At 37.8% G+C, this 111,777-nt stretch overlaps 2 protein-coding genes across 2 annotated transcripts; both read left to right on the forward strand.

Annotated features, from left to right (window-relative positions):
* Nucleotides 1-14,453: 14,453 nt before the first annotated feature.
* On the forward strand, nucleotides 14,454-96,454 carry LOC309409490 (hypoxanthine-guanine phosphoribosyltransferase-like; the record flags this gene model as incomplete). Its single annotated transcript, XM_082005649.1, has 9 exons — nucleotides 14,454-14,594; nucleotides 90,933-91,039; nucleotides 91,518-91,701; nucleotides 92,566-92,628; nucleotides 93,131-93,148; nucleotides 93,361-93,443; nucleotides 94,490-94,536; nucleotides 95,195-95,271; nucleotides 96,216-96,454. The coding sequence occupies 9 exons, from the start codon at nucleotides 14,454-14,456 to the stop codon at nucleotides 96,261-96,263; spliced, it is 768 nt and encodes a 255-aa protein (XP_081861775.1). The 3' UTR covers nucleotides 96,264-96,454.
* A 990-nt stretch (nucleotides 96,455-97,444) lies between these two features.
* Nucleotides 97,445-101,799, forward strand: NUDT7 (nudix hydrolase 7; the record flags this gene model as incomplete). The annotated part of the gene is made up of 4 exons (XM_082005650.1): nucleotides 97,445-97,746; nucleotides 97,918-98,236; nucleotides 99,322-99,480; nucleotides 101,416-101,799. The coding sequence occupies 4 exons, from the start codon at nucleotides 97,445-97,447 to the stop codon at nucleotides 101,797-101,799; spliced, it is 1,164 nt and encodes a 387-aa protein (XP_081861776.1).
* Nucleotides 101,800-111,777: the final 9,978 nt, after the last annotated feature.

Here is a 111,777-nt window from a genome sequence, read left to right on the forward strand (position 1 = left end):
GAACAGTTTGATATAACATAATAGGAGCAAAGAGTCTCTCTACTCTGCATTGCTCCCCCGGCCTGCAGGAGCAGACAAGGAGGCTTTCAGGAGCTCCCTTTGTGTCACACTCCAAGCTACATTCCACATTTCCTTGCTTTGGGCACCATCTGTAGTTTGCATATTCCTTTAAGACGCCAAACATCCCTGAGAAAACAACAGCAAAAACCCAAACATACACAATACCCAGCCCATTCTCACACAGCAGAAGCCTAAGTCGGAAAATCTAGACAATAAAAGCTTTAAATAAAAAATATTATCTCTAGGCAGAACTGTATTTTCTGGTCCCCTAGAGAATTCTTCTCTTGTTTCTGGCTTTGTTTTCTGCCAGTGGGTACCCTGCTTCCCTGTTGTTTGAGGTAAAGAAATCTATAATAATATCTCTTCCTCCATTAAAATGTCCCTGCGAATGACTAGAGACAAATTCACAGGATTTTTAAAAGCCTCAGTGGATGCAAAGTTGGAAAACTGAAGTGTTTTACTGCCATGCTAAGAATATTACACAATGTCCGTAAACCTAATGAAACCTAGTACAAAGCATACAGGTTGGTTCATTGCAACACAGCTTGCCTGCAAGCAACAACTTTGTCTTTACTGATCTCCCGCCTACACCAGACAGAGGTGCAGAGGGAGGTTTACTTCCCACATCTCCAGTGTTTGCAGAAACTTCAGTATCAGCGTGTTACTTTTCCACATGCATTTGCCAGCTCTTTTATCTTATAGATCACTCAGGGCTTTCAGGATATGTTCCTACAGAGGAAGATGGTGAAAGCAAGCAGTGTAACACTCTTTCTTAACGTACCTCCATTTTCAAACTCTTCCAGAGGGAACTGCTGCGCATTAAGTACATTGGTCACCATGTCCACATCCAGGGGTTTGGTATTACCAAGCCTTAAGCAATGTTCCATTCTGTGAGAAAAGAAATTCCTGCATTTTACATGCATTCAGTTTTGTTATTATTTAATGTTCACAGTGTTCAAATTGTCTAGCCTGTGCCTTGTGGCAAGTCTGCTGTAGGCCTGAGGTTTCATGGGTCACCATAAGGTGCTGTTACAGCCTAATAGGACTTTTCTTCAGAATGGCACCAGACTGTGGGACTCCTTAAAAATGGAGTTTTGAGAATAACAGGGGAATATTGCATGAGGCCTGAGTTATTCTGTGGCGTTAAGGAATCAGCAGCAAAGGCTGTGGATCTCCTCTAGCAGATCTATAAGAATCTGGAGATTCTCAAACTGCCCCCTTGCAAGCCATACTTCTCTAAGTATGGCTCTCTTTCTCAGGATCTTCATTAAGGCTCCATCTCATTAGTTGTCTTCTAGAAGAACATGATCAGGATCTTGGTTCCTTCATTTGCTCCTCTGAGGCATCATTTACATCAGCTCTTTCCACACAAAAATATCTCACAAAACAGTACAAGATAACCAGACCTCAGCAAGGGAGTATGTATTTGACACAAAGCGAATGCACAGTTTACAGATGAGTGTATTTTTAACATCCAGGATCTGTGTGGTTTTGCTTTTCTCTTTTTATGGGTGCTCATTTTAAATCATGCTTTAAAAGACTGACCTTTTGCTGAAGAGACATAAAGCTGGGGTAAGAAGGATTAAGGGGAAAGGAGTAATAAAAATCTTTGCTAATTTTTACTTCTCTTCCTAACAAAGGTGAATATGCATGAGAAAGCAGCCTGCATGTAGTTCTGTCCATCACCTCCCCGAAACTGAGCTTCAAGTGGTACTTGATTCTGAAAGAAGTAAGGCTGAGGAAGGACAAAAATATGTTTTACTTTGTCATGCATGTGGTCTGGCTAAAGCAGTAACAGACCCACAGAAGAAACCCAGTCCAATTGCTGCAGACATGGCTCTCTGCTTACATGTCCTATATGAATGTTAGGGGGTTGCTTTGTTAGATCGTCAGAGAGTTCACAATAGTCCAGCTCTGAAGCCCACCAACATTGGAATTTTTGTTTTTCAATTTGTACCAGGTTTTCCTGTGGCTCTTTGACTTGTATAGACTTGTACTTTGTTGTTTTGGTTGGTCAGGAAAAGCACGACAGGATTTCATAGGGAAACTTAAGAAGGTCTCAAGAATCTTTGGTTTCAAAGGTATTACTAGGACAGTTCTATTGAATTTTTGGGTGGCTCCAGGCTCAAAGCCCTCCTGTAGTAGGTACCCTATGGTACATTACTGCCTGCTTCCAGTGAACTAGTAGGAGGTGATTTGTTTTTTTTTCAATATAACAAATAGTTTTTATTAAAGAAAATATGACTGTAGAAAGGGATGCTGTCCTGTGATGATGAAAGGATCTTTAGCTTGTTCATTTTCAGTACAAAACTGGGGCTGAACAATGTATGAACATCTTCTACTACTATTAATTAGTTGCTGCATTTTAGGTTTGATATGGGACAGAAGAGATCACTATAATATATCTCAGAGACACATTTTTCTTTCAGCATCTCTCACATACTTTTTATATCTACTCATCCTGTAATTTGTTATATTTAAATTATAAACTCTTTGGTCTGGGACCATCCCTTTTTATAGGTTTGCACAGTGCCTAATGTAACAAGCTCCTACCTTTGGGGAGTTCTGCGATCAAATTAATGATGTCAAGTCTCCCAAAACCTATATATAAAAGGACATTAAGCTTGTGAAGTAAGGATTCAACAACCAGGAGGTACCAGAATTAAGGTTTCCTCTGCAATTGCCTATGCAGTCTTAATTTGGCATGCATGCATGTACGTATAATGGTACATTCTCTGATTATATAGCCATATGCCTTCTACAGGAACAGGTAATGCTCACTATTGCTGTTGAGTATTTTATTTTGTTCCCTTCATTCACTGCATAACCTCCTGCATTCCCTGCTGCACCTCGTCAGACTCACAAGTCTGCCATAATTGCCAAATGTGCTATCCTGTTTTTGTTGCCTGGTTTAAGAAGCGTAGGACTTGACTTTTTAAAGTGATTGCAAAGTATAGCACATTTCCACTCAGAACAGATGTCAATGCAGTAGAGAACTTGCCACATCTGCAAACCAGAAACATTAGCTTAGATGTCTCAAGTTGGATCCCCAGAAAATGAGGAACACAGCATTACCACCTCCAAAACCTTTGTTTAAATCACTTACTTTTACTAACTATACAGAAGTTTCTGCCAAACATATAGTTCACCAGACACATATTTCACTACACAAGCACTGATTTGTCTTAACACTTGAATCCTCTGTCCCTTTTACTGTAGCCATGACATGTCTCCTCAGAGATCTCTTTGAACTGTCAGTTATTTAGCAACTTCTCAGGGCTAAAAGCTTGTTTTAGTCTGTGTAAATGAAGCACCTGAAGATAGATACAGTTCTCATTAGGTTTCTATCGGGGAGGAGAACTTGGCACATATTTACTGCCTTGCCAAGGTCCTCAAAGGGAGTCCCTGTGTGATCCTGCCAGATTCTTAATCCAAATAGTTTGGAAAAATATGGCCTTAGAGCATGCTATGTCATACACATGTGGTGGGGTCCAGCTATAGTCTCAGTAATAAAATTCACTGCAGCACCCAAGGATATTAATTTCTCATGAATGTCTACCACATGAAATGCACAGGAGTTCCCTTTAGTTCACCAGAGAATGATCTTTTATAAGTTGCCATTGATCTAGGACTTTGTTTATATCGCTGACTTCTTTGACCTGAATTTACCTACTTGCCATACCTCTCCTTGCTGATTTAGACTGTGAAGGGTGACTAATGATCATTAGTCAGATTACAGCAAAATCCACAGAGCAGTGATCTCCTCCTACTCTTCTAATTAGCCTCAAGACATCATTAACAGTCCCCTTCCCCACAGTGAGTGTACCATGTAAAAGCAGCACAACACCCAGCTGGTCCACTATAGAGTCTCGCCCTCACAAACCTTTTTCTTTGCTCAGACACTTTTATTGCTCTTGAGCTCTATTTTGTCCAAATCTTTGAAGCTCACTGCCACCTTTGAGGACAAAGAGCAAAGAATCCCAGTAACAAACTACCTGGACTACCAAAAATAATACGTATGGACCAAACAGTGCTTGTGTTTTAAATTTTACTGGTGTTGGGATAAAGATTCACTCTCCCCTTAAGGAAACAGAGAGAAGAGTGTCTTCCCCTGAAATTCCTGTATTAATTAAAGAGAAAATAGTGCTTCACTGGAACAAATCCCTTGTGTTATTTCCTAATCATCAATTTACAAGTACAGATTGTAAAGCAAAACACCCTGTGGGTGGTTCTGAGATCATTAACAAGATATAAACCTTTTAATAAATAATCTCATGGGTATGGCATTTTAGGAAGACTGGTACCAATTTCTGCACTATTTTAAAGCCTGCTGTGCAGTTAGGATGGATGCCAGTGCTGAAAAAGAACAGCCTGTAGCTTGGCATGGCAAACGTCCAGTGGGCAGCTTTAGTCTGTGAGTGGTCATATTGTGCTCTTCCAGGGCACTGTTCTGCAGAAGCTATCAGAGGAAGAGGACCATATACTGTAGTGGAGCACTAGTGATGTGTAAATCCAAGTGTTTTCATGCTGTCAACTGAAGCCTACTTAACACAGACTGTGTGTGCAGCATATAAAATAACTGGGTGAGCACTTCCCAGTGTATGAAGGCTACTCTTACAGCAAGGACTGGGAAAGAAAAATAGCTGCCCTGTTAATTTTCATTTAACTCTTTCAATAAAAATATGGTACACACAGTTTCTAAAGGTGTATATGTCTGTGGTGACAGCAACAGGAGGAAGAACTTGCAGGGTGACCATAATTCTGGACGTGCTTTCCCTGCTATCATGCCTGTAAGTGATGGGTGATCTCAGAGGTGTCTGAATTCAGTGCCTCTCTGACTGGAATGATAATGCCATCAGGAAGATAACAAACGAGATGAAGCATCCAAAATGCCTTATTAGCCTTTGATGGGATGTGAGGAGCTGCCAGCAGAAGCAAAATATATATGATCTGCATTTCAGCTGCTTTGCGCATGGCAGTGCAGGGCTGGAGCAACATGGAGCGTGCGCATACATTAATTCTCCTTCCATGTGGCAGAGTAGGCAGAAAAAAAGCCAGAAGGAAGAATTATAGTAGTCTCCCTTTTATTGTTGTGATTTTATTTGTAGTCAGCTTTGTCTCTCAGTCAGTTATTTACAGTTCTGCTGTTTGTTCTATTTATTGTTACAGGATCTTACACTTGGCTCACAAAGTCAGCGTATTTTGCATGAGGACTGTATCATTTTGATGTTTCTTTTAGCAGTCTTTTTTCTGCTCTAAACTGCTTGCTCTGGCTATCTGGTTTGAATAGCTAATATAGAGTTAGTTTATTCTGTTGGACAGTAGCACAAGGTGTACGACAGCTTATTGGGGTGTATTACAATGAAAAAGACTTCAAACAACTTAAGAAAGAGGCTTTGTGTATCCCTGCCCCAGCTGACTTGACTGCTGGTCAGGACAGCAGCACAGCATGTGGTCAGACTCCTTCTCTGCCTCTCATTGTCTTCCCTGAGACAGCGCCAACTCTATACTGCTGAGCACAAGCATTCATTTGTTTATGCTCTCCTTCTTGCCTCCACCCTGGGAATATATACAATGGAACAGAAGTACTTTGACCCGTTTTTACACTTCACAGTATTCTGGCATCAGCCAACCTTCCATGTGTAGCTGCTATGGTTAAAATAATACTGTTATACTAGCATCTCCCCAGTGAAAAGATGTAACAAAGTGCTGGTACTGTAAGGTGTGCAGTCCCCATGCTCAGGCCTCTGCCAATCCCAGCTGTTAAAGCCACCATGAGCCAAACACAAGATAATCAGATTATTTTTTTAAAGACGATACATGGAGCTCTCTCTGTCCTCTGGCTTTTGAACTTCACAATTTTGCCTGCTATGGAAGGTAGAAATACAATCTGTTACATTCTCTGTTATTCTTTTAACACTGATTGAAGACTCTTCATTCACACTACTACAAAAGCTTTTTTCAAGGCAAACACTAATTCAATGGTTTTGTTCAAATACTGTAAAACACAGAAATAGATGTGAGGCTTTAAAACTGAAGGAACTTGACTTTCAAGGGACACATGACACAGAAGTCATAGGACTTCTGACTGGGGACAGACTTTTTCGCAGAGCCTGTAGTGACAGGAAAAGAGTTTTAATGGTTTTAAACTAAAAGAGGGTAGATTTAGACTAGATATAAGGAGGAAATTTTTCACAATGAGGTTGGTGAAACCCTGGCCCAGGTTGCCCAGAGAGGTGGTAGATGCCCCATCCCTGGAAACATCCCAGGTCAGGTTGGACGGGGCTCTGAGCAACCTGGTCCAGTTGAAGATGTCCCTGCCCATTGCAGGGGGGTTGAGCTAGATGGCCTTTAAGGGCCCCTTCCAACCCAAAGTTTCTATGATTCTGTGACTTACAGCAGCAGTGGTACGTACTATAAAATGAGACAGTTCATTTTATCAATGGGAATGTAAGACTGGGATGTGAAAAGGCCTGTATATAGTATCCTCAAAAAATACTTCTTAAACTATTAGTGTGCTCTCTTATTTTGTCAGCAGCTAGCAGGTGTCTTCAAAATATTATTTTTATTATTTTGTGGTTTTGGGTGCTATTTACATTCTTATATCTATTACGGTTAATGAATTGAAAAAGGGTGGACCTGAACTCATTCTTATTGATGAGTGAGTTCATGAAACCGCCCAGAAGTAAATGGGCTGCTCCACTGTCTTGGCTCCTTAAACATTGCACTAAAAGTGTTACTTCCTCACATAACCTCATCAGCCATATGCCTCCTGTCCTACAACACTATGTAACTGTTCAGTCCTTGGAAAATCAGTAATTTCTTACACTAAGTAAAATTTAACCATTTTAGCCACATGCCCTCAAGATAATCCCTTGAACAGGATGTATAATTGATTTAGTTTAACAGTAAAGTATTCATAAGGAAATATACAATAGTAAGTCATTACAGGAGTTGTCAGAGTAGAATAAAAGTAAGGAATAAATGCAACTCTGCTTTTAAATATGTAGCCAAGCGATCTACTTCAGCATATTCTATATCTATAGAGAATGTCTCAAATTAGATTCTTTTTACAGACCACACTCATAGTTCTGATATGTCCATTTTTCATCACGTCAGTACTTGGCAGGACTGCACCTGGCAGGACTTTGTCTTAAAACTGGTGTTTATCTCAGGTAATTTACATTTCTCCTTTGTAAATAACCTACTAGTTTGAGAGAGGACAGAAATAAAAGTCATCTTGCATTTTGGATAATCTTTTTTTCTTTTTTTTTGCAGGAAGAGTTTGTAGAAAGCATGACTGAAACCCACTTGAAAACATTTTCTACTGCAGATGTTGCCATCCCATGGGAAGGAAAGTATGTCAGGAATTCTTTTACCATCCCATATGATTATATGACAAGCTTCTAAATGCATCTCTCACAATCAACCCACAACTGCTGAAGCATGAGATAAGAAAGATTAGTTTAGCTGGGAGCAGATCTAACTTGAGGGTCTGCCTGTATAGTACAGTCATTAGTTCTGCCAAACATATAGCACCAAAGAAGTCCTGCAGTCCTGCTACATTGCCCAACATTTACTACATTCACTGCATCTGTAGATATTGCTTTCCATTGTAGGATTTCAGCAAAACAAACCCTTCAATAGGAATAATGCTGTAAGCCATGTGGCAATAAGGATTTACAGGGAAGAAACTTGAAGGTCTAATGCAAGTGAGCAACACCTGCTTACTCTGTCTGATCCAACTTTCTCACTGGGCAACACCTGCTTACTCTGTCTGATCCAACTTTCTGACTGGCACCCAGGCTGGGTCCACACAATACCCTCCTTGCTGAGAACAGAAGCAAAATATTAGGCCAACTCCCTTATAGCATGGTAAGATGCACTAGGTAAAGATTCAGAGAATGAGAAGATCCCAACATTTACTGTAAACAGAACTTGACAAAAATGCAAATTATATGGTTGTTTAAGTTCAAGGGATCCAGACTGTGGTCTATCTAATGACAGCCCATAATGAGAGTGGATATGCACATCGGGCGTTTTGGTGAAGCAGCCATAAGTTAATCAGCAAACCTGAACATGATTACTCCAGTGTAAAAGCTAGTGTTACCATTTCAATGAGCTGTCATCAGGATTTTCTTCTTTGCACTTGTATCTGATATTCCCAAGTTTTAACCTGCCCAACACCATCAAGACCCTTCTGCTTAGAAAGAGCCTGAATCTAACCCTGCAGTTTCCTACTCCCTCCCTTCTCCATCAGTCAGACTGCCTGGCTCATTTATCCTTTTCATCAAGAAAGCAGGATTGCTTCTCTAACATCCCATGGCCATCAGACAGAGCAATCATGTACCTTGATGACTGCCAGAACAGAGAGAGACCTGTTTCTGCCCACAGCTGCAGGAGATGAACAGTGCTTGCAGACAAATCATGGCACCTGGGGACAAATGCTTCACTACCCAGCAGGAGGTTTTCCCACTGGCCATCCCAATGCACAGTGTTACCAGAGGAGCATATCTTCCTTATCACTAGCTCAATCTTCAATTTTGCATTAATTATAATGATAGCATACTTATAATTGAATTAAGGATTTTTTAATAGGCTTAGAAACTGAGATGATCTATGAAATATATACATTTTTTAATGCTAATGCTTTAATACCTATGAGAATGCTTTCTTTGATGAAAGATTTTAGCTATATGATCTCTACTCAAACATTTGAAGCAGCAGCTCCTAGCAACAGTAATTGACAAGGCTTGATATAAGGAATTTTAACTAAGTAGAATAAGAGATAATGATATGTGGTTAAGTAATTTAGGCAGGATATCAGAAGAAAATTTAGAGTGAGATCTATCAGACAATGAAAATATTGTCCAAAGGAAGTGATAAAAGCCACATCACTTAAAATATTTAAAGCTGGCTTGTTTAAAACTCTAGAGAGAATAATTATATTGAATCAATCTCCATTCACAGAGAATGAAATCAGCTTCTATTCAGAAGCATGAAATAAATTACTTAATTTGCCATTGTAGTCTTGAACAGAGGTGACTCCATGGTTTTTCTCCTCTTCAGGGGATGCTGCTTCACTCTACATGTTTGTTTTCAGAGAGGAAAATTCTTCCAAAAACGAATTAATCTGGAAGTCTAGTTTAGACAGCCTCCCAAAACCACTGAGGTACTCCAGTGTATAGTACGTGCAATGCTGTAGTAAGGCTGTAAAATGAGTAAAACAAACTATCCCAGACTGTCACGGTTCTGCTAGATCTTGTACTCCTTACAAAAATGACCACTATAAAACCAAAACTATTAATAATTTGTAACTGAATTTTTACATCATCCTCAGTTTTTACTGGAACACAAATAGTTCTTCCACATGTTGGCTTGTAAAACCCCATTCTGCAATATTTGAGGGATTGTCTGTGGTATATTCTCCTTCAGCATGTTTAATCAACTCATGTGAAAGTGCTTTTTTGCTTTTCCATGATGTTGAGTCTCAGTTCTACTCTATGGATGATTACAAATCAGGATCCCTGTGTCATTATAGGACTAGGTCATATCATAAATCAACCACCGATGGAAAATGTTGACAAAAGTGATTTAAAAGTTTTCAATTCCAAGCCCCACTTAGATGTGCTCTGATTGTTTTGCAATTATTCCTTGGAGGAAATATGTGAGAACATTCGTAAGTGGGGCACTAGTGGGTTCCTGTCTGAGAACAATGAAAGTTATAATTGCAATACATGACCTGTTCTTATTCTATACTAAAGATTTTGTATTGAGGGCTGGTATCCAAATGGAAGTTTTTGATGCAGACATCTGCTAATAAAACATTTACTACTTAACTTTGATATGGAAATAAACCAGCAAGTGTGATTAAGTCCTAGACAATCCTTAGGGCAAAAAGCAAAACAAAACAACCCTCCCAACCCTCGGTTTTAACTAAAATGAACAGTTACACAATACATTAGAGTCACATCAGGGTTTTGACTATAAGGTTATTTTCCAATGGATTTAAATACCACATATAAAAAGGATCAAAGTTTGCTACACTGTGACCAAATGTTCTCAGTATGATGCGTATCCATCCGAATAAATGTCTGTTCTTTATAATTTAGTTAATATATATTCCTAATTCTAGAAAGACTTAGGTCCATATTTAACTAAATCCTGGTAGCAATCCACTGATCATAATGAGATTATCCACAGTTTATTGACTTAAGCCTATGCATAAATCTCTAGAGCAATGGAAATTTTTTTTTTGCACAAACGTATTTCTATGCTATACAAAAATAATTAGGACAGCAGTCTGACTTTTCCACAGTTTATTTTTAAAATTATGCTACCTCTTTTTGTGCAATTCTTAGTGTTTGGGCATACATAAACATATGTCTCGATATACTCCATTTTTAAGGAAAGATGTGTACACAAAATGCAAAAACTATATAGGTATGTACCCAGATACTTTTGACTTAACCACACAGCAATTAAACGCATACTCACATACAGACAGATGGCCATATTTATACATATATCTACATATACACACAGACTGAAATGTATATGTGTTCATAAATATTTATATGTGTGTCTGTATGTATATATGTATATATACACATGTGTAAAAATAAATATAATAAGAAGCAGAGTAAGTGGAGAGCCAGAGCTACATAACACCTTAGAATCCATATTTCAAATACATAATACGATATTAACATAGATTAATATTAGAAGGGATTAGGAAGAAAAAGAAACAGTGGCTTATCATGAAAGAGTTGAGACTAATAAGGAAGAATAAAGAGCTGAAAATCTGAATACTTCCCCAACAATTATGGGATCTTACTTATCCCCACTATCTTCTCCATGCCATTGATTGTGTCAGTTAAAAAATTCATGTACAAACATTGCCATCAGTCACTATCAGTCAGTATTTCATTTTTGCAGAATAATCTAATTCTCCAACGCACAGATTTGTATTTCATATTTTACTACTTCTTCATGTCTTTGTAGTACCACAAGTACAGTCTACTTCCAGACAAAATGGGGTTGTTAATATATGCTATGTCAGTAAAAAGAAAATAGTGTAGCAATTCCGGCTCTTTCACCAGCCAGTCATAGCCAAGTGTATACTTCCACCCAGCCCATAACATTTTGTTCAGAAAAGACTGGGACCAGCCATTCAGGCAGCGTGCACTGCCCCAGCAGCTAGCTGGCTCCTCCTGTGTCCACAGACGAGCAGGTGGTTAGTCTGCAACAGGAGCAAGGGGCTGTGCAGAGTAACACATCACCTAACTCTCTGCCAGAGACAGAACACACAAACAGCAATCCTACCACCGGTGCTCAAGGACTGGCCCTGAACCTTGCATTATTTTTCTCTGCACTATTAAAATAAACTCTCTCCAATGCTTTTCTGCGATGTCAGTGTTGTTGTGAGACACCTACGCATGGATATAACCAAATGATATACCTGGTATCAGTTATCTACATGGTCTTTCAGACATCAATTTGTTCTGGAAGCTACATATGACCAATTTGCCTGGAATGCAGTCTGTGCAATTCCATTGACTCCAGAAAAATTCCAAATACACATTTCTTTCACAGCTAATATATTTCTTCCATAGTTAATAATGCCCAAAATTTGCTTACCTAATCTAAACTAGTGAAATAATCTACACTAGGTGTCTGTATGATTCCTACTGCTAATGTAATTATACTCCTAGATCTCATGGAGACACAAGAATGCCATGTACTTTAACACTGTACAATCTGTCTGTACTGACACAGGATGTTTGACCAGAAATCTAACTCAAACTCTTTCAATGGGCCCTAGGTGTTAAAACCATCATAGATCCTCCCTGTTTAGAGGATTTTAAAAAACATTATTTTGAGGGCAATCACAAGAAATTATACGGTGCTCATAAAGAATTATATAGTTTCAATTTCTTCTCATATGTGCCATTAGAATCCGCAGTAAAAACACTTAAGTTTGGGCCTTACCTCTGTATACAACATGAATATTACAGTATTCTGTTTAGCAGTGTTGATTCCAGGAGAGTACCTATTACCTGATATTATTCAGCAGTATTGGCATAGCTGTACACCATGACTTAGGTCCCCAAAATGAAGGAGTGAGTTAGCTTTAACCATCATAGTTCTAAAATAGTACTATGAAATTTGCTTTCAACTTTTTTAGCCTTAAGGGTTCACATTTACTTTTTTCTTTCCACAGTTAGAAGGACAAGTAAGTTACCTTTAATAATAAAATATTGTAATTCATGCTCTAGGAGCTGGAATTATTTTTAAAAATTCCAATATCATGAGAACCGGTAGCTCTGAGGCTGGATGAAAATTGTCCAGCATTTCCTCCAATAATTGTCTGATTAAAAGAAAAAAAATTAATTCCACAGTGTTTGGGGAAGTACAAAAATGCCTAACATTTCTGGCCTAGGAACTTGAGCGTACTGTTTGAAGTATCATTATTTAAGAAGCTGTCTTAAACCATTTTTAGATTTTGGCATACAGTATTGGGCTGAACTATAAATTTTCCTTTCCCTTACTTTTCTTTTGAGCTGCAATTTGTGTCAGTATAAAGCCACATGGGTCTGTAAAAGCCATAACTTCAAGCATGGCCATGTGTGTTAATTGGAGAAGTCAAGGAAGATAAACAAAATAATATGCAATAAGGACAGGATACTTGCTCTTGAATTCTAGAAATTACTAGAAATGCATTAAAATATATATGACTCCCATTGGTCTCCACACATCAGTGTGGCAAATCCAGAATTCCAATACTCTCTGTGTTAACAGGCACTCGCTGGTTTTTATTTGTATAAATCTTACCTTTGATTTACACTTTCAAAACACAGAGAAAAGGAACTACTGCATGAATTATGGTTCAGTTTTTCCACTCCGGACTTAAAGAAGTTAGATATAAAATCTTATGTGAAACAGCTTTAAAAACAAGACTTCCTATAGAACTGATTTTCACAGCTCCTTAAAAGTCACAGCTGAGTGTGGTGTTACTTAATATGAGAAAGTGGGTTGAAGGGGGAGGCAGAATCTGAACTAGAGTAAATATCTACCATTCAGAAAAAGCAGTGGTAGGTATATAATATAGCAGTTAGGTTGCATACAATAAAGTACAGTCTTTGAAAGATATACACAGCATGTCCACAGGATTATCTCCCAGCATTCTTTCAAGAAAGTTGTTAACTAGCCTCAGTGTTGCTATCATATTCAATCAGGGACCCTCTCACCCTGTGAGAAACCTGATGGAGGCCTACAACAGTTACCCTTGCAGGGTGAGGATCATTACCTGTATGATATACAGAGCTCTGCTGTGGTGACCAACACTTCATTTTTCTGTGAAATCGTAATTGCTGTTTCCTGTGGCACTTTGAATCAAATGCCTATCATCAGCCAGGTAATTATATTTGTTTCTGGAGATTGCTAGGCCTTTCACTGGCCAAGATTTACCATGTCACTCAGTCTAACTGCCAGCCCCTGTGGAAGATCAGGGTCATGAGAAATCTGAGCATGAGGAATAGCTGAATTCACTCTTTACAATGGTTTTTAACAGTTGGCTTTGGCTGGGCCCTGAAATGGGCAGCCAAGTGTAGCTCCAGGAAAACCCTTTATAAAGCTTCCCCCATTGCAGACAGGTGGCAGCTGCAATGCAAAGGCCCCTTTTTGGGCTGAGAAATAGACCACATGGGAGCATATATTTAAAAATTTCAAATGTCCTTTTTTCTGCTTTTGCTGTTTCTGAAGCAACAGCTGCTTCAGCTGAGCTGCTGTGTTCAAAACTCTCAACATCCTTCTCATAATAACAGATGCATTATTGAGCATTATGAAACAGTCTCTCCAGGGGAACGGGGCCTGCTCTTGGGGTGCCAAAAAACACAGGTATTAGTAAAAAGACAGATGATTTGTGAATTTGAAACTGCCTGGTTCTGTCTCTCACTGTGTTAATAATGAATTCATTACAGAAGAGCTGTAGTTCTCTCCACCGTCCAAGTGAATCACCTTTTTTTGTCTGGCAACCCAGCACGCACTTACTAGTAAAAGCAGTTCTGATCTGAAATCATACAGATCTTGGAGATACTCTCTGTTTCTGTAAGCAGCCATTAGACTGCTGCGCAACCCAAAAGTTTGCACTATGGCTTCTGTGCCACCAACTTCAGGTGGCTTCAGACTGTTCCACCTGAGCTGATGAAAGAAAACATGGCTGTATGTTGTGAACAGTTTGCCATCAACCAGCGCTTCTATCCCAAATAACGAACAAGGATGGTCAGGTAGAAGACAGAAAGTTCAAGAATTACATTTCTTTTTGCTTGAGTGTACTGAAATACTTGCCGGCTTAAATCACAGGGTTTACTGGGAGGTTGCAAGGCATAACCATGGCAGGCCTCAACATCCTTCTAGCCTCTGACACCCGTGGAGCAACAACATATGAACAAGACAGTAGTTTAGCACAGAAGGTACAGAACCACCTACTACTGAAAACGCCATTTGGACACCTCACTGTACAGCAGTATCAGGTAATAAGGTAGATTCCATACCATTAGGAGATTCTGAAGTTCTCTCCTTCCAAGCTGACATTGGACTTTTTTGTAATGCTCTTCCCATGGGGAAGAAGAAGCCCAATGGACAGCACAATGGTGTTTAAAGTTTAACAAATACCTAAAAAAGGAGTTGTGAAGGGATACATAAGATGGGCATCACTGCCGCATCCCTGGTGAGCCTTCAGAAACAGAGGGGAAACAGTTTGGAAAGAGCCATCAAGACACATAGCTTATGCTGAGTGTGATAGATGAGAAGAACACTGCGTTGAAACAAGTGGGTAGATAAAAGATGATTGCAGGAACATTTTGAGATGAATGAACTAAGGAAAAAACTATTATTTGTGTTCCTTTTCACAAAATTAAGTTTATACTATTTGGAGAATTCCAGGTGTGAAACACAAGACCATCACTCTCTTGCAGAACAATTGACGAAAAAGTGCAAACCTTAACCAGCAAGTGATACAGCTCTTTAGCTACTGAGTAAAAAAACGCTTTATACAACTTCTGCCAGCCTGTTGGAACTGGATATTCCTAATATTTCTTTAGTGAATTGACTTTGTCAATTCCCTATGAGAAGCAGAAAACATCATTTAAAATAATAAAAGGTACTACAAAATAAAATGGTCCAACATCAGGAAAGGGATTTGGCAGGGATGCACTATGTCACTCACTCAGCTGTTCAGACACTATAGCAAAATGATAATGTACATTGATCTTAATCATTAGATTATGGAGTATGAATCTGAGGAAACAGATGGCGTGGTCTTGGGTACAGCATGATGATTATGATGATAATGATATCCTTCCTTATTGCTTACTTGGAGGAATTGGTTGGGGTCCTGGTCACGAAAGTGTCTAAGTTTGTATTGTTTCTGGACTACACATGCAATGTGATCTTTTTTGGTTTTCCTTCTTTGGAACTGGTAAAGTCCAACACAATGGCGACTAGCAGTGAAGTGTCTGGGAAGAAATTTCAATACCCCATTTTTCCAGCATATAAAGATAAGAGGTGTATCAAAATATCTGTGAAAGATAGTAACGACCCATGAAAACTAGGAGATGGTGAAAGGCAAGTGGGACAATTACAGTGCTTGTTCTAGCACTTCAGTGGCTTCCTTGTTTCACTGAAGAAACAAACAGGTACAGGTATGGCAGATGGGAACTGTATTAACCAGGAGGTATCACATTAGGTAAATGGTGCAAGGAACTACATAAAGAGTGCTCAGTGGTAAAGAATAGTCACTTTAAAGCTTAGGTAAAATACCAAACAATGTGTAACATGAAGAATCAATACCAAAATATGACCACTGTTATCCCTGAGGATAATTGTAAATGGTCCGCTGCATGATCACCTGCCTTCCATGCACAGAGCTTTTCATGTATGGCGTAGTATCACAGCATCTGTAGACATGTAGACATGTAGACATGTAGACACAAGTAACTGACCACATGACGTACCCTAACACACTGTGACACCATGTGACACAGACCATATGCTGCCATATAGGAGAATTGTCGGGAATTGCCAGAATATTTAATGCAGCAGCCCTGTCCCTTCTCTCCAGTATGTCTGGAGTAAGATACTGGCAATACTGACAAACCAATTAGATGTCTAGAAATTAGGAAATTAGATGTCTATTTTTAAGCATAATTGCCAACAATGCTCACTGATACATCATCCTACTCATTTAATGAGATTAAATAATTTACCCTCTCAGTAAAAATTCTACAGATAACCTATGTAACCTGTCAAAATACATAACCACTTACTTAATAGATAAGCTACTCAAAACTACACATTTGTGTAATTTTCACACACCACTTCTGTAAACTGCATGCTAGTGAAATGGTTGACTTCGACCAAGTTAAATTAAGCTAAGTTGAGCATGGCCAGGAATTTCACTTAAAACTATTTTAGACTGGCAAATCTGCCCAGATATTATTCTTGGCTGACCTGGAGACCTGCAGGACAATTCCGGAACATAAAGCCATATTAATCCTTTGAACATAATCAGTGTGGATTATATGTCTTTAAAAACTGATCAAAGTTCTTGTCTGACCAATAAAAATGTTTTACTTATTCTTATGACCATTCAGATCATAATGGCCATTCTGATCCCTGAGTACTATTTAGACAGAGAGAAAAAAACCATACATTTGGATCTGGGTATTACTAACATGGAGCCAGATACAACAAAAAATGCACTGTGTTATAGTAACATCATTGCAATGACACTTGTTTCTCATTACATTTTTAAGAAAGAAGAATTTATTGCTGCATAATTTCCAAGTTATAAAACAAAAGTATTCTTTTAGGATCCTGATGTAGTCAGACTATTGCTAATATTAGACAAAAGCTATGTTAAGATCAAAATGATAACATGTATTACACTTGATATTTTGCATGCAGCGATGAAAAGTTTTGATTCACATTTTTAGATAGAAATTCTTTTCTCCTCAAGTGATTTTTCTAACTCCTTTTGAAGGTCATACCAGCATGGAATCAAGTTGGCCTGAGTCAGCACAGATAGTAGCTGTATCATTCTTCACACTTGAAAGCGTAAGTCAAGTATTTTTTCAATTACGGAAAGAGAGTTCACAACTGCTTTTTCAACATATTGCATTTCAACTTTAAAAATAAGCCTTCAGATATATGCCCTTTTGAAAACACAAAAAGGAGATTTCAGTTCAAAATGAAAAATCCATCATTCCAGTTAATAAAAACCACTTGTTAAAGCAAAGATGAGCCTTGGTGGAAATGTAAGTTTAAAATTATTTGGACTAAATGTATGTGTAATAAAAAACCTCCCAACAGAGAGGATACATTTTTACAACATATTCCTGTCATTTCTTGTTTTCTAGAGTACAGAAGCACTTGTTCAACTGTACAGAGCAAATCTCCTGGCAAACTACTATATGCAATAATTCTGAAAGCTAACGTAGGAACACAGCTCAGAACTGAGAGGAAACACACTTCCAGCCGCTAACCTAATAAACAAATTCTTTTATTGCCATTTTGCTAATAAGAAATATTTGTATTTCAAAGATGACTAATGTGAATGTGGTTGCAAAAGGCCATTAAGTGGTGTTAAGAATAACCAGGTTAATTTCTGAAGAGGATTTCTAACAACTTCAGTTCAAATGCAATGCTATTATAATAACACACAGTGATTTACTTAAATGTTTATGCTGGCATAAACATATCTGCTAAACATATCCTGTTTTTCCAGGATTTGACCCATGATAGTCACAAAAATTGTTTATTCAATTCACTCCATTCGTTAGGATGCTTGAATTTAGGTGCTAGCTCCTGTACAGTACCATCAGTACTTATGGTCAATATTAACTCTCTTTTTCTCTTCCATTTTTCTTTTCTTGTCCCCGTTAAATCAAACGAGCACAACATAACACAAGGTCATTGATGGTTCTTCACCCAAAGTGTAAGACCTCCTCTCTTCTTGCAGTATTGGCAGTTTGGGACCCTTCTCAGATAGTGAGAATGTTCTAGAAATCTATTATTCTCTCTATCCTAAAAGTGGAAAAAGGACCAATCGCCCTTGAAGCAGCAGGAAGCTCCTTCCCAGCTGCTAAGACAGACAGAAATAGCAGCAGGGGACCCCACTCGCTCCAGCAGCTGGGAAATATCTGTTTGGGTGTGTGGGTTGGCCTTGTGTGACTATTCGTGGAATCCGTCTATGTGCAGCTTATGAATTCTGCATTGACATTTTGAAGCTGCTGTTGTAAAAATTCTTGAAAACTGGATACACCATGGTGGCCCACATCCAGATCTTCGCTGGGCTGACTTGACCTCTGAAAATGTCTATGCATTATCCATACAGGCAGCCTATGTACATGCTGCAGACCTAATCTCATACACGTGACATGGTTGTCTCAAGTTAAGTGTGAAAATTTAGACCCGTGTGTCCTCTTTTGTTGCCAAAATCTCTACCAGGCGCTCTCAAGACCAGGGCGAAAGACAAGCGACTAACCTGTATTTTGAGCGAACAATTAGTTAAGCAGATGAGGTAAAAAATGCTGGTGTTCAAAGAAGATAGCTGAATACAGACCTTTTTTTTTACTAGAATCTTGCACTGTGAATAACACTATCTCTTGAAAGGTAGGTACACACACAGTCTATGGTATGCCTCAGAGAAGAGATGATGTAATGTATTTCTCATTCATAAAAGGATTATATGAAGTAGAGTCATATTAGAAAGAATGACTTTACTGCGTGGTGAGTTTTCCAAAACATGCATTCACCAGAAGAGAATTCATGGCACTTGGGTACTGACACAGAGATGAGAGGGCAAAACATGAAGGGCTGCTACCACTCTTAAATTAAAACACACATTTTGATCTTGAATCTCTTGAAGGATTCTTTTTTTATCAAAATCTCTTTTGTTTCCTTCAGTCTCCATATTAAACCACTTCTACCTTTGTTAGGTTCAGCACTTTGTTGATAAGAAGAGAATGACAACCCAGGTAATTCAACCTCTTCTCTGGTCACTGTAGATTGTTGCAGTCTGAAGCTGTTGATTTATTCAAATCCACCTGGCTTTGTAGTTTTCTTTGTGTAGGTCTGTCTTTCTCCTGCCTTTCAAACCCCAGTTATCTATTTATCTCTCTGTCTCAGGTCCCATCCTTTCAGTAACATCTCTGTTGGGCAGAAACTATTTTTGGCTCTAGAAAGTGCCGAGCAGTCTAAAGGTGCTTAACACAATGAGTCTTTGATCCTTTGGGGATCACATTGTTATAAAAATATTATCATTTATCAAAACAGGAGATTAAAACCTCAGTTCCTCAAAAAAATACAGCACAGATGTCCAGTTGTATGAAAACTCCTAAACTACTTCTGGATTACTTACAGGAATCTGTATTCACCTGTCTGAATAACATTACACTTAAGATGATGAATATAGACATAGACCAGAGATCTATCTGTGCCTATTTAGTTTTTTCATCTGAACAGCTGAACTTTTTGCTGTGTCTTTATAACATACAGATTATATAATTTTATCAGTTAACTGTACTTCTTCCTGTGAAAACAGTTTTGGCTTCAGTTCCATAGTGACAAACCACCAACAATTCCTTTCAAAAAATACTGTTTTTTCTTCTCACAGTGCCCCTTAATTTCAAGGTTACATTCAAGGAAAAATATTAGCCTCATCTTTGTTCAGATCATCTTGAACAAAAATATTGTAATCAATCCTTCTGTGAGCTTCAGTCCACAGTTGTCAAAGAAAAAGACTGTTTTACATTTAAATATTTCAGATTTATAGACATACTGAAAACACATTGCAGAGATTTATTGCTGTTTTTTTCTTGCTGGTCTTATAAAGATGAGTCTGTATTGCTGACACCACAAAGATGTAAACACTCTGGATAAGAAATAAAGAGTAACCCCCACCAAGAATGAGATCCAAGCCACAAGACCTATAAAATGGCTGTGGGTGTTGCAATGTTAAAAGCATTCTTGTTTGTAGACTGCTAAACTTATTTTAGCAAGGACTTGAAATGGACTTTTAAAAGTTTATTGAATGACGTGTACAGTATATAGTGCTGTGTTCATACTCCTTGTGAAGGATATTTAGCAGTTTCTTTCAAAAGGATAATATGCGCAAACAAATTCTACACAACAGCTTGCTTTCTTTTCACTTTTTCTATTAACATTTTCTCCTCTCTTTATTATTTCTTATTTTTTTCCCTTCATTATCTTTGCTTTTCCTCTCTTTTCCATCTTAAAGAATATCCTAGAGACTCTCTGTGCTCATTCTGTCCTCTCTTTAGTGTCAACACTGAATGTGTGCCTGGCAAAGTGACTGGGAGCACACGCTTAACTGTGAGTACAACTGACTGTCTGTGCCATGTGTGATAGCTATGACTACACAATAAAGATTCTTCACCGTTTTGGAAAAGGTCTGTACTTCACCTTGAAAAAAACATATGAATGGCTATGTACTTCCCCATAGGTTATGTATGACTTTTGCTTTATGAAGACTGAAAAGATTAGTGAACATACAAATGCATGAGGCAATAAGCGTAAAGATGAAAAGAGGTAGAAGAAGAAATGGAAAAAAGAGACCAAAAAAAAGAAAGGAAATCAGTTATATTGTTCCTGTACTTAAACTGGAAGGTTTAGCTCCTAATTATGAACAACTGTAGTTTTCTTGCACATGCCAAGAGAACAAGGAAGATTATGTTCAAAGACTGTGGGTAGCTTTATAAAGATCCAGCTGGTAGGGAGGATGAGAAGAAAAAGCCTTTACTTCTGCTCCTTTAGTTTGACCAGGGAGATAAACCAGCACTTCAAGTAGACATCATCACCTGCCTCACCTCCCTTTGAAGAGAAGGATGACAGTTTGAGAGCACTGCTTGATGGAGTTGCCTATAACTGGCATTAGAATTGATACAGTTCAGGCTTTTTTTCTCCTGGTAATGACCAGCTTTTCTTGCAAAGCACACTCTAATACTCTGTGTTCAGTACTGTGCCTATTCTTGTAGATTAACAATCTCATCTGAAGATTTATGTAAGCAAATGGCATCTGCTACGTGTCAAGTGAAAATATGGGCCATCCAACAGTTTGATTTAAAAATGATGCCTTGTGCTGTGTAATACTAAATAATGTCATGTGTCTGACATACCCATTAGAGCATGTGAGACACACCCTACAACATGTTTTAAATTAATTTATCCTTGTGGAGAAAAAATTCTTTCCTTGCTTGTGAGAGTTTTTTATTATTATTATTACGGAATTTCCTGGGCCAGCCTTTTTTTTAACTGAAGATAATGCTCGTTTGCCTGTTCTTAGAGAGAAGGTACACCTGACTATATATTCTTTCTGCCTGTCAACAGTATGCTGAGATCTCAACAGTCAGGATAAGGCAAAGAAAGGAAAAACTTCATAATGTTGCATTTTTTTTCTTGTGCTATAGCACTAGATTGCTTTGGTGCAACATTCCTAATACAGACATAAGTAATGAGGATTAAAATGAAAGCAGAGGAGTGTAGAGGAGGAGCTGAAGTAAGGTTAATATGATCTCTTTATTTATCTATCACAGCTAGGATAGGTCTTTTACAATAAAGGTTCATATCTGTTTTCACAATTATGGGGTTACGAGAGATACCCTCTTGCTTTTTCTAGGTTATTTGTGAATCTGAAAGGATCTTCAAGAATGTGATCAGAAGCCATTGATCTGCTTGGTTTTCAGGGAAGGCAAAGGAGCAAAACGAAACCTTGGAGGACATGGCGTGGCCATTGATTGCCAAATTCAGTCTGCTTCTGATGGCTTCTTAGAATGTAACTCCTCAGCTGTTTACTTACCCCTTCAAAGTACTGCTGTTATATAGTGCAACACAGGTACCATTGTTCCTGTAATCTGTAGGATAAAACTGTTTGAAAACTTCAAAAAGAATACTGATTTAAAATAACAAAGCAAAAGCTCTCAGTACCAGTGCACTTTGGGTAAAGAGGCACGTTGACGCAAGGCTGTTATCACAAAGTTACTTCCTCTACCTGGGTTTTACAATGCATCCTGTGATATATTGAATTATTCATGTAATTGACTCCACTGTAGGGCACTACAAGGTTGAAAATTACCCTTTTACTTTGATCTTTAGACATTACTCTCTGTAATCATGAGTACAAATGCACTTCCAGGAGCACAGAAGCAGTAAGATTCTCTGGACTAGTTTGTGACCCCCTGCAGTTGACTAGTGAACAGGAACTCTCCTGTGATTAAAGTTAGGTGCACCTATACTAAACAGCCTGCTTAACCAAGACTTGGGTTTTTATACACAGTTTAGAAATTAGTATTAGTACAATAGAAACTAGTAGTATTGTGTTGACTTCCTTCTTCCTATTAGGGAAATAATTCAAATATATATCTCACAAATTAAACTTGAGTTAGAGTTCTGGATGAAGAAGGAGATACATAACCAGGCCCAAACAGAAAACTGAGATTCTTTTTCTCAAGCTTTCTTTTCAAAACTTCTGCACACCCCTTGGCTGTGGAAGCTCCTGTCCATTTTGAAGACCTAACTTTGCATGGAAGTGAGGAACTCTGTTTATAACCCAAAGTTTTATTGTTAAAAATACTTCTGTGTTTTGAGCATTATGCCACCGCTATTGTTCTGCCATTACAGAATAATTACTGATAACAAATGGAGCATTCACTGGGGACTACGGCTTTTATGACACACACCAAGAAGTACAGAATACCTGTCCCATTGGGGCCATATTAATAGCATAAAATATTACATGTTTCTGAGCTATAATAAAATCAGTAATAACATACCATGTACAACATAGAAATATGCCTCTGCAATTGATTAAGCAGAAAGAATTGCACTGAGAGTATGATGTAAACAAAATGGGGCTGCACCCTGGTATAACATGACTCATAAATCTAAATAAGAGATGGTTGAAGGTTCAATTCTTTCCCTCATTCTTCTCATTTGGAGTTGCATAGGGGCATAAAGAGCTCTTTGGGGCCCTGAGACCTGAGAGATGAAGACTCCCTTACTGTAGACCCTATGACAACTAACCAGAAAGCTGTCATATGACTCCCTTCCAGGTTATATGAAAAAGCTAGAAGTGATTATTTCAGAACCCAGGTATCAACTGGCAGCACTGACTGGATAGATGGACGGAAATCTTAGGAAAGGGAGTGTTGGTGTAACCAGGCAAGCTTTTCTGAGGCTCGCTTTTTCGGGGTGAGAGTCTCTCCAGCCCTCACCAATGACCATAGTTGGGGTTTAAAAGCACTGAAACCTTTCAGCATGGGCTATACAATCTCTGCTTCAACTCTCAGAGCAGTGGCCAGCTAGAACAATTTTTCTTCAGTTCTTCATGTAAAGAAGAAAACCAGACAGTTTACATATGCATTTTTTCAATGAGTTGAGTTTTTTTCCTTCTGTGTAGTATTAGAAACCGAAGTCATTAACTTCCTCACTAACTTTGAAAAAAGGAATCATATTATTCAGTATGATCATTTCTAGGGTAGTCTCATGATTTGGGACAGACTATCCCAATGCATTCTTAGTGCCCAAGATGCAGGTGGATTTGTATCATTCTGCAGCCACTAATCACAGCTCCTATCTGATAGCTCTGATATTTTACAGCTAACATGGCAGTTTGACTGAAATAATTCAGTTTTATTCAGCAAGGACCAAAGATTTGTACCATAAATGAGCTAACTGTAATGACCAGACTTAGTGTTTCCCACTGACAAGCCTAATCCTTACACATGCACTTTAGCTTGCCCATCAAGTCAATCCCCATGAAAACCCAAGTTATATTTTCCCATCAATATCAATGACATGATCAAATCTTTCCTTGTACTTATCTTTGCAATCAGGTTGTCATTCCTGAAATGTCTCTCATACTTTCCCACAACAAAGACAATCAACAAAGAAGCTTGAAAAAAATCACTATTTGATGAGTACAGATTTGCCTGTATCTTTTAAAGTTAGCTTATCCACTAAAGCTGTAATTAATTCTTATACATGATTATGTTTTTTCTTCTGATCCCAGCTTAAAGACAAATCTGTGCAATAGGACCAGCCACATGGAAAATCCTTCAGCTATTAAACTAAAAACACACTAAATCCACATTTTAAAAGATGAAATTCAGAAACATGTAATGACTGCTACAGGAACAACAATCTAAGTACATTTCTTTTCAACTCAAGTAGCTATAATTTACATTGCAAGTAACCTAATTACACTGGACTTTTTAGTAATGTATTGTTCTATGACCTTTTTGATTGGACTAGGAAACATTAGCAGTGAGAATGTTAAATGCTAAATCACACTGGTGAGTGATAAGTGAGTCATTCTGAAAGACCATAAGAAATATCAGTGGAAAAACAGTAAAAAACTTGAACTCTGAAAACCTTCTACAATTCTCTCACACAAAAAACTGCACAGCAATATTGTTCAGCTGTGAATACAGTAATTCACTGCAAACAATTTTTTAAAAATTCCAATTAGATTTTCAAGTAGTAAATATCTTCCGTTTTGCTGACTGAACTCCAGTCTCTTTCAATTAATTCTATGAGGGCTAAGAAAATTAAATGTATCTTTTGTTTTATACTTTGTACCAGAAGAAATATAAAATACTTAAACTGAAATACAATCATACCAGGACTCCAAACACTCTGTTTAAGTGTTTCTTAAACAGAATGTGTGTTTCTATTCCATGGGCTTGAAACAGAATGTTAAAGAACTAAAATCACATAAATCCAGAAATAGGCTGCAATGATACAGCTGGGCTGAGGATTTTATTGGAGTACCTTTACCACAATATTAGGACCATTTAAGAATAGCATCCCTCAACTACTGTTTTTTTATGTTCTACATCTAAGTTTGTATTTCACAAAATAAACACAAAACATGATTTTATTTTGTGAGGAGAATTATATGCAAGTAGTCTCATGAAGACTGGTGAAATCAAACCTCATTAGTATTTCCTGCCTTTGAACATAAATAATGACAGGGGTTTCAAAGACTGACGGCTCTCTGAATGAATGGCAACAATGGTAATTGTCGTCTTTGAATTGTGCAGGAGCCATTTTGAAAATTGTCTGAAGAGTAGGGAAATAGTTTATACTTTTGCAGAGTGAACATTAAGACTGAGAGAAGCCTGTGTTAGGCCCTTGTCTCCAATTTTCTGCCCTGATTAATTACAAAGACTGCTAATTGTGTATTGATGTTAGTTAAAACCATTTGGCATTTGGTATCTGTCTAGTCATGTCAAAATTAAAAACTTTCTGTGTAAATGTTAGGTCAAGGAAAGTACCATACTGTTTTTCCCCCATTCATTTTTGTTTATAAATCCTTTAAACTACAAGTATTTGTATTTATATCATATTGAATGTGACTGCAATGGGTTAAGAAAACACAAATTAGAAAAAATCAATTATAAAAATACGGAGCGGGAGGGGTGATTTATAAATGTCATTTATCTATGGTGATTCTGTGGCACAGTTTGTAAACAAAGGAAGGATCTGATTTTCAGCAAGTTGGACAGACGGTTATTCATGTGTTTCACATCTCATTTCTGTTTACTGTTGTTACACATCAACACACAACTGAGAAGCCAAATTTTGCCTTCCTTTCCCTGTCTAGTAGCACTGACTTTCTTACACAGAGCCTCCCAGACATGATACAGCCAGTGTCCTATACACTGACAGGACCATCTTTGTGCCTTACAGCCCACTGAATTTCAATTTCCAACTCACATTTATATATTGTTTGCCTTTTCATTCCTGCTTTTACACAAATTGATTGATTGGATGATTATTCCACAATGACTCATGCATCTGGGAGTCCAACATCTGGATATGTTCCCATTTAGTGCATGTTCCCAAGAGCCATCTTACATTGTCAGTGGTGAACTGCATTTGCCTCCTTCTAACCTACATCTTGAAATAATCCAGAAGCTGCTGAAATCCCAGGGGTGGTACCTCAATAATTGTTTTACCTCCAAACTTAGGGTTTAATTTAGTGTTACTCCCATGAGTATGAGTCATTTAAATGAGCACTAAATTAAGCTACAAATTTGGTAATTACAAGACTCAGGGATTTACCACAGACACTCGTGGTGGAAGAGCAACATATGGATTTGGCCCACCATCTTCAAACCTACCTGCAAACTACATGTAAACATAATGTATAAGAACTGATTTCTTAAAGCTTAAAGGTCTTAAAGGCAATGTTTAATAGTCATTTTCCAGTGTGACAGCAAAGTATAGCCTAGAACTAAGTCCCTTGCAAAATTAGTGCATATAAGGCTATAAGGCTGTTTGGTTTATACAATGAAGTCCAGTCTCCCTTGTGATGTATTTCTTCTGGGGGAACATGTTCAACTATTGAGGGCTCCAAGAAAAATCTGAAGCGAAAGACTTCAGCTAAATAACCAGGCTTGCTCTCAAATGAAAACTATGCTCTCTAGTTCTCAGTGTCCCTGGGACTATGGGGCTTCCACAAAGTACTCAAGTTCTAGCAATTTTTTTTTTCTTTGCAGTAAAAATGTTCATTTGAACATAAATGAAAAGCATTAGAGTTTAGTACTCATCTCCATGCAATATATATTTGGACTTTTTAAAATGAGCTTGTGTTCTGACACTCCCACAGGCCACTTGCACACATCCCTTCTGCTCTCTACCCTCTACAATACAGCTTCTGCCATTTAGAATTGATCCCTTCACCCTCCTTCTATTGCTAAAGTTATTTCTGCCACAAACAGCCGTTATGATTCCCTTTGGTCCCTTTGCCACTCCCCATACAAATAAATCTCGCATTTAGCAGAATCAAGACATCATTTCAAGTCTTCACTTGCAGCTAGTTAAAGAAAGAGAAATGTGCCCTGTGCTACTTACTGAGCTCCAAGTGGAATGATGATTTCTGGAAATTCAGATGAAAGGGAGGGTTGGTATTTGTCGGTTGCCAGTAACTGAGTCGTGTTAGAAGCTCTTTCACAGAATCTGAAAATGATTAATTGGTAAAATAACAGTAGAGTCGAATCCAAACATAGATCTTAGAATACAGAGAACCAACAAAATGTGCGCACAGCGTCTTACAATTAACAGCAGAGAGATTTCAATACAGTTGCAGAAAGGTACCAGCAGCTCATGTTGACATCAACATACTTGTTATCTGAGGGCAGATCAAGAAAACTGAGACTCAAAATACTTGAATTTAGACAGCTGAGGGGACTCGGAAGAGGTGGTGATCTGCATCTGAGATAAAATGCAAGTATGAAACTGTAACACAGCAAAGTATAATGTGAAGTCTGCTCAAAGAATTACTTATTAGTGCTGTGGCAATGAGACTGAGAGCATTTAAATGTGTTGTCTCCCTGTTGTATTGCAAGTCATTGCAAGAAATCTGGAGGAGCTACATTTCTTAGTCCTTAAGGAGCATTATGATAGCATTATCTAAAAGACATACAATCAGCACTGTACGGCTTATCTGAAGCCTCTTAATCTAAAGTTTGCTGTCCTGAATATTAGGAGAGTCAGTTAACAGCTTTCAGCTAAATATCAACCTTACATTAAGTAACTATTTTTTCCACAGAACACCTGACTGAAGACAAAAGACTTTACTGTTTTAAAGGAAGCCAGGTTAATTGAATAAGAGGATTTGGATTATATTTCATGTCTCACCAAGGTATAGATAGCGGAATTCTGTTCCTTCAATTCCAAATATATGTCTCTCAAGATTAAGAACAAGGATTACCATTTACCACAGCCAACTGGATCATGCTAACATGGGATACAAAAAAATGCATGCTTAACAAAAAATTTTGAGTTTATCAACTTCTAAAGTAAAGTGAACAGAATAAGTAACATAGACAAAAACTGCGAAAAATTCTAAGTAGCTTCTTGTCATGGCTTCTTCTGGCCCCTTTCTGAGAGTTTGATTGTATAAATATGACTTAACGGAAAGATTACTGAATCGTAAAGGGATCTGATTTTCAAATTATCTCCATTTATTAAAGCTTTTAAGCATAATCTTTCCTCCCAGAGTCATCTGCGAACAAATTAGATAAACAACTTCTCTACCTGTTTTTCTACTGTTTTTTAAAAAATTCTTGTGGAGATAAACAGCTTAGATGTGTCCAAAATATACTATGTCTCATAAATGTTCACGAACAGAGCCAGACACAAACTCCATTTGACACACCTAAGCCGAAGATAAAGGGGCAAAACTACTGTAAGCCACTATTGTTTTCCTTTAGAACAGGTGGGGTCCCCAAGGGGTTCCCAGAATTGTTTAGAAGAAAGTGTAAGATGCTCTAAATTATGCCTGTTAGACTCTAGGGCCACACCTGCTTCTAATGGCCTGCAGCACAGCCTTCCCTTCCCTCCTTCTTCATGTAATGGCATAAGAAATTTGTTGGCAAGGAAATGTGGTTAGAATGCTGCTGGAGACAGGAACTGCTGGAGCGCAGCCAGGTCTTTGGACACAAGCCTTCTCCGGCACACCCAGCACACTCGACAAGCTGTTACATTAAGACTGGGAAATAGCTGTTCCTGGTGGGGAACATTGCTGGTGATACTGTGGAAAGTCTAATCATTCTGCATAAGCTGTTTTCTACTTGTGTGCAACACAGATCCGTACTCCAGCACAGGACACACAGCGCAGTTGTAACAGTAAGGTCATTATCAGTGTCCTGTAGGAAAAGTGAAAGTAGTTTATTGACATGATTTCCTTCTTTACCTTATGATCCTCTGGCAATCCCTTTGCAATTAACTGCCAACTCATGTCACTTCGCAAAAACTGGAACCTTGAAACAAAGCATTTCTGGAAAGTACTTTACACCATTTATCACATGCAGAAGCAGGCTTGGCATACTGAAAAGCTGAAATGAGCTATAGCTCATAGTAGCTACCATATTGGAATGACTTAATGGATGTCTATGCTGAAATGTTAAATTACACCTAAAACATATGACAATGAAGACACTGCAGTCTTTAGTGCTGTTAAGTTTCCCATCTGTTCAAATAGTATACAATTCAATGAGGTATACAAATACTTCTGGATTCCATGATTTTCTTCCTTCCAACACGGTATATGACAAAAAGTGCATTTAATTCTTTGAGTGGAACTGAGTAACCCTTACCGACTGCTCCAGTGCTTTATTTGCAAGACATTGTCAGCAACTGATATTGAGACAGGCGGTTAGGTTAGACTGATGTGTGTCCTGACTAACTGGAGATACAGCAGAGACTGAGCCCATGTTAATGCATTTTGTATTCTGCCCTGTGGAGACAGTTAAAAATGTGGCATAAATTGTTGCCACATTACCATGGATTCAAAAATTACTCATTAGTGAGATTTTGTACTCCAGTTCAGAGGTGGTACTCTCAACAGATGTAACATATGGAAGTGTGCAGTGCTAACAGGTGTCTAATGTGCACTCTTGCACCTATAAATGAGGTGCACAGACTTTTCACTGATACCTGATTTGAACTGTCATTCTTTTTATATTTCAGTTTTATGATCGTTCTTCCTTCTTGTTATTTAAACATTATGAATGCATAAAAGATAATGATCACAACAAGAGGGTAACTGTGTTTGCTCGAGCATTAAGATGAAATTGAACAAGGAAAAATTCTTCATTAATAAATTAATGTGGTGAAAGATACCAACTCTATTGTTTTAAATGAGGTTAATTTAGTAAGTTCAACCTCTATCCTAGACATATACCTTGCATCTGTTTAATTTAATCAGAAAAGACAGACAGTGTTAATTACTTTCTGATGGTTGTTCTGTACTGTGGCTTTGGTAAATGAGAAAAGACAAATTCCAATGGTTTCAAGCTAAAGAAAATGGCTTCTAAGGAAGAAAAAACACTTAAGCTGGATAGCAGTACATTATTTAAAGTTTAAAATCTTTGAGGTTTATATTTGCAATATGCATGTTAAGATGCAAAAATGTGCTAAAAAAAATTGCGTCTATTTCTTCATTATGTATCTGCACGAACTCTGATTAGTGCTTGGGGAATACAGCAAAAAGGTCTCTGCAGTTCTGAAAGGTGTATACTATGACTTCAATTATCATTAGTTTGCCACCATTTAAAATAGATCTACAGAAAATCATGTTTGCCCAAAGCCTGACGTCTGAGTTAATATTGCAAAGAGATTTGTATTGAATGTATCTCTAGTTAGTAATAATGGAGCATTCATGCCAGTCCTGCTTCAAGGAGTCAAGCTCATCAGGGAACAAAAACATCCTAGCTGCCATATGTGCCAAGCAAAAGCAATCTGAGCTGTTAACTGTTCACAAAGACTCATTTGTCAAATGATTTCAAAGGAATTGATCCATAACCATTCCTGTGTCTCACAGGTACTTCTGGTCTCTTGAAAGAAAGGCAGATATCAATCGTTCGGCTTCTCACAGAGGGGGAAAGTCAGGAACAAAAAGTTACTACAGATCACACATTAAGTAAAAGAACAGAGTTCTTTACAAGTTGGTCCTAGTAAACAAGACAGAGGAAAAATAGATTGGGTGTATTATTGAACAACACCTATTCTTGATGCTAAGATTCTGCTATATTTCCACATGTTGAAATTTTACACTGCAAATTTAAGATTGCATGTGCTTCAGTCACTATAGCATGCAGGGCTTGTCCCCTTCTAATATGTTTAACTACATAACCACTTTAGCTACTTAAAAATAAATGCCTTTTTTTACTTTAAAGGCCATAAATTTAGGCATGCTATCCTAGAGGATGTCACATTCTTAGATACAAAAGTGTATGTGTGCTGTGACGATGTTGCAGTTGTAGGAGTCTAACTTCCCATCTGGTTCAACTGGAATGTTTTTATTGTCTTACAAGTTTAGAGGACTGTTCCAATTAAATAGTGGAAAATAATACGTGGGAATTTCTGTGAGGAACAATAAAGCCTATTGTCACGGACTGTTTCCTTAGTGATTTATCTGCTAGCTTATAGATCAGTCGGATAAATCCCTTCTGAAACACTATATGCATGATACATGCATTGCAAAATTCTCACTTGAATGTAACATTTCCCCCCCATTTCCTATTGAATATGATACATTCATTGTCTTTGTGCCTTAATGGAACAGTTAATTATATGTTGATTTCTGATTAGAAATTATACTTTTTCTTATTTTTATTCTTTCTCTCCACTTTGAGGTTGTGTCCCATTGGTGTCAGAATGAATGAGAGTCACATTGACGTAGCTTTTCTCATGTACCTAATAGTACTGAACTCAGTGGGACTGTCAATGCGAAAAAGGAAAGGTTGTTTATGTTACAGAGTATTACATCACACAGACAGAGGTGGAAGAAACTTCACATCCTATGACAGCAGCAGAAACTACGTAAATGGCATGTTCTTTGATTGCACAAATGCCATCTGTAAAGAAAGTCTTATTTGTGCACTTCAATTCTCTTTATTCCTTAAGAGGTGCAAGTATCCACCATTAGTACCTCAGTTTTAGCTAGTGACTCTATGTAAATTAGGAGCTACACCAGTTAAACAGATGGAATTATACCAGTTATAAAAAGGTCAGAAGGAAGTCAAACTGGGAATGTAGCATGGCAATAGCTGTAGATCAACATTAGCAAGGCAATGGCAGATTATTTCTTTATAAATAAATAGTGAATACTATTTATTAATACTTATATAAAAATTATTTATACTATTTTTACACTACATAATACATAAAGTTGTGTGATTTCTCTGTGGTAGCTAAATAGCCATCAGGGCTCTTCTCAAAACAATCGTATTTATTATTATTTTTCCTACAACTTGTCGAATCTTTCTGAAATCTTGCCTGTTAAAAGTGTTTGGAAAACACTTCTAACTTCTGTATGTGCTACTCAAAACCTATGCAGTAAAAGGAGAATAGGAAGTGCTGTGATAATATTACTTACGGATTTTCCTCTTTCCTGACTGTGCTGGTTTTGGCTGGGGCAGAGCTAATTTTCTTCATAGTAGCTCATATGGGGCCATGTTTTGGATTTGTGCTGGAAACAGTACGGATAACACAGGAACTTTTTAGTTACTGCTGAGCAGTGCTTGCACAGAGTCAAGGCCTTTCCTGCTCCTCACACCACCCCACCAGCGAGGAGGCTGGGGGTGCACAAGAAGTTGGGAGGGGACACAGCTGGGACAGCTGGCCCCAACTGGCCAAAGGGACATTCCACACCGTATGACATCATGCTCAGCAATAAAACTAGGGGGAAAGTTGGCTGTGGGACCGTTACTCAGGGACTGGTGGGGCATTGGTCGGTTGGGTGAACAATTGTTTTCACTTGCATCACTTGTCTTTCTGGGGGTTTCTTTATCTTTATTGTTGTTGTTTATTATTATTATTGTTGTTGTTGTTGTTGTTATTATTAAACTGTTCTTATCTCAACCCACGAGTTTTCTCACTTTTACCTTTCCAATTCTCTTCCCCATCCTGCTGGGGAGGAGGGTGAGCGAGCGGCTGTGTGGCACTTAGCTGCTGGTTGGGGTTAACCCATGACATTGCCCTTCAGGTTTTGCTGAAAAAAAGGCAAAGTCTCAGGATTAAAAATAAAAATCTTATTGCAGTGTAAAAGCAAAGGAAACAGAGAGCAAAGTCTTATGGAATACCATTTGATGTGTATAAACATCTGCAGCCAGCAGCTGGGATAGATGTGAATATTTCTCTTTAACAACTACTATGCAGTATTTTCCCACATAGGTTTTCTCATCCTATTCTTCAAAATATTTCAAACCACTCCCAGTTAACTATAATTTACAAGTTTTGCATGTGCATTCATCTGACTTATTACTAAAAACATTTAATGAAAAGTCAAAACAGACTTCTGTGAAACTTTAAAACTACTTGAAATACAGATTTTAACCTTCTGCAATTGCATAGACTGACAATAATTAACATATATGTTGTCACAAATCCTTAAGATCTATAGGAAATATTTTCTCCATTCTTCCATTAAAGAGCACATCAACAATGAAACCAGTATGCTTTGAATTCTGTATAATCTTGAAATTTCTGTAATTTCCAATACCATTTTCTGCAACTGTCTTAAGAGCGGTACAGATGTAAAATACATAATTGCAGTATACAACCCTCTTTTCTGAGAACAGGCTCAAATTGTTTGCTCATGTACAGAACACAATTTCATTTTTTAATACTTTTGTGAGACAAAAAGTGATGAAAATTCTTCACAAATAACACATGACCTGTAGTATCTAAACACTGAAAACAACAGCTGCAATAGTTGTATTTTACAAATGATTGCTAACTGTTTATTTCCAACAGATTTTTTTCCACTCTGTTACTTTTACACAGATTTCAGCATAAGCCTTCCCAAGACACTCACACACATCATCAGAGATGACTTCTCAACGTCTTCAGTGTGGCACTAACATCTACATATGTCACCAAGCCTCCGCAGAGCACACTGCAGCTTCACGGAGTCTTTCAGCATTTCTTTAATAGAAATGGAGCCAAATTCTGAACTTGACAGTTTGGTTTTCTGTAGAAAGAAAGGACTGGAACTGGCCTTCTAGATCTTTGAGTCAACTCCTCTGCTATTGTAAGCAACGCGTCCTATAATTTTGTCAGAAACTCGTCAGCTTACAGTAAGGAAGAACAATAGTACAGATCTCAATTAGCCCTGGTTCTGGGATGAACATCTCAAAGCAAACTTACGTCATGCCGTCACTAAGTCACTAGGATTGATTGTCTTTAACTGCTCTGTTTAAATAACCTTCTCCCCGCAGAACTGCAGCTGCCTTAAGACTCCAGCAGTGGGTGTGAAATCTGCAGCTTGCCCTTAGTAGAAACTCTCTAAACAATTCTCTCTTCTGTGTCTGTCTGAAAAGAACTGAACTGAGACAGTACAAAGACATGGGGTTCAGAAGCAGAGAACAGATTAATAGGAATATTATGCAGCGCTTTACTGACAACTCAAGGAATGAGAAGCTATGAGGAGTCTGGCTGAGCATATAAAACTGTTACAGTAACAAGCTAGTAACAATCTACCTTAGGATCACAGATAATCTCCAGCAAATACATCATCCTTTTGGATATCTTCATTGAGAAAGCTTTGGGAAAATGTGGTGAAGGCCAACATTGCTGCCCATCTTAGATGGATTCCATTTTAACCCATGCTGTCACTCCACCTGCTTATTTACAATGCAGGGAGCTGAGGAACTTATTGTAGACTTCTACAACCTCTCTAAATGGCAGAGAAAGGATACATATACAAAATTGTTACCATATTTCCCTAATATATCAAAGGGCATGCATGATGGAGACTAACAAATTACTTTTAACCTGAAGAAAGCAGGGAATCAAGAAGTGAGAGTTATTTACTGCTCTGGCCAAGGGTGTTATAATTTTGCAAATCGCTATTTCAGGATATTGATGAAACACAATTGATACAAGCATGTGGTAGGAAGGAAATCAAATAACATCAAGCACATCAAATACTCGTGCATCAGCTATCCTTCCTGTTGCCACAGAGCAAAAGATGACCATTAAACATTCTTTCTTTCCATCCTATAAATGTGGAAACAGTTTGATAAAAAAGGGGGGTCACCCACTCCATTCCAGAAAAGGACAAGACATGTTTGGCCTACGTTTGTGGAACTAAATAAAAATAGTATGTTAGTAAGAGTTGGTGAGCATGTCAGACACCATCTAAGAACACCATCACATTTTTTTTCCTGTATTCACACAAGGTTTAGAGTCTTTTCAATTTAAATACCTGGGGAGGCACTTTTTTTCCTGAATTATATATGAATCTCATTACACCTAAAGTGATATTAAAAAGACACACCAAAAAATCCAATTCTAGGCCAAAAGATGAAAATTGAAACATGGAAATCTTCTTGCTTGAAGAAGCAGATGTCAACCCAAATAACCCTTAATGCAAAACTGAAGAGAGTTTAGTTACTTTCGAGACAAATACAAACAGAAAGCTCTCCAGTAGTGCTGGTAGAGTTTGTGCTTATTTTGGCATATTCTACCATCTCAGTCAACCAAACAGAACCAGCCCATTTTCAACAGCCATTGGCTTTATACAGACAGTGCTGAGTCAGAGCTATTCAGATGCTAAATACAGCTTGTACAATATATGGTGTTTATAGATTTCTTCTGTCTGACAAGATTTAGTAGAAATACAAAATGAATGTACAAGAACGTAAATGTCTATATTAAAACATACTTAAAACATGCTTAGTAGAAATATTTTAATGAAATAAGGTATTTTGCTATACATGTGGGAATTTATGGTAGAAAAACAGAACTTTGATAAGATCTAATTCTTAAAAGGGTGATCAAGAATGTGGCTTTCTACACTTTTTAAATTTGCAAAATAAACCACATTTCAGGAAACCTCACTTTTCAAAAAAAAAAAAGTCATTCCAGTAAATGCCAAGATAAAATTGGCTCATGTTCAGTGCTATGATAAAATATAATTTAAAGCATATAATCCAAAATCAAATAAAAGCTCACCTATACTCTAAGTGAAAAAGTACCTACACACTTAAGTTTGGTAATGTCTACAAATAAATTGTGACGAGTGAAAGCACATACAGAATATGTTGGAATTGCTTAGTGGAGAGAGTATATTGGGTGGATTCCATCCTTGCTTCTATTGCTCTTGCTAACTGGTCCCTACGCTCCCTATTTTCCTGTTTTCTTGTATGCTAGATACAATGGTGGAAGAAATGTGTATTTGGTATACATTTCAAACTTGCTACATTGGCATAAACCAGTACAGAAGCTGGTAAGTAAGAGCTGTTGATATAGGAAATTTCTGAAGGTGATAGGTACTGAGGGAATAGGGGAAACATTCAAGTCTCAGATGGGTAAGTTGATTGTTTTGTATAAAATATGCTACATAACCAAGAACATGATTATTATACTCAGTTTCTGCAACTCCCAGTAAAGTCACTGGATGGTCAGCATCTCTTGATGTTGTGATCAAAACACTAGTCACTCCCTGGAATTCTAACAGCTCCCGCAGGCTCTCAGCTCTGCCATGGTGTACCTGATAATCCTTCCACACCAGCCATCCATTTACAAGCACTAATGTTTTATGTTTGTATGACTATGGGATCATTTCAGCTGCACACAGTGCTCACAGTGGACTTCCACCAAGTACCAAGTGCTCCCAGTAATCATGTTTGTTATGGAGCACAATCGCACAGCTGGCATGCAGAAGGGTTCCCTGGCATCCACTGAACAGTCAAGCAAAATGTGAACCAATTCATAGCTTTGCACTGAAATGGGGCAAAACTCACAAATGACAGATTTTCTCAAAGAAACTGTAAAAATAGTTAGTTTTAACCATTACCGCTTTTGATAATTTGCATTCACTTGAAACAGTTTTTTTAAAAAAGACCCTTTAAAAATACTTAATATAGCTGTAAAAAAAAGTCTTGATTTCCTGTTCAGATACTAATAAATTCAGATACTAGTAAAAGGAATACCATATATTCAACAATTTTATTTACGATACGGAATTCAATATAAAATATCAGTTATTGTTTGGGCAGAGCAAAATATGTGGCAATACTTCTAGTATAATTTTTATATATCAGCAGTGAAGACTGTTTCTTTATTTCTAATTACTATTTTAGTTAAATTTTGTCCATATTTAACAAGTCAAATTGGCTAATGTGTGGTTTCTTTAACCAAAGGAGATCTAAATAAAGTCTGGATCTCTTTTGATTACATTGAATTTGCAACTTACACAGTTCCTTTTTCTTCAGCAGGAGCAGGTTTTTTCCTATACCTGGCTTATTATTTACACAAAGCCTGTACAACAAGGTGGTCTCCACTCTTCTTCCTACATTTAGCTGGAACTGCACAAAGCTCAATGTCGTGATACTGACTGGGAACTGATACATAGTCAATCTATTTGCAAAACTGGATTAAACTATATGCAAGCTTTATTTTTAAACGTGGAACGGAATGCTTCTTATTCAGCAAAAAGACTGTTAGCATTAATCAATTGATACTCCTACCATTAGTTTCATTTAACCCACCATCCCTTGGCTCTTTTTATTGTGACATAAATATTTTATCACTTTAAAATTGCAGTGGATAAAATAAGCTACATGTAAGAAGTTCACCAAGGAGATGTTCTATCTTTTAAGGTTCATTCAGTACTATTTCTTTCTCAAATCTGTCTTCTTTCTGTTGTCTTCATTCTGTGCACTTCGTCAACATTTTTATTCTAATTAGTCACTAGTTAGGGACTTTGCAAGTAGTCTGTCTCAAGAAATCCAGAATATCTGGCATTTATGAGATTAGGGAATTTCAGTGACTTTAATTTGATTTTAATTTAATGCAATAATCTAGTATTGCATTATTCTCCTATGTAGTATGACTATGTGCCATCCAAAATATATGGTCATTTTGGGGAAACTTCCTTTTAAATTAATTTAGCCTTTTAAAATAACAATTTCTAATATAATGTATGTTTATGATGCATGTTCAAAAGCAATTATAAACTAAAACACAACCATAACAGTAGTGGATGGAAGCAGAAACAGATTTTAAGACCCCCATAGCAATGAATGACTTAACAGGCCTTCACAATTGGAAACCAAAATAAATGCTTTGTATGAATTCAGGATAAAGCATAATCCATAGAAAGAGAACAAGAATGATTGGTTGTGTCTTGACTTTGAGAAATCCATAGCAGGAAGAAAAAAGTCAGTGTTAACTACAGTTCAGCTAATGTCCTATCATTAAAAATGCAGCCTTATATATTTGATTTGCACTTTCTAGAGGCCTGGGAGCATCCACAGAGAAAAAACCAGCAGACTCTGTTTTGGTCTCTTTTTTGACTTGAAGGAGAAGAGAATGGTGGGGAATACGAGAACATGCGATATGCTTATGTGGTCAGATTTGGCTCTGCATTACAATTCTTTAAAGCTATTCCGGCCTATTTCCAAAGCCCAGTGAAGTCAAAGGTAGTCTATCAGCTTCAATAGGATTTGGGTCAGTTATTTCCTATAGGTTCAGTTACTTGGGGTATTTCCTATTGTCATTGAAAAATGTTCTATCAAGACCTCAGCATAGTTTTTTGACACTCAGCTGATTTGCAAGAATGTGCTGTAACTAGGGCAATGCTAGAAAACCCCAAAGGGGTGTCTCCCTGGTATTTTGCAGGCACACACATGCTTGCTTTGCTCACACTCAAAGCTAGCTGGACGATAGCCAGTTGTAATCAGAAGTTTGCAAACAACTCTGCAGATCTGCCTCCGGAAGCGTCAGCTTATACAGAGCACAGAAACCTCCCTAGTTGACTGCATAGCCAACTCCATTGTAATAAATTATTAAGTTAATTTTCTAAGTGCAAACAACTGTAAAGAAAAGAGTGGCTAGTGGAAGGCATGATCTATCAGCTGGTAGGACAGCAGAAAAAGATAGTAGAAAAATGGAGAAAGGGAATTGCTTATAGGACTGATGCCTATAAAACATACAAAGGATGATTTTTCTCACAGAGGAAGAGCTACTTAAGTCAAAAGAGGACCTAAGATAACAATATAAAATGATTACTCATACAGTTAAGGTGAAAATGTGCAGAGAATTCTAACCAGATGAATTCTCTTTTTCAGATAGAGCATGATCATTTTGTGGAAAAAAACGTATGTTGCGACATTCAAATTTTGAAGACCTCTTCTATGTCTAGATGATCCAGTGCTATGGTTCTGGATGATAAAGAAAAAAATCAAGGTTAAGATACGAGACTTAGAATCTCTAAATTAGATTAGTCTATTTTTCTTCTATCAACAGCCAAAGTGGCCCTTTCAAAACGACTCTGATAAAGGCATTTGCCAAGAAAGACACTCATCCTTCTTATTTTCTCCTGTGTAAGTTTACAACAGCCTGGCTTTCCTGTATACAGATAAGTTAGTATGTCTAAAATAGTTTTGGTTAATTAGTTGGGAATGTTACATGTGTTCTTTATTGCAACACCACAGAGTGGGACTTCAGAAACTGCACTTTGATGCAGCCAGTTGCTGACAACATGTTACTGCATTTCCACTAGGTTACTGACGTCAATGTTTGAGAGGTTTAGGCAAATGAGTGTATGTATGCTCAACAATTCAAAATGAAAGGCAAGTCTTTATTTGACTTTTTAATTTTTGCTTTGCCTCTGAAAAGTTAGCAAGAGTGACTCCCAGCAGGAACTGTTTTCATAGGTAGTAAGTTCTGTAACTTTGAACCCTTACGTGGTTGTATAGAACATGCCAGCATGCAGGAAAATTAACTTTGAAATTAATTTACCAAGATGTGAAGAAAAAATTCACTGAGCTTGAATAATAAACACTAACAAGCATCTAAAATATTCTAAAACATGCCTTAAGCAATACTTCCTCTGCTTTGTATGATTAGTGATAACATGATCTTTCTACATACTCTTTTACATTCTCCTACCTACTTTAAGACTCAGAAGTCCAACAATCAGATATATTTTGTCTGAGAGTTGTGGGTTTACAGGATTGTCTTCTGAAGGCAGGTGTTTCCTGAGGTTCTAAAAATGAGCAAAGAATTCACAGGCTTTGCTTGCAGGATTTCCAACAAGATAAATCATTTAAAGTAAAAGCTTTTTCTTTCCCTGTTGCCTTCTTTTGCCTGATTTCAAGAGAAGTACATCAGTCAAGACAACAGTGTGGTTGCCAGAACATGTCAGTTTAGGTCCCTCATCTGCCGTACGTATTTTTGTGTGAAGTCCAGCTAATCAGCTTCTTGTGGTTTAGTTCCCTATAGGAATAATAGAATTACCCTCTCTTATAGGCCTATTTTTAAGAAAACAAAGAAGCAAACACCAAGAATATAAAACTGATAGCTGTGTATTATAATGGAAGCTAAATATATTTTAAAGCAGGTAAATTTAATATGCCATGTTTGGTTTATTTAGCCTGCAAATTAATCAGGGCAAAGAGAATGTCTCGTTCCTTTTAGTAAAGTGCAAACAAATATAGTTGCTACATACATGTTTGTTGGTAATAATAAGAGATACTTTTAGATTCAGGAGTGAAATCTGATTTCCTGGCAGAGAACTGCAATTTCAAGGATATTGCATTCTTCTACTGCATTTCCAGAGTTAGCACACTAGGAAAGCCAATATCCCTTTGGGGAGGGGCAAGTCACAATGGTTTTGGTTCTTAGTCACTCTAAATGGCAACGCTAGCAAAATGCTGCAAATAAATGAGCTTGCTAAAAGCAGAAGGTGGCAGGGACAGCCAGGTTTCTGCAGGCCTTTTGGTTCCTCAGTCTAGGAAGGTAATTTACACAGCCCATTCCACAATGTGAAATGGATAATGATATGCCCTAGTGGCCTTAACTTCTACATTCAGCATTTTGGGGCATTCCTCATCCCCAAAATAGATCCTGCTGAGCAGTTCTTGGCTGGAATAAAGCCAAAATCACTCCAGATTCCAAAAAAATTTAGTTCAACTTTGATAAACTGAATTTGGGGTTTATTCTGCCTCAGAAACTTCACTGAAAGTTCAGTAGTTCTACTTTTTAGATACCTAACTGCTGCTTGTGATTGGGTTTTTACTTGTGTATATTTTGGGGGTTTAGATTTATTTTTAATACTGACCTTATGCCATGTCTAATACATGATTTTGTTTAAGCTCAATATAGGCTATGTAAGACTGACTGACTCCAATAAACACCCTCTTCCTCTCTCTCTTGTTTTTTTAAGACACACACTCTTCCTCAAGGGAAGGACTGAAAAAAAAGTCATATTTTAAAATTAATAGAATCTATATTCCCCACAATATGCACTCTTGATAATTTGAGATATATAAAGCCAGCCTGGCAAATGCTGAGTTTGTAATTTTTTGGAAGATACAAGTTGATGGAATTAAGAAAGAAATACTCTGTATCGCTTCCCCATCTGCTCCTACCCTTCTACTGGGGGGGGGACCACAAGAAATAAAGTATCTAGAAATTGGCTTCCAAAGCTATTGACTGCACCACAGATCAGCCAGTTTCTGAAACTTCTGTTTGAATGTGCCCTGTACACGTGAAGAATAACAGACTGAAACAATGGCAAATTAGAAACATAACTGAAGAAGCATCAAGTCATCTTTTGCTGCTGGTATGTACAGTTGCAAAGCAAGAAAATTCTTTTTATGAGTACACATCTCTTTATTAAAGAGAAAGTACAAATATGTTTAATTTCACAATCCTGTGAATCATGCTTTCTTTTCCAGCAGCTTCAGACATGTCTTTCTTCATGCAATTTGATTGATAGGCCAGACAATTTCATAATTTTTTCTTACCAGCAGAAAGTTGGCCTGGTCATTAATCATAAAAAGCCTGAACAGAATTTAACCAACCTTCCTCCCTCCCTCCCCCTCTCTCTCTCCCTCCCCCTTCTTTCCTCTCTCTTTCTCTCTCTCTCTCTCTCTCTTTATCTCTTTCTCCCTTTCTCACTCTCTTTCTTTCTCTCCTTCTCTCCTTCTTTCTTTCTCACACCTTCTTCCTACAAATCAAATATGTCAGGCTGCATTGCGAAGAACTTTAACAAACATAACCTAATTCTGAATATTGAATATTGGTTCACAGTGGCAAGTTGTTCACAATGAATCCATTAAAGTGAAAGAAAAATCTCTCCAAGATCTTGCTTCAGAAAAAACAAGAAGATTGCAAAGTGTTTGCAAAGTTTCCATCAACAAAGAGACAGGCTTTGTCTGGAACATTATTCACTAGGAAATTTTTCCTCAGGTCTCATAATATGAATCTGGAGTTTTTTTCTTCTACTATAGGTGTTACCCTATAAAATACAGCAGCATCAAAGCCAGATCGCATAAAATACACTAACTGCTGATAACTTGTGAGCAAATGTAGAAGGGAAGACTAGCTGTTGACACCACCATATGGGTTCGGCCCCATCTCTCCCAGGAGGCCTACAGAAGGGTCTAGAATGAGCAAAAAGCACCTGAGAGTAACAGTGTCCTGCATCCTGTAACTGCTTGTCATTATAAAAGAAGACCTCACCTCCCAGTGCTTGGCTGGCAAATGCATGAAGCCCCAAGCATTTACATGAACTGTTCTGGAATTTAACTACAGCTTGGTAACTCAATGCACAAACATACTTAAAAACTTTCTGACTTTCTTTCTACATTCCTGGCTGAAGAGAAAAAAGAAAAATGACACTTCAGTTGGTAGGTGATATTAAAAAAATTAACTTAACCTCCTTTTCTCTCTCATGGAATCTCAAACATTGCTAAAACAGAAATGAGAGGTTTTGGCGCAGCCTCTCCAACTCTCAGTCACGTAATTCCACCAAAATCTTTATATATCACTCAAACAGAATATTAGTTTCTAAGGTGTACTGCGGGGAATACGGCCTTTCACATTTCTTATTATTAGTGGGATCGTTCTTAATGATAATATTAAAATTGGCAGTGATTGTAGGATGAGTAGAGATCACTAAAACCAGTATTTGCCGCCTTCATTTCCCTATCAAAATGAATATGTAAAGTACATAGGGTACAAAATAACAGCATGAGATCCATCATTCAATTACAGGGCTCCCATTAATTCAGGCAGATAATCTGAGATTTTCAGTTACTGTGGGAATTTTCAAAGTAATTAATGGGTTTTGGACAACATGACATCATTGCAATGACTGACATTTGGTTGAACTTAATATGTCACTTAGTATTCACTGCTAAGCAACCAAGCTTTTGGTATGCTGAATGTCTGAGACATGAGGTCAATGTCTAAAGTGTATATGCAACACAATTACTAGTAACTACCAGCCTCTAGTGAAAGTGCACTCACTTAAGTTATTATTTCAGCAATTCTCCTGTTTCAGAAAACTTAAAGGTTTAAAATTGCCTTTCACATAGGCAAGTGTATCCTCCATAATCTATTGTTCTGCACTTGTTCCAAACTTAAGTATCTCCCATTTATTACCTGTATTGGTGTTTGCTGCTTAAGTACAGCAGATTATGTCCTGCAAATAATAAAGACAAAGCGAGATAAATTGCTTTAACTTGGCTTCCAGTTATTTTATATTTACTTTAACTAAGGTTTGACCTATTGATCAAGATGGATTTCCAGGAGCAAAAGGCACATCCAGATGTGTCAAACTTCCACAATGATGGAATGAGGACAGTGATTTAGTCCCACTTGGTGAAGAATAATTTAACACAGGCTCCATAATGGAATCATAATTGTGATCCCATCATCAGAAAGTCATTGTAGCGAGAAGCAATTCTGACTTACTTGAACTTAATATTCCAAATGAAGAGCTAACTTTGATGGATTCTCATTAAGACATTTATTCACTTTCTACTTTCTAGTCTGTCTGTTCTCAGGCTTTAGACATAGTGCTGCCTTATAAAATGTTACAGCTTTTCACCAAATAATTTTTTCCACTCACAGAATGTTGCTTCAGGAACTGGTCCCACCTTTTCCAGGAGTAATTTGGAAAGGGTTCCACCCTGACCAAATCTGACCTCTGATTGATTGCTTCAAAACCTACACACCCCAAATGAGAATAACTGTCCAGGACAAGACGTGTAATAATGATCTCACCTGACAGAATGAGAATGATACAACCGAAGTAGAGGCCAGAGTAGTGGAAAAAAAAAAGGATCGCTTTCTTACTTGCAGTGCTCATTTTCTCTGCCAAATACACTCAAACAGGAAGGATAAAATAACAGATGATGGCCTGAACTCCAGCAGTTAAGAACCAAAGTATGTGATTCATATATACTGCAACTAGTTAAGAAGAGACATATTAAGTAATTGTGGAAGGAAAGCAGCACTTGTCAGTATCATTTTAGTGCTAATACAAGAAACCCATAGCTCTGCTTAAAACATGAGAGACATAATTTGTGTGATATACCTTCCAGGCTGTTACAGGTACTTTTTCAGCAACTTGACCATAAACCGCTACATATTTTTAGCATTTGTTTACTATTAAATTATGTTTCAACTATCCCAAAATATCAGTAAATGTCAACTTGATTCATATTTAACTAACTGGCTTAGCTGTAGCTAATATAAATAGATTTGCATTTTAACCTTGTCAACAAATATAATTGAAGACTAAATATTATTGAACCATATCTGATTGCATTAACTCCAGTTTTGATCACAGTGTTCTTACCTAAAATTGGGGTGGATGCTAACATTCTTACCAAGCTGCAAATGTATGAACTTTGCACATAAAAATGTAAATATTAGTATATGTGCATTCCTATGTTCTTTATCTTTACATGTGATCAACCCTGAGCTACAGCTGAACCACTTTAAGTCATTAAGGAAACTTAAAAGCATGTAAAGTAGTGTTATTTTAGATGACAAATTTATGCCCCAGTGAACCTCAAGGTTTTTAAGGATCTTTCATCATAACAAATGTTTATGTTAAGCATATTACCTACTTAGAGTACAATTTTTCATTTTGCAAAAAATTCTACCCTTGACCTCTGAATTGCAGACAGAATTCTTAAGCCCAACATGGATCTTCAAACCAATTCTACTGAAATCTATTTCATTGAAATCAATTCAGTGAAAAGACCATGAATTTGAAAGTTAATACTATCTGAAGCTGAAAGGAAGAAATTCAGGACACCTGTATTTACTTCTGAAGCCAGCATATCTAGATTTAATCTTTAAATGTATTTTAAAGCAAGTTTTCAAAAACCTCAGGTTGGTATTTTCCATGTTGCTGCTATATGAGAATCCAGCTTTCCACGCTCTGTACAACTCCCATTAAATTTAGTGGAAGACTGATATTAATTTAAGTAAGACTTGTCTTTGTCCAACGGATCAACTTAAATCATATGAATGTGCCTATTTATAGGTTTTTTAACACAGAATAGATGCTTTTTGCAGTTAAATGCTTGTTTTGAAACTACCTTAGGCAGCATTATAGCCCAGATAAAACCTGGAGTACTTATAATACTTAGATAAATCTAAAAGCAATAGTATAGAACAGGATTTGGCTCTTTGTGTCTTATTTCCACACTTGTAACTTTAGGCCTTCTCATTGTAAAGATTTACTGAAGCATTTCTTTGAATAGAAGGGATATGAACAAAATTCTTGCACTAATAATAAACACTAGACTACATTAGCCACTCAGGATATTTTCAAAAGAACTTTCTATCCTCAAGCAGCAATGATTCAGAGAAAGTAACTTTTTTCCTCTTACTGCTCATACACTCAGAATACATGACACTGGAATGATATTTAGCAAGTAACTATAGATACACAAACAGAACCCACCAACTTCTTGTGGACATTAAGTTTTCAATTTATTAACATCAGCTCAATCCAACTTTCAGGCTCTTTTCTCCTGCAGTCCCTCCTTGTGAACCATTTTCATTAAACTCTGTGGAATTTCCACAGATAGGATAGGACCCAAATGAGCATCCAGTTATGCCCCCAAAAATGGCTAAAATAAGCCAAAAGTTATCATCCTCTTGCTGAGGACAGCTTAGTTCTTAGCTGAAACAAAAGGAAGTGCAAGCTCTTAAAAGGCCTTAGAATCGTGGACCTAGGAGGTATTTGAGTCAAGAATGACTGATTGTGCATGTATTTTTTTTTTTACACTTCCACTTTTCAGCATAAAACTGCTCTTTTAATGGATTGAGAATTGCATTCAATCAGCCAGCCTTCACTGGATGAGCTGAATTGGAGTTACTGTTCATCTTGGTTTTAAATTTGCCAGTTTTAAGCTAGCTTCCAAAAAATGCTTCATGTGGTTGAACCCTGTAGGTCATACTGCAAGCGTACTTTGGTACACGTACCAGAACATAGAGGCTCTCTTGTTGTATACTCTGCAGTCCTCAGAAAGAAACAGTGGACTAATGGCTCACAAAGAACCAGGTTTCGGACTCAGGACTCCTGGGGACTCTTCCAAGTTCGCTCAGTATTGGTCAGATGGCCCCATGACTTGTGCCCACACAGCTACACGAACAGTTTTGCTACAAGTACTGCAAATGCTGTCTGGTATACTGGGAGTTTATACAAACTGCCATACATATAACAAGTGTTTTCATAGTTAGCAGCTAGCAGGGAGGTTTTTTTTACTCTTCAAAACATTACCATTTTGATTTTGCTCTCTTAGTCTCCCACACATGCAAAGTTCTCTTTTTGTTTGCTTTAAAGTCCAGTATTCACATTTATCTGCCACCATTTTAAACTTGGGAATATGACATTTGTCAAGAATCACACAATGTTGAAAATCATGAAAGTCTTGAAGTTTTGTGACTCATTTTAGCAAACTCCAATTTGCTAATACCACCTGCTCCGTTTCTGGAAACATTTCTCTTAGACTCACTGGGGAAACCAGCAGTGTTGCACTTTAGTAACTCTGAAAACTTTGGTTAATTTTGTTAGTAAACGTTTAACAGCTTGATTGAAAGCGTGCTCTACATCCACACAGAAAACTGAGGCTATAGACCAGTTTTAATCAGCATGGTATGAGCTACCTACATCACTACACCCTATTATTGGGGGAGGTGATTAGACTCTATGCTATGTGGGCAGAGTATGAACCCAGCTTGTAAGGCAATAGAGATATTTGCTGTCCCTCTCTTCATGATGATTACAGGGTTATAATCTGGGTCTACACGGTTTGCTTCTTAAAAAAAGTCAAATTAGAAAACTGTTGTTAAATTGTACATCAAAAGTAGATATGGATCATCTCTTCAATTGTTTTTAGAAGGTAAAAATTTTCCATTTCCATCTAGAAAATTCAAAGATCTGATTTCAAATGATGAACTCTGGACTCTTTTCAGCTGAAAAATTAAGATTGAAAAGCTTATCCCATTTTGCTTGATTTCAGTTTCTCCCTAAAGTATATCTGTATACACGTATTCAAGGACGTTTTAGTCTTCGAATTCAGTCTAGTACTAGACTGGGAGGGTCACCGTTCACTCTCCATTGTTCCCATTCCCAAGGCACTCCCCTTTGTCAGCTATTTGTACCATTGCTTGGCTTGTAAGACAACCAGCGTCAGTTATAGGCATAACTGAGCAGAAATGTGAGTACTCTGAGCTTTCTTCTTTCACAGTGAGCTGCTTAAATCCTATTGTTAAGCAGGGTTTAAACTTAATTAGATTAAGCTAAATACATGGTCGGCTCGATTTGTTCGGGCCAACGGGGACATCTGCTGGCCAGTGAGCCAAAGGGCCTGCGCCCCGGGGCTTCCCCGGGGAACGGGGACCCGGCAGCACGGCTGCTGCGGCGCTCCGGGGAGCGGCGGCAGGCGGGGCGCCGCCCCCCCGCACCGACCACACGGCCGCGCTCAAGGGGGTTAAAGGGAAGAAGTTCTGTGCCCTTTCTGTGCGTCGGAAAGGACAGCATTTTCCTCTGTTTCTCAGAAAGCATGGTTCCAGACTTGCCTTGCAATTGCAGCAGTTAACACTGCCGTGTCACTGTAATTCCTTCATTTCCAGAGGCCAGCAGCAACTTGCCATGACCTGAGCCAGAAGCAGATTTGAAGGAGGAAGTTACAGGACTATAACCTCCCTCCCGGTCACTCACACGCACATACAGCGTGCACTATTGCCTCCATCTGTTGTGGCACGTATGGTTCTGGTCATACAACGCAGTCGTGGAGCTGCACAGACTCCACAGCTCGCTCTGCAACCAGACTGTCCTGTTGTTAATATAATACAGGCTCTGTTCTCACATCTTTTACTGCAAATAGAAAATCCTCTAACAGAATTATAAGCAAAAATTCTTGTTGGCGTACTGTAATATAATTTGGAAACTCAAAGCAATGCCTCTCAGTTTGCCCTAGCTGGCAAAGCTCGCTGCGACCTCAGGAGACTCCTAAATTTACGTTAAGCAGACAGCCACAGATTTAAAGTACCGCTGTGAAAATATATCTGGGTTTGGGATCACTGTCCAGTAGCTGTTGAGCTGTGGCCATGCCTGGCTCTCCATGCTGAGCAGAATGAAAAGGAACAAGCACAGAAGCACTGAAAATGTGTTATCTTTGCTGTAGTTTATCCATACCTTTCTGACTGATGTAATGGCCATTCCAAGAGCTTAGAATGAAGACAAGAGGAAAGAATATGGCTGTCATCTTTGAATGCAAACATACACAAGTTTTCTCTCTCTTGCCATTTAAGTCACAGACCCACTCTGGTCTTGATCACTTTTAGAATTACTCAGCAAATCACTAATTCAAATTAATAACAAAAATAGCTGAAGGAGTATCTGAGTGAGACTATATTAAAAAAAAAACCAAGGTCATACAGCAAACAATGTCACCGTTGGCATAAGGAGTTGGCTAATGATGTATTCAGGGAGAAAAATATAAATCTATCAAGCTGAAGCCTCACAACTTCCAAACAATGTAAGCTAGTTAAAAGAAGCCAAAGCATGAACAAAACCACCCAGAACAGCAACAGCAACCTGAGATCCATCATAGACTGTAAAAAGGATAAGACACAAGGGTCAGGAGAAGCTCATTTACATGTTACACCCATCTTTGAGGAACTCAACAGCTTATTCTTAAAAAGCAGTCATGAATACCCTTCATCTTTTTCAAGGGGTTCCACTGTAGAATTTACCGTTGTTACCAGTAGCAAGAGCAGTCAAAAAAGAAATAAGGCAATATGTATACTTACTTGCCTTTTGAATACGATGGCACATAACATTTTTGACTTGCTGTATTATATCATAATTTTCCTCTTGACTTCAGCTGTCAACATGTCAGACTGTTCTGATCCCCTTTCAAGCTTTCATGACAAAAGCCCCCAAGAGATTAATTCTTTTCATTCATCGGTTTTCTACTTTAAAGTCTTCCGTGCCTTGAGGGAAGGAGAGCAAACACTAGAGGGTCAGTAGGGGGTTAAACATTCTTTGACCATATGAAACAAATGTGCAGGCCTACTAGTTGTCATAGGCTGGTAGTGGGGAAAATTGATTAGCAAATGAAAGAGACAAAATAGCTAACTAATTCTGCACATTTATCTGTGAAAGTTCAACACTTTAAGCTACATGTTTTCTCATAAAACACTTCTATGAGCTTTTCTGGTCTTAACTGCTTTGATACGCTTTCCACCAGTGCTTTGATTTTCAGCTAAGTGATTTCCACTTAAGTGAAAAATCTATCCATATGTAGAACCAGCAGGTGTTTGTTACCATTTTCCATGCCTTGACCTGCTGGATAGTTTTCTTTTGACTTTCACAGTATAAATGCCTTGGAAGTAAAATGCTTCTTGCAGTGATTAATACATGGAAGAAAAAAGGAAGCAGGATCTGGGAGTTCTTATGGTTAAACTGTTAAGTTTTAGCAAAACACATCAAAATATTCTAACAACATAAGTCCTATCTTAAACTCTGAAGGTTTGACTTTGTGTGTGAAAGATTTCACAGAGTTTCTTTGGGGAATGTAAACAAGCTACATTAGCTTGGAGCAAGAAAACTCAGGGGAATATCCTTTACTGGCATTGCATTAAGAGCATTTTCCTTTCCAGATGACTGCAAATGATAATAGTCTGTATTTGGTTTGAACTCTTGTACCAACTGAATGAGTTTTTTCAACTTAGCAAGATTTAAGTCATCTCTAAAAACTGGTACCATTAGGGAGTCCAGCTTCATGCAGGTTTCTGCTTGATTTCCAGTGGACTCAGGTTTAGATAAGATCATTGCTGTAATCTAAAGAGTACTTGACTCTTCAAACTGTGTCTTGAAACAAATATGATCTTAGAGATATATTCAGTGCATGACAACTGAATGTCCATTTCAAAAAGGAATCTACTAAAAATTTTGAAATATTGTACATAAATTAAGTTCAAAGCAAAACAAAAAAATGAAAGTGGAAAAACAAAAGGTAGCAAACTGAAAATGCAGATAATACAGCCTGCATGCATCAAACTTTTTCCCCCATAGTACCTACCCACCCAAACAGTAACTCAGTGTAAATACAATTACAGGCTTTTTAGGTTTCTTAATATATTCTGCTAACATGGAAAACTGTCTTTGATGCTTTTTATGGTCATCTAGCATCATCTAAGTGATCTTGGAGTGTAAGCTCTTGTGAAAGCCACTATCACTCTAGTTCCCAGTTTAACTAAGAAGAGATTTTTAAGGAACTTAAACACCTGAAATTGTAGTTACACAGGTAGTAAGATTCTCAAAAGTGCCCAGGTTCCTAATTTTCACTACGAATTAGATACCCATAGGTGGTTTTGAAAATCCTAGTAACTCTGTAACATCAACCTTCTGTGCCTTTCAAGTTGGGCCTTCAAAATTGGGCCATTAAATACTTTTTTTAATGTTGTCTTCTGAATCTCCAGGTCTTCAAGACCTAAGCTGTTGGTCTCTACTTTGCCTGGAATGATATTATATGTTACATCTGATTCTGCTCTCCAAAGTCTTATCGTCTATAAAAGGAGTGACAAGTGACAGGGAGACTCTGAATGCCTCACATGGAAGGACCCTACTTCGTTACGAAGAGACAGTTATTTGGTAGCCACCCAACAATTCTCATGAATAGAAGTATGAATGTGCAAGCACACCAGGTATTGAGCGTTACATTTTAGCACCTGTGGTTCCAGCATTCAGCACATGCCCTCTGCAAACTGAGCTCTGGCTCTAATTTACCCTCCCATAGATGTAATCTGTGAACTTTGCCCAGAGACTCCCGTCTGAGCTGCATCTGCTCTGTTCCAAGCTGCTGTTAGCTGAATTTGTCCGCAACTAGCCTTATAAAAGCATTCATCTGTTATCACCATTTCCCTTTTGATGTATGTTTTAGTGAGACATTTCTGGTGTTTTGTGCAAACTTGCAAAACAAGAAATTCTTGAAGCAAACTGTGTAAACATTTAATACACGAATAACTGGAAAGACAATGATTATAATAAATGCTGCACTAGCTATCTGTATGGCAAGGTGGATTTTTTTTTAATAAAAAGAATTTGTGAGAATGACAATCACCTGGACACACTAGTTCACTCTTTGTATGGGAACCCACTCAAGAATGTCAGGAAAAGACATTCTAAAAGAACAAAGCAATGTGCCTGATTCTCATGTCCAGAATCCATAGATCCATACAGCTACTTTTTTTCCTAAGCATGCAGCAGAACTCAGAGGTATCAGAATAACAATACAAGCATGGATACAAGCATAACTTAGTAGAGTGATAAAGGAAATGGAACAATTAGAGGTTAAAGTATGGTCTACAAGGCTTTGTAGACCAAAGATCAGTCTACAAGGGGGAATCTACAAGCTCAGTCCCCCAGAACAATTTGTCTGACTTTAGGCATGCTCTTGCTGCCTTTCCTGACAGCACACTAGATGTAAGAAAGAAGTGGCTTCCAGCCTTCTGACAGAGTCTAACAGCTCCTTCTCTATCCTGTAACTCCGCTGCAGGCAACCTCTATTATACAATGGAGAACATACATTGAAGCAACAGGCACAGGCATATGCATGAGATTACACGCAATCAGGAATGCACCGGTGTTATGAAGTCACTTGCCCACATGAGAGATGCACATCCTGCTATGCAGGGGGAATGGGTCCTGAGCCACAATCCTCAATGTTTCTGTGTTGCCTATGTTGGTATGGTATGCCATTTTATTCTCAAATAAAAAACAGAGTTCTGATGACTGGCATGAGTAAAAGATTTTTTTTACTCCTGCAGTCTTCAGCTGAGACTGGTGCATAGCAGTGAAAGGGCTCCTGACTTGCCTAGCTACTCTAAATACGCAGGATGAACAAAGCCTATGAATATATGAAAGCAAAGCACTTTAGCTAACATTTCCACATAATTAATATAATGTATCCTTGTTTTGCTTTACATTCTGGTACCTTACTTTCACCTTTTCCTGCTGGTCCAGTTGATCAATAAGTACTACCCATGGAGAGGGAAGTTTTACTCTGAGATGCTGCTGGAATTGCCTCATATTTCAAACCAAGAGGGGCATATCACACCAGGTTGTGGGACTTAAGAAAATAAATATCTTTAACCTTGCAGTGGTTGTGGCATTCCTGCTAATTATTCTGAAGACGCCACAAGAATTCTTGTTTGTTTATTTTTTTCAACACTATTCCAGCGGAAAACTCCTACGGCAACACCAGGCACAGAGATTTAGAGTTAACCAAGGCTGGGCACAGCTCAACCATTGTGTGAATTTACATGTTCTGCAGTAATTTCAAAGCCTCCAATGTATTTGAATGCATACTGTAAGCAAACGAGTATTTTCATGGATTCCAAAGCTTAAATGTGTGCTGCATTGAGGTTTCATTTGTCAGGTGAATCCTGGTTTTATTTACAGAGAAGGAAGTGAGTATACAGCTAGGGTTATTTTGCACAAGAGAAGAAATCATCACAAAATTTAAAAGTGAATGCACAACAGTAGCGGTATGATTTTCTAATTACTATCTTTATAGAAAGACATATGCTATATACCACTAAGAGCTAAATATAAACAAACACAATACACTCATTTAACTGTCAGTACTGAACATACAGGCATGTGGAAACGCAACAGGCATTCAGCGCCCCAGGCAAGCAAAGCAGGCTCTATGGATAGCTTTAGCACACTGAGTGTAGCTCTTTTTTTGGTACCATCTTGTGGATTGTAATTAAAACTGCAGCACCATTCCTCATATGATATAGTTTAATGAGGTTTTGGTATCCTGAACTCTCTGCATGTCAAAATAGTTTCTTGCAAGTCATGTAATAGGCAATGCTTTTAGGAAAGAAGTATGATGTTCACTTTCAATTAGAAGCTCACCAAAAATGGGCCAAAATAACTTTTTTCTGTCCTTAGCAAATCCTTAAAATTCCAAGAAAGTTCAACTTGGCTAAATCTTTATCTGTGAGGAAGTCTGTGTTTCTTGAATTAAAGTGTTCTGCCTGTGTATATTCATGTAAGTCAGAAGCCCTCTGTACTCTCACGCACTTCAAACCTTAGAGGCTGTCTGTCAGATTATGCTTGTACTTATAAGGATTCCTGGACAGGAAAGAAAGATGGAGGTTCATTCCTTGGTTTGGAATAAATGATGAACTAACCATTGTCAAAAACCTCCTGGCTCCTTCTGGGCAGAAAGGTTTACAAGTGGATGTTTTAGTGTATTTTTAGATTCTGTTTGAACAGCTGACAAAGACAAAATAATTGACAACAGATACAAAGTTAGAGAGAGGCAGAACTGAAAGACTCAGCGTACGTCTGGAAAACTTCTTACGGGGAGTTGGAGGAGGATGGGCAAAACAGATAGACATTGATTCCTGGGACTGAGTTTCACATGTATTTGATTGTTATATGACTCAACCTTAGACTACTTTCATTTCCATTTAACATCATGTGAAGTGCCAGAACTGTAATATTTGGTTCTAGCTGAATAATCTTGGTTTGTTAAAAGGCTAAAATTCAAAGCCTTGAATCGATGCTTTAAGAAAACCAGAGATTTTGCATATGTGGACACAAGACATGAAAAGACTTTTTTTTTTAATTTAAAGAGCAGGTCAGACTGAGTGACACAATCTATATCAAGTGACCTCTCTTATTATAAAGTGTACATGTAGAAGACATATTCAAGACAGACGGACTTCATTTACATGAGATGTTCAAATGAAATTACTGTGGTTACTTTTAGTCTTGGGAAATTCCTCTTACGCTGTAAGCATTCATAGAGGAATATTCCTACAGTGATCTTCAGTTTTAATATATTTTCTGGCAGATCATAAATGAAATATATACTGCCTAAACATGTATAGGTTTCTAATAGCAGAAGAGCCTATAAAGATTGCCTACAGCTGTCCGAACCACATGAAACAATTGAACAAGTTCCAGTAACCTTATTTTGCTGTAAATTCATTCATAAAATGTTAGATGTTAGGCCATAGATAAATAATGATGAGTTTGGCTGCGTAACATTGTCTGTTGGTACAATTTTTACCCTCTACAGCAATACAAACCTTCCTATAGGATGTATATCAGGAAATATCAAAGACACGTTTTCTTGTGCTGCTATTGAATTTCACAAATTAAGATCACGTTAGGAACAGATTGTTGAAGAAAATGCCTTTATGTGGATTGATTTTCCAATCTTCATTTAACCAAATTATAAGATCTATCAATGCCCATCAGAGCAGATATTAGCAAGTATACTGTCTATGTATAGGAATTGACATTATCATCCTTAACTGATAAGTTAACAGCTTGTTTTGTTTGGGAATGATTCTACGTAAGTTTAATCTATGCAAAGATTTTAACTGTCTTTATACAGAACTGTCTCAGTTGTGTTAATTATGAGAGAAGTGATTACTGAGTCTCAGACTTGAGAACACTTCCAGCAATTCAACAATTCCAGAGTCTCAAGTCTAAACCAAGAACAAACTGAAAGCCAAATTTATTCTGATGTAATTCAAATGCAGGATAAATCTGGTCTCAAGATTCCAGATCATGCTTTGTGCAAGTTTGGAAATGTCCCAACTTCTTTTTACTTACATTTGCTTACAATGTGAAGCAGGATAACCAGTGGCTATGAGTGCCACCATTTTCACAAGGTCTTGGGAGCCATTCTTACTATTTGTGAAACATGTTTCAGTCTTACAGTCAAAGGTGGAATGACATTCCTTATTATTCTTGATTACTTTTCATATCAACTTTCATAAAGAATATATAAAGCATAGAATGCACTGGTTTACCCTGAGTCTGATTTACCATTTTTTCACCAGGCTAATTCTACTGTTGTCAAGTTTCTCAGTAATTTAACATTCACACCAGCGAGAAATTTTTATAATAGAAAGGGTTTCACCTGTATTAAATTGTTATAATGGACTGGTGGTTACAGAAACACTGATACAGTAATACGCACAACTCATAACAGCACCTATATATGCAGACTTTTCTATTTTTAGGATTGTTTTATAAGTTTGAAATTAAAAATCAATGGGCAGTCTTTCCTTATGTGCTTTTGAGCCTGCTGTTATGTATATACATATCTTATGAATGGTTAAAATTTTACCCTAGGATTGCCTTTGAGTCAGTCAGAAAATTCTTCCCCCGAAATCCAAAATGTACTAAGATGCAAAATGCAAGTGCATTGTTAGCACGTCCATGCTGCAAGAGTACAAAATACCAAAGCAGTGCACTTGTACTAGACTCACAGGACATTCTGATTATGTTTTCTAATTGCTGTAACAGTAAAGTCAGTTAACCATGTTGTATGTGTTCACAATTAACATGAAAACAGCAAGCTTGCTTTCAACCATTTCCTAACCATTTTATCTATTTACAATACCCCGGTTCAAAACAGAAATGCATAGACCTCTTGCAGTATCCAGAAACTCTAAATTATTAGTAGCCGCAACTTGTAGAAAAAAGGGAGAGGAAAGGAGGACCTTTTTTTATCCCTTATTTTTTCCCTACTCTCTCCATCTCCCATTCTGTAACTTAGATAAATAATTGGAATTCTCTTCCTCTCTCCCATGCAGAAGTGTTTATCAGCTACACTTAGAAAGTGCTAGGAAGCACTTTTCAAATGCTGTTAACTCACACACATGTTTACATCGTCCACACTCAAGATAATGATCAATATTGATCAATATAGCTAGGTCCATACAAAATTTTCTTTTTTTATCACCTTCCTAAGATTTCCCCTTTATAATTACCTGTTTTGCAATACATAGGACTCAACCACACTACAAAGCTATCGTAATGTCCAGACAGTCAATTCTTTGTAATATGAACATTGACCACATTAATCAAAATAGCTAGGGTTAACCAATCAGTTGAATTCAGATCTATATCAAATTATAATCAGAGCTTTGCCAAAACAACTCCTCAGTCCCCCAGTAAGACTCATTAAAGGGTAAAGGACACTGAAGAAAGGACATTTGACAACACAGACACTCATTTAAATGCACTATATGTAAAGAGGTGTCTCAAAAGGAGTCTGAATATTTTACTGGCTCAAGAGATTACCAATTTACATATCAGTCGTTATTGATGAGAGAATGCATTGCTAGCTTTACAGAAAACAGGACAATATACAGTTAGAGAGAAAAGCCTTGCTGTTAACCAGGTGATTATACTGGAATGCAGAAGTGGCAGCTTTGTAAATCCTGCCTAAAAACATACACTTGATCACCGCTTAGACCTTTGCCAAGGACCTTGAGTCAAGGAAGAAGTTGTGAGAACTTCTTTTAACAGGCTCGAAGTCTGATGAGTGTTACAAGGAACGAAAGTTCCTGATACCTAATTCCCATCTCAAAACCCTTTCTGGCAAACACATAACCACCACAGGCCCAGTGCAGTCCCTTTTACAACTAACAGGAGGATTTTTACTGAAGTCCATGGAAGTTTGGCCAATCTAAGTACACTTCTGGATGTAAGTGCTTTTTCCCTCTACTCTATTTGCCAACCTGTATAACACAATGTTGCTTAGTCAGAGGATGTCTATGGTGGACTGAGGACTTGTAGGCAGAACTTCACGGCCCTACGACAGTGCCAGTTTGATTTTAATTGGTGTTCACAGGGCTGATTTGCTGGTTTGGAATTTACAAAAACTACCAGTTCTGTGTTTCTAGTCTCAGAAGCCTGACACATAACAACTTCACAATGTGCAAAGCACTTAGCTTTGAAAAAAATGTATTTTCAAAACAAAGAGATTTCACATAGCTATTTAAAATTGTATTTCAGAGAATTTCACAGGACCTCACTTTGTTCAAGGATAATCTTTTTTTATTTCTTCAGGGAACACATTTTCAAGTAGCTTACAATGCAGCCCCTTAACACTATCCTAATCCGTTAATGCACGTAAGGATTAGAATGCTCTTTCAGATATCATTACATAGTCCATAATAACTCATGCAGATGATAGCATAAATTGCATAAAAATTCACTAAAAACATAAACTTCTTTTTGCAAGGTGAATCAAACTCCTTATAATGAAGAGTTTGTCAGCCAGCTTCTTTTACTGATTTCCAAAATTCACTTAAACAGCATTTCACTCATGAATTTGAGTAATTCAGACTAAATTGCAGATAGTCTTGAACTTTTTTTACTAGACACATGCAAGATCTGCTATTATCACCACGAGTTCCAGGGCAGTTTTGATCAAACTTAAGTGTCAAAGAAAAAAGAAACTCTTCGGATATGACATAATTAAAGATACAGCATATATTCATTATATAGTGACAAAGCCATACGTCTGTCAAAAAAATGGGGGATTTGGCACATAATAATTCCTCATCATATTGCCTTGGGGTAAAACATTTGGGGATTCTTAAGTTGAAAAGAATTCAAGAACAGACACAGGATGCAAGGTTTGGAGGAGGCAGAACGATGGAAACCTTTAACAAGGGGAAACCTCCTGTCCTCTTGGCTTTCTGTGTAAACCCACATAATATGTAAAAGTCCATGCCAAAAGTTGTCAGCTCTCTTTCATTCTACCATTAAATTAGGCTGACATTTTAAAATATTTGCTTTTTCCAAAATGTCCTTGTTATTCTTGAGCTCTTCGTGTTTGTTGTTGCAAAAGGCAATTACATCTCTCAGACACAGCTTCAGAAATGAGCCCCATTCATAGCTGAAAACAAGCACTGAAGAGTTCGCATAAAAGTAATAGAAGAATAATGTACCACTTGTAGAATAAAGATGGCATAGACAAAACTTGCAGAAGAGTTTTGAGAAGGTGATACTGGTTTTAAAGCTACAACTACTGCTCAATAGTGTACAGCTCATTGAACATCTTATGCAACCCCTTTCAGCTCTTCTGAGCATCACTAGGCCTAGGGAGAGCACAGATTTAGTCTAAGAACCAAGAAGATAACTGTTACTTAATGCTGCCCACTGTGAGAACAGATGCTGATCTGAAAGCTGAACCTTGTCCTAGGTACCTTTAGTGATAATATTCTTGACTAATTAGGCAGGAGCTTCCTACAGGGGCTGTGGGCAAATGGGGTAACTGGTTAAAAAAAAACAACAAAACAAAAACTTGAAAAAGTTACAGATAGAATGATAGATTGTCATTGTTTGTATTAACAGATAAAGGGACTTAATTCAGGAAATTCCTATGGCTTGCTCTTCCCACATTCATGTTCTCACCACACCACTAAATATCACTGTGTCCCTAATAGCAAGTCACTTGCACTTTGCACATCAGTGTCCCCACATTAGAACCAAAGCAGCTAGCCAGTACCAAGCAAACACAGATTTTGCGAAGTAAATAAAAAAAAACCTGAAAAGTGCTTTGAAGTCTGGGAATTGAAAACAGAAAAGAAAAGCAAATATATATGGGCTTTCTAATGCTTTGGCCCTCAAAGACTTTGAAAATCTGCAATACATCTTAGCATCACATGTCATATCTAGAAAAGGTATAAGACAGCCAGGATTTACATTTGCCCTAGGCAGGAAAATTATTGATGTGATTATATTCCAAATATTATCATAACAAGGTATCTGGAAATTAAAATTCTTTTTTAGTCAATCAATATTTATGATTGTGAAAACTGAGTAAGATCCCATTCTACAATTTTCATGCACAGCAAACTGAAAAAGGCTTGAATCCTGTGATAGCATCTTCTAGCCACTAAAGTTCATAATTCAGGCTTTTAGTTTATTTTTTCAGTTTTGAAGACTAGAAGTGGGAGTTGTTGGGGTTTTTTTTTTCCATTTTCTCATCATTTGGTTGCAATTGCAGTGGTGAAAAAATGTTGTGTTTTAGATATAGCTCTGTCACGGCATGTACATGAGCCTGAAACACCACTTTCATGGCATGCACTGATGATTGCAAGTGCTTGGAATAAGCCTCTGCTCATCAACTGAGTTGCACAGACAGACTATATGTACTCCTAGTCATCCCCAGTGGTAAAGTAAAACTTGATAGTTTAAATCACTTCAGCTTACAAACTCATTAAATTTTGGTAACTTGATTGGTTGTGAACATACATACACATTCTATGTCTCATTTTCAAATATGTCCTGCAGATAACTTTCAACAGTGGTTAGGCACTTGGAGAGGCAAGTGGAAACCAAATGTGATTTTCAAATGCGTGTTAGCAGATTGAATGTGTAATTAAAATTGAGCATATGCACACTCAAAAAAATTTTACTGTCTACATCTTAAAATGTGTGTAGCTGTCCCTATTTGGACATAGTCTGCTAGTCTATATGAATATATTAGTCCCATCTAGCTGGACAAATACACGGTGAATGTGTCAGGGTAGAGTAAAAGCAGAACTGAGGATCAACCACAAACCAGTAGCATTTTTCATTGTGAGGCTGTTTTAATGCTGTACTAATACTAAATGCATCATAGTTGCGGCCACTGAGTATGGACAAGTGTAGGGAAGCCTGGGTAGCAAAAGAGAATGGAGTTAAAATTCATTTCAGATAAGCTCCTACTTCTGTTATTTGGCAAAGGAAAAATTAATATACCTTATCCTGAACTCTTTGCTTGGGTAAGCATTCTGCATTATGTAAACAGTCCTACTGAATTATCTATTAGCAAACCAAGTTATTTCTTTACACACTTAACTGGTTTAGTATTGCCAAACAGGCCTACGGCCTTGCACCCTTGTTTACATTGGTTGGATTTCTCTACTCAAAAAGGGCTTTAATTTACATTCTCTCTCAGTTTGCTTGCCCACCTATGGTGTGCTGACCAGTGCCCTTTGTCCTGCACCTCCATTTTCAAGTCATACTTTATGCATTAATCTACCTCAAGGAAATCAGAAGCATATAAAGGAAATCAGAAGCATATAAAGGAAATCAGAAGTATAAAGATTTCCTTTATTCTCTGAAGTTAGAACTAGACTTTGACACAAGGAATACTAACAAACTGCATGAGTAGATTCATTATGATCAATTTTCTTGTAAAGAAACATATTGCTTAACAAGAGAAAGATCTTGTTCCTCTCCTCTCCCTAATAGACTCTGAAAGTATGTCCCAACTGTTTTAGATGACATGACTACTTCTCGCTGTTTTTCTCATCATCTTACAGAGAGGCAAAGCACACCCACAATACAGCTATTTTTTTCAGTAGTTTGTGTCTTCTTCAAAGCCTGTGTACATACTGCTAGCCTGATATAGTACGAAAGTGAATGAAAGATATGGGATTTACAGTTGGGAGAGTATTTTAGCATTTTAAGGTGCCAGAAAAAAGGCGGCAAACCAGGGGAAAAAAGGTGGCACAACTAAGAAAAGATTTTAAACTTATTCCTTCAAAAAATCTCCCCCTTCAAAATTGTTTTGCAGTCAACTGTAGTGAATACAAAAATCAAAGTAGACAGGAAATTGTAAAGTCCTGACCTGTTTCCCTTTGAGGAAAATGGGAATTAAAAGCCCTACAAGACTAAGAAATAACAGGGTGGGGAGGGGGTGTTTAAAAAAAAAGTGTTCCTGGACCTCCTATCTGAAGTCCAGAGGATGCATTCCAGCAAAAAGAAACTTGTAATTCCTAAAGCACATTTTACCTCTATATTGTTCTTCCTAAAAGCAAAGCAAAAAGTCCAGCGTTTCACACAGTGCTCCATGATATGCTTCATTCCTGCCCTGCATAACACACTGGTAAAGCACTGTACAGAAAAAGCAAGCCAGAGTGTACTTCAGTCTTCACATGCTTCATTCCCCTTCTACATAATAGGCTCCTAGAGTATTTTACAGGAAGAGAAAGCCAGAATGGCAGACACAGACAGAGCAACTGCAGGAGACAATTAAGGAAGAATAATGGAATTGAATGGTAGATGAATGTTATTAAATTTTTTTTAATCTTATAAAAAATATCCTATTAGTTCTGGATGAGGTCAAATACAGTTTGGGATGGAATACATATGACTGGCTTTCCTTTGTTTTCTGAGTGCAATAATTGTTAAAAGAGATGAAATATTTTTTCATAAAATGATTATGAGTTTTAAGAGGTGACATTTGAAAGAATGATATAAATTATAAGGCAAACATCTAAATGTTTTCATAATGTTGAAATGGTTATTGTAAAAATGTATTTGATATAATAGGAAGCATATGTTTCATTAGGCTGAATCCACAGAAAATGTTCTCTACAGAACAACTGCATAATCATTCACATTGAATATATGCTATTCACCTCACAAAACATGTGCGCTGTAGTCTTTTTCACACAACAAACACTCTGCTGTTGTAAGAAAAAGTCAGAAGTTTCTTAAAAGTTTTTGACTAAGAAAGGGAATCTGCTGTCTGTAATTTGAAAAGATACTTACATGAAATGTGAAATAAAACTATGCCAATACGGGGTTCAAGGTATACATTTTGCATACTCAAAGATCACTTAAGCCACTGACTTCCTCTCCATTATTTGAAATGCAGAAATGTCCAATGGCCCCAGTTGGAAGCCTCTCCATTACATTCACTGGACTTCGTATAAGCATCAGCTCAAGTCAAGCAATATAAGCTTGAACTCAGAGCGTAATAAACCTAGGAGTTTTTTTTTTCAACAGCCCTTACACCAATCTATCCTATTATTTGGGATGATTTAGAGTCAAATGTTGCTTTACCCCAACCATGTAATGCTCTCATTGACGTCACTGTATCAAGATAACAGGGCCTGAACTTTAAAGATAATTTAATGAGTACAATGATGAAAGAGATTTTAATGAGTTCATTGTATATGCTCTTCAAGTTACAAACAAAGCATTTTAATAGCTATTTGAAATATACTGTCTTAGAAAATCATCATCTACTGAGAGAGAAGTACACTGCAGCCATCATGGCTTACTGATTGGATCTAGACTGGATGTTGTCGCGAATGAGTGGCACCACAGATATGCACCAAAACCCTCAAACAAAAGCCATTAATCTTTATTTTTAAGATGATATATCTTTGAAAACATGAACATTAATATAGGAAATTAACTTTTCCCTTCTGTGAGGGAGAAATAAACATCTAATAAGCCCAGTAGGACAAAATCACAAACCCTACAGAATTACATACCCTGGTTAACTATTCAAATGATCAGTGCTAATACAGCTATGGATGTAATTGTCACAATCAATAAACTGACATCAGGGAGGGGACAGTGTGGTATCTTTCAGGTTTTAGAGAATGAGGAGAAGTCACCACAGAGATGGCAAAAGTGTCAGCTGACTAAGGCTATTCACAGTTTGGAAGACTGAAGTTTCAGCAGAGGTACCTGATGTTCAAACAATCATTCCCATCAAAAACATTGAGAAATGAGGCCTTCTTAACAATTAGTACAGGACCATAAATATGACACTTACCAATTGAGGTAAGTGTCAGAAACATACCATAAGATCATACTGTTATGCAAACACCTAACAATGTGGCTGTTGGCAAGGATGGCAACAGACAATGCCCAGCAGTACAGTGAAAGACATGCAGGCAAAAGGTTGGATTTGTTACACCTTTCTATGGCTAAAAGTTAAATGCTAAGTCTGAACTTGCATCCTTTTAAATCATGGTACCACAGCAGTCCATCCTATCTCTTGCTGGTGCCTATTTTTCTCTAACAAACTTACAGTACAGACCGAAATTACTGTGTCTACTTAAGACTTAAATGATTAACTTTCAGAAGCTTACATAAAGGCATTTGTAGTCAATCCTTCCCCAATAAACTTTTTGTCATTTAAAGCTGTTGAGATAAACCCCACTTAAGGTAGGGGTTATTTTCAAAAACATTGAATTACCTTGAGATCACTAGGAAAAAGACAGGAAGATAGGTGCTTGACACAAGAAAAATCATGCTTTTGCTTTTTTCTACATCTTTAAGTCCAAAAGGATCTTAAAGACCCAGAATAAAAAAATCCTGGCTGAAGTCATATAGACAGTCGGGGATGAGCTAAAACTAGAACATAAATCTTGGTATCCTAGCTCAGTGTCCTGTCTATCAAACTGCTCCACCTTCCAACTCATCCCTCTCAAAAAATGGAGACTTGAACAGAGGCAAGGATTACTGCTTTTTGTATTGTGCTCTGTTTGTGCTGTCCTTTGAAAAATGTATTCCCATTCTACTTCAGGTTGTTCCATATCCCATGGAATAAAAAAATAGTTCATTACTATGTAGCTGTGTTCATTACTGAGGAAAAAGCAGCACTGAAGATGTTCAGAAAAGTAAAACTGTAGGTCAACCTGACATTTGCTGTCTTATGCCTGGGAAAACACTTCTTATAAAATTTGGACTTTAAAAAGTCTGTATCAGAGTTTGGACTCAAAATTCATGCAGTAAGAAAAAGTTGACTGTCAAAAACTGAAAGCAATGAACAATCACTGCTTTCTTTCTTTGATAGGAGTTATCAGAATTACAGTTCAAATCTCAGTTTTACTCTGGGTTTTCCTTAAAGCATGGATACTGGAAAACACTGCTTCCACTCTAATTGCTTGTGTGATGCATTGCTGAGCCAATATGAGTTGCAGCAAATCACCTACTTTGGAGTCCCTACAGAGACTGATGCTGACAATCAGAATGTCTAGAGGGCTCCATGATTGCTGATGTAAGTGCTATTTAGGACATCATGCTACATCATATGAAACCATAATTTTTATGAAGTGACAGAATCACATTTATCATAAATTGTTAAAAAGTGAGGAGGTCTGAAACATAAAAATGTCATAAGGTGCAATGCAGAAGGTAATGTTTTAAAAGAAAAATATATGCATTCCATATAAGACAGTTTCAATGAAACAGTCTGAAAAGCAGAGAAGAGTCCAGTTAATCATCCAACCTGTACACATACAATGAACACAGAACAGGATGAAATGGCTCAATGCCAGTCAGCCTGGACATAAAACTGTTTAAATCATCATAGCTCTGCAGTGCTTATAAACTAAATATGCACAAATAATTCTGCTTCCACTGAAGTCAAGGGAAAGATTTTGCAGGTACGTAGTGCAGGTAGGTAGTCTGCAGTGTTTGGCAGTCTATGATTGATTGATTGATTTATTTATTTATAGGGGAAAAAAAAGGGATAAGAGATGAGAGACCTCAGTTCTGAGGTTCAAACAGAATAAATATATACTGGATCTACCTAAGCATGTCCTTTTATTTCTTATTACCTCCTCTCCCACTTTACCCAAATGCTCTAGTTCATTCACAGCTCAAGACCACATTCATCTTCCCTTCCTCCACTTGCCAAAGATATTTTCTTGTCCTAATTCCCGAGTCAGCTTCCTTGACCCAATTCTTTTCTGCTCCCTTGATACTCTAATCATGCCTCCAAGAACTGAGTTCAGAATGCATACAGTGTTCTGTTCAGCCATCCTTCCCACCTGTGTGATTCTCAGCAAGATACAAAGGTCTTATATTTTACTGTGATATAATCTTACTGGACATCAGAGAAAGAAGTAAGAAGACAACTTATGTGTCCACTGGTATGGAGCAAGGATACAAAATGCTTATTAATGTTTGAGGCCATGCCCCATATCTTTTGACAACATGAGAAATGTTCTGCAAATCACTAAGTATCCATATTTTAGCTCCTTTGTTATAGTGCAAATACTTTCCTCCAACTATTTTGCTTTCTTCCCATCTGAATAAATAAAATCATACTATATTTCTTGCATTTACATCATGTGCATAACATGTTAGTCCTCATAGGGACAATAATTTAACCTAATTTTTGTCCTTCCTCCACTTAATAATGCACAGGTATCTGAAGAAGCAGCAAAAAACTAGGGTGTTTCCCACTGAATGACTTTGAATAGAATTTACTCTTTAAGACCGTTTTCACAATATAGTTCCTCTACAGTTGTCCTAAATATTCAAACCTCTGGTTATTCCTTTATGAGTAAGAACTTCAGAATGTAGCTGTCATTAGAAATCCACCTTCATTAGACGTAACCGTTCAATACATCCAAGTAATTACTTTTGCAGCTGTTGTGTAAATTAAATAATAGCTGATTTATCAGCTTACGATAAACAAAAATTTATTCTGCCACCTGGATGGTAACCTTCAAAACATGCTTCTCATTATCATCACAACTAATCTAGGCCAGGTAAGTGAAGTTAGAAGAATTAAAAATATTAGCACTAACAGAAGATTCCCTGTTACTGGCTTTGTGAAATGAGGCAGACACACCTTCTTCTTGCTCCAAAAGGATGACACTTGCAACAGCAACCAAGTGAAAACAGAGGGATTATGAAGTACATAGACCTGGTGCTGTCTTAAAAAGATGTACGCTCACTCTGTAGATATTGCCAGAATGTATTCACTGATGAGGGGAGGCTATAATTTAAGCCTTGGTCTTGCATATTTCTGTGCAGTTTGAACTGCATTAGCATGCAGACAGAGAATGAAAGGGAGCCTAATTATTAACTGGAAGTACTACTGACCTAGCCCTTTTTCAAGAAGTAGAATAGCTTTTCAAGTCATAAACAGTTTAGACAGTTGGCCATGAATTTCTAGGGCCTGCATGACAACCTCTGTAACTGTATCTCCTACATCAACATTTTGGTGGGTTCTAGAAGAATATATTGATTGTTCAAGAGAGATAAGCTCCGTGAAATCCCTGTAGCTGACATTCATAAGCCCAAGTAAGCAACAACTGGCATTCCATCATTTACACGTTGTTTTAGAGGACTGTCACTGAGTACTCTTATTGAGGGCATCCACAGTGGCATGAAAGTCTCCATCCTGCCTGCCACAGGAACCATTACTAAAGGTGTCCAGAATCGAACATATGAGCTGCCCATGTTTAACTAAAAATACAAGTTATGATCATAAATGAAAGTCAAGCTATAATTTCAGTCCTCTGAAAATCAGCACAAATTGAACCTGGAATGGACATTTCCCAATGGGGTAAACAGGCCCTGCTCTAAGTAAAAACAGAGCAACCCCTCAAGTACAGGAATAAAATGTGATGGGCATGCACAATTTGGTATTACTCTAGCATTACTCTGACCTACCATTTTACTACTCAATATTTTATTGTAAGCCACATCTGAGCCAAACCAAAAACCACACTGATTATTTTACATTAGAGAGTCTGCTTCATTAAAAAGCAGTAATGTGGGTAATGTCATTTTGTTAGGGATACTTTTATACTGAAAATGAACACTCCTGTAGTGGGAAACAGTTTGCGGACAGGAGTTCGGTGAGGGTGCTAAGTACTACTGAAATACAGTCAGAGTCGAGGAAAACTGCCACATCACATACTGAAACTAGGTCATCCTTTGCATTTGGAATATGATCCACCCCACAGCCAGACACAAGGAATATTTTCTTCCATGAATAACTGCCTGCTGAGAAAATAAGGGGAAAAGATGATCTGATACTCAAAACTAAAAGCAATTAAAACTGGGAGGAAGCAAGATAGGTGGGACATATGTGCTGAGTTTCTGGAAGATAGATGCCAGAACTTCCAGGCTAAAAGGTACGTGCTTAGAGAAATTTTCAATGAGCTAAGACCCAGGTAAATAGCTGCTTCAAGACATGGTTGCAGGCTGCAAAATTTGCCCAGAAAGAAGACTACATGCTTGGGCAGTTAGCCAGCATTGAGCATAGTGCTGCTGTAGCAGCCGAAGTACTACTGGTAGTGACGTATCTGTGAATTATGCAGTTCTGCATTAAATCCTTTAATTATGAGCTGTTTAAAAGATGCCCACTCTGATACACTCTTCCCACTCCTAACTCCATTTAGAAATGCTATCTGCATTGATCTCATGCATAAGTTCTTTCTAAGAGAGCCCTCCAGAAGCTTCTCACAGAATCTAGCCCGGCAAAGTACCTTTTCAAGGCTTTAAGATTCCTGCACATAAAGTTACGTTCTAAATGTATATAATGAGGATGAAATGGAAGTTCCATCCTAAAGAAACCAGAGTAGAAAGAAGAAGTTCTGTGCAATGGGATGCATTTCTATACTTATCCGTAAGATCTGAGAGATACCAGGAATACTGTGGTCTGAAGTGCTCCCAGGACTCAGCTACATGTGTTCTTTTTCCCCACTGTCAAGCAAACAGAATGCAGACTTTCTATAGATGTCATATGTCCTTATATATATGTATATGTGTGTGTATGTGTATATATATATATTTACATCCTTTTACCTTAGGTTGAAAAATTCTGGGGTCTTCATGAGAAAGACTTTGTGTCACCTTATGTCCTGCATATCTGCCATTTGAAAGCACTGCAAAGTCAGACAGGATAGATTAGATCACCAGGCAAGGCCCAGTCCTGACAGCAGGTCAGCACTCTCTACAGTAGAGGACTCACCCAATTATTTCCTTCTGGGAGTATCAGCAGGGTTCTCACAAAGACAATCTAATAGGAATTTCTGTAGGTAAATTGTGCAGACAGATGGAAAAAATTCACTGTAGTCTCAAACTCAAGACTGCTCTTGCACAGCAATAACATCATTCTATTTCATAAATTATCCTAGTTCCATTGATTACAATTTGTATCAATCAAGAACTTAGCTTAGTGCTTTGAGCAATATCTGAGTGATTTCCTGTGTTAAGATAATGGGCAGGAAAATAGAGTTGTTAATTTCCATGCATTGTAGAAACACAATAGCAGCACAATCATCAGACTAACAGACTGCCTCATGGAATTTCTTGCCACAGGATGCTGTGGATGCTGAAAGATTACAAAGGCTTGCACGGGATTGAACAAATTCATTGAAGAAACATCTAATAAAGGCTTTTAAACACAAAGATGATCCTCTGGCTCAGAAAGTCCCTGAATATAAAATAATTTTAGCAGTTGATTGTTCTGGGAATGTATCACTACGCTTGTTCTATTCTTCAGCATCTACCACAAGCTATTACGTTTTGGCTGTTGCTGTTCTTCTTTCAAACGATGAGCAAAAAACATTTAGATGTGAAAATTCTGATTATATCTGTGATCCTTTCACATATGAGCTGAAGAGATTTTGTGAGAAGAAAAAAAAGTTCATTGGGAGACTAAGGAGGCTAAACGCACAGGATAGCCATTTAAGGGCTTGGCCCAGAGCAGAGCTGACAGGTATGCTTAACTCAAAGAGATTTCTGAGTATCTAGTTCCTGAAGATGCTGACATCGTTTTAAGTTCACTTGAATGGTGTGCAGGCCTGGGAAGAGATGCCACCTGGCTGACCCCCTCTGTGTATAATAGTTTAGAAATTAAGTCAGTGAGCTTGGGCTTCTACATATAAAAAGGCAAAAGCAAGAAAATTAGTCCTATAGAAGAAAAGAGCATATGAAGCCTAGCAGGCTTTTGGTCCGACCTGATCTGAGCCCACCACGCCACCACACAGATAAGGAGCTTCCTTTTCTTTTTCTTTTTTTTTTTTTTTAAACCTGATGTTTGGAATTAAAGGACTATAGGGCCAGTCTTGACATGCCATTCCTCTGATGCTTCCCCCAGTGCTCAGCAGCACTCTTCTAGAAAACCATTAAAAAGACATGAAACTAAAATAAAAATTGCAGGGGAAAGTGATACCATGTCTCAGTTAAATAGTAAAAGTTTGTATGCTGTTTTTATATGGTATTCAGTACTTCATGATATAAATTAATGGTTGGGAAATACATTTCCAGAGCCCAACAAAGTGAAACAATAGTTTGGGTTTGGATTGAGCATTTGGCATGGCAAGGATTACAGCAATTTTCATTGCTATGAGGTTTGCTTTGACGTAGGGTTTTTTACTAGAAAGTAATTTATTCAAATTTACTTTGTAAATCATTCTTTGTATCACGTCCCTTTCCAAAGACAGCTGATAGTCACTGATCCGTATAATGCTAAAATAAGCCACGTGTTACAGAAGTTTTGCTCAATTTCAGCACTACGTCCAATCTGGATTTACATAACTGTTTTCAGGCAACTAGCTCCCTCTCATCTCCCCTTGATGAATCTTCTAAAAGGTCTAAGAAAACTCCAGGCAACTACATTTAAAACATCTTGTGGCATATTACTACTTTTGCTTATTTGGAAAACTTGCAAAAGAAAATTTTTTATTCTTTTCCTCATATTTTCAAAAGAATACATTTTGTAGTCAATTCTTTACACATCAGGAATAATGCTTTTTCCTATCATTGTCTAAAAGTGTAGCTATTTTGAAGGATCCTGGGCAAGCTTCCACCCTGTGACTCTATCTTATTCAAGACATATCATTTAATATTTTTATTCAGTTAACTGGAAAAATAACATCTGGAAATGTGAGGCAATTAAACCTAATTCAGACTTGAATCTAATGAAAAGTTTTACTTAAACTATTTGAATAAATAGCTAAGTAAAATGTGCTAGTTACAAGCAAAACATCAGCAATAAATAATTGTTACCATACAATGATATGCACGATACCACAGGTTTTCTTATGGTTATCTAAGACAATCACTGGCAGTTTCCGATTCTTAGAGGTTGACATGGTTTGGAGCTCACAGAATCAGCTCCTTAAATTTTGCTATCATGATGGGAGATTTTAATACAGCTTTAATTCTGTTCCTGAATATGGCAAACAATAGACTATGCTAACAATTGCATTCATTCAGAGGACTAATTAACAAACTTGAAAGAGCAATAAGTTTTAAGAGTAACACTGCAGCCTTCTTTTGGAGACATGCAACTTTTATGAATGAGTTGTGCTCAGCATCTCATCTACATTATGTTAGGGGCACTTCATCTAGTTTCGCATGATGATAAAGTTAAGCCATAAAATGTATTCCTCTACAGACAGGTTTTTATCTCTCACCAACAGGGAAAAATTTAGAAACTAAAGAAATAATGGAGTCTCAAGAAAACATGCATTTGGGTCCAGACCTGCGTTTATGTCAATCGCCAACTGAAAAAAATTCAGTGGATCACTAACGCTTTGGAAGGTTTCCTCTAAAATTGCGCAGATGTTCTTACTAAATAGAGAGGTCTGTTTGAAGGGATGCGGTTCGCTTCTGAACTTACATTTCAAAATCCCTCATTTTGGAATCGGCAAAGGCTGAAAGGTTAGACAGGTAATGACAAATTAGACTCCATTTGAGACACATCTAGTTCACGGCAACATTTCCAAGAGCAGAAGTATCTTGCTGCCTCTGATAAATGAAAGGTAACCTCCTCCCCCATAAGTGAAGAGGACACTTGGGCAAAGGAGACAAACGTTGATGTACTGCAAAGGAAATGTCTGCGAAAACACGACTTTCTCTTCTTATTTTCTTGAGTAGTTAAACCTTTCTTTTTGATTTTTCTAATCTAGCTTCTAATACAGTAGATGGAAAATATTTCATAAACCACTAGTTCAGGTGGATTTGATTACCAATTGCAGGAGGTGGCACACTTCCAACATGCTATCAAGTGAACTTACATGCTTGTTATTCATGAATTCTTCATCTTGTGGAATCTTATCATTTGATTTATGGACTGTTTGGGTTTATAGCTTTTAGACTTATGTTCAGGTTTGTTTAGGTTTTGCGTTTTGTACTTTGGCCACTATTTATAAAATCAGAGCTCTAAGTAGGATTTGGGTAGCATACCTGCACTCTACCAAGGTTGGGGGAAGGCTCCTGACAGGGCACACACTTTTCACTTGCAACTTGGAAATGCTATGCTTTTTTCCAGCAAACATCACCCGGAACAGGCAATGAAAAACCAGATGCTATGTGAAGACTTTTCCCAATAAAACCACAGCTGTGGAACAAAGCAAACCTCAAAGAGAAAAAAACACCACTGACATCAAACAGTCCAAAAAAATGTTACCCTGAATCCTGTGGTTTCTTGGTAAAATCAGTTCCTGAAAAGCCTCACAAAGTGAATGTCAGACCTTTGGATACACCAAATAATTAGTGATGGGATAAACTTTAAAAGAATCACTATATGATTTAGCTCAGTCAAACCCTGGCAAGTCTGTAAGCCTAGAGTAAACCAGAGTAGATTTCACTGAATTCATTGCATCTTCTCAGATTTACTCCAGCTGAGGTCTAGCCCTTTTGTTTATTCAGACATCTTGATGTTTTCCATGTCCCTCATATCTCTCTCTCCTCTGTCATGCCAAACCAGAATGCCCTCTGTTCTCCTGACCCTGTCATTCCAGTCCTGTGACTCCCAGCTTGTTCAGAGTGAAACCATTTCAGATTTAAATCAGCAAGCATAATTCCTTTTCCCACCGCCTCAGAAACTAAGGTAAGATGTGATTTTGCTGGTTAACACATAAAAAAACTTTGCATAGAGAGGATTATCTTCTTGTTACTGATAACAAATTTTTGATTGTTAGAGCATATTGGTGTTAGAATGCTTCATTCCCTGACTTAAACTAAACACGCAGCAGTGACAGTGCCTGTGTGTATGTGCATGTGTAATAGGATGTGAAAATGCAGGTATTTCTGCTGCAAAACTGCAATAAAGCATTTTATCATAGTCTGAAAACAGCAACTCAGGTTGATAGGCAAAGAGAAAAATAGTAGTCAGTCATGACAGAGTATTTTCCCAGTGGGAGGACATAGTTACACATACCACATGCCCTGTCTAAGCTGGATAGCAGGTAAGTTCTGTTATCTGCAGAGCTGAAGTGTTCAGAAAACACTTCTACACAATGTACACTGTTCTCACAGCCAAAGTCCCAGTGTGCTGTATTGCTAGAGAGGACAGTGGATGCCCTGCTCTCAGCTGAGTGACTATGGTGCTCCCTGTTTGGGTTGGTAGGGACCAAGACCAGCCTGCAGTTGAGTCTGCCTCCAAGTTTGTGATATTTTTGCATGAATTCCACTTTGTGTTTCTTCTCTAAGTGGTAGAATGAAGACTCAGCATAAGCTGTGTCCTCTAGCATTGCTTAATCTGGGGAAAAAAGGATTCTGTTCCCATACTATCTGCATAGATTCAGGCTTAAGAATGGTTTGTCTTATAGAACTGCCATGATCCAGTTTTAAACTGAGTCTTTAGGCACAAGGATAACCATATAGTAAATGTTGATATACTGTCATTCACAATGACATCTAATTTTCAGTGCTAATGCACTGAATATCCAGAACACTATTGATACTGCTCAAAGCACAAATGCCTGCTATTGTGATGAGACATTTAAATGGACTGATGAAGTCTTGATTCCACAGAAATCAAGTAGTCTTGCCACTGATTTCAGCAGAACCAGATTTTTATGCATAACAATGGTAGTTCTTGTTATCCTAACCCAGACACTTTATTTGCTGTAGGAAATAAAACCATTTAGTTAAAATGCAGCCGAACACTTACTGTTATGCTGCAGATGAAAGTAAGACCTCTCTCTATAAAAAACTGTGTTTTTCATCGCTGAAGCCAACATTGACATTAGAGATTCTCATCCCATTATAGTGGCTTGGCTGCTCACCATCTGCCACAGAACTATGGTTAAGTACTCGAGAGCTCCTACACTCCAGGGAAGAAAACACTTCCAACAAAGACATTTTTATCCCATTACTCTTCTTTCAAATATGATTCAAACATTTTATGCAGACAATACAATGACCTTTGGGGCATAGAGGCCAGCATAAACGCTGCACTACAAGGCCAGTTTGTAGTTAATTTTACTGGAAGAATGATAAAATTGTATTGTTTTACATGAATTATGGCAATGAGTTACTCAGTGGTGGAATCTACAGACTAGACATCTTGTACTGGGGCTTGTCACATAGCCAGCAAAAGCATTATCATCTATTTAACCAGACTTCATTTTCAAGATTATTTTCAGGATCATTTTTTCCCTGTGCTAATTAACTGCATTCACAGTTTTACCACTATTAAATATGGCTTAATTTATATAGCTTCATTTTCTTCTTCTCTAAGCATTCCAAACAAGAAAAAATTAGTGTATGTACCAAGGAGCTTCCATACTTTTTCCTGATACTTTGACAATTAGTTTCTGGTTTTTGAGTTGTATCCAATGCAGTGCTTTTATCATTAGTTTTTTGCATTATGATGTAAGATCACCTTACATGAAGATTATCTACTCACTAGGCAAAGGCAGTCCCCATCCCAAGCAGTTCACTGTCATCTGAGAGGAGAGAAAAAAGGCTTCCCATAAAACAAATAAAGACAAAATTTTCAGAGGTAGTCACAGGAAATCAGAGTGCGTGGAACACACGCTGTAAGAACTGAAATTTAACAACTTAACCTTGAATTAGTAGGCCCAACTTCCACAGTGCACATGAGAAGATAAATTTAGAAATGTCACTCTTGCATCAGTTGACCCAAGAGCCATTAGCCTAGTCTCCCTAGATTTAGTCACTATCTCATCTGTATCTGTTCATATTGGGTATTAGTAAACTGGCAATTACTCATTTTGATTTCATTGTATCAGCTTGCTACTGGTCTTTCTGAAGCAATACAAGAGGAAAGAAAATAAGACATTGTCTTCCTGCCTGACAACATGAAGTTGGTTCTAAATTTGTGTCTTCACCTTGAGCAATGCAGAGAGTGCAGTCTAAGTATGTAGAGAAGCAACAGAACAAACTTGGAAAGGAATAAAAATGTCACTGTATGCTGAAAAGCTGAGCTAGCTGGGCCCATCAGGAAAAGCAAACATTCAAAAGTTGATCAAAAAATACTTGTTTCCTTTCGCTTTTGAAACAAGAGAATAACCTGATCTGCCTTTAGCACATATCTAACACGGTAACATCTCAACAGTGCAGTCACAGATCACTCCTCAGATAAGATTTTCAAACTATCTTATAAGACCAGATAGTGAGTCCCTGTATACGCATTGTTACACAGGCAGACTCACTCCTTATTCAAGGAGCAGACATATTAAGAAAACTGTAGCTATCTGCAGTCTCAGCTAAATAAAGATATTAGAATGTGGCCCAAAGTTAGCACTAACTATGACTAAGAGGAATTAGGTCAGTCTCAGTATTACAGTACAGGTTTGTCAGAGATAATCTGCAGCACTCAGAGTCGTCTTCTCTTTGGATAATAATAAGGCAGTTTATCCAGATATGTTCAATAAAACACACAAATTAATATCTATGCACAAAACCTGAGACTCAGACATGTGATTCACAAAGAAAGAAAAACCTTTCATTACCTTCAAATCAGCACTGAAGAAAACCCTGGAAAATGAATAAAAAATTAATGTCATATGATGTGACAAGTTACATTTAGAACTGACAGAAAATTTGCTCAAAATATAAATTATTTGTTAGATGTTCTCTTTTATTCTCGTTCCTTAGATACGAGTTTTGAAATTCTCTTTTGCATGTATCATCTCACATTTCTCAGAAGGTGCTACACAAAATTTCTCTTATAGGACTATTAGCAATTTTGAAGTTTGCACTGTTCTGATAAGTCACAGGAGCCACTGGAAACCTGCTTTCAGCCCCCAGCTGAAATAATTTCTGTAATTAGACATTTTTCCTATATGGCTGTGCCTCTGGGCTGGCAAAACAATGAATGGAAAGGGATTTTTTATATGTTTCTGTACTCTGGGTCTGAGCTAGTAAGAGCCCTCAGAAGCAGTGTGAAGAGTCTCCAAGAGGCTGCATGTAGCCTGTCTCTAACAGGGTAACTGCTAAGCTGCACCAAAACTGAACTAACTGTAAAGAGTTCCTAGGGAATCTCTGCCTTGAGATCTCACATCTCACGATACCCGCATGATGTCTGTTTTCCGTTACCTGACCTATCCCAGTTCCCCATTATCCTGAATAATACACCTGACTGCACATGTATGACAGATCACTCCATCACACAAATAAAAATGGAAAAGTAATTCCCCCAAAATTCTTCTCAATGGGTGTTGTACACAGATGCAGGATACAAAAATTCATATAAAAGAATCTGTTTTATCCCAAGTTCACAGTCTACAGCATGGAAAAATCTATGTTAATGGAAGATTAAGTTGGTCTTTTTCATATTCATTCTAAATAATGAAAAAAGAAAAAGAATCTGGATAGGAATATAAATTACAACTCTGATGATGCTTGGGAGGTATGTAGTTCACTAGATACTGGAGAGGTATATATGCTTTCTGTTAACTTTGCGATGATGTCTGAACATGCCTACAGTAAGAATAATTGTTCTAGTGCTCTTTCAGCATAGACAGGACAAGGATCCAAACCAGCTGCCCTGTTCTACATCATGCCATTTATCTTCTCACTTCCCCTGAAGATGCATAGCTGTGGAAGCTTTTGATGGAAACAAATTAGATTCTTGTTACACAATTCAAAGCCTCAGTGCTAAACCTGAATGGTTAATGTCATATGTGAAGTTTTGGAAATTACTATTTCCTCTGTGGTTTGAACAGATTTTGTGTGATCTCAAAGTCTCTTGCTAGAGTAAATAAAACTCTTTTTGCTCTTCTTTTCCAGTCTTTCAGGTATCAATTTCAAACATGCACCGGTTTTGTGTAAAAAACTAACAAAGGTGAATATCAGTTGTGGTTTTCTCTTCTGGTTAACTCTAAGCATGATTTTCAGGACTTTTTTACAAAGAAAACCTCCTGCAGTTTGGGTCTCCCTGGGCAGGGGGAACCTGTGGCCTTGTCAGGGCCCTGTGTACACCAACAGACCTTACTGGCCATGGCCAGTCTCACCTGAGGACTCCGCCAACAGCCTCTGGCCATGGGCTCAGCAGCTCAATTTAAGCTCAGAACTGAGCTTTCAGTCCTTGTCTGAGCTATATCATATGTGTACTTGTCTGCAGCTCAGCTAGATCTGATTTCTCGCTGTCAACCTGCCTGGTGATCACTGGACCTGACCTGTGAATTGACTTCCCAGCTTGACCTTGCACCTGCTACATCATCACGACCTTTTCTAGTGATCTGGACTCCTGGTTGACCCCAGTTGCAACCCCAGGCCTGTCTTGTTCACCTCAGACACATACTGTGGGACTAATCCCTGGCTGGTGAGGCCTCTGCCCTGCCTGCTATGTTACCATGCTTGGTTCCTTGTCCTTTAGGCAGCAGTTGTCCCTTACTGCTCCCTGGCAGCCTCAACATTTTCTGGCTTCCAGATAGAAAACACAATGTGAGATAATTTTTTTTAAAAATACACTTAAGGATAACAACATACTGTGTGTTTTAACTCAATGCAGAAGCCTTTGCTTTGAGCCCACTGACACAGCTGTGTGAGAGTACTATCATACCCTCTAGCTGTCCAAAAATTACTTTTCTTTTAATAGCTTGTCTTGTTTTTCCTGGGCAGACTCACTGTATGAACCATATTAACCACACAAAAACTCTGCTATTACAGCCTCTTACTGACAGTGTCTTTGTGGAATTTTTTTAACTGAAAATGTGAATATCCTAATTTCTCAGTTTCTACCTAAAACACCTAGAAAACCCTCCTTTCTGCCCCTCCACAATACAGCTGTCACAGACGTTCTCTTAGAAGATGAGAGGCTGCAAAGCTACATATGAGTTTTTTTCAGTTCCAATTTACTCTATGACTGAATCTTTCTAACTTCTTTGGTTCCATCACTGAAGCCAGACTGAAGCCCTAATAATACATGCCTGAAGTTACGAATGGTTTTAGCTATTGCCTTCAATAGGGATAGTCCTCAATGCATATTTTTGTACTTTCCTAAATTGGACCCCTACCGATTAAAATGAAATTTTGAAAAGTCAATCATGGTGGATGATGTTTTAAAATGGAAGCTGTTTAAGAAGATAGTTAAAAGAATAATTGCTATAATGAAAAATTAACATGTCTGGAAATGACCAAAATTACCACAGCTGTCTTCCATGAGTTTAACTTTCTTCTTTTTTGTTAGTAAAAGCCAAGATGTTAGAGATTTTCCAGCTTTACCATACAGTGGTGCATTTTTAGACTTGTGGCTAGACTGAGTGATCTTCAGCCAGCATCTGAGCCCACAGTCCTACATTCTGGTTTCTCTTGATTACCACTGCAACATATCCTCTACAAAGTCATCTTTTTTTCAGTCAGTGTTGGATGGCATTTTCTGAAATGCATGGTAACAGCAACAAAGCAAAAAGAAAAGTAAGCTACCATGTCACATGAGGGCATCACACAATGTTACTTAAGATGGCTCCTTCTTAGTTATTGGGTTTATGTCAGTTTTGGTATACACTGAAATGAAATGTGGAAAAGATCAATTAAGGAGCAAAGAATGTATGCTGTTCGCTTTCATTAATATTCAACCATGGGTTTTAGCTTCACTATGACATACTCTTGTGAATGGCTGAACAGTGAAAACCAGTTGCTGTGTCCACTGTGCCATAAAAACTTGCATGGCTCTTCCTTATCAATAGGCTTGGAAGATCCTTTTGATGACATACAAGATTTCTGCTCTGAGCCAAGGTGCTTTTAGCAGAGTTGAAAACAAACCTAACTTGTTTTTATTGAATATACCCGTGTACTTAACACACTCATTGTCATTAAGAGAATGAATAGGAAATTAATGTCATTGACTTTGGGGCACAGAAGAGCAGTGCCAGTCCGGCAATATGTCAAAAATGGATAAACAGCTTTGGATGAAATAAGACTGTTTATAAATGAAAAATTTTGATTTTATCAACCTCTTTCAAACAAAACAATTTGATATAAACAGGCACAAGCCTTAATGATTACATTTTAAATATCAGTATTATTTGAGGGTTGAAATTTAGATAACATTAATTCCACTTTTTAAACAGACTATAGCATAGGTTTAACTATTGGTGACTACACAGCTTAAAGCAGATATAAATTAACTGCAGATTAACTGTAGAAATGCATTAATTTTCAACAATTCAAATTCTGGTTTTATTACTTTTCTCACAGATCAAAGCCATTATAATAGCACAAGGAAAACTGTGAAACAATGTGTTTCATTAAAAATCTTTTATATATCCCACTAACTTCTGTGTAGTCACAAAACTACATACTCATTTTCCAAATTCTTGTCAGAGTAAAGATGACATACAAGTAATTCAAATACCTAGGCCTGAAAATCTGAGGCATAATGAATTGGGAATAGAAGCTGGCTGTCAGTGGAAGGTTAGTATCTTCAGAAATGCTGAGAGTTTTGTATCTAATTTGCTTAAATCCCTTAAAAGCCTATCTGATTTCAATAAGGTGGCTTCTAGCAAATACTCCAGACCTGGTCCTATGTAAAATGTATGGTTTTGCATAGAATAAATCAGTATTTCACATATGACTTTGTATGACAGGAGATTTAACCTATAACACTTTATACATGTCATATAAACAAGACTTGGCCTTGCACTAGGTTAGAATGATGACTTCAAAAGGAAAGCAGAGCTGAAGACACTTGTTACAATGAAGATTGGTTTCTTGCACCCTTTCTAAACACTAACAAAAGATTTTTGAAAAGGCAAATAAATAAGTTTCAGAAATATCAGTGCTGACAATTTATCCTTTTTCAGAGTTACTGCTTTTTAAAAAATTTGCCTAAGAAGGACTAATGAGAAATCTAAATTATTGTATTAACACTGAAGGATTTACTTGAGAGTAATCCAAAATTAAACATAAGAAACCTCCAGCATAACATCTTTCCAACTTCCTGTCATGTTTCAGTAACAGCTGCCAAATGCCATGAACAAGCCATGTTTCATTTTTAGGTTGGCAAAATATATGTATTAAATACATATAAAATCTGCCAGTCTAAGATATAGAAGAAAAAGCAATTAACTGAATTAGGGTATATGTACAGGATAGAAATGTGGTGAGCTACTCTGAGTCTCTGGAAGCTTTTGCCTGCAGAGGACTCTAGTAGAAATACCTGAATACAATAATTACAACTATACAATAATTCACACCATCCATCACAGCACCAAATGAAAAATTAAAACATATTACATCAAATTATGGAAACATAGTGTGATGTGCATTAAGGGCATAATCCATTCCTTTCAATTAAGGAAAATGTTTTATTATCTCTAATGGGGATAAAAGTGAACTATGTTGAAAGTGGGTCTTGCTTATTTTTGTGTTATAGCTTTCCCTCATAAAAGAAAATGTGAGAAAAAATAAAATATGTAGAGGACATCAGAAATTGTTGAGTGGAAAAAGTTAACAAAATCAAAAGCAAAACAAGGGCAAGTGTTTGAGGAGGAAGACATTAACCAGGTCAAAAGCTGCCATGAGTGCAGAATTAATAAATGAGAGCCCTAACATTTGCCCATGAAGATAACTCAGTGAATGGAGAGAAATTAGAGTTGATGTGTGATGGGAGAATAGAAAGGTGGTACCTAATAAAGAGAATGAGATTATGCTTTTAAAATGGAAAAGCTGTAATACTACTTGTGAGATGCAAGAACCAAGTGGAAACGAGTTTGAATAAGGTGACAGGATATTAGGAGAAGGGAAGTTCTTCTCTCATTACTAGAATAAGAGGAAATTTGCCAGAAGAGTGAATGCATGAAACCGGAGTGCTGGAAGTGGAAAAAGTCAAAGTTTTCAGTGGTATGAAAAAGGCTTATTATAACATACTGGAGAGGGTCCAAAGGAGGTCCAGGACAATGATCAAAGGGCTGGAGAACTTGCCTTATGAGGAAAGACTTACGGAGTTAAAGTCTTTTCTCCCTGGAGAAGAGAAGGCTTAGGGGGGGCCTCATTCCAGTATTCCAGTACTTAAAGAGTGGCTACATAGAGAACGGGGGCGCTCTCTTCACCGAGTACCACATGGAGAAGACAAGGGGCAAGGGATACAAATTGCACTGGGAGAAGTTTCATCTTGATATAAGAAATAATTTTTTTACACTGAGAAAAATCATTCACTGGAACAGCCTCCCCAGGGATATGGCAGAGTTCCCATCACTGGAGGTTTTCAAGATGCGATTGGACACAGTGCTAGATAATCTCATCTGGCCTTCCTTTCCCATGAAAGGTTGGACCAGATGGTCTTTCAACGTCCCTTCCGACCTGGACTGTTCTATGATTCTATGAAGATCTTTACTAGGATTTACCAACTTTACAATGGTGCAGGCCCCCTATGGAATTCAGATGTTCAACTTTGTAAACAGATTCCAAAGAGTCACCTATGCCATCAGATTCAACAGGCAGTAACGGGGGTACTTTAATGGAAATCTGAGGAAGGAACTGAAAACATGAGAATCAGTAAAGAAGCTTTCTTTTGTTTCCCTCCATTGTCTTGTGAAACTGTACTGACCAGCACTGAATTTCCTTTTTAGATTGTGAGCAAGCCAGCACAGCTAATGCACACTAGCAGTGACCTTCACTGCAAGCTGCCAACCACTGGAATTGCCTGTAAGTAAACACAAGTAGCATCAGTAAAATCTTTCTACGCAAGCACATGCAAAAGTGTCATCTTCATTATTCAACATCTCAACAAAAGGCACTGGCAACACTGAAATAGCTGGTTTTATAAAATTTAGATTTAGAGATGACCTATCTTTATTTGAATGCAGTAATTGCATGGTATTTTAAAAGAGTATTCTTTTTATTTTACCAAAATGCATAGTCCACATTTTTCTTACATGCTGTTATGGGAAGATGGCACTTAGCTTTTCTAACAGTCAAACATGGCTTTGCAGAACAGAACATTGTTAACAATTAAAAATGGTGATTAGAAAAATCTACACGGAAGAATTTTAGAATATTTTAAAATGTTGCCTCTCTGTGGTATGTAGTTTTATACTATGTTTTAAGGTCTCAAGTAATAGAAAAATCATACAAAGGTAATACAAGTAATCTGAAATCCACTACATGCAGTTTTATTTTAACTCACACTAAGAATGAATTCAGGAAAATAAATATCCAAGGAGGAATATGGATTTAATTGTTATTGCTGTTACGTTGCTAAAATAAAACAGCTGTGATCACACACTCAGATAAAGCCATTGTTCAACAAATATTTTTATTAAACATTTCTGTAGTGAAGATGAGTCCAGCTCCCCAAGAGTAGAGCAGACTGCTTCCTGGACCACCCATTGCTCCCTAGGTAAAACAATTCCTCCAGCTGTTGGGGGGTGGAGGGGAACTTGATCAGACACACTGGACACAATGGCAGTTATGGAGCAACTCATGTTTGCTCTACTGACATATTAAACTGTAACAACTGTATTTTAACATTCCAGCAAATAGACCACAATACTTTCAAATCATTAATTGGACCACTAGCTAATGATAGCAATGGTGTTTCTTAAATGGCACCTTCCCAAAAATAACAATGACCTGTATAGTCCACAGGAGAGAAGTCTCAGAAAACTCAGGTCAGCTGATTACAGCAGGCAATGGGGGAAAAGCAGGCACATAGGAAGGTCAGAGGTACAACAGGAGCAGTCAGGAAAATAAATTGGCCACAGTCGTACAGCAAATAAACTGTGTGTCAGAGCTGTGAATAAAATCCAGAAGTCCTGATGCCTTGTCTCTCTGCTCTAGTCCTAACCAGATCCTCTCTCAAAATGACTTTCTAATATAGACAGTCCAGGAGACTGAAACATTTTTCCTATCTACAAAACAAATGTAGCTAAAGGTATATAAAGGTTTCCTTCACACAGTCACTCCACCATTTATGTTATGGCCGGAAAGACTTTGTTAATAAATATTATACATTTCCTCCAGGTCAGCAATCAGAATGTCTGAGTCTGCAGAATTTGCCATTCATCTTTTTAAGAACTGGTGTCAGGGTATTTTCAAGAATTATTCGAACTTAAACCTGAGTCACCTTTTACAGGGGTGTTTTGTTCAAGTTCTGCCATCAATCAGTCTGTGTTTGCTAGATGTTGGGGGCATTTGAGGAGTCGTAAAAGCAGAAGACCTTTTCAAGCACAACATTCATAAACATACAATATTGGTCAAGACTTAGATCACTTTTCTGTTTCAGTAAAAGAATAAAAATCTCATATCCAGACCAGAGAGAAAATAGCCAAGGGAAGTATGAAGGTTCATATCATGAATTTTTCTATGTAAAAGAGCTACATAATCTACAGGAGTAGATATGATAAAGACTTAAAATTGTGAAATTGTTTCTAATTGTTTCTAATTGTAAATGTGCACTGTTTACCACACGATGTGCAGTGTGGTTCTTCCAAACAGCTTTTTAGCAAAACAATTAAACAGCTGGTCTTATCTAAGACTTAAAAGTGTCAAACAAAAAACAGATTTAGGATGGGCTCCAAATTACTGAAGTCTAGCCATTTCAAAGTGTATTAATCAGGTTTCCTAATAACACATCAGTCAGTGAATACAAGTGCTCAGTATCAATTTAAGGCTTTCTCAGCCACTTGGAAGATGGAGCCCATGGGTCAAGTCTTTAGCGGTGCAAATCTGAGCAGTTTTCCTGTAATGCACAATTATACAAGTTCAGAACGGGTCTAAATATTTAAGATGCCTGTTTTAAATTAACTGACTGTATTTGTATTTTGGTGAGATATCTGTATACTTACTAATTGAACACAGAGTTTCCTCGTCTAGAAAGTTTACTTCACAAAATGGAGGTTTTTCTTCCCCTTTGGTAAGTACTGTCTTCCATGGTAGAGGCTTCCCTCTAGTGGACACTTTCTCTGATGTTTTGTTCATAAGTTTTTAGCAATTTAATGGAACAGTTGTACAATACATCCAATAACATGTATGTTCTTTCTGATTTAAAATAATTAAAAGGAAATGCCTGTCAGGACTTAATTAATGCCTATACAATGTTTCTTGAGGACCTTTAAAATTATTGCAGCAGTCTCAAAACCAGTTACTTCAAACTGTAATACAATGTAAAACTGTTTAGCAAACTTAGGTATGTAGACAGCAAAATCATGTCCTGAAAACACTGATTATTGATTCAGTAGTTCAGGGAAGAGATGCAGGGAAAAGCGCACTGTTCTTCTGTATTGACTGGCTGCTGTTTTACCCAGCTGTCAGCGCTGATCTAATTAATCTGTGGTCTGTTTGTATGGGCTACACTTACTGACTCTTCCAGTATCCTGTTATTTAGAGGAGGGCAAGAGATGGACACTCAACTTGCTTGGTTCAGTGGTTTTCCCCAAATATTTAAATTTTAAACGATGCACCTGGGGCTCATATATGGAACAAATACATACACACTTAAAGTTTTTTGTTCTTTCCTATGGGAGTATGATCACATAATTCACAACTGAGAAACCATCCAAGGATGCCAGCTGGCTACATTCTATTCTCATTACTCAGCAATAATAAAGGGCTGTCTTAGTATGAACCTTTCACCTGTGAGTTTTCAGAATGTGACAATAAAAACATTCATTGTAGCAGAAACTTTCATAATGCAAATCTCAGCCCACTAGTAATTGAAAACACTAACACATTTACTGGATTTTCAAGTACTTGCCAGGTGATAGTGATATGTGATTACTTAAGATAGTTCTATGGAATTCACTGAGAAACCTAAATTCATTCAAACAAATATCATCTTGTGAAGTAGTTTTCTGAGTTTCAGACAGAGCAAGCAGAGGCTTCGTGAACCATCTTAAAGCTTAGTGAAAGTGTATGTTTTTCCCAAAACTAAACTTTTCTATTCCAAGTCTCCCAGAGTACCAAAATCTACTTTTTTACCCCATATGGGCTGTTGACCTGACTATTTCTCATGAATCCTTTACTAAAATTTTGGAGGCCACATGGTAGCCTGCTGAAATTTTCCATCTATGCAGATTTTAGTAGAATACACCTATTTTCCCAGTTCAATTACAGGAATCTCATTCCGGCTGAACAGATGTCCACATCACAAAGCAATGTCACAACAGTCTCTTTTGTTGTCAGTTCCTCCAAAGAGAAACCAGTACTTATTAAGAAAATTTAATAATAATAATATGACTATATAATACCTGTATATATATGCATGCACCCCTTATGAATGAAATTCTTCTGCTCTTTCTAAACATGGACTCTAGTGAAAAGGTCACTGCTCATTTGTAGCTCAGACAATACATCCAATGCAGTAAAACCTCAGAAATAAAGTCAGTGGGAGGGATATTCTGCAATCCTTTTTCTGAAACAAAATTAAACAGGACTTTAGAACTGGAACCAGTTCAAATTAGATCAAACAGTATGGTGCCTAAAGGAGACACAAAGATTTGCAAGGTCAAGTGTATAATTTATAAAAATGTGAGTAATGTGGAATCAAATTTGCCTCAAGTAACGACTTCAGGGATTTATAAAAGTAGTTTACAAAACAGAGGTGGTCTTCTAATAGACAGAACCAAAGCATACATACTACACTTGAGAATATTTTAAGGTGGCCTGTTCAGAGAGAAGGCTGCCTAGTATGTGTGGTCTGCAGTCAACGTTCCCCTATATAGAGATTAAGCATGCAAAAAATGACATAATATAGAGAACAGGGCAGAGCTAAGTTTTGTGCTACAAATCATATCAGATATGCACACAGTATTTGTTTCTTCACTGTAGTTTAAGTAACTGTGCTCAGTTAGACTGCTGGAAATTTTAAACAGAGATAGTGTCAATAATTAGCCCCTTCATTTGACAGAGATTTAAAACAAGCACTCTCACCCATACTGTTGATTTTTGCAAAACTACATAAAATTCTGTTTAAATGTAGAAAACTACAAGAGAACCAACAAACAAATGAAACCTACAATCCTCTTTTTCCTGTAAATAATTAGGAAAAAAAAAATATTTAAATCCTAGAACCAGTCATATAAAGCTTTGGTTGTGATACATGGGCAATTGGTATGAGCAATATTGCAGCACTTCACATTCCATCATGGCATCATCTTCTCAGGGCTCTCTAGAGCACCAACACCCTTTCAGGACAGTTAAATTACACTGGGTTGAAAAGCTCAAGGAGAGGGGAAACACACAAACTAGTCTGGGAGTCCCCCCTGCCTTTTCCTTCTCTCACTTTATCCACAAGCACTGATAAGCAACGTTTGTTTGCATGAGTTCCTCAGCAGTGCTGCTGTTCACCTTCATTTTGGCACCTGAGAATAAGGAAGGGAGAGTATCTCTGCTCAAACAACAGCCATCACTGTTCACAGGTATAGGTTTTGTTAATATTTCTTTTCAAAGGAGGATTTTGTCAAGGAAATTCTTCAGGTTTTTGAACACAGGTTACTACCAACTAGAAAGGAGCACCTTACACTAGGAATTAGAAAAGCAAGGTTTTTCACAAGATAGGGAGCTCACATATGTAATGTAGGGAGTACAAGAGGGAATTTATAGAAGGAAGGTATTGATACATTTATGTACTTTCTGGAAGGTTATTGATTACATGAATAGTTTAACTTTTAAAGACTTCTTTAGCCTAATAACTGTCATTATGTTTAACAACCTACTCTTAGAATCCTTAGGCTATACTTGCCTCAATGCTAACATTTCAGCTATGTGTAAATAGTTAATCACAAGGAAAGCATGCGTGTAGAACCAAGAGGCCTCATTAAATTAAAACAAAGAAGAGTTAAGAGCAAGGACTGAGAGATTAATGAATACAGAGAAGATATCTTAATCTTGAGAATAGAAACATCCTAGCAGGAGTGCTGAAACGAGGATGATATGAAAGAATTGCTTGGCTGTACAAGAGGGGCAAACATTCAAGGAGAAGAAACTATCCTCAGGAGACCTGTGACCGTACAAAGGAAAAAGGAGTAGGGGGCTAACTCCCCAAACCACCACTGATGACCACCTGAGACCCCCGTGTATGCGTAGTGTAGTTTTGCAACGCCAGCATTTTGAAAATGTAGTAGATAGGCAGGAAGGTGGAGATTTCTCAGAAAATGTAATGAATATGTATAGCTTGTTACAATAAAAGAAGTGCTTATGAAACTCAAGACAGAAACACTGGGGGGAGTTATCCCCTGTCTCCAGTACTGCAATAAAGAATGCCTGCCTTATAAAACTTCAAACTAAGTGTTAGAGGGTTTTCTTGCTGACTTTTTCAGTAACAGTATTGCTAACTGCATAAAATAGGGGCCAAGTAGCCTCAAGGCATTAATAGTTCCTAAATCGTACTACTATTTAACGGTATCACTGAAAGTTGTGGATATGCCTATTAATACACTTGGAAGAGCATTTCTGCATTATCCCAAGTGTTACCAGCCATGATTTGAAAAGCATCTGTAAGATTAGGAAGAAACGAGAAAAATCTTCTTTCATTAATGTGCCCTCTCCCCAAGAAAACACTAAACTAGTTGAATTAATAAAACGTACCCAGTCTGGTAAGATCATTCTGTATGCATGGTATTGCACTGTATGCAAGCTGACTTTAGCTCATTTTGTTAGTAGGATTAATTTTTAGAAATCTAAGACTTTGATTTTAATCTCAGATAATAGCGCAGTTTGGTACACTAAAATAATCAGATTACAGTGAATGTCAATGCAATTTGATTTTAAATTATGTGGAGCATGTTACTGCAACTATCACCCCTTCATTTTATGAAAGGATGACCTGGAATAATATCAGACAGGGTTCATCATGTCTCTACAGCTGCAGACCTCTGCTTCAAGTAGTCTATAAAATATGTCTTTCTTTATTCAAATACTGATTTTTGACAGCAAGTTAGCACAAGAATTTTAAAAAGATGTGGACTTTATCACAACAATGGATGTTCAAATATTGTGTAAGAAACTGGTATACCTTCTATGCATGTACCACTGAATTACCACCCGCTACGACCAAATACCTGATTTGTGTTTTCAATTAAAAAAACACTACCCTACCTAGTCCTTCCCACTAATTTGATTCATGTACTTCCTTTTTGCATTTCCCTCGTTCCCCACATCTTTACACTGATTGGTTGCAGGAGGGCTAATGTCTATTTTATTTCTGGTTAATCTGATTAAGAATGAACATGGGATTGTCATGTCAGTGCATTAGTAGAAGGAAGAAATGCTTCCTGTAGGAAGGATGGCAATTTTGACCTTTTAGAAGCAGGTCATGATCTGACTGCAAGATTAAAATAGAGCAAGACAAACTGCAGTAATAATACCAACTCATCTTCTGATAGCATAGTTCAAAGTAAGGTTATGGCTCACGGACTGCAGGTAAGAAAGCATAATGCACTTATATTTGGTTATTTGATTGAAGGAAGCTTTGGGTAGTGGAGAGGTTAGCTTCAGAAAAAAATAGTAGAACATTTAGAAATACTGACTAATGAAAGGCCTTGTTTCTTATATTTACTCAGGAGAAAAACTGGCTTTCAGAACAGAGGCATCTTAATAGACTCAATTTTTTTATGGATTTATGACATTATTTATTTGACTTTAATACACCTACATTCATAATCTTTCATTCTGTGTTGATGAAACAACTTATTTATGGATCTCTTTATTGTACATAATTGCTGTAGTTAATTTTGTTGGGTTTTCCCCTTTAAACTCAGAAACCTACATCAGTAAATGAACAACAGATGAGACTGCATCTAAATTAAACAACTAATTCCCCAAGTTATAAGCTTGTGATTTAAAAATTTAATGACTTTGTGTGATAGTTTAGTAGATTGCTTTATTATAATGGGATGCTGCTGTATTATTTAGCATGTACCATAATACAAACGCTTTTATGAGCCTGTAAGGTATATGCAGCATGCTGCTATGGTGATGTGGTGCTCAAACTGATGCAATCCTTAAGGCTCTGTTTATGAACCTTTCAGCAGACCTTAAAAAGTGCTTCACACATAGCAACAAACAAGATATTAATGTAGCAGACATTGTTTGCACAAAATAGTCTCAATGAGCACAGTTGTTAGCCAAATAAAAGGTACTAAACTGAACTCAAGAGTAGCTATAAGCAGTAATCACTAAGCACACCTGTATGCTTCCAGATCAGCTTTATTCAATACTTAGATTAATATGGACAAAGCTCATCCCTTACTTGAGCTGAACCAGTTGTGATGCCTCTCATCAAATGCAGCAGGAAGCTAAATTCATTGGCAACAAGGCTGAACTTCAACTTGCTGTGCAGATGAAAGCTGAAATTATAACTGCAAAAGCAAACTGTAAGACTGAAGTCCATTAAGTATGGCAATGGGCATCAGGATTGGGCAAAAGAAAAACTGCTCAAGTTGCAGGTAGCGTAGTCATTGCATTTAAATTGCAGTTATGCAAAATGCAATACAGATGGGTACGGGGGATGACAGGGATAGGACCCAAACAACAACCGACCTACTCTACAGCACGTCTTAAACCGTTTATCACATCACTGACTAGCCTTTAAAGGTGTGTTTTTCTGCGCTCCAAATGAAAACTATGCTTATATGTTCCAGCAGTCTCAAATAAACACTGTCTTTTAACTTTGACCAGTCATTCTGATTACATCCTGCTGCTGTTGACAGACTCCTGTACCCTGTATGTGTATTCTGCCCGTCACCACTAGCAATCTCAGACTGGCAGAAATGAGCCCATTTATAATATAACACGGTTATATCATACACATATTATATTGTATATATTATAATATTATTATTAACATGGTTAATATAACACTCAAAAAACAACAACAAGCAGTGCTGCACTGCATTGAAGTCTGCTCGTAGATGGTACTGTCTAGCTTCATTTACAGCTGCTACCAGTATAACGGCCAGTATCTCTTCCAAGATTAATAAAGCATGAACAAACTTAACTTGAAAACAGTCCTTCACCTAAGCTTTTACTTTGCTGACTTCAGCCATGAAGAAAATAGTAACTAAACCAGGCAAAATAGTACTGCTGACACTCTAAATGGTGCTCAACTGCAAGGCTGTTCTGTAAGTCTAACTTGGAACATCAAGGCCTATCAACTTTGAGTACTTGCAGAATACAGTTAGTTCAGCCAGGATGAGATTCTATATGCATTGCCTTGTACTAAGATAATCTGTTCTTTGAAATTCTTGTTAACGCCTGTCTCTCTATTTTTATCTTCAAATGAAGTGGGATATTTGCAGCCAATTTAAAATAAACAGCAGTAATTGGTTATCTCAATTTGTGGCTGCTGTGAATTTTGCAAATGATAACCTACTCTTGTTCCCTACAGTCCATTTTTCCTTTCTTCCTAAGCACTCATCTCTCCTATGCCAAAAAAAGAGAACTAAGAACAATTCATCTGTCTGAAGAGTTTGCAGGTGTTAAGTCATGTGTTAGCAAAACTTTACACTATTATTGCCTAAGTTCACAGCCCTGTGCTGTCCATTAGCAAGCTACCAAACCCTTGGTTTTGAAGTCTAAAGTAAAATCAAAGGATGTTTCACAGTTGGTACAGGGGTGTTATGCATGCCACGTCTGAGGTGAACAAGATTTATAGTCTCCACAAGAACACTGACTAAAAACCACTCCTCTCAAACTTTGCCTTTTACTGAAGTAGTTACCTACTTTGCTGCTCAATAAACAGACGATATGCTATTAGGAACATGTGCTCCACCAAAGAAATCTGCACAATGCAGCACTCTCATATTTTGAATTATACTGTACTAAGTTCTGTTGAATGCAACTGGTGTGTAGATAACCTATTTTGCACTAGTGAAGCTTTGAGCCAGCTTTGAATTTTTCTTTCAACTAGTTCTGTATTTTTTAATAATAACAGGGAAATACTAGATGTGACAAAATATCACTGACTTGATTTTCTTTAAATTTATTTCTAATACTTACATATTAGCTCTCTTATTCACACTTGTTTCTACCTCATTTTTTTTTCTTGCCTGCTTTTGTACCTCCACTTCATAAATGAACAAAGACCAAAGCATCCGTTATGGCCTTGAAGGGTGGTAGAATCCAAAGACACAGATCTGTTTGGGGTCAAAAGACTAGTCAAAAGAGAAGCCCAAATGGAGAGTATGTAACTTCTAGACATCTAGACACCTCTGGGTGCAACAGCCTGGAGCCAGCATGTTGGAAAAAAACCCTGTAATCCTAAAGCCTGATGGCAAAAGTAGCTATGGTCTGTGGGAAGTAGCTATGGTCTCTCCCCAATCATGCTGAGGAGCAATCTGCTAGCAGGGCAAGCAGTACAACGAGCTGAACTGCAGCTCAGCAGGTCTCTGGCTCCCACCTATGGGCACCTTCTGCAGCTTCTCCTCTTCCCACTACCATCTCAAAGCTTTTCCTTTGGGGTAAGTCATCTCCCCTGTCCTCTGAGACAGCTGATGGTTGGTATGTGCTTACCTCTGTCAAAAGTTCTGTTGTGAATTTACACTTAGAAGACACTCTTTACAGAATGGAAAATTATGGTTAAGGTGGTGCGTGTCCAAAGAAGGGTAATGAAGCTGGTGAGGGGTCTGGAGCACAAGTCTTATGAGGAGTGGCTGAGGGAACTGGGGGTGTCCAGTCTGGAGAAGAGGAGGTTGAGGAGAGACCTTATTCCTCTGTACAACTACCTGAAAGGGGGTTGTGGCAAGGTGGATGTTGGTGTCTTCTCCCAAGTAACTAGCAACAGAACGAGAGGAAATGGTCTCAAGTTGCGCCAGGGGAGGTTTAGACTAGGTATTAGGAAAACTTTCTTCACCGAGAGGGTGGTCAAGCATTGGAACAGGCTGCCCAGGGAGGTGGTGGAGTCACCATCACCGGAAGTGTTCAAAAAATGTGTGGATGTGGCACTTCAGGACATGGATTAGAGGGCATGGTGTTGTTGGGTTGATGGTTGGACTTGATGATCTTAAAGGTTTTTTCCAATCTTAATGATTTTGTGATTCTGTGCAGCGTCCTAAAGTCACCTGCTGACTGCAGATTAAGCTGTAATCCCAATCTAGTTGCCTTAAATTTTAATTTCTGCTTATCTACCACACAAGCAAGGTACTGCACTCTGCAGAAGGGGAAATGGAGAATACAAGGGTTGGTTTTGGTTTTTTTATGAGCTGATGGCTGAGAATTTCTCTTATAATGACTAAGGTGAAGTAGTTATCTATCCATTTACATCTCAGACAAATATACTAGTTCCTGAGTCACAGAATCACAGAATTATCAGAAAGATTGTGAAACATTCTATCAGAAGGTTCAAACACTCTCAGATATATCTTTATTTTGACACATTATTGGGGAAGGGTGGGGTGTGGGGAGAGGAGTCTTTCTCTGCATTATCAGAGACTCGAAGGTTGTTTCCTGTGTGGCCTTGTCTTTACTCTTAAAGCTACTTCCCTTTCCCTTGCAGCTAAGAGACGAAGAAAGTGGCTATAATAAAAATCTATTTTGCATTCCTAAGCATTATGAAGAAGATTTAGAAAGAGTCTTCATTCCTCACGGACTCATCCTGGACAGGTACGAAGGTAATCAACAAAGAGTATTGAACAAATGGATGCCAATGATCCATTTCCCTCCAAATGAAAAGACTGATGTCCTACCCTGCATAGCCCATGAGAAACATGGAAACCCTGCAGCTGTAACACTTGTGTTCTGGAGTTTAACGCAAGAAGAGGTTTATGGAAGGGATTCCTCCACAACCCCCATTAAGTTTCCATGTTATCTCAAATATCTTTAAGCCTTCCTATCCTACATTGTTTAGATACATGGATTAAATCAACAGTATGTCAAGTGGAGTACGCATCTTGTGAACTACAAATATGTAACTAACTTTCCTACATCTTAATGTGGTCATGATTTGCCAGTTATAAAAACTTAACAGCAAGATCAGAATTTTAAGCTGGACATTTGCTTAATGTATGGACTAACAAATATGATATGCAAAACACTTAAAAGGATTTGTATTGGGTTTTTTTGTTTTGTTTTTTTCTTCCAGGACAGAACGTTTGGCTAGAGATATCATGCAAGATATGGGAAGCCATCACATTGTTGTGCTCTGTGTCCTTAAAGGAGGCTATAAATTCTTTGCTGATTTGTTGGACCATATAAAAGCACTAAATCAAAATGGTGATAAATCTGTGCCTATTACTGTGGATTTTGTTAGAATAAAAAGCTACTGTGTAAGCAACTTTCTCTGCCTTGGAAAAAGAATTCCCCTCATAAAATTACATTCTGGTAGTTTAAATGAAAATTCCACAAAAATCGAGTTTATGCATATATCTTGTTCAAAGCAACTCTATTACACACTGAAAAACAACTCATCTACCTATCTGCCCAAACAATCAGATGCACATTTTATATTCACTGGAATGAACATATAGCAGAATACTTAACATGACAAAGCCAGGGTGAGGTCTCCGACATCCTCCTCTCCAGCCCAAAGCTTCCATACAGGTTCTCCTCTGCCTCTGCCACAGCACTCTTTGATGGGAGGGAGGATGGAGAGGAGCTCAGCATCAGAGACTTGCTATTGTCTCCCTCTGCATTATTATTTTTTTTTTTATTCCTGCAGATAGTACTGGAGAGACTTGTTTTCATAATCTGTCTGTTGGGGAACAGGTATCTTTTGCCTGAGCCAACTACTGTAAAGCAATGACATGCTATTTTTTTCTGTTTTATCTTCTGCTCTTTTTGAAGGCTAGAGCTCTGTGCACTGATCAAAATTTACCCCATGCTAAATACAACAGCTTACAATTTCCTATAAATGTTTCATGGAATTCTAAAATAAATCTGTGGTAACAAAATAGCTAAAAGCAATGATGTCTGTTCCATGAATATGGATGTACTCTTCTTCCATGCAAACATCTTCACTTTCTCCTCTTGCTCTCAGCTTCTTAAAAGCTGTTTTACTGAAGGAGTGCTGCGTAAAGCTGCACGTGTCATTTCATAGGCAAAAAGCAAGAGCAGCACACCATTCATACACAAACAAGGTAACACTTTTGAGCATGTTTTATGTGACTTCCCTCTCTCCTTTCTCCTTTGAGGATGATTCACTTACAGAAAAAATCAGTATTGTTGGAGAGGAACTGTCTACACTAAATGGGAAGGTATGAATTAGCATCTTCAGCTTTTAAGGGGAAAGAACAGTTCTTATCTTCCAGTAACTCCGTATTAAGATTATGATACTACATACTTACATCCACTTAACACTGGTTTAAAATGCCATGGTTTGAATCAGTGAGTAATTCCCACTGATCGCAGTGGAAAATTGATATGATCAGTACTGAGTGCTTCTAAAGAACGTACTCCACTTTTTATCCCACAGCCCCCAGAAATGAACCATCTTAAACCAGCTCATGTAGCGTAGTTTTAGACTGCTATTGCTATACACAGAATAATATACAAAACCTGAAACTGGTATTTTATGCTTCTATAAATACTTACAGAAAGACTCTTCAGAAAGCACTAAAATAATGTATGTAGTTAAGTGACAAGCTCCTCTGAAAATCAACTGCAACTTACTTGTAACTGAAGTTTGTAGTGCAAACTTTTCCTGGCTGTATATGTAAATGTTTTCTTTTCTTTCTCTCCCTACGTGATCTTTTCCAGAATGTGTTAGTCGTAGAGGTAAGTAAGGATTGGAGAGGTGGGGGGGAGGAACAACACAGACTTTTTTCTCCACACTTAGCAAGTTAATACCTATTGCATATAAAACAACAATTAATTACGTTATTGTGCTGCCAGGGGTGCTGACTGGGTTTTATGCTTTAAATTAATCTACTGACAGTCTGTTTTATCTTTCAGACTCAGAGGATAATTTATTTTTTTATCTCTTTCAGGATATTATTGAGACTGGTAAAACAATGAAAGCACTACTTTCAAAAATAAAAGACAACAAACCAAAGATGGTAAAAGTTGTGAGGTATAATGATATGGCCACTTATTAATGTATTGTAATGAGAACATATAGAAAAATCTTTTAGGTGAATAGCCAGTGTGTGCTGGTAGGTGTGTGTTTGTTTTAGTTTGGTTTGAAGTTTGGGGGAAGAGGAAGTAAAAGCAGCACGCAATCCTTACCCAACTAATGGAAAAACCAAGTATTTATGGAAGTGGGAAATTTGCATATGCACTACCACCTTCATTGTTAAAATGAATTTAAAAAAGCTTTTCTAGCTCTTTGCACAGTCCACAAGGTCTGATGGATTCCCTGTTCCTTACCTCCTTAAGTTTGAAGGTAATTCAGCTCTTTCCATAGGTTTCCTAACACCTTCTCAGTTGCCTCAATACTAGAATGATAACACTCAGAATTTTTCTTAATATCCTCAGTCATACAAGTTTTCAGAATCTAAGACTTTGTCCATACTTGCAAGATGATTTCAAGTGGTATTCTAGATCTTCTTTTAGATGATCTCTAAAAGCAATTTTTTGGGAATATCCCTGTCTGACAAATAATCATGATGCTTTGAAAAAACACTTCTGGTTTTATGTACCAGTTATGCTCCTTCTAGCGAATGTCCAGGAGGTTCTCAGTTTCTTCAGAAATGCACAGGAAAAGCAAGAACGGATATGACTTTGTGGAAGAAATTGTAGCAACATTGCAGAGCTTGTCCTCTTCTCCCTCTCTTCCCGCTCAAATCTTTACATGCCACTTCAACTTGCTTACCTGTCTGTGCTATTCTAGTTTGCTGGTACATTGCTACATGAAAAAATAATTATTTGGGGGACAAACTGATAAGAACTAAATGTAAAAAGTAGTCATTTGGACTTTCAGAATGAACCCAGATCAGAATCTTCACTTCTTCCTCAATTATAAGGCTGAAAGCTACTTCTTTCTATTACAATAATCTCACTGTTTCAATTTAACTGCATGATTGTAGAAGCTTATGGGGAGGGGTGGGAGAAGTGAAGTATACACCTTAGCACAAGACGTATTTTAAAAAATATAACCTTCTCTGTTCTACCTTACAGCCTGCTCATTAAAAGGACACATGGAAGTCCAGGTTATAGACCAGACTGTAAGTACTGCATTTTTCTGGTTGTCCAAAATACAATCTCATAATTTCACTTCATGCAGTAAGTCTGAAAACTGACATCAAAGTTTCAGGAAGGCCAAAAGAAATGGGGAGAAAATACATAAAAATTTGTAAACTGACAACCAGCTATCCCATGCTGAAACTTTGTAACCACCTGATCTGACTGCAAGTTTGGGTATTTGTTACCAGATACCAGAAACAGAATCAAACCTGAACTTTGTATTTTTTGGCTTTGACCCTAAAAGACATTTGTTTCCACTCTGCATTAAACTTGCCTTGTTTTCAAACTCCAAATCCCTACTGAGTTGCAGTGCATCTAATTTTACAAAGGTAAAATCTCACTCCTTACCTCCCTCTCCTGAGACTACCTCATAAGTAGGTTTTAAATACTTACTTTGTTCTTGAAATGCATTCTCTTAACATTTTAATTGTATTACTAACTGATGGGTATGGTATAGATTCTAACTTCTTTCATCAATTTACGGCTCTAATCTTAAAGAAGCATGCTAAGTACCTTGAAAGCAATATGATGTATTTGTTAAGTATTACTCTTAAATATCTGAAACGTGTTGAATACAAACTGTGTAATTAAAAGCTATTTACACGACCCAAGTATAAAAAGTATTGTATTTTGCTACAGTTATAGGCTTTGAAATTCCAGATAAATTTGTGGTTGGATATGCTCTTGATTATAACAAATACTTCAGAGATCTAAACGTAAGTACGTATATGTGTGCCTTGATTGTTACATGTACGACTGTTACCAGAGGTAATGAGCAAGAATATTAGCTTATACCAGGAGCTTCTCAACAACTAACAAAACTTCAAATCTGACTAGAATCTTCCATTAAAAAGGCAAAAACATTATTAATATGCTAAGCTGATAATTCAATGTAAATGTATAAGAACTTGTTTATGCCTTACCTTTTTATGAATCTACTTCACAAGTCTTCTGGCCCAGCCATGCAGTACAGTATTCTGAATCCTCCAGGATGGTTAGCAGCATACAATCTGCTGGCCCCATCTGAAAAGTAACTAACTTTAAATTTGGCTTGATTTCATGTTTGTCTGTTTTAGTGAAATATTACGTTGCTCTTTTCTAGCCAAGTCTTTAAGATGGCTGTGTGTGGACTCCGTGAATGATGATTTTTCTTACACGGTATAACATGTCCACCAAGATCTTTTTTCCTTTGTTCCATTATAGTCTCCTTAGACTGCACTGAGTAGTAGTCTTGGAAAGAGCATAACTTGATAGAAAGAGCTGATCTTTTTTTTCCCTCCTTAGTTTTCAAAAGCATTTTCTTAAATCTGGTTCAGTGGAAAAGCTTTTTCCCTTGAAAGCCTTTTTAATATGACAAACCAGTTCTGTTAAAGACACAAAATGGATCTATGCTATTGCAAAGCAATATGAAGAAGGATACAATAATTGAATAAACCTGACCTCTTCAGAATATATAAATCTGTAAATTACAGATGAGCTTGGAAGCTATATTACCATCTCTATTTTACTGCAAGTAGTAAACTTGCAACCAGACTCGCAAAGATTACTGTTCTGGTGTGTTTTCCTTATAGTGCTAGGAATACGACTGAAGATCATTCTTGCATTTTCTTTGAAGGTAAAGATTGACTAAAGGTGTAATACTATTTTTTTTCTTTTTTAGCACATCTGCATTCTGAAAGAGAAAGCCAAAGAGAAATATAGGATCTGATAACATCAGTCTTCTGGAACAACAGTTCAGTGGCATGTACAGCTGTGTGAATGAATAACATGTAATCTACTAATTGTGCTCTTCACTGAAGAACTACAACATTTTCTACAGATAGTATTCTATATATTTTTCCCATAATGATTATGTAAAAAAGCTTAAAGGTGAAGGAGTTCTGTTCAAGTTTAGGTGAAACTGGAATTACAGGGGGGACAGCCAGGACACATACAGGTGTATGTAATTATGTTTGTGTTTCAATTTACGAAATGATGTAAGACATTGTGATTGTATATAAACTGCAGTTATTTTTACATGTGAGCTTGTGTGTGTAAATATATACACATGGACTTTACGTAACAAATGGCTGAATAAGCTTTTAAGGACTTGAGGTTAAGTCAACTGTACAAATCTATCCACATGGAAAACACATTTGGTTCTTTACTTTCATGTAATGGCGGGGGGGGGGGGGGGAAGTAAACATTAAGGTAATTACACTGAACTTAGTTCTTAGACATTCCATGTAACCTGGTGTTGTGTTGCTTGCTGAGAGAAGGGATCATGTGTTGTTTGCACCACTGCGGTGTTACCTAAGCATAGGTAACACTGATTACTAGCTGTTAAGGCTGGATGATAAACCATTATAGCAGGACATTACTTCTGCTAGTCATGTGTCCCCAATGAGAACTGGAAGTTAAATTTTACTGATCAAAAACTGCACCAAACTTGAGGCAGCCTCTGTCACCTCACTGTTTCCTACCTGCACCAAATTATTGAAATAGCTCTGAGGCCCTGTAGTTTGTTTTCCCCTTGTGAATTAAGAGTACTGAGCTAGGCCTCTGTTTTCAAAAGTGTCTTTGATGTCCTTTAGCTTTTAAGGGTCCTCAGCTATGGGTGACCAGACTTCGACAGGTGTGCAATGGTGCTTTCCAGAAGCCCAGCCCAGAGCTGGAGCCTGTCATCTATCACAATAATCGCCCCTTAAACCGTGTGAGAGGAGGAACACTACTGCCTATATGCACAGACCCCTTACCTAAAACAACGGGAACGGCTCACGCAGGAGCCCAGCCACCCGCTCGCTGCCGCCGCCCTCGCCCCTCTGAGGGAGGGCCACGGGCGCGCCTCAGCGGGGCACGCCGCCACACCGCTCCGCGGGTTTCTGTTTCTCCCAGCTGAAGCGAGGACTGATGGCAGCTAAGGCCCGCCTTGGCCGGGGAAGCCCTCGCCGGCTGCTCGCAGGCCCGGGGACGGGACCATGCCTTCTCCTCAGCGACCGCCTCAGGCGGGAAAAGCGCGTGCAGCCGCCCCGTGAGGGCGCCCCGCGTGGCGGTGTGCTGGCCGCCAATCAGAAGGCGGAGCCCGGCGATCTATGTCGCGTGTTGATTGGAGGGACTGGCCGTCGGTCACGGGGGCAGGAAAGGGGGAAGTTTGCCCTCGGCTCGGGGGTGCTAAAGATGGCGGCTGTGGAGCGGGAGGAAGAGCTAGAAAGGTAGCGGTCGTCCCTGGCCCTTCCCCACTGCCCGCGGCTGCTGCCCCACCCGCAGCGGCGCCCGCAGCCCCCTCTCTCCCCACCAGCTGCGGGGAAAACCCGGAAAGAAGGTAGTGGAGAGAAGAGAGAGACCGTCATCGGCCTTGCGGGAGGGGAGGGCGGTGTCTACAGCGCCCGCTGCGGGCCGGGGGTGGACAGCCGCCGCCGAGACCTGCCCGGATCCGGCGGCCGCGGGCTGGGGCGCTGCGGAGGAACGTCTCCGCCGTTGCCTGCGGGGTACCAGGAGCCGGGGTGCAGCGTCGGGGAGCCACGGCACTCCTTTCTGTTTGCCTCTAGAGAGAACATAAAAGAGACAGCCAGGCTCCGCTTGAAGGAGTTCGATGTTGGAGACAGATTCTCCCGCTTGCTGCTGCCCAAGGCCTCCGTCCTCCTGCCGCTGATGGTGCGGGCGGGGAAGCTGCACTTGCTGCTCACTGTTCGGTCGATGCAGGTAGGCGGGCCGGGCCGGCGTCCGCGCACGGGGCCGAGCTCTGAGGGACACGAGTGACGCATGGGCGGGGTCGCGCAGAGGGAAGACTCGGTCGTGGGCGCAAGTCTCCGCCTTCCCGCCCGTCTCGGGGCGCTTTCCACGCCGCAGGCTGGGCTGAAGGGTACCAGCAGGTGATTTCGCCGCCGATGACGCTGGTATTTAGGTGCCAGAGAAACGCCGGGTACCCAGAAACCTGTGACGGTAAAAGATGGCTTCCGGATCAGAAAAGAAAACTTTGATTGTTTATTATGACTTAAATAAGAGAACTGACAGTGCAGTGCAGCTTTTATTAATGTGACTTTCCAATCGGCATGGAGTATTACTCTTCTCTCCCTTCCTTATCTGAAAGGAAAGGCAGCAACCCGAGTCTGCCACAACCCTCTTGCCAGCATTTTGTTTTCTTTTACAACTCTTGTTTTACACTCCACCCCAGATAACTATTCAGAGATTATTTACTTGTCTGGTTTTTGTGTTGCTGAAAAATGGAAGTTTTTTGGGGTCTTGTGTAGAAATTTTAAGACCCTAGTAATTACATTTGCTTAGATGATAAACTGATTCTAAATGGGCTTTTTAGCCATCTCTGATGCGCAAGCCTATTACTATAACGTACCTGGAAGTACGTTATTTAAACGTGTATTTTAGAAGTTCATGCTCTTACCTTGAGTATTTTGGTATCAGTATTCAAGTTGTCTGTCTAGATTCAGCTGTCAGTCCCTTACACAAACAATACGATGAAAAGTGTAAATTTTGAAGTATTAAAGCAGAATGCATAGCATGAATTACACAATTCTGTACAAGTGATATATGTATTTCCGATAGTGAGGGTTTATGGATTAGCTGGGTATAGGCCCAACTTTTTCTTGTGTAGCTCTTGATAAGGCACATATCTTCTGATGTGCAGAAACCTCTTAACCACCATTTCCAGCTTCTTTGACAGAAAAGATAAATCAAATACAAAGTGATTCTACAATATGAGCAAGTGTATGTGTAGATCCAAGAAGTGTGAAACTGTTTACATTTAACAGTAGTACTCCTTTAAATTCTAGCTGAGAAGATCACCAGGGGAAGTGTGTTTTCCAGGAGGTAAAAGTGAAGCAATTGATAAAGATGAAATTGATACTGCTCTCCGAGAAGCTAAAGAAGAAGTGGGTCTCCAGCCAGAGAAGGTGGAAGTCATCTGTAGGCTTGTGCCTGGAATTGATAAAGTAAGCAACAAACTGAGTAAGTCAGCATATCATTAGAAAATAAGATTGGGTTATTTTCTTTTGTAAGGTTGATAATGACCTTTTCAAACCTGTAACTGTAAGTAACTGCCACTTCTTAAAGCACCCAGCCTGTGTTGCCAGCAGAGAGAAGGGAGGAGATTCTTGCTCTGTATTTGGTGTTTGTGAGACCATGTTTGGTGTACCATGTCCAGTTAGGGACACACTGGAGTACCTGAAAGGCAGTGCTAAGCTGGCAAGAGTTTAGCGGAGAGCCATGAAGATAGTAAGGGGGCTGGAGCCTGTGGATTATGAGGAGAGGCTGAGAGAAGTGGGTTTGCTCAGCCTCAAGAAGAGAAAGTTAGCAGGGGATCTAGTTGCTCTCTTCACATACCTCCAGGGTGGTTATAGAGAAGATGATACCACTCTTTCTGAGGCAATGGACACAAGCAGCAGTGAAGGAAATTTTAATGAGATGCAAGGAAAATACTCTTTACCATGAGGTTAGCCAAACACTGGAACAGATTTTCCTGACAGGCTGAATAATCTCCATCCTTGGAGACACGCAGAACTCCTCCCAGATAAGTCCCTCAGCAGCCTGATCTAACCTCAAAAGTTTTCTCTTTCATTATCCTGCTGAAAACAGGCTTAATTCAGGCAGAATTCAGGGAGTGCTGGAGGTTATGTGGGCTGTGATTCTGCATGGAACTCTAGCAAAGAGACTTCTCTTTTTAGGTGTTTTTGGAGTGTAAGTCACTGTTTGTAAATTGGCAGGCTGTCAGTTTCACTAACAATATTCAGTGTTACATAGGATCAGTTTTCCCATAGTACAGAGGGGTTACTGTTTCAAAAGACTTTATTTTTGTTTTTCAGGTTTCTCTTTATCAATATGCCTACTGTTTGTTTTTGTATCTGTTAGCCACTTACTGTTGGCAACATCCTCCCTCCATTAAAAAACAAAAGAACTACCTTTAAAATGTTATTGCAAAATGCTTTATTTAACTTCTTAAATTATAATTTCCCTACAGATAACATTAAAGCCACGTAGTTCAGAAGCTATATGTAAAAAGGATCGATTTAGTTTTTATAACTCTTTGGTGATTTTCAGCAAATTGCCTCAGTCAATAGAAAAGATCATGTGGTTTTGGACCACAGACGTTGTACCTCTTGGATTCTACTTTGTCTTCTCTGTACATTCCAAGTGATTCTGACTTGGATGGAGTCTCTCCAGACTTGGATCAAATAGCACCAATGTTGAGTTTTGCTCTTCAGTAGAAAGCAAAGAGCTTTCTACTAAACACTGATGCTTTGTTGGTACGAATAAATAGAATTAGCAACACATCTTAAAGAATTTTGGTGTCCTCTTTATGCATGCTAACCCTATGGAAGAAGGGATTATATTTAAAATAAAAATGTCCATAAATGAGCAGTTCCAAAAAGTGTATATATTTTATAGCTAAATACACTTTTGTCCTATTTCTGTATCTATAGGAAGATATTTATATATCCTAGGAAAATTCCTGTATCCTATCAAAATAGGTACAGAGATATGATAAAGCATAGGTGATGTGGAAAATATTAATTAAAATCAGAACTCGCCAAAGTAAATAAGGAAGACTTGTGAGAGAGCATGCATGTGTTTTATTTCTGGAGCATTTGACAAAGCTTTTTAGCTGCTCTATGATTATACAGGAACTGAATATTAGTAAAATCATGTTTAACAAATACTAAAAGAAAATTGAAAATGGATTAAAATATATTTAAAATCAAATATAAATATCTTGCCGTTAGACGACTAAATTGCATTACAGTTAAGAGTATTTCCTAGGTTTCTTGTACTGATTTTGTAACATCTGAAATGTTTTTTAAATAAAGGACATTCTTTTACTTGGTTAAAACCTATTGTTTGGGGGGTTTGTTTGTTTGTTTTCCTTTTAGATGAATCACTTGGTAACACCAGTTGTAGGATTTATAGACGATACATTCCGGGCCACTCCTAATCCAGATGAAGTGAGCCATGTTTTTGTCGTGCCATTGGAGTACTTTGTCAAGCCCTTAAATTACAAGACCTTGCCTTATAAAACCTCATCCGGTTACTTAAGTCGGATGCACTGCTTTACATATGATGACCATGAACATAAAATGTCGTTCAAGATATGGGGACTTACTGCTCACTTTGCTCTATTTCTTGCTCTTGTAATTTTTGGAAAGAGACCTACCTTTGAAATCGATTACGATCTTGACAACTTAATTTCATCCTCTGAGAATAACTTCATGAATTTATATGCATCCTTATATGAAAGAAAGAAGAGTAATCTATGACAAACTGGTCTGGCAATTAATTCATATTGAAGGAGGAAAAAGGTTTTTGTTTATTCCCTTTGTTCCTATTTGTTTGAATTTCACTCTTGAATTTCTTCAGAATTGGGAACTGAATAAAATTTATTTTTAAATAATATTTTTAAGTTGACAAGCCCTAACTAGATTAATGTAATTTTTAATGTTAGGGTTGCCAAAAGCACATGGTATTTTTCATGGACTTTGTTTTGGAAGATCTGTTGCAGTTTCTGCCTTTTTGTTTTGTGTGATTTAAGATACTTTCTGTGGTTTGCCTTCTGTATAATGAGATAATACTATTTTACTTAACTTTTGTCTGTTTGAATTAGAATATGAAAAATTTTGGGGGTCTGTCTGTCTCATGCTGTGTGGCATACTACATATGGACAACAGAACACGTACAGTCTTGTGTGGTATCTTTAAGCACTTATGAAATGCACAATAAAAATATAAAAGGTGGCAACTGCTTTCACAGTCCTGTTTTGTTTTGGTTGGGCTTGTGGGGGGAAGAGGGAGCTTTATTGTGTTTTACTACTCTTGCTTCAATTTAACATTTCTCACAAGGAAGTTCTGTAGGCTACGGAAAACTTAGTATACCGGCAACGAACGGTACTGAACTTTGGTCCTCAGCATCTTTTTAGCATCATTCACTCAGCTCCTAGAGGGAGTCATCTTAAGGAAAGAAAAATGGATTTGAGTATTCATGAGATCTAAAATGCTTATCTGTATTTGAGCCTTCACCAGTCACCCTGGCAATGTCAGATACATGGTGTTCTTTGTGCTGCGAATCTTGTTTCCACCTTGCTGGTGAACTAGAAGCTTATTCATAGTGGCCGTGATCTAATTGCCAAATGCATAAGTTTTTAAAAGCACAATCAACTTAGGCTGGATTTGAGATGTAGTTGCAAGTAGGCAAGTTACCTGTCCTTAAACATCTGATCTCTGAGTAACAAGTGTGAGTTGAAAGCATTCAGCGTCTCAGAACCACGTGCCCTAGTGCTAGTCTAGTGCTAGTCTGCTAGTCTTGAATTAAGATGAAGAAAAACACTCAGTTGGTCTTCTGAGTGTTTGCACTTTGTGCTTCCCCCCCTCCCATTCACAAACACATCTGTGATAAAAAAGTTGCTGACAATTCCTATGAACTGTTCTGTAATTGAGCAGAAGTCAGATTTTTACATTAACAGCTTTTGTAGTATACTTGAAGTTGGCTGTGATTTCAGCAAAATGTATCCTTTTTACAAATAAATGTTTCCCAAGTATGGCTTGACTAGTTAATTATGATTTTCTAGGAAACCCAATTCTGAGATTTTTTTTTTTTTTTTTTAGCTTCTATAATTGCATCCATAACATTCTTTGGCTGCTGGGCTAAAAGAGGGGGACAGTAGCAACGAGCTTGTGTTTGGTTGGTAACTGCAGCACGACCTTTTACCAAAGAAGAGAAAGATGGTGAAGTTGCACTCAGCTGATGGAAGTGTACCAAAACAAATCAAGGCTAAAAATCACTGCAAATCTTCTTGCAAAGCACTGAGTTTCCCTTTGCCTCCTCTCCCTGCTACAACTATGCAATACTTATTAGGGGTAATTCAGTGGTAGGTGTTCTACTACAGTATTCTGCCCGCAATATTCTTTACGCTGGGGCATTAAATAAGTACAAGATTGGCAGAATACCCATCTTCCCTCCATTCCCCCTGCCTCAAATACATTATCATCAAGCCTGATCATAGCATTCTAGTTAACCATTTATTTGGGCTGGCTAGGACAGGATTACTTCACAGCTCCTTGTTTTTTATTTCCCATTGTGATTACTGTTTGTGAGGCAGCATGGTAAAATTGACTTCTGTTCCACTTCTTCCACTAAAGTTGCCACATCCTTTTCTGAAAACTGCCAATTGTTCCTACACTTGTATTTACTGCATTCTGTATTTGAACAGTTGACTATTCCTACCAAATGTTGCACTTCGCATTTATCCTTATTGAATTACATCCTGATTTATTCAAAACAAATTGTAATGATCTACTACTGTGTTTTTCAGACGTTTCCATTTTGCTGTTATCTTCAAGTTTAATGAGTATATTTTCTGTTTCATTTACAACTTAGACTAAGCAGACTTACAACAGGCCTCTGCAGAATCCCAGCTAGTAATTGCCACTTTGACTATGAGCTACTAACACAGCTGGTTAGAAAACTGCACACAGTAGTAATATACTACTATTAGTTTCATATAGACCAACCCTTCTCAGATTACACACAGGAACATTAGGCAGGAATACATCCAAAACTTGAGGATTTATAGTTCTGTCTCCACACCAAGACTGTGGCCTGCCCCACAGAGGAAGTAAACACATTTGTCAAAAACAATTCCTAGGAAAAAGACAGCAGTTGCTACGTATGTCCTTGTTAATTAAAGTACTTATGTAAAGGTTATTTGTTCTGATATCTTCCCAGGAATTGGAATGATTTGTATAAGTTCTTCAGTTCTTTCACAGGGCACTGGTTGCCTTTTCCCAGCCTCTGTTAGGGAAGAAGATAAAAGTTCCCTAAGTTTAAAAGGTAATTGCTAATTATGTTGAGATTGGTTTTTCAGAGAATGGCTGTTGCATTGGGACGTTTCAAAAGATTTGGCCAGTTTGAACATTTTAGCATATCTAAATACTCTCAAACCTTTCATATTCCTACATTAGCTCTTTCTGTGTCTGTGTTAATTATATGTGATATCAGTTGACTTTTCAAGTTAAAAGAAAAAAAGGCGCTTTTTTTTTTTTTTTGCTAGGATGAAATCCTTGGAGAAGTAGTAGCCACATTCATGAAGAACAGCTTTATTTTTCATTATTAAACACTCGTGAAATTGTTAAAACATTTTCAAAAGCTTGACTTTAAACTCTTCATCATATTATTCATATCCTCAGAGGTTTATCTCAATGCTAATGTATGCAGGAAAAGTAACTAATTAAAATAAGAACATTGTTAATTAAAATAGAGCAAAGCAATTAGACCTTTGATTAGTAAACAAAACAGGTACCAAGAGACAGATAACTTCCCATCCTCCTCTGTTCCCAGCCGACTTTTTTTCTTTTTCATCTCACAACCAGAGCTGGCACAGAAATTGTACAAATTCAAACCTTAGTCTGTTTTTATTTCTCTTTTTTAAAACATTATTGTGTGGAACTGTAAGGATGTAAACAAGTTACAGCTGTTGATCCTTTTAGCAAATGCAAATCATGTTGATTTTTTAATCAAATCAACCATTTGAACTAGTTGAAAAACAAAACTTACAGAGGTCCAACCAAAAATCCTTGAGTGATTTGCAGTAAAACCACTGAGGCTTCATGCTTCACATTACACATCCTACATAATTTTACTGACATTAGTTTTGAAATTTGGGAAGTAATTTCTAAAGTCAAAAAGACTCACTCTTTATTTAGATATCCACCTGGGATCTGAGTGCCCCGAAAGCTCCTTTGAGCACAAAAAGAATAGAAGAAAATTTAAGTGCTTGTTGCTAAAGCTGCAATTCTGCAAGTCCCACATTTACTAATTGGAAATTGTTTCCTTGGGCAATCTTTGGATAAAATTCTTCCACAGTTCTTGAGGCAGAAACTGGAACATGACTCCCTCCAACCTAGGCAGCCCTCCTAACCAATCCATGTCGTGTTCATAGTCTCCTTCCTACCTTCAAGAGGTAAGTAGTGGAGAGTGCCCCGAGCAGAGAATCATGAAGTCTGGCGATACAGGCATTTTTCAGGATGCTGCCTCTGAAGTATGAGAGCTGGAAGTGTGTAACCCTCACTCCTCCTGGATAAGTGCCCTATGTAGTTAAATAGTGTATTAAAGGGCAGTTGCAGCTGCTCTGCACCTCGTGTTTTTAAAGGAGAGTGTGACCATGCCTAGTTTGTGTGAGATCAAACTCCTGAGAAGGTGGATCCTCCAGGAAGAGGAAACTTTCCCTGGGCCTGGGGCTGCAGGGAAGCTGTGTAAACTTAAAAGAGAAACGAGCTAGCAAAGGTGCTGTTCTTAGAATTTCCTCTTGGAAAATGCTGTATTCTGTCTTGAAACTGGTTCCCAGCCAAGGGCAATTAGCTCTCCCTTTTATTGTATTCAAAAGTTTGAGCATCTAAAAAAGGCGCTGGTTTTTGTTCAACGGGCCAGGTGCTTTGTAGTTTGACAGCTGCAGTGTTATAGTGCCTCAGTCCCTTTCCAGATCTGCCTTTTAAGTCCCGTAACAAAGCGCTTTTCAAGGGCTGGGTGTTCTCTCTTACAAGTCTGGTGTTATACCTGAATATTCTTAAAATAGATTTGTACCTACTTTTATTTTGAACGTGGTGATTTTTAAAGGACTCCTTTACTTCGGATTGATTGTGAATGGATTTGTGCCTTGTTTGTTTTAAGTATGTTATGTTAACATATTTTCCAATCTGAAAAGGTATTTTATACATACATGTTTACTCTTTGCACTTCTTCTTACAAACAAATCACCAAGGCAATTGCTCAGTTGAAAAAAAAGTGTTAAAAATACATTCCAGATTACATTCTCTAGCTATGGGATAAGTAATGCTAGCATGACAGTAAAATGAGTGCAAAGGCTTGTATCAGAACAAGAAAATTACTGATATGATATGAAATTAACTAAAAATAAATGGCATACGGTTTAATGTGAGTTGTTAGTCATTCTTTTAGTTAATGGGCAGTGATTCAGCATTTAACATTTCTATAGTTTTGAGTGCTCAAATAATCAGGCTTTTGGTATTTAATGTTTATGTGAACATTTCACATTTATATATATTTGATATGTAAATTGGTATTTAACAATTATAACCAGAGAAAAAAATAATGAAAATTACTTTGAAAAGGATATAGTATATATACTAGTTTACAGCACTTCTGTGTGGGGAAAAAACATAAAAAGGGTCATTAGGTAATGCCTCTGTCCCTCTAACCTTACCTCTTCCCAAAATGTAATCTAAAAGTAAGGGAGACACAAAAAGGCTTCGTACTTGTTTCTGATTCCTTGCAGAAGCTATAATTCTGTAGTTGGAATGCTCACTTAGTGTATGGTATTCTGAGTTTCAACATAAATTTCTTTATGTTGAAATGAAAATTACTTTTAAAAGGATATAGTAGATATACTAGTTTACAGCACTTCTGTGTGGGGAAAAACCAAAATGTTCATTTCATTTCAAGCTCAGTGTATGCTGCTCAGATAAAATGCATGTCACTTTTGCATAGCTAGAGTTCGTGAGGGGTTAAGGCAGTTATAGTTAGATGAGAATGTAAATATTCAAGAAAGGAGATTATTTATATTCAGCCTATGCCTAAATCACATACATAAAATACAAAATGTGGAGATGTTTTTGTCTTTCGAGAAAGATCATGTGAGTGCTTACATGTCAATACATATGTGATGTGCCTACAGTGATTCTTTTTTTTAATAGGTTGCCATAGCAATGCAGTTTTCACAACAGTACATGTTAAACCCTCTCCAGTTAAAAAAAAAATAGTTATAGTAAAAAGGGTCATTAGGAAATCCCTTTGTCCCTTTAACCTTATCTCTCCCCAAAATGTAATCTAAAAATAAGGAAGACAGAAAAAGGAATCGTATTTGTTTCTGATTCTTTGCAGAAGCTATAATTCTGTAGTCCAAATGCTCAGTTGGTGTATGGGATTCTGAGTTTCAAGATAAATTTCTTTATGCTTTTATGATGTTAATTAAATTTACTATACTGTATGGTTGCCTGTTACTTAGTACTTCAGATTTAGGGTAGGTTTTGTTTGTTTTTCAAGATGAAAAGTACGTGTGCTAGGAAGGAAAGCATCCAAATAATAATGAAAAATTAATGCAGAATAATCATCCTGTTTGCCATAATCTGCTGCAAGGGAAAGATTGTTCACTGGCTAGCAATGGACTCATTATTTTGGGCACATTTACCTCTTCTCATCCTGAATTCTGTAATCCTTTAGACTGTCCAGTCATGACCATTTATTGATCTATGTCTGTCTTCATCTCCACTCTGTTATAAAGTATGTTTGGACATGTATTAAAGATATGCCCCTACAATTCATCCTGCAGCTGCTGTAGTGCTTGACCACTAGCACAGCTGCTTTCAAATACTTGCATAGCTGTTCTTAATGAAGTGCTGGCATCCCCTTTTATGCCTATAGTAAAATCCATGACTACTGGCAACAAACAGGAATTCTTCTTCAGGGGAAAGTTAATTTGTCTTTGAGCCCTGTGGCAGATCATAATGCTCCTACACAGCCTCGGTAGGAGTCAGGTAGCCAGTTGTTGAAATGAATATGAATAATTCCAGGCAAACAGCTCTGTATATGTTTGAAGGATTAAGGACATAGTGATGTAAATCTGTATTCAGATGGATTTGTATATAGAAGAAAACACCTGTAGAAAAGGGATTGACAAACAGGACATTTAAATAGTGTTTATTTTATTTTCTATTTTAGAGAAAATGAATGAAACTATTTTATTTTTCTAATAATTTAATTGCTGCAGATCTGTAGTTGGCATAAATCATGGTAATTTCATTGACCTTAACACAGTTGTGCCAAAGCACATGCTCTGAGGCTTTAGTTTATATTGCATACCTGCTTTAACTGAAAATGTTTATTAGCTCAATTATATTTTATCTTGTATCTTTCAATTCATTATTTTATTTTTTAACATTTGCATAACAGGTGCTATCAATGGTTCTACTTAATAAATCAGTACTTTTGAAGAAACCTAAGTTTGTTTAGAATATACTGTTAGTTCTTAAAATATTTGGGTGTAATTCTAAATCTAAGACCAACATCTTTTTAGATCATCTACAGTACTGATTTGCAGATATTTATGGGAAACAAACTGAATAAAATGGGAGTGCTATAGTTCACTGCCAGGTTTCGTTGCTAAAAATGAAAGTTATACAGAATGCATTATTTGTGGATTTCAGCTATTAACTGTTAAATTAGAAATGCAGTAACTGATGAATTAATAACATGTTAACGAAGGTCCACCAATGCTTTAAAAACTGGGACAACTGTTAATGGAAAGGAAGTTGATGTTAGACACCTGGCATCAAATTGTTCCTTCCTCGAGGAAAAGAAAAAAGATGTGTGCAGTGGATGGAGCATATTCTCTACAGTCATTAGGCTGAAAGGGGCTAAAAGGCAGCTGATCTGACTGAGAGCTTTGGATCTGTGAGGGCCTGTTAACCTGGACAAAGCTCGAGAAGGCTGCAAAAAAAGACTGAGGAAAAAAAAGATGATTTGGATGTAAGAGCACAAGAGTTCTGTGATTAAGAAACAGTATCTATCTGGCCAGGGGGAATAGCAAGGGGCTGCTCTAGCAGGGGCTATGGTCAGATCTCCCTTCCAATAAGGGGAAACGAACAAAGAATTAGAAAGGTGCCTAACGTCCAGGAATGATGCGCATCTGGAGAAGAGATGGGACGAGCAGCCAGCATCTCAGCACATTGCCACGAGATGGTGTCCCCTCCCAGGTGCCGCAGAGCAAGCCTGGCTCAGCCTCCGGCCCGCACAGGTAACCCTTGGGTAGCCGCTAGTCAGAACCACCTTAGACGGGCTGCTGCGTTCTGGGGGGCAGCTAGATACAGGGTGATCCAGAGAACATGATTTATAGCTATTTAGAATGGGACTACATTCGTGTATCTCCTCAGCATCACCTGACTGACCACACGAAACTTTCTGTTTTGCTCGCATTATGACAACTAGAATGACAGGTTTACTAAATAATTCTCCTAGAATTTGTTCTGACATGCTAGAAATAACAATATTCTTCAGGCTGACTGTACATCAATGGCTGCGCAACATGAAGATACACTGTAAGCCTGGATTCATGCTTTTCCTCAGACTGAATGAATAGCAGATCTCAAATATCCCTAGCCTGCCTTGTTTGCTCTGCCTTACTAGTCTGTTATAAGGCTGTTTAGTGAAGCCATGCAAATTGAAAATTGGTTTTCTTAAGCCCTAGAAATTAACAAGAAAGAGCGCTCTGCTAGGAAAAATATTTCAAGTAGAAGGAAAAAAATCTCTTTGGTCTGAGAACTGTCTTCCAAATATATTCCTGTCATTTAAAACTATAACACTGATTTTAATTATTAGAATTTGCTGTGGTATTTACTCTAGGTTTGACTAAAAATAACTGATTACCACACTGATTTACATACTACATAAAACATTGCTCTGAATTTAAGAGCATCAGTCAAAGAAGTGCTCCAGTAAAACTTTATTGAGTAGCATTGTTAGTTAGATTCTTCCCAGACTGCCCAGACAGAGGCTGGTATCTAATATTGCTAATATGCCACATTTAGGTATATCCTTGGGTCTTAACTGTCAGAAGCTCTTTTGACATCCTCCAAGTTGTGTCTTTTATATCTGAACTGGTTATTCACAGATGTCCAAGCTGAAAAGTTTTGGGTGAGCGTTTTTACCTGTTTATGTTGCGAGTGTAACATGAAGAACAAGAAGTGAATTCAGAATTCAGAGACACAAGTGGGGAAGGATGGAGGATGGTGAATAGGAACAAAAAGAGGGGAAAAAAGTTTCTTAGTTGCTTGAACTACTGATCCTATTTATTAATACCTATGTTTGCATCCAGAGGCTCTGCTTAAGATATAAGCATCCTGCTGCTGAACAAAAGCATAGGAAAACTCTCTGCTCTTGAAGCTTGCTCGTCAAGGAACATTAATTTCAGAAAGTGTCTGGCATCAGAGGAGTTCCTCAACTTCATCCACAGAGACAGAAATGCAGCTGTGTACATTCTGTTGGCCATTTTGCACTTGGGAACTGTGCATCCTGCAGCCTGATTTCTGTAAATATTAAATATTTCATTTACTTATTAAACATTAAAGCTTATTAAGCAGGAAAGGCAGATGGTTCACAGTTTTTTGTAGTGGGCAGTCATATGGTTCCTGGAGATGGTATCGCAGAGCTCAGGATATAAAGGCATTTCAGTCACATTTAGGCACTGTGAGTCAGATCTGCAGCTGGCAGAAATTAGTGCAGTTCCACAGATACTGATGATTCGTCTACTGTGTGGGGTTGTCCATTAGAAAAGCAGGCATGGTAAATTCTAGCTTTATTCAGTACAAAAAAATGTGCTTTGTTCAAAAGCTTCAAGTTTTCCTTGCTTTCAGTGAGACTGATACATAAATAGGATCAGAGCTCTTACGGAATTTGGTAATCCAAATTTTCCCCTGGGTGCCTGTCAGCATGAGTCCTTATACTCTTGCACAGAAGTCAGTGTCTTTCAGCCATCAGGGACTCAGAGTCCTGGGCCACGTTGCCAAGGCAGACAAAGCAAAGGAACACCCAATTCCCTCACACCAGCCTGGGCAGAAAAACTAAAACTTTCCACAATTTCTTGTCACATTTCTGAAATTCTTCAGAATGATCATAGGTCTTTTATTTCCACTCTATATAATTAAACCTTCTCTGGACTGACTTCCTTCAATTTGGCACTTTCTATTGACCTTTAGGTACATGTGCCTGAGAAAAACAGACTCTGAATCCTTAGGCTTCAAGCTTTCACAATAGTACACAATGGGATGATGCACCTCAAAATCAGTCATAACATATGTCTATTCTCCTAAAATGAGGGTTGCTGACTTAGTTCAGCCATCATTCTCTGCTTGAATCTGACAGCCCAGAAATGTGATACTGAAATGTTACTTTTTGAGAATACACTATTTAAGCTTTATGTGGGGTTTTGGGGATGACTGTTGTTGCGGTTTTGAGGACGGAGTTTTTCAGTTACTCTCTATGTGGTTTTAAAGCAGCAAATATAAAGGTAGGATTATTTCCTTTTTCTAATTTTTAAAAAATTACAATTGAAGTAATGCCAGGTAAACTCAAATAGAGCCAGACTGTTTAAAACTTCACTAGTTGAATCACTAGGGACTTGAGAGAAAAAAAAAATTATTAAAAAAACCCCAGTGTTTAATTTTAGGCATGAA

The sequence above is a fragment of the Phaethon aethereus genome (assembly GCF_964289735.1).
Source record: "Phaethon aethereus genome assembly, chromosome: 13".
NCBI lineage: Eukaryota > Metazoa > Chordata > Aves > Phaethontiformes > Phaethontidae > Phaethon > Phaethon aethereus.